We start from the raw sequence: 144,179 nt of genomic DNA on the forward strand, positions 1-144,179 counted from the left end.
AGAGGTGCATTACAAATACAGTAGCCTGTCTTTGACTGTCCCTTTTCTACAGTAGGTCTCTCCCAGTCTGTCCTGTCTATCTCTACCGACCACTCTATGCAACATTGGAAAAACACAAAAATAACAGTTTGTAAAAGATCAGAAATGTTCTAGGTAGAAAAAAGACACAACTGAAGAGTTTTTTGGTATCGGCACAACTTTAACACAGTATTAAAAAAAGGTTGCACTCATATGGTATTGCACCATACGCAGTAAAACAAGTGAGACAAACTTGTTAACTGCCTAAGGTAAAAAAAAAAACTAACTTTAGCACTATTGAAAAAAAGCATTGAGATGGAGGAATTCAATTCCTTCAAGCTATTTACTCAGAAGAGAAATACCGCTGTAGCTTTAAAGGGTTAATTTAAACTCTCTCTGGGCCTCAGCCTGTTTTTTTGTTTTGGTAAATCCTGTCATGCGAGGGGTCAGAAGGTGGATTGGGCAACGTGGCTTTATAGCCCTAATGAGCTGGGGGAAAGGGGGCAGAGTTGGGGATTTAAACTGGAAGGGCTTGCTTGGCTTGCTTGGAAACGGGAGATTCACAACAAGAGGAGACTGGTTCATATGTGTTTAACAACCACAAGAACATCCAACACTGATCATTTTCTTGCCATTTTCAGCCTTCTCTAGAAGAGTTTTAAATGTCATCTGGCCTGGGCGGGGTGTCTAAATGCTGCTGCTGCACACACACATTCACAAGGACCAAAGAGGCAGCGTCCCACAGACAGCCACACCCAGGGGAGATGTTTTGGCCAGTGCTCATATTCCTACATTTCCAGCCAGGATTTTGTAGAGATTGTTTCCTCCCACTTCCCATGCAGCCAGATGCAGTGAACAGCAGAGAGACAAACACACTTGAGTCTATATATATTGCTGTGAAGACTCATCCAGCTGCATTCCCTGAGGACAGTGTGCATCCTCAAAGTAAAAAAAAAAGCTCATGAGAACTAGGGTTGGGAACCGAAACTCGGTTCCAGATGAGAACCGATAAGAAAATGCCGGGTACCGGGTACCCATACAAAATACACAATTTCGGTTCTGCTTAACGGTTCCTAAACGCGGTAGACCCTGTATTCCAGCGGGTCCGTCTGCACCGCGGTGCTGCGGTGACCCGGTGGAATACAGGGCGGACCTGGAGAATCACAGAACGGCCGGTCGTCAGCGGGCCGTTGACGGCCGGCTCGGTACGCTGACGGCCGGCACCGCCTTCATTTTTTTAAACGGCATCATATAAATTGCGCTGACAGGCGACAGAGGTCCACAGTTGCCCCGCAGCGATGCTCCCCCGCCCTCCCGTAGACATTTCACGAGCTCAGTCACTTCATAACACCAAAGATAGGTCGCGGTAAACACTCTGAAGTGAGGCTCCACTACACTAAAAAAGAAAAAGAAAAGGCACAGTGTAATGCCTGTTAATAGCTTGCCACAGGCATAGCTCAGTTAAAATAAAGCACAGCTATTGTGCAATACATTTGTATTGCATGTATATTTTTTAGTAACAATTTCAGTTAAAGCTTTTAAGAATAAATATATTTTTGTTATCTAAACGTTTGACCTCTTTATTTTACAATTTTGGAATCGAAACGGGGAATCGATAAGAACCGGAATCGATAAGCAGAACCGGAATCGAAATCGGAATCGATAAATTTCAAACGATACCCATCCCTAATGAGAACCCTCGCTGACCGTAGACCCATACAAGAAAGTGAAGCTCAAACACCAGAGGCAATGAAGAAACAAATTCAGGCCGTGACATCCCAGAATGAAGGGGCGGCCGCAGTGAAAGCTCCTTTGTTTTGATCTGTGTTCAATGCTACCCACACGTGCAGATGCACACCCATCATTATGCATTTGCATAACACTGCATACCATTGCAATAACTGCTAGAACAAGTTTTCACTGTCATGGCTACATGGTAATTATCACTTCAGATAACTGTAATGTTTTATTCATTCTTGATGAGCATACAGTCTGTTTCCAAACATGCACTCACACACCAGCTGGAACTTTTCAAAGTGGTCGGTCCACCCTGCTCGCAGCGGCCAAAGCTAGAATTAAGGATCCATGACGTGTATCTGAGCTACCACACCCTCCACACCCTCTGCATGGTGACAATCCCATTCTTGTTCTCTTGTAAGATACAACAATATGTCACTTAATAGTACAGCATGTCGCACCCAAGTAAATGGCCCTCTGTATGAACCTGACGTGACACTTGGTTTAATACACAGAACCTAAATAATGGTCAATCAAACCAGTCGGGAAAGCTTTCAGTTCATACTTTGACCTTCTTTCAATGAAGAAATACTATTCAGTTTGGATCAAACCGATGCTATTGGATGCAACCTATTGTGGTTTTAAACAAACTGTTGTGGCGTCACAGAAACCTCAACCAAGTCCATATCTAATAGCAGCTCATCACAGGATGCTGATTGCAGTGTGATTTGGACACAAAGGTGCCGCTTGAAGCCTGACAATATGGATTTTTTAATCATCTTGTGTTCCCGCATTGTTTGTTATTTGCAAGAATCCAGCTAATCTGTGTTTAGCTTAAAAGGAAAAATCCAGAAGGTAAAAAGTAAAAGATTCAACAAAGAAAACCCAAGTTCAAAGCTGTATGAACCCATGCCACTCAATCTAAAGTATGCGTTTGGGGACTGATGCCGTTTGTCTTACATTATCAAATGCACAGAGAATAACAGGAGAGAGTAATGATCGATGGGAAGAAAGCGTATAAAAAACAATAGAGGATAAAAAGACAGAGAAGACAAAAGACCACTCAGGTAATCAGAGATGTATTGGTAGGGGGAGGGGAAGGGCTAGGTAGGCTAGGTAGATAAGGCTTCAGGGTGTTAAGGGTAAGCCAACCAGGACTTCGTAAAAGTAACTACTCCTTAACATCTGTTTGAGCCCTTTGAGAACTGTTGTGCCATGAGGCGAACAACACACATCTGGTTCTCAACGGAGTTCAGCCTTGTAGGTCAACTTCAGGGCAGCAAGTAATGATATCTTTCATTCCAGGTAGTCTACCCATCGGTTCCATGTGATAACTTCTAATTGCTTGTTTAAAGATGAACTGAAAATTAAAAAGAAAGTTATTTTTATTTGATAAATGTCTCAAACTGTTATAATCAAATAGTTTTCTGTCTATCGACTAATTTCTTCAACACTGGACAGTCCTGAAAATCTTTAAAAGTGACTTTACGGTATTTCCAGTGGCACACAAAATACTGAAATGCAACACCAACCTGGTATTGTAGCAATGAAAGCTGTACTTCAAACATTTGACCAAGAGAATAAATCTTACATGACAGGTACATTTTGGTTGTATGTTTCAATGCTTAAACCCCGTCCATCACACAATCAAGTTACTACCAAAGGAGAGTCATTTATTCCAGCGTCACACGGTTCTACCCTGCACATTTTTCTCGCTGTCGCCACTTCATTGCAGCTTGCGTAAAATCCTGACGTGCTGGAAAACATGAGCCACCCCTCAAGAGGCATGAGTGTGCATGCATACGTGTGTGAACGGGAAGGACTGTCTGTCCTCCATCATAAGAGGCAGAGAGACAACACACAGCACTGTCGCCTCAGCACTCACCGGAGTGGTGATCTCACTGAAGTTTACATATGGGCCAAACAGCAGCTGAAATAACTCAAACAAACCTTCTATTAACCAAGTGTGTTAACTCTTTCTGGAGGATCATGACGACCGGTGTTGACAATCAGTAATGATGACAAAAAAGAGGAGTGTAAATTCTTCAACCATTCAAACATGGCAGCCGGTGGGGATCACATGAACAAGAGCGCTAATGCTCTCCTCACAAGGCTCGTCTCAGCTGTGAAAACAACCTTCCACCTGCCCACCACACACACAAACACACCTGCTTGTCAGTCACCTCTCAAAGCACTATTTCAGCTCCATGTAGGCTACAGCCCTCTCTCTTTCTCACCCTCCATCTCCCTGTCTCCATTTCTGACCCAACAGCAGGGTTTGGGAAGCTGTCACAGGATCAATTTGAACAAGCAGCCTCTATAGTCAGGGTGGAGCAATGCATATTCCACATGTGCTGGGAGAATTATGAATTGTCTTATTGTAGAGTGTGCAGCCCTGGTTTGACCTGGTTTTGTTCACATACTCTTCCAATTATGAAGTAGAACACCTCATTTCAGACATATCTCTGTCGGCTGCACACACACCAGAAAACTCTGTTTAAAGTGAGGGTGAGAAACGATTGGGCAAAAGCTTACACAACAGCGTGCACGGCAATTTTTTGCGGGTTGATTTAGTGTACAGCTAAGCTACGTGCTTAATTTCCCCCTCTTTGCCATAAGAGAAAACATTTCCTTTGGGGTTGCTAGGGAAACCTGGATCTTTGTAATAAAAGCATTGCGGTCTGGACGTGAGCATTGTAAATTACAAACTGCATCGGCACGGAGGAATTCAGGGGCTGGACGGGTGTGGAAAGCTGGCATACGGATAGGACTGGATACTGAATACATTTACCCACTTTTCTTATTATTACTTTTTCTATTTCGCAGTTACAGTAGAGAGAGTGAAACAGCAAGGACAGAGAGTTGGCAGGGGGACTATGAAGGGAAGTCCTACAGATCTGACTGAAGCACATGCCACCGCTCTATGATGCCAACATAATATGATGAATTCAGGGTACAAATTACAGTTAAAAAAAAGCCAAAATAATAACAGACCCATGACTGTCTGCCTTAAGTTGATAGCAAAAACATTCAGTTAACATAGTTTGTTCACTAATACAATAGTTGACTGATTAGAAAGGTGGAATGCAATGTAAAACTACCTGCTATCGGAGCCAGATTCACTGAACGTCGACAACCATTCAAACCCACTACCACCTACGACCTACGCTGGATCGAACAGTCAGGGAGAACAACTCCCCCGTGGTACATAACATCACTTTTTTGTTTCTTGGATGAAGTTAAAAAAGAGCCTTTTTAGAAACATTGCTCAAAACGGATACTTTCAATTTTACATGAATCCATTATGTCTTAAAAATCCTCTATTAACTTCTTAAATGGTCACTTTCATGTTTATCAACCTTGTCAGCCTAATAAACAAGTACTTATATATGAATTTGATAAAAACAGAGTCTGAAATAAAGCTTTGTGAGTGTCAGATTTAAGTCCTGTATGAAAAGAGATTATGACACTGTTTCATCTTTTTTTCATGCATCCCTTTTATAAGTCACAGATCAACATTGTGTTGATCCTCACACCAACATAATGTTATGCAAAATGATAAGTAACACAAGAACCAAGTCACTTGAAGTCCCTTCCTCATCCATAGCCAGCAAGAAATGCCATCTTTCATCATAGATGGTCTCACAATATCAGGTGATATTTTGCTGATGTTTACAGTTTTCTCATCCAGAGCACTCCTCCTGCCAGAGCAATAACTTGTCAGTGTGTCTGTTCCTCTCTCGGAGGGTGGCGTCTACAAAAGATGAACCTATGGAATGAACCACAGAGAAAGGGATCACAGGGTGCGGCTCTTTAAAACCCATCCCTGCATTCTTGTCTTCCCTTCTCTCCGCTGCCATTGGTCACCTTGACTGTTACTTTCTCTTTTTTCCTTACAATCAACCATCTCCTGTTTTCTTCGTTGCTTTAATTTGCTTCTCTGTCCCGTTCCCCTTGCCTCCATGGGAACAGAGGTTAACCATGCACAACAGGATTGTTGGCTGTGTCAGTGTTTCCTTTCAGTGACTGCTCTTATGCACGTACAACCAAACCTTTTTCAATATGACACAACCGGATCATCTGATAAATAATCAGTCATCTTTTGGTTCATGCGAGCACACTGTAGGAGAGGTGTGTCCTGTATAGAGCATCAAACATTAAACATAGCCTTGAGGTAATACATCTCTAAAACATACCAGATCTCCACTTGATGATGTCGTTGAACTCTTCGTTGGCTCCGCCCTCTGCAGTGTCCCTGTGTGATGCCATGTCAGCCAATAAATGTAACACTTGATATAATTCCAGCCCTTGTTCTGCACCTGTAAGAAACAATAAAACATAAGCTCCTTTCTGCTTTAAGGTGACTTTAAGCAGTGGTAATAGCTCTAGAGAGTGGACATGTCATATGCATTGGAGCAAACCAGTCAAACATGGTCACATAGCACGCAGGAATGATCTGACACTTCTTAAGGAACACCGTAGGTCATTAAAACACTAACAGCTGCTTGAGACTTCACCTCCATATCCGCTGAACAATGCTGGGCAGGAAACACACTCTCAAGGCTTTCGGCTGACAATCTGGTGGTTGATTTATGTCTCTAACTCCTAGTAGTGTAATTGATGCTGTAATAATGCAAAATCATAGTGTAGACTTTGTAAAGACTCAGGAACCAACTAACCAATAAACTTAGAGATGTGAAAATCCTTTGGTCAGCCACCATTTGTTTTGCTGTGGTCATGTTGCTTTGGTTGGTCGCCACTAACCATCATACACAGCTAACACTTGTCAAATCTAAAGCTTTCTTCTAATGTTGAACTTCAAGTTGAATTATAAAGTATTTCCATTAAATATGTAGTAAGATTTGATTTAAAACATAGTCAAACTATACTGTAATGATTTGCATTTAGTCATTATCGAATTTGTTAAGTTAGGGCCATGATAACGATTATTATGTTGGTAGCTCGAGCATCCTGCAAGACTGCAGACAGTTGGTAAGGTTTATCATCATGCAACCAGTTTCATTGGTTTATTTAAGTGTGTTTAGGTTAGTTAGTTCATTAGTTAGTTAGTTAGTTAGTTAGTTAGTTCAACCTTTTTCCAGAAAAGGGAACCCTTGACTGCTTCTTGAAAGTGGTGAATCTCAAGTTATGGGCTCAAGTGATAAGTGTTTCCTTTAGGGGATTAATGAAATATTATACAATGTGGATGACTTGTCATGTGCAAATATTTGCAAATGTTCCTGTGTTTTCTATCAGTTTCATAATGACCACTATGGTGGGTGCCTAACTTTCAGAAGCTGCAAATGAAACACCATCTGTAATAATCTCCTAATGTTAAAATGTGACTACAATTATTAGGTCAGCTGTTAATGCACTTATTTTTCTGCATCTTGTTGCAGATCTAGAAATCTGCTTAGGTGTAATGCTTGTGGTCTGTTTTAATTCAGGCTGTTATCCTTTCATTAAAAACTCAACCATGTCCACTCCTAAAATAGTTTGCTTTTACCATGAAAGGAGTGCATGTGCCTGTTTTATCAGGCAGTACTTGGTGAGTTACAGTTCTTGAGGGATGATGCAAGACCCAAAAATAACAACTGTAAGCTCAAGGAAGGGGGACACACATTTGTGTAGCTGGTGTCTTTACAATTTCGGTTCCTCTCACTGGGAGAGGAGTAGTTTTGACATCAGTGGCAAACAGCTGAAAGGATACAACAGAGTTTACATTTGAAGCTGTGAACCTCAAGGATAGTTCAGTACTTTCTAGATTGATTTCAACAAGAGCAGTGTCAATGGCTTGGCTTAATAACAATACATTTTAAGTAACTTTGTGTATTGTGTTAACCTGACGTGATAAACACCTTCCCGACAAGACTTAACACCATGATACTGCTAAAAGAAAACACAAAAAGGAACTTGCAAATCTATTGTGGCCTTGCTGTAGTTAATGTTTATCTCCAAGGTATGACTGGTATTTAGAGCTTAACTTTTCAAACTGGTTGCAATGTACACTAACAGCTAGCTACGCGTAAAGTAGGGAAGAAAGTTATTGTTTGAGGTCTTTTTTAACGTTTTAACTTTTTACAGTTTCACCGTCTGACTTAAAACTGCAAAAATAACCAAGATAATGCGTTTATTAATGTTACATGTTAACAAACATCATGTATAAAAATCTCACTCACCTCTGCTGTCACCAAGGAGTCAGGAGACGTGCTCCCTCACAACAAGTCCCAAACGTGTAGAGTATGGACACACAAACAATGTAAAGTGTAGTGGAAAAGTTGAACATTCGAAAACGCATATCCAATTCATTTAAGGCATTTTCAACTCAGAGAGGCACTCTTCTTAACTACCAAGCTAACTAAAATGAACCGTCCTCGAGCGCACCCAGTCTCCACAATGTGTTTTAAAAAAGCTTTCAGAGACGCCTGTTTGCACCGCAGCAAACTGCCGTAGTGTTTAAAGCACACGGCAGGCTGACTCTTGGAAACGGAGAGATGGTTATTACGTTTCACGGGTGAACGCCACGGTACGGTGGACTCAGGTCCCACAACTTTATTCCTGTTGCTTACTTGACTATTTCTCCCTGCCGCTAACACCAACGTCAAGCTCCAGAGTTAGCTACACATACCGGAAATGCTGCAACAGGTCCTTCAAAGTAAAAGAGACTGAACATACCAGCATTTAATCTTGTTTCTGATCTTCTACAAACAATTTTTTAATTGAAAGTAGATACTTGCTGAAAGAATAGACCACTTTTTTAAAATATATTCCGAATGTAATTTCCATTCATCCATCTTCTCCCGCTTATCCGTGGTCGGCTCGCGGGGGTAGCAGTTCCAGCAGGGAGCCCCAAACTTTCTTTTCCACATCAACTAGCTCTGACTGGGGGATCCCAAGGCGCTCCCAGGCCAGCGAAGAGATATAATCCCTCCACCTGGTCTTAGGTCTACCCCTTGATCTCTTCCCAGCTGGTGTTTCTGGAACACCTCCCTAGGGAGGCGCCCAGGTGGCATCCAGGTGGCATCCTAACTAGGTGCCCGAACCACCTCAACTGGCTCCTTTCGACGAATGTAATTTCATAAATATATCTGTTTTATAGTAAAATATAATTCAGAAAATGTAGAAACTATTGACTATGTGAATATTCTAGGTAAATATGTTTATAATAAATAGGTAGGCCTAGTTAAAAGTGTATAGCTTCCATCTATATGTCAGTCTTAAGTGTATTTTACCTTCTAATTTATTGTGTCTGCTTACCTGGATGTTTCTCGCATTTTGTAATTGTGATTTTCCATCAGTTACACAACTGTTGATGAAATGGTGTCCTTCGTCTCTGTATAGTATTTACTATTAGGCCTATGTATATTTTCCTCGTTTTAAATAAGCTACTGTGGCTTCCAACTAAAGATGTCCTGCTACCCCTTACATTTCAACATTTCCTAAATATATATGACATGAATTATTAATTAAAGATCAGTAATATAATGAAATTACCTGATCTCTCAATTTGACATTAGAAAGCTAAATGTTTCGTTTCTCACTTTTATATTGAAGTTTTTAACCGGAACCTCTTTGTTCACTCCGGGTAAATGACGGTGGTCTTGAGGTTTTCCCTCGGGCTCTAAAAGTTTTTCCTGACGCGGAGATGGAAACATGGCGCGGTGGGCGTCACGTGACGTAACACCAGCGAAACCAGTGATACCCACTGGGAGACACAAAACTTTACAAGAAACTTTAACTGTGGAATAAAAACTGGAATGTTTAGTAGGCCAAGGGCGAGGCTTTCCACAACTATTTAAACAAGGCATTTACCCAATATATTTCTTACATTTATGTGTAATATGACACAGATTACTTTAATCAAAAGAATGATGACTATAGTGCAGTGGTCGAAAAAAGGTATACAGAAATAAAAATAGCAATTTGACAGTGAAAAAACGATGATGAAAATCCTTTTATTCAAAATCCTACTGATTTACATTTACTAAATACATTTTAAAGTTTTTTCTATTTCACTGAAATACAAAAAAGGAATTTTGTCAGTATAATTGCATGATATTTGATTAGTAATAATAATAATATCAGAATCAGATTCATATTACTCATATGATAACATATAAGCAGCTTCATTCAAATGCTGTTACATGGCTGAGTTCATTTGACAGACACTATTGGTTAGTTTAATCTATAATTGATCATGTGTTATGTAAATGATTATTCTGAAAAGCAACTAAATGGTATACTCAGATTAATTCTAAAGTACAATGTTTCCTTCCTCAATGTGGTGAACTATAAAATAAGGTGGCAAGAAATTGAAATACTAGAATGATTTCATGCAAACATTAAACAGTTCACTAAATAATACAAATCTTTATTCAGATAGCATCTTCCACTTGAAGTGCATATTAAAACCAAAAAGAGCAGACCATTTAACATGTACAAATAAAAGTATAATAAAAACAATCCAGTAACAATCCCAACCATAAGAACAACAAAAGCCTTTTAATATTACCACACATGCTCTCATCTCTTATCTATGGTTTCATTTTATTATACTGCATGATGTGTTTCCAGTACCTGAGGGAAATGACATTTGGAAAGCGTCCCTGAGGCTTTGTGGATGCAGAGATGTTGATCGTACATCTTAAGCGCTCATCCTTCCTCCTCCCTATTCTCAGTTATCAGGGATCTGTTGTTGATGCTTTCTCGCATCCCCAAAGAAGAAGCTCAAGTTCATTCATTAGTGCTCACTTAGGGCCTCAAACACCTATCAAGTGACAGCCCTTTTTGTAGGTGATGAGTATGAGTGAGACAGGGGACAGGTGGGAATACTCACTTATGGTTAACTGAAACAATATGTTAACTGATAAGTACAAAAAACATCTATTAGTATCAAAACTACAGTGTAGGCAAATGCCGTATGCACATGTTATATTGAATGTGTCACAGAACTGCTACATATAGCCTACATATAACATGTATTGTGCTTGTTTACACTGCAGCACAAAATACATATATAAATGAATTTCAAGGAAGCTTCAAAACGCTAATTTCAGTCCTATCTTCTTGCATCCATGTGACTAGTGTGACAAACTTCTGAATAAGACTTTGAAAGAGTTACAGATGTGTGTTGAGAAGCGTTTCCTGTGGTAGTTGAAGATGACTGTATCCATGAGTCCAAGGCATCGCCCTTACTGTGAAATTATAGGGTGAAAATGTGCAGGCCTTCAATGAGCCAGAGATGGACAAAAGCCGAACGACTAAAATAAAGGATTAGACTGCCCTCTTCTGTCGAAAAGATGAAAATGCTACTTAAAGACAGACATTAATGTGGACGGATAAACGAGAAAATACATACATTTATGCGGAAACCACCGCTGCCGCCAGATCGGCTGTGCAATCTCTAAAATGTTGAGAATATTGGCCAATTAGCGTGCGAGCTCGAACATTCGTTGTCCAATTATGTTCCTGGCTCCAACATTGGTACAACATTTGACAAATCACGGCGAAGAAATGTTTAAGCATAGAAGGCAATGCTGCTGCTAGTTTTGTTTTGCTGACTTTTTTTCCGGCAAACAACAGACGATATCAAAGTTTACAAGTCGTTATGAACATGGTGAGTCTTGATACAGTGTTGTATGATACAACTGTAAGTGTATAACTCATGTAAACTGTTGTGTAGTGTTGTCATTTAGATTAATTCAGCTAATAACGTTACAAACTCTCTGTTATCTGACACCCGCATCGTTAGCGTGCATCGTGTAAACAACGGAAGCCTTAAAAAAAAAAAGTTTACGAATGGTTATTAACGTGGTTAGTCTTATTAGTCTTAACCATTAGTGTAGAACTCATTTTAACTGTTGCGTCGTGCTTTTACAGGCTGCACACCCTCAGACAGCTTCAGTGCCCGGCAAGTAATTATATATTTCATTTCATACTGTGTAGTAGAGCATCAGCAGTGTATTTACCTGTGTTAAGGTTATTTATGATCTTTATTAAAACATGTTTACAAAGGCTGCTGACTCCGGGACTGTGTGAGTCTCCAAACGCTGTTTTGAAGGACTGGAGGGAAGTTAAATTGCATTATTTGATCACAGTAGATATTTAATAATTACTTACACAAGTCTTACAGAGGAAATTGATTTTCCATTGTTTTCACATTAATCCAGTTACCAATACACTTTTAAGCCAGTGTATTTACTTTTCTCGTATCTGCTAAAATAACTCAAATTTCAGTTAATGACTTCGACATATGTATAAGCTGCTTACTTTGCTGTATTCTATTATCAATGCTCTTTTTCGGAGACACTGTTCTTGTTTTTAGGTAATTGGCAGAAACAACAACAAAACATCTACCAGGAGTGGGGTTCGAACCCACGCGGACATATGTCCATTGGATCTTAAGTCCAACGCCTTAACCACTCGGCCATCCTGGTGTCTACACCGCGTTCTGACACTTTTCTACTTGAAAAATACCAGGAAGAAGAGGAACAGACATCCACATTGTATGATTGTTGTTTCATCCTCAGAATCGACGCGCTAGCAATGAACACCATTATAACAATACTCACATATGAACAATGCGTCACGAGTAGCTTTATGGGGATAGCCATAGTTGCTAGCCATTATGCTAGCGCAGTGTTAGCAGCTAGCTGTAGTGCTAACTTTAGGAATGGCATAGCACTGATTCTTGAAACTTTGCCAAAAACATGTCCCACTAAGAAAAGTGCTAATTCGGTTGGAAATGAATAACATTTTCATGAATAAAAATAATCAAGGTTATAATCAGAGGGTCTTCTGCACAAATGTATGGTTCTTTCATAGTTTTAGTTTTGTTTTTTATTAATTTAATGATTATATGCTGGCCCATTGCCTACAAAATCAGTTGTCCTCGGATAGGAGATAATCATTTCAACTTGATTAAAAAAACAAAAAGTAATAATTTAATAGAATAATATTCTTACCAAATGAAAGAGTACATTGTAATATGTATTAAAAACTACAAACAGTGAATTTTGAACAATATTTACCATTATTTTGTGGTTGCTCAAAATGCGTCCCACATATTCGTCACCACCGTCAGATATTTATAAAAAGCAATAAAATCAGGCAACTACAAGGTCAGCTACATTCCTTAGGACCCCCTTTTCAAACCTTCAGCTTTACTGCATGCTTCAAGATCACTCAAGCTCCTGTACATTTGCTATTTTCTCTAAAACTTGTACATTTTTTATCTGACTGCTTCTGTCACAACCATAACATGTCAACACCGTCTCTTTTGTATAGAACATATTAGATTAGATTATGACATAAATGTATACTTTTTAAGACGAGGTCTGAGGTAGCTAGCAACAGAGGGGAAACAAGATGGCTAATGTGAACAACTCATGCATATCATGTAAAAGATTAGGTTTTTGTCACCACCGTCAGACATCACCACCGTCAGATTGTCTGTCTGACGGTGGTGACATACTGTCTGACGGTGGTGACAAAAACCTCAAAATGTTACTCAAGGGAGGCTAAAGTATATGTATTTACCACAATAACAATACACTGCATGCTACTACCACCATTGATGAACCATATATATATATGCCATCGGCCTATCGCTCAATCCTAGGGGATGAGGTGTGCCTTCTCTCTTTCTAAATTCACTATTATGCCATGTTCATTTGGCTTACGTCATGGGGGATGCACATAGTGCACCTACTACCTACCTACATAGCACATAGTACACCTACAATATCCCTTGTAGGCTATGCATCTCCAATGACTAAAGCCAAATGAAAATGGCATGACAACATTTAACCAAATATATGTTAAAACAATATATTTCCACCCTTGAATTTGAGCAACAGCCAATGACTAGGAGTGGTCCTGACGGGACTATGACAGATCTATCTGCTGATGTAGTTCATTGCGGAGATTGGCTGGCGGTCATTTATGACCAGAACTGGTGGTTAGCAAAGGCTGTCACTGTGGATGCACCTCATCAAGATGTGAAAGTGGAGTTTTTCCACTCTCATGGGCCCAACACACGATTCTATCTAAAAGAGGTGGAAGGTGGAAAGGATATGTGCTTCATACCATTTGACCATATTCTGGTCAAACTTGTGGAACCGTCATCACCAGGTCGTGCAAGCAGGACGAGGGAGATATACAACCTGTCTGCTGAAGTAGTGTTAATTTTGTTGACTAAAACTATGACGAAATATCTTCGTCAACGACCTTTTTTTCCATGACGAAAACGAGACGATGACGAGACGGCACCGACGGCAGTAAATAATAACTGCAACAAAATCATCATGCAATATCGTTGACGAAAAGTGACGAGACGAAAATGTAGTTTACTAAATAAAAACTATGCCAAAATCTCTCTTTACTTTCGTTGACGAAAAATGAGGAGACGAAATATTATCAAAGATAACGTTAGATCTCTGATAGGCAGTTTTTCTCCCAGCAGTTCCATTTCCGGTGCTGCGGCTGGGCAGCAGCTGTGTGTCCGTGCTGCGGCTGGGCAGCAGCTGTGTGTCTGTGCTGCGCGTGGCGGTAGATTTGAATTACACCGGGCAGCGGCACACTGTGAACTGTCAGGAAGACTCGGGTCTAACTCATGGTCTAACTAACCTTATTCAACAGAAAATGAAATGGCAACAACAGGGCTTGGGAGCAGTGGTCGCACTCGCGTTAACCGAATACCCCCCCCGTCAGCGCGAGTGAGTGATACATTGTGCACTCGACGGATAATAATGGATTATGACGGAAAAGTTACGATCCTGTCCATCAAAATGACTGACAACGAACAAGTCTAAAGCCACCACTGCTTGGGAGAAAGAAACAATGTGATATTTGGGCCCATTTTCACTACAATGAGGCGGAGAAAAAAAGCGAATGCATTGTTTCATCAGAAGGGAAGCAATGTGGCCAAAACACAGCTGGTGAAAACACCACAAACCAGATACACTCTGCGAAGCTGCATTCTTAATCATTCAACCTGTGTTTTTCATCAAATAAGGACAAGATATAATCGTATTTATTTATATATACTAAAATGACAAATTATTGGTTTTGGCTAGACTAGTTTGACTGAAATGTTCTATATAATCTGATGACTAAAAAAGACTCAACAGTTTTCATTGACAAAAAGTAGACTAAAATAATTAGTTTTCTTTGACTAAAATAAGACTAAAATGCTCAGACTTTTAATCGACTAAATCTTGACTAAAATAGTTACTGTTTTAGTCGACTAAAATAAGACTAAAATGCTCAGACTTTTAGTCGACTAAAGCTTGACTAAATTAAAACAGGATGAAGGTGACTAAATATGACTAAAACTAAAAAGAAAATTTAACAGAGGACTAAGACTAAAACAAAATTAAAAAATAGCTGACGAAATTAATACTATGCTGCAGTCATGGACTTCATAGAGGAGAAACATATACACCATATAGGCCTACGTCCTGATAAAGCTGAATGAGTGGTGGAGTGATGTAGAAACAGTCAGGGAATACTCCCAGGAGTTCACTTATGAATTATTATTATTTTTGTGCCAGATGTGTTTTGTGATGTTTACACAGAATGCTTTCTGTATTTAGAAACATTTCAGTTTATGGAAAAGAGACTTTAAGATGTAGTTATTCATTTATCTGTTCTTCACGTCCAATATACAGAAGAATATAATGTATATTATGTTTTGAGTGGGGGGCACTCAGTTCACAGTGAGTGATGAATTCTTATCTTATTGCTACTGGTATCTTTTACTATGATGATTATTAATGGGGATGGGGTACTTTTATTAATGATAGCTTATTGCTTCATTGAACCTATATGTTTCTTATTGAATGTTTGCCACAGTGTTCACAATTGTTATTTGTTATCTGTTCTTCACGTCCAATATACAGTTTAAAGAACAATATAATGTATTATTTTATGAGTAGGGGGCACTAGATGACAGTTTAAGATGATGTCAGTAATGAATTGTACATTATTGCAACTGGTAATCACTTTATTTTTTAACTATGATGATTTGATATTTGATGATATGGGGGTGGGTTACTTTTATTAATGATATTGCTTAAATGTACCTTAAGTTCCTTAATTAAATGTTTATCACAGTTCTCACAATTGTTATTTGTTGTACCAAATTGTTAAATAAAGTTGTTAAGTAAGGCATTGACTTGAGTGGTATACATTTTGGAATTGTATGTTGTAATGAGGCCAGTGTCACCACCGTCAGATTAGTGTCACCACCGTCAGTTCCAAAGTCACCACCGTCAGGGAGTTTTATTTGTTTTAAATGAATATGCTTGTAATCTGTTTCTTCAGTGCTGTTGAGTTATTAAAGTAATAGTCTCTTTTAATACAAAAATGTGTTTTTTAAGTAAAAAAACATTACTTTGTCTGTTTAAGCTAAAAGTAAACATTGTATGATGTAAGATCTTTTAAAGGAGCACACGTGAAACAGTATAAAAAATGAGCAAAAGTGAATATTCAACATTTTACAGCATATATGTGTACTTAGAATGCCAGATAATGATTTAAAAGCTCTAAATACATATTAGACTAAATACAAATAAAAAATAAATCACTTTTTATTGTGTCTGACGGTGTTTACAAAAACAAAGTAATGACTGGAAAAACCTATTTTATGAAAAAAATACAAAATGAGGAGGTTGCACCGGTACATTGCTGAACAGCCAAGACCTTGGTCTATAATGATATAACTTCAGATTTTGTAATTTAACAAACTTTTTATTCTCAAAATTAAAACTTGTTTTATCCAAATTCCCAAGAATCAGTGATAGGCCTACTGGAGTAAACATGTTCATATCATACGTTGAAACCTTTATATATACAGTCTATGGTTGAAACCTATGGTAGAAACACTGATGTATACAAATAATTCGAATGCAGCCTTACAAGCAAAGCATTATTTTGCCGTTTGTGCTCCCAGTAATAGACTAACTTTAGAAAAGGTTTCAAGTCACCAACGTAAGTCGTAATAATACTCACTATACTCAGACTCCGCCTCCTCTCCGCTGCAATTTAAGAGACAAATATTATACTTTTTACTTAACTACACTTATCTGACAACTGTAATAACTATATTCTTTGCATGTTACGACTGAATCCAATAAGTACAATTATGTCGAAGTGAAATAAACAACCAAACAGTGATAGCCTACGTAGTCAATTACTCCTGAGTCCTGATCCACTTCTGTCCTACTGTTGTGTTTCACTTTTGATTCAGAAACGTCTTCCTCCTATTAACCCGGGTTTCACATTCACCAATGTTTTTAATACCTCCATGCTCATTAGTGAAAATTATGCAAACATATTTTAACAGAAGATCTTTTTTTCAGTAGCTTCCATGTGACCAATACCAGATATTATGACTTCACTGGACAAATAAGACACAACTCTTTAACTGGGTTATACCCATAGACTGGTTCTACCAGAGCCCTATAGATACTATATATATATATATATATATATATATATATAACTTAGTATCTCTAGGGCTCTGGGTTCTACTCAAACTGTTTCAGTGAGTAAGAATGATACAAAAAAACAATTAAGCATGCTTTTACAACATCCAACTTTAGAACCTTTATTATCTCAGCTGATAGCCATAACTATTATGTTTCATATTTGTTGTAATCAAATTAATCGTACAGAGCACCAAGAAGAAATGCAAACAAGAGCCCAGTGGCGTTTTGCCCCAAGCAAATAAAATTGGACAATGTGAGATTTGCAGGTTATTCCACTAAGAAAAAGGCAAGTAATGAGTGGAGTAGAATTCACCCCTAAACACACAAATGTGTCTGCATCATTTGCTTTCTTTTAGGAGCTTACAGTTTGACATATAATGTAATTAAAAACTATCACTACAATTTTAAAATCAGAAAATAGATTCAGTTATGTCATGGGCTCAAATAAAAGTCGCATCTTTTCTGAAATCAAAAATGTCAACAGGTAGACTGATGGATAATTTGGGAGAGCCACGTAGTTTTATTTTCTCTTTGTTTTACTATATAGTGCCATTTCTGGTGTTTACAATCTGCATGTGAACTCACTGTTTACTCACTGTATTTAAGGTATTTGTGCATACCTGGTTTTCCCCATGCTGTCTCTCATGACCAACCACGTCAAATGATCATTCGTGCCAAACTTGCGTTTTTGTCAGCAATATTAAACATCTCTCATCCTTTTTAGTATTTCAACTTTTCTCATACGTCTTTATTTAATGTCTGTTTCAGTCACATTTTATCGCTCTCCATCCTTAATACCACGAGCTCTCATGAACCCAATTCTTCAACATCAAAACAATTGTACTTTGTATCCCCGTAACCAACTTACTGTTGATCTTCTTCCAAGGACAACAAACTTTTGATTTACTATAACATTATTTATTTTGCGTCCGTAAGCTTAAACATTTCAATTCAAATAACATCCTTTTAAAATGTACAAACATTCTTTTTCAACTGTCCATAACCTTTTACACAGGTAAATGTTTATTCAACTTTTAAATAATTAAAATAATGACATAAAGTAAAAATAAGCCCTAAAGAGTTTGGTTGTGTCCCCAACAAGGTAGACAGGGACAACATTGCTGAAAAGGATTCTTCTTCTTATACTTTAGGGCCGTCTTCATGTTAACGTTGATTTTGTTAACGTATTCCTGAGTGCAACACACATTTGCCTCAATGTTATTAACCATGGATCCCTGCTCCTCCACCAGCATGGCCATTTGCAGGAACAGTGAATGGACCTCCTTCAGCCGGACCTCCAGCTCCACCAGCTCCTTGTGTCGGCCTTTGATGTCAGACATCGCCGAGCGGGACGAGCGTGCACTTTGGATCTCCAGGCTCTGGGACAGCTCAGCCCATCCCTCACCACCTTTGTCCACCATCAAATCCAGCTGGTCATCAGTGATTTCAGTCCCCATTATAGAGGCCTGCCTCTGAATCCTCCCCCGACATGTGTACCTCTGCATCTCTTCCGCCTTATTGTAATCACTCATGGCATCATGGAAGGCACGGGTCAGTGTGTCATACTGAGCTCGGGAAATGCGGCTCACAGCAGCATTTGGACCCTTTTTCTCCTCCAGCCGTCTGCTCTTCTCATCTAGAGCCTGAAGGCAGACATACAGGCCCTCCCCATGTTGCTGGATCCCCCTAGCGATGGAGTCAGAGTCCTTTTTGAGCAAGGTGAGACACCGCACAGTGGTGCCAAAGCGTTCATTGTGGGTGCTCAGACGCTGTATCTCCGATTGGAGCAGGGAGATATCCTTTCTTATTGAGTAGGCCTCCCCCAGGATGTTGTCAATGTCAGAGGAGTTCTCAAACACCACTGCCTCTTGAGACAGAGTCACCTTGTCTACATCATACTCAGGTTCGTAGCAGTCTGACTCGTCGTCCTCCTGCCCCTCACTGATGGTCTGCAGCCTCTCCAGCATGTCCAGCATCCTGCCTGAGAGACCCATGCAAAAAAATATGTTGATAATTTCAAGTCTACATTATATTAAGGAAAGGCTTTAATCTGAAGTGTCTATCAAGGGTCTCGCTTTGGTTCTTGTGTACGTTTGTGTTGAAAATACAATTCCATAGATAAGATTTCTAATCATAGGTCTAATTATCGATCATATGGTTAAACATTTATAAATGCCTGTATTTCCTGTCAACTCAGTTCAAAATGTGGCTTTGACTGCATTTGTTGGTATTGTCTATCTTATTTCTTGGCATTTGTAATTTGAGTTTTTCTTTATTTTGAATTTTTGGTATTTATTTAGGGAATATGTGGATAGTACCAATACTGTGTACTGAAAAAAAGTTTCAGGTTCGACATACTTAAGCATACTCGTATTGGTATAACCTTCGATTTAATAATAATAATAATATTTAACATTGAGTACCCTGATGACAACATGAATAGGTTCATATTTCATTTACCCAGGGAAACTAAACCACATACAGAGCTAACCTGTTAGGGTTATATATACTCCAACAATAATGGGTCAGTTTCTCTGCAGTATTTTCTACTTTAACAACTTAAAACAATGACAGCAGTGACAGCTCAAAGCACTTTTTAAAACCAGGAACAAGGAAGGCACTGTCTTGTTGAAAAGCAGATATTTCCATTGAAAGTGGGGTTAGACAGAAAATATTGTTAGACGATATATGTTTTAGAAGTATCTCAATAAAAACTGTTTGTAAACTGCATGTTGCAAAACCTTTCAAAATGGTGGGTCTTGCTTTAATATCTGTCTTGTATTCTCTCGTAGTCTCATTCTGTCAATAGACTGAATAAAATCAATTTCCCCATGTCACAATAGTAAAACAATTGAAGAAAATCACATTTATTGTCACAATGTGTGAAAATGTTTATTATATATTGTCTTCTTTATGTCCATTAAATTAATCCCATTTTTCTGCACTATGTATGTCCAGTTAATCTACTGGTCTCCAGATGCTTTGCTACACATAAAACCCCCCAAAATGCTGTAAATTCAAACTTTCTTACCTCTTGTGAGTGGCTCCCACAAAAACAGGAAGCAAGTAATTTCCTTCAAAGTGTATTTTGCTGATTAATTTGTTCCAAGGTGCCTGGGCAATGCATATTTTATTCTGAGAAAGGAAGTTGTCTGGTCGCTTTGTGTTCAGCATGTCTGTGACTGACGCCCCTCCTCAGGTGACCAACATGGGCACTCCTACTGCAACACTCAATACTTCCTTGAAGGAAGACGCATTTTTCTATTTGGTTAATTGACTGTTCACTTCAGGAAGCGAAGGGATTCACTAACATTCAGTGTGTTCATGAAAAAGTTATTCTGGATATCTGAAGCTATACTTAAATATTTGATAGTGCACCACTGGGCTAATGCAATGCAGCTGCCATAAGTTTGTAAAGTGATGACACCTGTGTGAGTGTGTGTGTGCGTGTGTGTGTCTAGATGATTCAAAAGGCTCAGGCCTATTTCCTGAACCTTGTACATATAGGGTTTATAATTGCAGTAGTGGAAACTAACTACATTTACTCAAGTACTGGACTTACGTGCAATTTTCAAGTACTTTAACTTTACATACAGTATTTAAATGTTATGCTAGTTTATACTTCTACTACTAAAACTCAGGGAAATCTATTACTATTTACAGGCTAAGATTATACAAACAAAACATTTGATGAATTATTATAATATTATACTTTAAAATTAAACTGTCCAACAGTATATAAGATATGGAGTTAAAATGTGCTCCAACGTGATCATATTTGAATAACATAATTATAAGTACTTTTACTCAAATGTTTAGAGAACATTCAGATGTTAATACTTAAGCACACGGGTTAATTTCATGTTTAAATAAGAATAAAGCCAAACTCACACCAACTTTTAATATAACTATTTATGTAATATATGACACCACAGAAGAAAGGTATTATCAGACATACAATCATAAAATAGCAGTGTAAAGTAAAAGATCCAGGTACATAACATTGCGACTGACATCCTATTAGGCTGCTGTAATGTAGGCCTACTGGTGGTAAAAGAAACAGTAAAGATAAGACAATAATGGGAGATGGGGAGGAGTGTAATGGTAATCACAAAAAGGCTGATTTATTTTGACCCAATATTATGATTTATATATATAGAGAAAAGAATGCAGAATATATTAACAATTTAATCAAAAATCAAGTCAAATTTATTTCAGCCGTAAGTCAAGAATAGCTATTTTTACCAGTGAATTGAGATGAAGCGACACATTTAATTACATAAAAGGCTTCATAAGACTCTATACAATATAATCTCAGAAACAATTGCATAAATGAATTTACGTGTTGCAGTCATTGCATTATGATAAATCCCTCACATGTGGAAACTCAGCAGACATTCAAAACATAAACAACATTTTCAAATACCATTTGCTCGAGGCATGACACCTGCATCATAGGGGAATGAATTTGGATTTGAGATACCTGTCTCAAACATTAGAGGTCGAGGGATCACTTAAATACAATATTACAAATATTTTACCCTTGTCTTTAAATCTAGACACAAGAGTTTTAACTTTTATCAATATTGAAGTTTGTACAATTGAAACATACAGAAAATGTTCTTAAAATTCCCCACTTTTCCTTGTCTAGACAGCATTGTAATTTCGAAATCACTACCCATGTTTGTACTGTACTGTAGTCATTAGTCGACGCAGGGGAAACAGCTGCAAAACATCTTTCTAAAGGGGTTGTTTTTGTCGTGACGTTGGGCCCTGCCGAGTTTAACGAGTGCCTCCTGTATGCTTTCATCGGTCTTCTGCACGTTGGTTTGGATGGCATTCAGCATGGGGCCCTGCTCCTCAACCAGCATGGCAATGTCCAGGAAAATCTCATGGATGCCTTGGATACGTGACTCCAGGTCAATCAACTCTTGGTGGCGTTTCTCAATCTGGGACAGAGCTGATCGAGCCGTTTTACCTTCAGCCATAATGTTGTCATTAAAGATGTGTAACTGACCTTTCTCGATCATCTCCTCCACTTCCTCTCCTGTCACCTCGCGTCCCACTATCTCCATTTGCCTCTGGATCTGGGCTTTACAGTTTTCTCGATGGCTCATCTCAGCCTCATTATAGTCAAACATGGTGTCGCGGAAACCATTGCTGAGGCTAGCATACTGGGTTCTCGCAATTCGTGTTACGGCGGAATTTGAGCCATATTCTTCTTCAAGCTTTTTTGCCTCGCCGTCCATGACCTGCAGGCGTGCCAGCACCTCCTCAGCTCGAGACTTTATGTCAGCACCAATAGCGTTGGAGTCCCTTTTGATAATGCTCATGGTTGTGACACCACCGACCATGCGGGAGTTATGCTCGCGAAGCCTTTTGATATCCAGTCGGATGAGCTGGACCTCTCTGTGGATGTCCTGCGAATGGGAAAAAACCTCATCCAGAGCCGGGCTGTTGTCAAACACCACGGCCTCATGTGTCAACTCCTCCTCCAGGTCCACGGTACTGAAGGCCTCGGAGACAGTGGACTCGGCATACTCCATCTGCTCCACAGGTCCGCTGGACATTTGCTGCAGGTTGCTCAGTCTGTCCCTCATGGTTGGGCTGTAAATACACATGTCAAAATGTTTTTCTGGCTGGTTATCTTTCCTCTTCTAAAAACACATTGATGAAGAGGAAACAACAAAACATATCTAATTCACAGCCATTGGAATGTGTTTACCATAGATGGCTTGATAAAAAAAAATGCAAAAAACTGACAGATAACATTTAAGATCCAAACTAAAAACATTTGCAAGTTCAAACACACCCATTCTCATTTAAGCTGTCGTGCCTGTTAAGAAGCCATTCTTTCTTCCATCAGCCATCACGCACCGGCCTAACAGGTTCTCCTAAGAATAGTCAAAGGTGTTGCTCCTCACCAAACTAGTTATTTTAACTTGTGATGTGTCTGACTCTTTATCCAGACATTCATTTTGATTTATAATCTTACTGAGAAATCAGATGTAGCAGATATAGGCCTACCCTGGCTCTCATGTTTGAGCAATACTCTAAAATTAAAATATTTCCCATTTGAAAAAAGACAACAGGTCATCATTACAAGGAAGTCTAAAAGGCTTCTCGACCAAAACTTTCTCAAACTTCAGGAACTCTTTACTTATCTTATGGTTGTCTTTAACCAGTTTCAGCTAAGTCCTTAACAGTTTAATATAGTGGATAAAGTATTAAAATGTATGAACACATAATCTTGACAAGAGTGTGCCTGGTCATTATTTTAGAACCCATTACTGTAGCTCAAAAATCCTGAAAAATGGGCTATATCACATACTGTTGCTGTTGGTACCTATACAGTTAACACTGTATACTACATTAATGGTACCAGCTTTAAGCAATATTATAGCTAAGTAAAGTCATTTTAACAACATTATGTTAGCATTACGCCACGACTGTATTTTGTCAAGTAGGCCTATCTATCAACCCATGTATCTCAGGCACATTTCATGATAGACTACAACACAAACCAGGTATAAAAGGTGACCCATTTCCTACAATTTCGCCCTGTTGCTTGTCAAAGGTGTTCTCAATGTAATGCAGGAGTGAAGGTTTAAAATAAAAGCTCCTTACCTGATGTGCTCCGCTGTTCACACAGATATCAAAGTTTGTCTATTAATGTAAGGTGGCCGTGGTGCCACAACACCATCCTACAGTGCTCAGGAACAAGCAGGGCCCTACAGCTGCAGTCTTTGGAGCCAGAACTGGTATTCAACTGTGATTTTGTTGAGGGATGGATTGCGCCACGCCATGTGCCTGTAATGACGTGATTTAAGGAATGAAGCCCGGTTGGTTTAGATCGGTTTGGCCTTTGCAGTGACGCTGCATGTCAGAAGCGTCAATCTGGTGGGAAGAGGCGTGAGCAGCTGGTCGTGTATGAACCAGTACGAACCAGAGAAGTGCCAATTTCAATTTGTATCTTTATTCTAATAAATCTGAATTGTTAGATAATCTTGAGTGTAGCCCAAGACAGGTGTCAATCACCAACTGTGTTCCTCGAACTGCCGTCATGGTGCAAGGCTAATAGCGTACCGTTTTGAGGTTCACTAATCTCAAAATGTTCTCAGCCAAGCCCATATTACTTCCACAGTTAGGCACGTGATGTGTGAGGGTTTGTGTGTGTTGATTGGCCTGTCAAGTTATATGTCAAGACATACAAGGACATTTAAGAGCAAATGTTCATTAAGGTTGAGGCTGTAAAGTCATCCAACACTGTGCAGTAGACACATGAGATCACTTTAGCATTAATTCTATTTGGAATAACTTTATTTTCTTTTTACACAAATATATCTAATTCATTTTTATTGAAATATGTGTTAAACTTTAATAACATTTACTCCAAGCCTATTTCTCATCCTATTGTTCAATGAGTAGTCTTAAATAAATGTATATCATAGTCTATAAACCATGGATGTATAATGGAACTGACTTCGCCTCTCTCTTGTAAATATCATATAGCACGTGCACGCGCACGCTCGTAGCCGAGACCACATCCCTTCTTCTAAGGATGCTGCCTTCAAGTGTTCCTCGGAAATTTGATAGCTCTATTAATGTCAAAATACAGACCTTACGCCAAAAACATTCTGATCGATAACTTTAATAATAACGTTTCGACGGGGAAGACAAATACTTCTTAAGTTATGAGGTTTACTTTTAAATTATTACATTGTAGAAGTTTTGAGAAAATAGAGACGAACACTTCCTATATTTGACTAAACAACGTGCGTGTTGTTTATTAAAAGTAAACAGCAAAAATATCAAAAAGAGAAGGGTGGGCTAACTCTCAACCATAGCTCCCAACATTCTGTTTACATCGTTTCACGCTGACACTGTCCAACTGTTGCTGTGTTGGTGTAAAGTGAATACCATGAAAAAACATAGAAAATGCACATACGTTGAACGCTAGTATTAAACCACACACAGTGGTGAATAATGTCCTAACGAAATCCTTAAAATTGTGCTGAATATTCAGTCATAATGAGTGCGTCACGTTGTTGTGCTGTTTTCAAAAAGTGTGGGTTGTTCAAGCATGCCGAGTTTTAAAACTCCCACTCTCCCTGGATGCGACTTTCCTCCATCAGGACCCCGTTGCAGACTTTTTTTGTTCCTCCTATAGGTTGAATCCCTTGCTGACCACCGCAAGACACACACACAGAGCAAACTTTAAACGACACGGGGAAAAAAACTTGAAGAAATAGCCATGAAGTTGTCTATGATTCGTAGTGCGTGTGGCAGCCTTCGGATACACCCAGCCCGTTCAGGAAGCAGGGTGAGCGGTTTTACGCGGAGATGCCCCCCGGTTGGTCCTGCTAACAGCCGGATGATCCTCCGGACCGCAAGCGCTACCAGCAGCGGGGGAACCAACCCGAAACTATCCGTCAACTTCGGGAAACTGTCCCAAAATGATGATGGGTTTGAATGCGACAGTTCCTTGAGGTGAGGAAGTAGTGTTTACATTGGAATACGGGACCACAAATAACTGTATTAATGTTATATGTGTTAACCTAAAATAAGTAATGTAGGTGTTTTCCTAAGTTATGTACTTCCGGTCCGCCGGCGTGTGTGATGCTCATGGTTGGCATTCAGTTCATCACGTGCGATGTTAATATCAGAGAGACTCCAGAAAGCTGATGTAACTTTTCTTTGTTGTTGCCAAAAACACACGAGGCCAAAATGTGACTGTATTTATAAGCAGTAAACCTCACTACCTTCCCATGGGTTAAAAAATAGGTCGAGCTGAATACTTTTACTGTTGCATTTTTGCAACATCACCACTGCTTGTTTGCATAGTTTTTCATGGAAGTTGTATCGTACTTGATAGTGACAAAATATGTATTTTACTACTACATGATATCGTACTTAACATTACATTCATTGATACGACTAGGGCGATGTTGACGTTTTGACAACATGTAAGTCAGTGGGTTAACTGTTCACCATAACCATAACACACACCGTATCACGTGGAGTAAGCATAGACTGTATATATAAAGTAAGGTAGTAAGGCGGCCAACGGATGCAACTTCCACCGAAGGGTTTTTTGATTCTATTATTTTATTATTTGACATATATTTCAATGTTTCCTTTGTTTTGTTCTTAGTAGATGTTGTATTCCTTCAACAGTAGCTAATATATCCAAGCCACACTCTTTCCAATGTTTTTTATTTGAGTTACTGTTTATATTTGTATCTTATATCAAACTATTTTTGTCCACTTGAACTCAGTGTTGTTGGTAAATTCAAAACTTTGGATCCAGGCAAGTTTAAAGGAGTTTCACTAGGAGGATAATTGTTTCATTTGAGTAGGGTAAGTGAGAGCATACGAGGAATAATGTAGTGTTTCATCATTCCTACCAGCTCTCCAACAAGCAGAGAAGTTAGAAACGGTATACACTTTTTTGTTTAGGATACCTTTCCCCAAATGTTAAACAGAAAGTATATTTGACCTAATGTTTGTGATTTAATTCATCTTATAATCCTATGTGTAGCCTTAATGGATTAATGCAGATTCATTGCTAACAAGTTAATTTTCTTTCACAGGGAAGTGGTTCAGAGCACCAAGGAGGCAATGTTGGCCCTCCATAGAAGAAACCCAGCAATTCAACCCCTTTTAGCCATTATACAGGTATTGTAACAACAAAAAAGTAATATATATATAATTTGTATTTGCCAATGTAGAACGAAAGACTGCGTAAGGACACAAGTTATCATTTTGTGGAAGGTTGCCTTGAAATATGATCTAGTCTAAAGCCAATTGGCTTTGGAGTTTTGTTGTGTGAGTGTTAGCGCTGTCTTAATTGACCGTTGACCTAAAGTTGGCCTCTTTTTACTGAAGCCATTGAAGATGCCTGTGTTATCAGGTCTGTGTGTGTTTTTCTCAGTGTGCTCTTTTCATTTCAAAGGCAGGTGAAGTTGACGGCTTGTTGGAGATCAATAAGAAAATGGCAGTAAGGGTAAAGTCCTCTCTTGCTGTTACTCTTAAGGAATTTTAAGAACTTTGTCTTTTAAACAAAGCAACGTTATAATAATAATTCAAGTGTTCACCCTTTCCTTGTCTCTTTGCCCGCAGATTGGACTAAACATCACACAGATTTGTCTGGCAAAGGAGTGTAGTGAAGATGATGTAAGTCAGTGTTTCTCAAACTTTTTCATACCAAGGACCACTTAACCAATAAAAAAACACTCGCGGACCACCTAACTCCACAAATATCCAAAAACACATCGTTTTTTATAAATCGCCTGAAAATGGTACAAACAAGTGGCAACATGTGTGATGAAGGTGTTTATCTGGGCTATATCATGCAATCGAAAGTGAAACTTAAGCTCGCTCCATTGCGGAGATATTCCCGCAAGAGTGCAGAAAACTTAAATGTATTTATTTATTTCAAATGTGAAATTTTTCCAATATACTCACGGACCACTAGGGAGCGGTCACAGACCACCAGTGGTCCGCGGACCACACTTTGAGAAGCACTGAGTGAAGCTGACTCAGGCATTTGCTTAATTTCCCTACATGCCTAAAACTAGAAAAACTCTTCCTAACCCCTTATTTTCAGCAAGTCAGTGCTTGATTTAGCATCTCCTGGATGTTTGTCTGTGTAGCATGTGATCATGGTGGTTGTGTGAAGCGCATCAAGGTAATCGGTGCCTAACATAAGCTTTGATGCAACTCTGTTGCAAGACTAATCCCTGATTTCCTAATATACTTTGTCACTCTTTGGGGTTCTGTTTTCACTTCTTTTTTCACTTCATAGTATTTTCAGCATCTAAGTTTTACTCTCTTTAACCAGGTTTTAGTCAATGCATGAGGCATAGAGAAAGGATAAACCTCTGTGAATAGCTTGGAGGTTTCAGCTGAGAGAGAATGGATTTACATTACAATTCCTGGCCCAAAGGGTTCTACTGATCCTCTGCTCCACTTTCACATATCTTTCCTCTGTTTAAAAAATCTTCCCCTCTGTCACACTATTACTCCCTCGGAAATCACTGTGTATGCTCAGTCAAAAGCACTGGCCTTAAATTTGATGTTGAGTTTAATGATTCACCTCGTGGCATGTTTTGAATCACTTCTTTATTCAAATAAAATATGTTAGATTAAGATCATTAGGTTTCAAAAACTTTACCTTGAGGTGTGAAGGCCTTTTTTAAACCCTAGAGACAGTAGTCATACCGTTACTATTGGAAATGTGACTTGTTTCACATCTTCTGTTATGTGTATTTTGTCTTTGTGTGAATGTGTGTAGATTGTTGAGGAGGTTTTGAAGCTGAATGAAGACCCCAGGGTGCACGGAGTCTACCTCCACCTCCCCCCTGCTTCCCTCACCACTCGAGTGTTGAACACACTCAAACCTGAGAAGGACGTAGACGGGTAAAAACGGCACTAACCAAATGGATCATTGAATTTAAAACTGCAGATTATTTTTTCTGTCCCAAAGAGAGACATAACAGTGAAGAGCATATATTTTATAAATGGCACATGCTGTTAAACGGTACTTAACTTAGATGATTTATGATTGTTTGTATTCCCTTTGAAAATGGCCTGACATGTTATTTCATGTCTGCATTGGACATTTCATGTCGTAGTCAGCCAGGTATCAGCTTTGCGTGTTTCTATGTCCCATCAGAGACAAATGCATTTACTCACATGGTACACTAAATCAGAACGGGCTGCACAGAATTAAGACTCGCTAAATCTAAATGCAAAATGTGTGACTTCAGCAGCCAAGCGGTTAAGAAAATGTGCAACGCACCCTTTTTAATGATCACAAATGAAAGATAACTGGTTCAACCAAGGTCTAATTACGAAAAGCACGTCCGTAAAGTAAGTAAGTGAGGTTGTCCTATGAGAAACTCATGTGATATTTTACTTTACTCAGGAAGCTACTTTGTTTAATATTTTACTCTCCAGTGTTTTATATATTTATAATTAACTGACATGTGCATCAGCTGTATCACATTTTTCTGAATGTTGTTGAAAATATCATCCATATCACTTGACAAAAAAAGTGACTAGCCTCCAGAGAAAAGAGTGATGTATTTATTTAGATATTATATTTATATCCATTTTTTTCCTTATAGGATATCCGATTTGAACATTGGCCGTCTGGTGCGAGGAGACCTGAGCAAAGGCTTTGTGCCGCCCATAGCCAGCGCTGTGCTGGATCTGCTGGAGAAACATGGTAAATACATTTCCTTCTACCGGGACGCTATTCGGAGTCGTCAATGCATGCAAAATGCAGGTGTAGTTAATAAAAGTAAAGAGAGTGTAAGTTTGAGTGCTGTTACCGTAGCTTACTGTCCCTTGTTACGGCAGGAAAAGTATAGGTTTTTTCAAATAACACTATCAATGACTCTATTTTATTTAAATGTTCCAGTAAGAGTAACACTGTAGCTAGCATGCCTGAATTTAAAACAGCTTCCCATGTGAAAATGTCTCAACTTCAGGAAGAAAATTAAGCTAAAATACCCACTGTTATTACAATGCATTTTGAGGAACTATATGGGCATCTTAAACTTCAGTACAATAACATTTTTACTATTCGGACACAATAAAAAATGCTGACTGATCAGAATAACTGCTGAGTTTGGGACTAATTTAAGATTCACCCTGGGGTTCAAAGGGTACGGGTCAAAGTTCAGGGGTCACTGTTATTCTAAGAGTCCATGATACAAAAAGTAGAGATTTACTGACATGTGAAAAAGTGTTGCAACACAGATGTATTGAAAGTAAAGAATTGTGTCTTGTTTGTCTGGATCTGACTGTAATACTTCTAGATCAGGGGTCGGCAACCCCTGGCACGCGTGCCAGCATTGGCACGCAGCACCATAACCAGTGGCACACTAGGAATAAGTGGAATAAGTGTGCAAAATATTTAAATTGTATTTTCGGATCATGAACGAGACCGCCGCCAGAGCGCGTCTCCCCGTGACCTGCAGAAGGAAGCCATGCAGCAGCGTAGCCTTGCTCTCTTTAACTCCAGGTGACTTTCTGCCGCATTCCTCCGTGGTGCAGTGCTGATCGTTTCACCACGGAGGAAAGCACTTCACTAATAGCAGTACCCATAAGGAGCTGTACAAATGCCGCAGTTTTTGCGTGGCTGTGTCTTTAGTTGAAAGCCCAGTGGCGATCTGCTCATCTCTCATCGAAATAATATGCTACAAAGGGGCGGACTGGCCATCTGTGTGTTGAACTTTCCTGTCGGCTCCCAGACCGTAGTCGAGGAGGGCAGGAGCAACAAGCTTCAGGTTCAATAACCCACTTTAGCTTAAATGACTGGAGAGAGGCGAGCTCTTCTTGGGAGGCCGTTGCATTTATTTAGCTGTTCTTCTGTTTCACAAAAGACATCACAGACCTCTGTTTTTCTGCTTCCTCGTTTCAATTCCAGAAACATACACACGTTCCCTCACTGTCGCTCTACCATCCACACACACACACACATGCACAAGCCACACCTCTCTCTCTCTCCCTCTCTCTTAAAGGGACAGCGATCTCATCTCACTCTGCATGACCCTAATATCATAACATGTGTGTTCTGGAGAATCACAGAACGGACGATCGTCCTTATTATTATGCCGTTTAAACCAATTATTTAAATGTGTTTGTTAAATTCGGCATCATGTAAGTTGCGCTGACAGGTCCACACACTGCTTCCCCGCAGCGAGGCTCCCCCGCCCTCCTGCTGATAGTTGACGAGCGTCAAGCTCTTCAACCGCCCCCCCCCCCCCCCCCCCGTTGATAATATATCGATCGTTGGCACGCTGATAACAATTAATTTTTTTTAATGGCACTTCATATCAAAAAGGTTGCCGACCCCTGTTCTAGATAATGGAAATGTGGACAATGTTGACAGTTTAGTAGCTTATGTGCAGTCACTTAATGATCACAGAAGATTATGTCCTAATGTTACATTTCTGCAGATGCTTCTTTGGAAATGAAAACTGTGCTGCTGGTTGGCGGAGAAGGACCCCTTGGGGTGTCCCTGCAGTGCCTGATTGAAAGAAGTGGAATGGTAGTTCTCAAGAGTCATTGGAGCTCCAATAACTTACAAAGACAGGTGTGTGTTTATGTGTGTGTTGGTGAGATTCCTTTTTTTTTTTTAAAACACTACATTTTTTATGACGAGTTTGAATCACTCATCTCCAGTAGTTTTCGTTGTCCGCTTGACATTTTTAGTTTTCCGTGTGTTCTTTTAATAGTGTTTTACGTGTCATTGGCTTAAACAAAGCTCTGTTAAGGCATGGCTTGATGAAAAGCCTTCTGATGTTCCAAAATATGTGTTGTCATTATTCAGTTGCATTATCTGCAGTTTTAGTGGCCCGACCACATGGAGTCAGTCTCTGCTTTATAAAATGCAATGCTATTAAACCTGATCAGTTATAGATGTAACTGTTTTGCTAGTTGAAAGCGTTTTGTTAATATGATCAGTCACACGTTAGGGTTCACTTGTCTTAAAAGTGATAATGCCTGAACTACACATAAAATACTCTTCAATTGTCCGAACTCAACAATATTCTTTACTTAAACGTTTGCTTTTCTTGCTTGACGTTTTTTCTTTTCTGTAAATGTTTCACTTTCCTCTCTTCTGTTCATATCTAAATGTCTTTCCTCTCCATATTTCCTAGGTGATGCAGGCTGATGCTGTGGTTCTGTTCGGAGCAGGGAATATGGAAGTCCCACCCGCCTGGGTTACTCCGGGGGCTGCTCTAATCCGCTGTGAGCCCACCCTAGAGACAGGTATTGTTAACATATTACGATAGTCATGATAATATAGTATGACAAAAAAATTAAGAATTGACGTTTTGTAATATTTGATGCAGCCTTACACAACATTACATTACGGTTTTTTCTGTTTTAGATGAACATGCCATCGAGACTGGGATAGGATACCTCACAGCCGCCTACAGAACACAGGTGCGTATTTTCGTTTTGGCCTCCTTTCTCACCCAATTGACTACTACTCTATTCTTCTTTAACTTCCTACCTACCCCTCTGTGTCTCCTTTTTGTTTACTAGAATGTGGTGCGTAGTTGCAGTCGGTGGGTGCAGGAGCAGCAGTACCAACCCTGGCATCTACACAGCCTCAAACTGCAGCCCCTGACCCCTGTACCAAGGTATACCGTCTGTGAGGAATGTAACCACATCTATCTGGATCCTTTTCTCGTGTTATACTCTTCGTAGGTCTCTAAATTGCATCTTAGAGACCTACACTAAGCTTACAATATAAATAAATGACATGTAATGCTTCCTTTGTTTGTCAGTGACATAGCGATTTCCAGAGCTCAGACTCCAAAGCCAGTGGACCAGCTGGCTGAGGAGATTGGTTTGCTGCCAGAAGAGCTTGAAGCCTATGGCAGGAGCAAAGCTAAGGTCCGTCTCTCCCTGTTAGACCGCCTCCACAAACAGCCTGATGGGAAATATGTACTGGTTGCTGGGTGTGTTTGACTTATTTTTCATCTAAATTCCTTTCCGTAACTATCATAATTATCATATTTCTTAAGTTTTCCTAATTGTTTAAATGTGTGATTTAAAATAAGTGAGCCTTGCTGGTTCTCAACAAGGGAACAAAGGCAATCGCTTAATCTATCCCTGCTTTCTTAAAACATTTGATCATTTATTTGGCTGCAAACTGAATGTTTATGATGTTAAACTGTTTTGTAATTTCCTTTCTGTCTAGTATCACTCCCACCCCACTGGGCGAAGGTAAAAGCACGGTGACCATCGGCCTAGTCCAGGCCCTGTCTGCCCATCTTCAGCTCAACTCCTTCGCCTGTCTCCGACAACCATCCCAAGGACCCACCTTTGGGGTTAAAGGTCAGCAATTAATACTTCATGGGTCCTTAGGTTAATTGTTAAAGAAATATTCTGGCTGAAAATAATACTTTGCCCTGTCTGTGCTCTTTCCCTTGACCTCATGGAAATACGACACAGTAGTCTCTTATTTTGTAGATAATCATTCCAAAGTTGTTTTGCATGAACGCTATCACATTTAATAACAGAGACTTTTTTTTTTTATGTTAGAAAAGATGTCCAACTATTTCAACGGTAGGAGTTGTTTTGGAATGCAATTTCTGTTTTTCTTCCGATTCAAATACATTTAGTGGGATTTGGACAAGGCCACAGACAGGCGCCCAAACCAGCAGCTAGGTCTCCAGCAGTATCACTGTGTGATAGATAAGCTATCTTTGTCAGCGGGAGGCTAGCATTTCATAGTTCACTCAAAGTCCACCACTCGGCATTCCTCCTTTGTGTGTCCCTGTTTGTCAGCCTCTGACTGTGCTACCTCTTCTTTGTGCCTAGGGGGAGCTGCAGGAGGGGGATATGCCCAGGTCATTCCTATGGAGGAGGTAAGACACACAGACACTCTCATTGCTCCCTAGCAGGACTAATGCTGGCTTCAAAGGCCTAAGACATGCAGGGATTCAAACTACTTTACACCCTGGAGCTGTAGCATAATATTGCCTGTGACTAAATCACTGTCTGTGAAGCAGGAAGGGGTGAGAGGAATGGAGTCTGATTTTTAAACTGCAGACACAGAGCCTGCAAGAAGGTAGCCTCCTTCTCTCATAACAAAACACTGGCTTTTTAAAGATTTATATTGTCTACCACTCCTTCTCCTCACTACTTCAATGTTTTGTTTCCATTTAAATCAAAGGGCTGCTGCCAAAATGAGATAACATTTTCATAATATTTTTAAAGACCTAGTGTCTGTATGAAGCAACATTAATCATGTGATACTAATGGTTTGATTTCAGCATCATAACCTCATCCTTGTTTTATCTCAACTTATCTAAACCAACAATGTGTACTTCTACATTACATCAATAGTGCTTTGATCTCTTGAGTCTAATCCCATCATCTCTATTCCTCTCTTTTTTTTGGCTTGTTGTTCCTCTTCTATCCCTTCAGTTCAACCTCCATCTGACTGGTGACATTCATGCCATCACAGCAGCCAACAACCTGGTGGCAGCAGCTATCGATGCCAGGATGCTGCACGAAGCAACGCAGACAGACAAGGTGACCATGTGATGATGTCACCCAGTATTACCCAGTTATTCTTATACCACCAAAGTAAAACTGTTGTTTTGACCTGGATTGCTATTTTGATGTGTTATTCTGTGATTTATGAGTGGAAATAATGTCTTATTGTAAAATATTGAGTGTACATACTACAATATTTGTATCTTGGCATATCAATGAGTAGTCACAGGGAAGCCTCAAACATGTGTTACAGAAACAGTTTACCAATCTAATGATGCGATTGTGTATTTGCTGTGATACACGTTTTTTCTTCAAGATGCAATTAAATGTACTTTATATGCACACATACATGTACTTAAATTGTTTTTCTTATACCCCAAGGCCCTCTTCAATAGACTGGTCCCTTCAGTGAATGGAGCCAGAAGATTTTCCCCTATCCAAATCTCCAGGCTGAGGGTGAGTCCAAACACCGCAGTGCCAGAATCACTTGCGTCAACAATCATTACTAGCCAAAAGCATTGTTGTTTTAAAAAAACAGTTTTGTCCACTAGGGGTCCTCGGTGAGCTTATCTTAAAAAAAAACTCTTTTCGCCACCACATCCTTATCTCCAAGTATGTGTTAATGTCTGCTGAAGCTACAACTATAAGCTGTTTTTGAGCTTTTAATACTAAAATCCTTAATAAAAGGTTGTAGTAGACAAGGTGAATATGACACATGTTATTGAGATAGGAGGGTGAAGCTTGAACATGGGAATGTTTGTTGTTATATGAAAGTCTCTGCGATGAGAAGTTAAAAGGACTATTAAATATTCATTGGTCTTAATGGACAGAGTGAGGGATAAAGAGTTGTGCGTGTTTTTAAACATAGCACTCCCAGTGAACCTTTTGAACCTCACGGTAAGATGATTCACTCGTAGTCATTCAGGATTTGTACTAAACATTTTGGGATTATACAGTGTCCTGCTGATTATCCTGAAATATCAAATGCATGTCTGTGAAGCCAAGCATTATCCTCCAATCTTTCTCTCTTTTAATTCCAGCGTCTAGGGATCAATAAAATAGATCCTGCGTCTCTATCACCCGAGGAAATCAGCACCTTTGTTCGTCTTGACCTTGACCCCTCCAAGATCACCTGGCAGAGAGGTATCTAAAGGAACATTCTGAATGTCCTCTCTACATTATCTCTGGTTGCCCTAACAATGGCTTAGAAAATAAAGTAGGTTGTATCTGTTACATGTTTACCAGGATTTGGTTTTGCTTCTTAATGTAGTCTCAACTGTTCTTATCACATGTAGATGGTGGTTTGAGTTAACGATATGATTAACAAAACAAGCAGCTTGCTGTTTTACTAAATGGTGACATTGTATGTTGTTGGCCGTGCACAAAGGCAAGAACATTTCTTAATAAGAGGGATGTTTTGATTTGGAGGAAGATGCAGAAGATTAGATTTTAAGCTTGATTTCATAGTGACTCATTTCCAGTGAGGATGAAATGGTCGTGCTAAAACTTAATAAAGAGTCAATTACATATAAAAGTCAAACTGAAAATAAGATACACAATGACCGGTATGACTATCATGCAAATCTAATTGCCATTTTCTTGACCAACATCTCATGGTCCATAAACGCTTTCTTGAATTAAAATAGATTTTCTTTGATATAGCACGTTCTCAAATTAATATTCTCCGCACTTTGTTGCTATTCTCGTCAATGAAAACTGACCATGATGGCTCTTTATGGCCCTTTTGATCATATTGATTTCACACATCGAATGTAAAAGCGTCACAGTCATCAGTCATAGGGTAATACATGTGTATACAAAGTTGTCAGTGAGAGCAGCCAGCCGGGTGCTGCTATGACTGATGTGGTATTTACTCCAGTGGCTCCAGAGGGCACTCTTAAAAGACGAACCCTGGAGATTAAAAACAGATTTACAACCCGATGTTACACGGGTGTGTCTGTGTGTCTATTCGTTCATGTAACAAACCATGTTTTTTCACTCTCTCTTCCATTACATCAAACCAACATGAGGATTGTGGTTTCCCGGTTCATTGTAAAAACATTATAGCCACAAATATCTGACCACACTATCAGACAGTAGGCTTAATGCTGAGCAAAGAAACTTCAAGAAGCAAATCCCAAGCACTTTTAACGTGTAAGAATCTGTCTTCTTTAAAGTTATCATGTCTGTGTGCTCAAGACTGTGGATGTGCCTTTGAGTTCATTTAACAACATGTGGGGAAATAGATTTTTAGGCTGTAAAAAACATAAAATGTTAGGGTCTGAGGTATCAGATCAAGTTTACTACTTTGAGAACTGTCACTGATGTTTTCTTAAACAATGCAGTGGATTTCAATGACAAATGTTGCACGTAACTAACCTCTCTTTATGTTTTTCATTTTCCAGTTCTTGACACAAATGACCGTTTCTTGAGGAAGATCACAGTTGGACAGGCGAGCACCGAAAAAGGACGGGCCAGGGAGGTATGCGGCATTCATGCCTTCACAATCTTCATTCTCCTGAATATAAGACGCTTTTTGAATTTATATAGAACAATACAAGAAGATGCTTATTGTCATTACATGTTGTCAAACACTGCTGGCAGCCATCCACTCCACTAAATAACATGTATACATGTCTTTAAAAAAAGCAAAAACCTGAACAAACATCTTAAAAGTCATACATTCACATAAAGTTATATAATAAATTACCATGCCTAGATATGAAATTGTCATTATTGCACTCAATATTACAGTAATGGGGGCCAAAATACAAAGTGTGTTTAATCAACGTGTTGCCTGTGCCTTTGAGTGATTGTACAGTAAAATGAGGATGAGTGTATAAAACCTTTCCCACACCCAGACGCATCTCGCTCTCATTTGTCCATGATAAAGCCCAGATGTATTTCACCCAGATGTCTGGAGTAATGACAGCTAAATGAAAAAATACTGTAAATAAACACTTCACCTCAATGGGAAGCAAGCGGGTTTAAGTGAAAGCAAATGTTTAAAGAAGGAGAAAAGTGACCTGCCCACACACACACACACACACACACACACACACACACACACACACACACACACACACACACACACAGCTGGAAAAGCCTCTGAGCTGGATCAGCACATGTTTACATTTACTGCCATCAGTTCATCCATTCTGTTTCCCTTTTCATTCCCCTATCCTCCACCTCCCTCCATCATTGGACACACTATATTCCCTCAGGGTATTATCAATGGGAGTGGGAGTAGAACTGTTGTGGATTAATGTGGTTTAAGTTATGTTTCTTTTACTTGTGACGAAGAATGGTGACTGCTTTTTCTTCCCTGTGGAAATCCCTCATTTGCTACTTTTACTTGTTTTCTTAGTTTCTTCCTGTTTCTGTTAGTTTGACATTGATCAATACAGAAAGTTCCATCAAAAAGTAGTTAAACATGTTAATGATAATTTATTTCCCATGGTTATCACTCCAAAACTAGGCCATGATCATATGACTCGTATTCTCTGGCCCATGTGATAAGGCTGCTCTGTCTAGATTATATCTTGTCTTCTAGCTAAAAGGTTCCCACTTTTGTTTCTTCATACAGTGTGATTGTAATATTTGATGGAATCAGGGATGATACATTTAATTCCCTTTCTAAACTATCATACCTTTCCAAGAAGTCCTGGCCTATTAATATAAAGTCAAATCTATTTAGTCAAAAAGTGTAATCCTCTCAGGATTTCATACAAAACAACATTGCTGCGTTTCCATTTCACGGTGTGAATTCTCTGCAGGCCCCAAAACAAATACTTTAATGTGTTGCCCTTGTGCTTTAAAATGTGTGTAATGTTTCTGGTTTCCTCACTCTTCCTCAGACTGGGTTTGACATCGCCGTGGCCAGCGAGATCATGGCCATCCTGGCGCTGGCAGACAGCCTGGTGGACATGAAAAACCGACTGGCCCGCATGGTGGTGGGGACCAGCCGCTCAGGGCAGCCAATCACCGCTGAGGATCTGGTGGGTGTTACTGTGTGGTCGTGTCATTCAGAGAGAGTGGGGATTTTAATCCTGAAGAACTGACGGGTTTTCCTCATTACATCTACGAATTCAGTCTGCTGCAATCTCCAGATGAATCTTTCTATGTCTTTACTAAGCGGAAAGATGTGTGATGGTTAGGTATGTGCTACATTCTAGCTCGGGAAACCTGTGGCGTTGGACCCTTATGGGTGTTTCTGGGTGTACAGAATGAGTGAAACATAATTCATCATCGTCATCATTTTCTGTCAAATATGCACCTTATGAATTCCCTCTTGTACCAGAAATACCAACGTACCACTTCCCCTCTTCACAACAGCACGTCTAATGTAGCTGTAACCTGCGATTAAGATGTAAAGCATGTTTTTCATACCTCTCACCGGATCCATTTGAGGGGTCAGCTGGTTCTGGTTTCCCCCTGAAGACTGCGGTCTGTGTTGTTTCAGAGCTGTAGAGGAGGATCCTATATAAAGTTACATTAGTGTCCCTAATTAGGCTGAAAGCAAAAACATCACCACACCCCAGAGCCAACCCCCGGGGGAATATGACTGTATGCTAAATGTCTGTTGGTGTGTGGAGAGTGCTAAGAATGTTGGGATAGTAAGCTCATACAAATTGACTGTCTCAGTTATTATCATAACCATTTTACAAAAAAATAGTATTATTGTGGTAACATTTTATAACTTGTTCTTGTTTCCAACTTACAATTTCAATATCCTTTCTTCCTCCCTGTCAGGGTGTGAGCGGAGCGCTGGCGGTGTTAATGAAAGATGCCATCAAGCCCACGTTGATGCAGACCCTCGAGGTGAGGCACAAACATAACCCCATTTAAATAGTCGTTATCCTTCTCTATTGAGCGTCTTCTGCTGAATATCCTGTAGAATGAATAGGCTGGCAGTCCACAGGGAAGTTTGACAGTTTGCAGTACTTCTACTTCTGCTGTCAGAGAAAAGAAAGTGAGGCCTCCACTGAGAGCTTTTAAGGAAAGGGTGATCGATTGCCTCCCATGGCTCTTTATCTTAACAGCAGTTTAGCAATGTGCAGAGGTCAGGTGGAGCCCTCAGAGGCCATCCAGATTCATACTGTCCTTAATTTCACTACTTATATCTAACTCCTCTTATAGCGTCTGGCTTTCATTTAGCGTTTTACCATTAGATAACTGGACATGTGATCACACCGGCACATAAGCAATTCATGATGTACACACTAAGACTAAGCTGACCCTTAGCAAGAGAAACAAGTCCAACCCTTAAGGTGATGGATGGAAAAATGGAGAGGAAGTTTAGTTTAGAGGTTTAAAGGATTGAATGAGCCGATAACAAACCAGACATCTAGAATGAATCTTTGGCCTCTCCGGTACAGCAGAAGCCCACTTGAAAGAAGTACCAAGTTCATAGAAGATACATTAATTTTTTTAAGAAGATCATCTTGTATTTATTGAGGAGGTGCTGCACTCGTAAACATGTTTTAGCTGCAAACTAAATGATATGAGTGTACTGGGATGGAACACACCAATGCTGTTGTTAACATTGACATTTTTACTACATTTCCTATTTATTTATCTCATATAGTTGGATTTAAAAACTTCAAATCCTGGCAGTTGGAATCAATAAACTGAATACAAATGTATTATAAACATATTTGTCATTTAAATTCTTCTACGAGTATATACATTTAATCAGAATGATTTATAGTCTCACTGTGTTGGAAATGGTCTTTTCCACTTTTAGGGTTTTTGGTAAAGAGGAATTTTTTCAATAGTATAAATTCTCTTCACGACATGGGTAAGACAAGCCAACAGGCCAGCTTTAACACTAACAAATAAAATAAAAAAATCCTTATTTGTCCTTGAAATGAGACTTTCTTCTTTTTAAACGTGATGCTGCAGTACTTATCGTCTCATTCTGGTGCCTTGGCAGTGTGTAAGAGTCTTTTCATCTAGACAAAGGCATCTGCTTTATCTTTGATGTTAAAGCTCTCGACTTACAATTTTCTAACTACAGTCTGAGTCACTGAGCTGTGGGCCAAAGGTTTTTCTGAACGAGTCGAGTATATTTTCCTGTTGGATTGATTTAAGTCATTAAAGTTAACAATGTTAGCAGTCATGCTGTTTGCTAACGGCTTTTGTGTTTTTGTTGCCTGGCTATTTTTCGTCTGTTTGTTCTGAACAGAAAGCTTGGTAAACTGGCTACTGGGTGGGGAGGATAAACACAGACTGTGTTTTCAGGGGGTGCAGAGGGGGCGGAGTGGTGCATGAAGCAGAGATTTGGTTACTCTATGTTTTTTTGGAGGAAGCATTGCGGTCCTGTTGTGTGAAACCGCTTCCTGTGTGGGTTTCCTGTCATTCTGGTCAGGGAGCTGGTATCGGGACTGTCAGGGCCTCTGAGCTCCGTGAGAACTTTCCATCCAGCTTGACCGCCTATGCCCTTTTATGCCCTCTTCGCTTGTCATTGTTTGTGTTGAATACAGATGCACACATGAGAATAGAGTTGGCATATGGAAGCTGGTGTGTGTTAGACACATGTGTTATTTCAGATGGGGTTTAGAGGAAACATAGCACAAGAGAAAAATAGTCTTTTATCTCACTCTTTGCGTACGTGTCTATTAAGCGGGCCTCAGTCATCCTTTGCGTTTTTCAAACATCCTGTCTACGTGGCGTGCCGAAACGACCGCATGCATCTTTCCTGGGGAGAAGCAGTAGAGCATATCAGACAATCAGACATGGGACTGCTCTTAGGTTTGCATCCCTGTGCCGTCTGAAAATAAGCTTGGGAATGTTTTGTTAGTGTAGCACTGGGCTGCAGCTGGTGTAGTGGACAGTACAAGAGATGCTCACAAAGAGGAAACCAGGACATGATCTCCATCTTCCTGTTTTTGTTCATTTCCCTAGTCTTTCTAATCCTCTTGTCCATCAGCTGAAGAGGAGACACACTGCTTCTCATTGCTTTTCCCTTTCATTACCCTGTAGTGGCTTATTCATTGCCAGATACTATTTCCTTCATGTACTTACGTAGAAAGTCTACTGGGTCAAGTTAAAAGTTCAGGAGTTGCAAACACACATGGAAATCCACGCTATGTATGACGTGTGTTGTCTTTCCATTGGTATAAACAAAGAAATATGTTTTGACAGGATAGGTACAAAAATGTTGCTTTATACTTTTTCTTCTTATGTGAATCATTTATCCATGTACTCTTTCTTTGTCTTAATGCAGTTTAATGCAGCTGTAATTTCTACTACTACATTACATAGAGGAACAGACAGCGTTTGTCAGAGCGTTGTTAAATGGCTGATTTACTCCTCCGAGGGGAGGCTGTTTATGCAGGCAGTGGGAGAGGTATGCAAACAAAAGCTTAGAAAATCATGCAAGTCCTTCCCATCCTTCCTTTTTCCTCCCTCTCAAGGAATTCACATGCAGTGTAGTGTAGGTCAATTGCCTTTCCCCAGTTTTCTTCTTGACTAGTTTTCTTAGTAATTTCCTTTTTTAAAGTCGGTCATGAGTGCAGCGGAAGGATTGTGATGTGGTGCAGTCGACCTTTTCTCTGTATGCGTATTCTTTGTTGCCTTCTCTAAGTTACAGAGTTTGTCCCCTTAAGCATTTCAGCTCAGGTTTGCTTTTGTAAGCTGACAGCGGCTTTGAGCTTTAGCCTGTAGTGGCAGAGTTTCAACTAAGCTAAGAAGAATATACCCTTATTTGCTATTGTAAACAAATATTGAGGTATTTATATGTTTTGTCATGAACACTCTTAGATAGTTCTCCTTTTTAGACGGTAGTTTTGTTATTCTTTTAAACACTTGAATGCAAATGGCTTTAATGGATACAAAATCTTAAATCCAAGGTAACACATTAATGTTGTGAAAACACAACAAACCCAAAGAGATAACGGCACACTCGCAAAACTGTGTTGTGAAAATATCATGCCATGAATATCCATCCATCCATTTTGAGAACATTTCTGTGAAGTCTCTAAACCAGCTGTTTCCAACCCTAGTGGTCCGCAAAGGCATTGCAAGTGGGCCACCAAATTATTATTTATTTTTTTGTACAGGCTAAAAACACAAACATGGACATAACAATAACATATAGGCGATGACATTCCAATCTCAGACAAAAACAGAACAAAAACAGGAGAAATAAAGATCCTGTAGGATCACTTCAACATTTCACAAACAAAAATAGGTTGACCTCCAAAAACACAACATAGCGAGCATATTTATTGTTCCTTTAATCCAGTGGTTCTCAAAATGGGGGGCGCGCCCCCCCAGGCGGGCGCAGAGGCATGACAGGGGGGCGCGAGAGACCAGGAGGAACAATTGTTATTAAGAAAAATTAAAAAAAGATTTAAAAAAAAATAAAAAATCATATTTTGAAAAATTATTAAATCGAAAATAATATGATGCAGTACTATTACGTCTGGGTCTCTGTGTTTCATTAAAGCTCGGCTCTGTGTGTGTGTGGAACGAGCCATTTTGTGTGTGTGTGTGCGTGCGTGCGCGAGCGAGAGAGAGAGAGCGCACCGGTACCGGAGATCGTTGATGTTAGCTTCTGGTGCTAGCGAGCTACGCTAACGGATATAAGGAGTTTTTTCTACAACAAAGTGGAGGAGAGGCCTCTCCTGTCAGACTGAGAGACTCAGTGAGCTAAATGACTCTCTCAGTGTTATCTCAGTGGGTCACGTTTTGGTCACCATTAATGTAAACAATTATTTCCGAGGCACACGTTTATATGATCATTATAGTTATAAAAAAATAAGAGAATAAATTAAAAACAGGTATGAAATACTATATGACATTAAAAAATGTATAAAGTTTAAAAGGGGAGTGATTTTTAAAATATCCATAAAGAAATAGTAAATCTGTTTACAGTTCTGTGTTGAGAGATGTATCCATAGATCTCTTCATTTTGCTCTCAAAGTGCACCAGATTGATGCTTTTAATTTCAATATTTAAAAATAAATCTTCCCGGGGGAGCTTGCCCCCGGACCCCCCTATGTGAGGTCCACACACCACCTATAAAAATAGCACTTTACCCCTGCTAGTGCTTACACCTATATGCCGTGAGCTGATTATCGAGCCTTCATTGTAACAGTCACGGGTACACTGTGTGTGCGTGGGGATTGTTGCAGTAGAACATTCCACTGTAGCTACCGGTACATTAATGGGAAACCCTAAATGTTTGAGCACCCTCTATGAAACGTCAAGCTACCCCACAGTACCCCCAAAATAAATCTCTGGCGCCGCCACTGAGCCTGACTATTTGTGTTGGGGGGGCCCGACTTTGTTTGTTCTCCAAAGGGGGGGTCTGACAGAAAAAGTTTGAGAACCACTGCTTTAATCCCACTCATCGTTAGAGCTAATTATTTCCCATTTCATGGCGTGTTGAGCCACACTTTGATTTTTTGTGGCAATCATTTTTTCAAAAAGAAATTGTATTTTTAATCTACTCTTCAAACACCTTAAATTAAGATTACTCCTTGATTGACTTTTAAAAATATGTATTTTAGCCAGAAGAATAGTTGTTTATTTAATTTATTAACTGTGTGCGGTCTTCATCTAAAAGCCCAAATAACATATTAAAGGGTGTAAATGTAAATTCAATATTTGCCGCCAAATAATTTGCAAAACATTATGATTTGTGTGGAAACATTTACATTTTTAATTAATTTTTTACTTTCTCTTTCTTGATCCTCCTTAGGAACACCATTACAGTCCTTGACAGTGGTCTGTTCTACTGGATTAACAACGTGTCACATGTTCTGATTTGACCAATCAGAACTTTATTTAGCCTCCGTATTGTTTATGGTTGAATGTGAGCCGCGATAATGTTTTAAATTCTTAAGTGGGCCCTTAGTTGAAAAAGGTTGGGAACCGCTGCTCTAAACCATTTAATTTCATTATTTATATTAAAGTCATTATTCCATTTATACTGTATACATATTGTGGCTATTTTAAATGTATGTTACTTGCATGGGTGGTTTCTGATAGAGAACTGGTATCTAAAGTTTACAGAGAAATTAACATTTAGACTGTGAGGTCTTAAAGTCAGAGTTCTACTTCAAAAAATGTGACCTACTGTATTGCATTTATTATCAGAACTTAGTGGGCATATAACATGATCATGAAGTGTATTGCATTTTGCACTGTCTCGCTGAAAGTTACTGTACTAGCCTGAGTGTCTGAAAGAGGCAGCAACCTTTAGTTTGTGTGTGTCCAGTCTTAAGGGAGTAATCCTAAAATCAGCAGGGGAAGGAAGCTTGGCCCACAGTCAGGCTGCCATGCCAGTCGAGCACCTCTTAACTTGTGTTGACTGTTTAGACAAACATGCTGCCAGCCTAAGTGCAACCACACTTCAATAAGCTTCTCAAAGATGTTGAATTTAGAATGAAAGAACTGGAAAGTCCTTATTTAAAGTTTTTAGAGTGAGTTCCTGTTTTCAATGTTTTCTCAACTCCTGCATGTTTTGAGCCCCTCTAATTGTTGCAGGGTACGCCAGTGTTTGTCCATGCTGGGCCCTTTGCCAACATCGCCCATGGCAACTCCTCGGTGCTGGCAGACAAGCTGGCTTTGAAGTTGGTCGGTCGAGACGGCTTTGTGGGTAAGAACTCACCGTTCACGCATACAGATCTCACACACACACACAAGCTAAAGCAGATGCACACCCACAAAACCTGTGGGGATGACAGACAACAAGATGTTAACTGTAGAGTCTAGAAGCGCCAGATGTGGAATTTAATGCTTAAGCTTCCCTAGCAGGGTAGCTTAAATTATAATTTACAATTTTCTCCAGTCATAAACTTCAACTTGCTCCCCCGCTGCTGCAACCTTTGGCCTGCATTAATCTTAGTTCTGGCTCTGTTCGAACTGACTTGGTGTGCTGCCCTGGTGTCTTGCCACTGCGCAACTTTCTAGGAAACAGTCGGAGAGATTGCGTAAAAAAAAACACACCGGAGAGGAAGGAAGCTGATTGATAATCTTAAGAGCCCCTGGAATGCTTTAGAGTAAACCACACTAATCCCTTCAACGTCAAAGCATACTTGAATATTTCCATTTTTATCTGTCTATCTCTCCTGCTGCTCGCTTTCCGTCCTCCTTTACTTTGGCTGCAGAAATATGTGTGGAATTTACACGTGTGTGTTTTCCAGTGTGTCAGGTGAATTTGATGGACGTGCAAAGCTCATCAAAGCTTATATTTATGTGTATTTGGGAAAGGTTTTCTGTGTAGGAGGTCAAAGGAGAAGGGTGATTCACAACATTTACACAGGCTGTCACCTGTGAGCTGGGCAGATGCAGCGTGAGCAGAGTGTTGGGTTTCACAACACTGGAGCAGGTTTTATTCCATCCACCTGTGTGTTTGTTACCTGACTCTCAGGTATGTCAGGAACTCCACCTCCCTCCTCTTCCTCCCTCTGCAGCTGGGATACATGTACCCCCCTCTTTCTGCTCAGGCTCTTTCCCTGATGCCTTTTTTAACTGGCAGCACTGGAAATAACACCACAGCAAAGTTAAGAAAATGTATAATTCTGCACAAAGTCTTGAACAACAAGTCAGCTCTTTGTTTTTTACCAAGGTGTTATCTAGTGTTATGATCAAGTTTAAGGTTATAAACTGGATTTATACTCCGATTTAGAAAACTAGGTAATACAAAACAGATGTATCCTCTCACTTGATGATAAAACTAGAGAATGTACAGCTTGGGTCCTTATTTCTTAGTAATGGTCTTAGTTTTTATTGGTTTTGAGAATATTGTACACATCAAAGTAACGGTTAAGATCTTTAAACATGATGACAAAGTCAAACAGGATTTAGCTAGATTAGCTAAATCACTTTTGAGAGGGGCAATGGAAAACACACTCACATGTTCAGTATTGATTTATCATTGCACAAAAAACTTGCATAATAAAGGCAAATCCATGAACTCCAAATAAAACAAGTATAGTCTGTAAACTGTAGTAGAATTACGACGTTACTTCTTTGTCTGCAGTTCATTTGTTTGGTTAACTCTAACTGGTCTCGACAAACTTGTTTCTCGCACAGCAGGCTGCCATTTGTAGAAGAAAGCTCTTTGGAAAAAAACGTAGCTACTGACTGCAGAACATAGTCGAAGTTTGTAGGGACCAAAACAGACCTAACAGTAGGGTAAACTTGTATTGCTTGACTTATATAAACCACAAGGCCAGGAACATAACTCCAAATAAATGCGTATGCTGCTCCAATTCTGTTGGACGTGTGAATAAGCAATTGCCATCAAGTTTGCCATATCATCTTTCTTAGGGGATTACATGTCGTTTAAATAACCCGATATCACCAATTTAAAAACGTTCTCAAATGTATAAATCCTCAAACCTGATTAAAATAAGGAAGGAAGTACATAAACTCTCTGTGAACTCACTGAGGGTAGTTGGGGTGTGTATCAACATACTCGTGGCCATGCTTCATCTCGCTCTGTATCATTGTGTTTTTTTTCCTGTCACTTTGGAATCTGGACTTAAAATGGAGAAATGCTGCCAGTAGAGGGGTCGCTGGTGGATGAATTTCACTTGCTAGATTTGAAGGATTCCTGCATCATTAACAGTCTGGAGCAGGGGTGCCCAACCTTTTTTGAACCGAGAGCTACTTTTAAAGTTGCCAGTCTGCCGAGATCTACCAGTCCAAATAGAGAGGCGTAGCCATTGCTGACAGCCTACTACCAGGAAAATACACACTTCTACTTGTATAAAACTGACCTTTCTACGATGAATACTTCATAAAATACTGCAGATCCTTTATCTTACCTCTTTCTAATCTACACACATACAAGTATTTAACTGAAGTTACACAACAGTGTTGTTGATACAGAGTTGGAGTTTATTCACACGTCACATACTACAGTGGGTAATGTTTAAGAAACATTGAACAGTGCTGCCACATATGACACAGGGAAAAAAGAAAAGACTCTGAACCCTTTCTTTGCCATTATATAAAAATAGTGTTGCTACAAAAGTATAAATTAGGCTTACTAATAAGACAACTCAGATCTGAAGCTACACAGGAATTTGCTGCCAAAGTGCAATAAAAAAGACTAAATTAATAGAATCAAACCCTTTTTTGTTGCATTTTAGTAGAGTATAAAAAGAAATGCCTTTAAAATAGGATGCAAGCAACACTAGTTTCTTAACCTGAATTGATAATAGACTATAATCAATTTAAGTTTGCATTCTTATACCATTTTGTACAATAATTATAATGAATAAGTTCAAACTTACAGCTGATTAATAACGGTATCTAACTTTAGTTTTTATTATATCGAAAACCTGTTGAAATGCTTCTGTTATTTTTTACTGTCCCCAAAAAGCGCGTCGCAGCCTCCAGGAATGCTTTTCACAACTTCGCCGTCTTTGAAAGACTTCATGTGTTTCGCAAGAACGTGACTGACACGATAAGATGCTATGGTAGCAGCCTTGCTCTTGTTGTTGGGCCTGGTGAAAATGGACTGCTGTGCATTTAGCTGTCCTTTCAGGCCCCTCCCCTTTTGAGAGCGTAGGGCAGAATTAGGAGGGAATTCCGTCTCGCAGCGTTTGTGCACTGTTTTGAAATGCCGCTCCTAAATGACCCTTCTTCGATAAAGCCACGCTCGCATTGCAGATGAGACAGATGGACTTTGAATTGGAATAGATACAAAAATAATCATCCTCCCACTCGGAGTGAAAATTATATATTTTGGGCTCTTTTGCTTCTGCCATAATTGCGGTCTTGTGTGTGTGCGGACTGTCACTCCTGTTGAAAAGAGCCGGCTCTTTGAGCCGGCTCTTTTAAGTGAACCACGGGAGCCGGCTCTCGCCCGCGAACGAGCCATTTTTGCGGAGGGATCTAGATCGGCATGAAGGCACATTATGCAATGTGCACATTATCCCGTTTATTACATGGCCACATTCTCAACAAAGTAACGACATGACTCCCAATATTAATGGAAATGCTTTTATGGATTTAGAAAATGATTTTAGTGATTTAAAAAATAGTTTTATGTATTGATTTAAATTGACATGCATCCGCTAAGAAAAGTAGTCCGTTGTTACTGTTTGAACTAACGTAGCAACGGCAGGAACTGCTTCGATAGTGTTTTTGAGGAGCTTTTTGATTACAGATTTGAAAACATCGTTGCTTGCTTTAAAAGTAGCACAATTCATTATGTCAAACCTTGGAAAGTATCTAGATATCCCTGCCCTAATGCCAAAGTAACTGGCAACTGAATATGTGTCGCCGTTTGATGTCTATGTCTGGACCGCTGCGTAAAAAGGAGGGTTTCTGCCCCATTACTTCTCTTCTTACTTCTATAAAAATAAAACACGGAGGACGGAGATTCTCCCCCTCTTCTGACCGCCCAGCAGCTGATCTCAGAGCACGCTCCCCTCTCCTGCAGGGGGGCGTGGTCAGCTGAAGCTCACAGAATCAGCCCTCTGCAAAAACAGCTCTGGAAAGAGCAAATAGAGCGAAATGAGGCATGGCTAAAATGCAGGATCTTTTTGGTATTTAGAAAAAATATATATATTTATATACTTTATATAGGTCGATACAGTAGCCCCTTTTTTAAAATAGTTTTATAGGTGTTGCTATCTGTTTTGTGTAGCGTGGTTCTACAAGCAAGTCAATGCATTCATTGGGTGGTATCAGAGAGTTGCACGTGTCTGTAAATGCAATGAAAACAATTGGCCACAGCAAATCATTTATATTAAACATGTAATTTTTACTTTTGAATACTTCAGTACAAAGGATGTATTGAATAATTTAAGTGATATATGTGTACACATATAAATCATTAGTCAAAACAGGGCTACATTTGATTTAATTAAAAGAAGAGCCGTTTGGGAGCCGAAAGAGCCGGCTCTTCTTGGTGAGCCGAGCCAAATGATCCGGCTCACCAAGAAGAGCCGGAATTCCCATCACTACTGTTGACACGGACAACGTCAGCGAAATAGTGCCCACTGCCCACCAGCCACGCCCCGACACATGGGGTCACGCCGGCCAATCGCAAAGCTTTGATGCGTTCAAGTGCATTATTCTGGCACAGGAAGATTATGTCATAGGACATTAACGATAAAAACCGAATATATAATATTATATATAACCGACTGGGAATCTCGGCGCGATCGACCGGTCGATCGCAATCGACTGGTTGGGCACCCCTGGTCTGGAGTATTGAACGCAGATAACCCTCTGACACTGACTTACTGTAAGATTTCCCAAACCGCAGAGCCTCCCTAAACCGTGGTGGTCCATGGTCTGTGAGATATGATGATGATATGTTCAGCATGTCAAATATTTCAAGCTCTACACCAACATTTTAAAAACCATCTCAACATTACACCATTGCCATTGTTTTAACTTGTCTTTTAAGATATTCACTCTGATTAATTTGGTTATTTAAGTTAGTCAAATTGTCCTTAACTTCTTCATCTTAGATTTGTGTTTATAATGTGCATTTAAGCATGTTTAGTGAATCAGAATCAGGACTTCATATGCAAACCGGTGCACAATAAATACATTCCTCACATAGTATAATGATGTGAATTTAAAAGTAATACTGAAATGACAAATTGATTAGTTTGTTGTTGGGATAATTAATAAGAAACAATTGTTACGTACAGAAAATGGGCCTCTTCCAATACATATTTGCCAGTTTGATGTGTTGTATGCATTGTAACTTTAATATCTTTGTTTTATTACATTTTTAAAAAGACCACATTATTCAACAATGAAAATACCACCTTTTTTTCCAGCACAACTAAGCAAAATAAATCTAACTGGAAAACCCAAGCAGGAAATAGATGGTTGTGTTAGCCTACTTTCCAGTCCTTTCTGCAAGTGTTTTTTGGCACGGGTGCTGATACCAATGCTATGACTGTGGTAACACCATCTAGCTTCCTCTTCACCCACAACAACACCGACCTCTTCGTCCCCACCTGCTCTCGGTCAGTTCAAGGTTGTCCCGCAGAACAGGAAGCTTGTAAGTGTTTCCTCATGACATCCTCTGGGGTCAATCTCCTGCCTGGTGCACTGTTGTAGTGGAAAGCCTGTCATACTTACTGTCATTACATACTCATAGCCTTTGTTTTCACTATTCCCCCACCCCAATTATTTTTTCTCTGCATACTCTTGTTCTCAGTTTTATGGAAATATACATAAATCATAAACTTAGGAATGTGAGCTTTATTGGAAATCTGGTTTAGTTTAGTATAAAAGCCAGAGCTCTAGTGTTGGGCTGACGGGAACAATACGCTCCGTCAGTGGCCAATTTGTAGCCAAATAAATGTATTTACATTCTTGTTCTCATCCCTTTAGGCTTTATTTGTTGCTCTTTACTGAGAAAGGCTTTTTGCGATGGAGATGATGCAGCCAAGGCCACCCAAACTACAATTTCTGCGTAACGTCAACAATGTCTGCGTAACGTCAACAATGTCATTTATATTCCCAGAAACTGTTAAAGGGCCAGTGTGTTGTACAGTGGAGTTTTTATATCAGCTTCTTGTCACTTCCCACTTCTTTTCTCTCTTCCCACCTCTCTGCTAGCATCCTTACTTGAGTTGTTTTACTCTTGCATCTTTGGTGAAATAAATCATACTCTAACTACTAATGCAGACAACTCCAAAGAGCATGCAGAGTGACGCATTCCTTATTTGAAACACTCACTAAAACCTCAAAGAGAAGGTCTTTTAATAAGCGTCAGCCACACTCACTTTAAGCTACAGTGAATAAGTCATTTCTTACTGGGATCTTTATGTAAACTATATAAAGTTGCACAATTTACTGTAAAGATCTATTGTTCTTTGCAAATGCACAAACACATTTAAAAAACATTCATTGAATTGTTATCCTGATATGCTTCCGAGTCGAATTACATTAATATCTTTCAAATTGAATTAAATGATATGAGGGTTAGCTGATGGTAATTGTGTCCAATACACAGGCTGCCCACACACAGATTAAACAGACAATGTATATGTTAAATGAAATTGGTTGGACAACATACATTAAAATTGTCATATCTGCACAATAGGCGCATTAGGCGCATTCACACTGCGGTACTTTTCCCACAAAGGTTCATGTGAACTTAGTTCATGTGAACTCTTTAGTTCGCATGAACTAAGTACAGTGTGGGAAAAGTACCGCAGTGTGAAAGCGCCTGTCCCTGCTCTCTAGCAGGGACTTTCGTGGGGGTAAAAAGGTTCACATGAACTAATTTTAGTACCGGCTCTTTTTGGTGTGAACGCGATAAAAGAGTTCACATGAACTAAGTTCACATGAACCTTTGTGGGGAAAGTACCGCAGTGTGAATAGGCGCTTTCACACTGCGGTACTTTTCCCACAAAGGTTCATATGAACTAAGTACAGATCGCGTTCACACTGGAAAAAGTCCCTGGGGGTGGATTAGGCAAATGAAGCCGCTGACGTCACTTCTTCTTCTTCTGCTTTGGGTTTACTGGCAGGCCGCAAACCACTTCACGGCGTATACTGCCGCCCAAAGTCCCCGGCCGGAAGTCCCCGGAGTCAGCAGCTTCTACTGAAGCCTTCCGAGTAAATCGCCAGAACGCCGACACCTCCTCATCTCCACCGCTCCCATGTTTTATTTTGTGTTGCCATAAGTTAGTCTCTCTGCGTTTCTGCGCTGGGCTAATGCTAATGCTAATAATGCTAATGCGAGGATAATAAAATGGCGGCTTCACAAAACTTTTTGGGAGTTTTACGGGCGTGGTTTGCAATCCGCCCAGCCAATCAGAAATATAGCTCTTTTCTCACAAAGAGCCCCTCGAAAGTCCCTGCTCTCTAGCAGGGACTTTCGAGGGGGTAAAAAGGTTCACATGAACTAATTTTAGTACCGGCTCTTTTTGGTGTGAACGCGATAAAAGAGTTCACATGAACTAAGTTCACATGAACCTTTGTGGGAAAAGTACCGCAGTGTGAAAGCGCCAATGCGCCTAATCACACTCCGGGGACTTCCGGCCGGGGATTTTGGGCGGCAGTATACGCCGTGAAGTGGTTTGCGGCCTGCCAGTAAACCCAAAGCAGAAGAAGAACAAGTGACGTCAGCGGCTTCATTTGCCTAATCCACCCCCAGGGACTTTTTCCAGTGTGAACGCGATCTGTACTTAGTTCATGCGAACTAAAGAGTTCACATGAACTAAGTTCACATGAACCTTTGTGGGAAAAGTACCGCAGTGTGAATGCGCCTTATGATTCCACTTGTGGCTGCTTGTCTAGAGTTACTGGAAACATTTCAATTACACAAACTAAGAAAAAAATGTATTTTAATCCAAAGAAATATTCTGCTTCAACCAATATTTGTTTAGCCTTTCAAATAGAACATTTTCACTGCTTTCTTGCCGTACACAGGGAGTCACGCTTTGACAAGCCATATTCGTTAAAGAAAGCTGATTTAAATGACAAAGCATAACAAATGTTCTCTAACGAATCACTTTAAATTGAGTATTTTGTTTAGGAACAAACAACAGTTGATACAGTTATAGTGCTTTGTTTTTTTTACTGAGAATTGTTGCTAAGTTATGAAATGGACTGTTTAAGCTTAAAGGTGGGGTAGGTAATTTTGGAGAAACCAGCTCGAGTGCGCTAGAATTTGAAAATACACAGCCGGAAAAAATCTGCCACTTCCTTACAGAGCCCCTCCTCCAACACACACGAACACGCACATGACCAATGAGGGCACGAGATAAGTTTGTGCACAGATGGAAGGCTGACAGGCAAGTAGGCCATCCAGTTACTTTAGCCGGGCCGGCTAAAAAGTGTATATCGAGCCGGTTTCTCAAACTTACCTACCCCACCTTTAACTAGTGTTTTATTGAAAACTAAGGGCTAAAACACACTTAATGTATACTTTTTTTGTTAGTTAAACATCAACATAAAGTTCTATTGATGGTTTAGGTGTCACAAATGTAAGTAGCTAACAAAGGGTCACATTGACAAATTAGTCACATGGCAGGGTCATGTTGCATTTTTTTAATAAAAGATTAAACCGCCCAGAGAACACTAAAAAGCAGATCTGGAGGTTGACCTGTTTGCCGTTATATGTGCAGCTTTTTTCTCCCTACTATGGTTCAAATACACCAGAAGTCGTTAAACCTTCGATACACAAGAAAGGCTTGAAATCAACCTTAACTCTAGCTTGAGCCCGCCAGCAAATGTTTCAGTACAATGGTGCCACACACAACACACAATAAGTAACAGGAAACCTTATCTTAACAAGGCCTTCACTCCAGGTGGACTATTTGCTTTGCTTGGATCCTGTTCAAGAGGCCTGTGTGTAGGGACGTCCATATCAGAGGCGCTCCGTCTTTAGGGAACCTCACTGTGAATACATTACTCAGCTCGGTGTTGCTGTTCAGACAGAAACACAGTCAGACTCTCTCTTTTCCCCATGATTCTTTAAAGATGTCTGCCTGAACCCAGCTGTGAATATAAAGTTGGTTTGAAGATAAATGTGGTTAAAAGATAATTACATTAAACAAATAGGTAGAGAGGATACTAGATGAGATCAGCATATGTAACATATCACCATAACCCTCAACAACCTTTTTAATTCATGTGCAGGATTAACTTGGCAAATTCTTCACCTAAAGAGTACACACTGTTTACCTCCATTTTGTATGCTGAACATAATCGTATTTAAACCCAGTAAACTTAGTTAGAAATGTTAATCTTTTGAAATCTGTTCCCTCACAGTGACAGAAGCTGGTTTTGGAGCAGACATCGGGATGGAGAAGTTTTTTAACATCAAGTGTCGGGCTTCAGGGCTGAGGCCAAATGCGGTGGTGCTGGTTGCAACAGTCCGAGCATTAAAGATGCATGGCGGTGGCCCAAATGTAAGTTTACATAACACACTGTAAATTAATTGCACCAGATGTCTGTATATTTTCAGTCCATAATGCTGCCTTAGACTTTCATAATGTGGAATGCAGCCTGTCTTTCTCCCATACATTTTCTCAACAGATGTTGTACAATTAAACAATCAAAGGCATAGGTGTTTTCAAAAGCCTGAACTAGAATATCACACTGTTATATAAACAGTCTCAATCACCCGACGTCAATGAAAATGTGCTTTGAGTGGTCATGATAAAAGCTGCTGGATGGTTAAAAACTGTAACTCAGTAGAAATTGATAAGTAAACTAGTTTATACAATCTCTGAAAGTTTCAGTGTCCTTTTTAATGAATAAATACTCCATCATGTGGTTAAATAAATATGGCCAAAAAACTAAACTAAATGCTATATATAATAGCGCACTGAAGAATGTGAGATAATACTGAAGTGTGTGTTTATTTGTTTTCTTTGTGTGTTTACAGGTGTCTGCAGGCGCACCTCTTCCTAAAGAGTACATTGATGAGGTATGAGCGAATAAGCATAAATCCACACACGTATACACATTTAAAAAAAAGCATAGCCACTGTAACCAAAAGGAGTAAGAAAGGAAACATAATGACATCAACTTAAAATCAAGTTAAGTAATGAACTGAGCTTGTTTTATTACATTTAGTGGTAACGGTCAGGATGTTCTGAGGAAATGTAAAACTTTCAAACGACATCGGCTAATGAACAATCATGTGCTCAATAACATCACGCTGTTTCTGTGACTGTGTGTTGTTGATTGACTGACACGAGATCATGCGCTTGGTATTCCCATCGTGACTTTAAAGAAAGAAAAGATCGGGATGACTTGCATGGAGGTGACTCACGACATATTGGTGCAACACAGTCAACACAGTCAATACACACAATATTTCATATCACCCATCAAATCCTTTATGCTAGGTGTGTGTGTAGCATTAGCCAAGGGAAATAAGCCATCATTCCACACATATATATAGATTTTACAGAGATCAGCTGTATTCTCTCAGACATTTGATTCCCAGCCTACAAGCATACATACATCCCCCACTAACATGGTTAAGAGCACTTATTTGATTAACAGCACAAATACAACCTTTGCTTTGGGTTTCCGGGTTCGTGTTTTTTTGCAAAGTGGAGGTGGGATTCTTCCTGTGTATGAGTGTGTGTTAGTGTGGGTTGGAGCTCATATCTGGCTAACATCACTGGCCAGGTTCAGCTGAGTAAATAATGAAGCAGTATAAGTTAATTCTGAAGCCTGTAACAAGAACCAGAAGTACTGGGGAAAAACAGAGCCAGGGAAATTAATTTATGGGACCTTCATGACCTTTCTGCTCTGAGCCAGGGGCTGCATGCACACACACGTGCACACACAGGCACGCACGCACACACACAACACACACAGTGCATGATTGGATTACTGTGGCCGAACTTGGGAGTATCTGGCTGCACAATATGCTATTAATGTGCTCTGTAGTAACTGGCCTCCTGCACATGGTAGTATACAATTTAAGAATGATACATGACTAACTGCCCACAGTAGGATACTACCCGTTTTATTCTATTAGGGTATTTCCAGAGCGGGAGGGGGTAGTCCACGTTATGCCGTGAACGACCAACAAGCAGTTTAAATACAATGATAAAGCGTTGACCTTTTGACCTCCTTCTGTCTTTTTCTCCTCTAGAATCTGAGTCTGGTTGCAGGCGGATGCCGCAGCAATCTCAGGAAGCAGATCCAGATAGCTCACCTGTTTGGGGTGCCGGTCGTGGTGGCGCTCAATGTCTTCAAGTAAGATGCATGCAGACACACACATTCACAAAATTATAAGCTAATACAAGTCACCAACTTTTCAATATATGCATAGAAATGGATCGTAAAGTAGTGGTAGTAAAGTGTTTCATGTAGTTGATTTGCAGGATTCGTTTTTATTCTTACTCAAGTACATCTGTAATAAAATATATTAACTACTACTCCAGTTACTTTGGGATACTCACTACTTTTACTGATACATTTAGCTGTTTAAAAATGTTTTAGATTTAGCTGCCAATTGTCTAGCAGATTAGATAAGAATTTTTTACGAGGCAAATTTAAACTCTTTATTTTTTACTTTAACATGAGTCAATATAACTTGAAGTAAAAATACTTCTCTTTGAATAATACAACTACTTGAGTACTGGTTTCTGTTCTTTACCCACCACTAAGGAGCAGTAATAGGATAGTCTGCACATTCCCTGAGCACACAAAAGCACCATTTTGTAACTTTAATATGTATCTTAATCTCAATATGTAATTTGTCACCATTACAAACAAGCACTGCTTACAATGTTTCCTCTGGTGATCCTGTAGGACGGACACCCAGGCAGAGATTGACCTTGTGTGTGAGATAGCAAAAGAGTGTGGAGCATCTGAAGCTGTGCCGTGTCACCACTGGGCGCAGGGCGGCCGCGGCTCCATCCAGCTCGCCAAGGCTGTCCATGAGGCTGCCAGCAGAACCAGCGACTTCCAGTTCCTGTACAACACAGAGGTGAGAGCAGATACTGTAGAGGGAAAATCACAAAAAAGTCTGTTTTTCAGTTTATGTGCACTCCACATCACACTTGATTTAGTTGCACATTGGACCAGGATTTGCAACCAAACTGCTCTCGATGTCATAAACTATGCTTGTGTGAAACTGAGATATAAGTTGAGCACAACATAAGTGAAAAACAAAACTCTGCACATAGTGTAATGTACATCATTCTGTATAGTGAAGCTCAAAAACCCAGGTAAAGTAACTATAAGCAAGCTGTGAATGATGCTGCTACCAGAATCAGGGACTGCAGAGAAAGATGAAAAACTAGAAAGTAACTCAACTTTTGCAGACCTACACAACGGCCAAATATCACAAATTGAATAAAGAAATAATTTATGTTTTTGCCCTGGGATTCATATCCTCTCCAAATTGTAATGTGTTCTGCCGTGGCCCATGCTATACCCTACCACACATTTTCATGAAAATTGTGCCAATAGTTTTTTCTGAAAAACAAACAGACTGAACCGAAAACATATCCGCCTCGATGAAGCTAATAAAGGAATGCAGTGTCTATTATGAGACGCACAGTAAAAGTCAAACATGTTCAATTATTTCATTTGCACTGTGTAGCCCTGGTTAACCCTGACGTCACACGGACGTGTAATCACAAATCTAATTTGCTTGATTACTTCCTTTTGAGTGCACATGTTGTTTCCACCTGCTTCTCATGCAATGTTTCCCCCTTAGATGCCAATAGTGGAGAAGATCAGGACAATTGCCCAAAAAGTGTACGGAGCTGATGACATAGAGCTGACTCCAGAGGCCAAGGCTAAAATTGATTACTACAATCAACAGGTGAGATCATTATAAGCACTGACTTTCCCATTGTCAGCTGCTCACCTCCTCCTGTCTTTTTGTGTCTTTATAACTTACACACATAAAGACATATTAACCAATCTTGTTTTCTCCATCCTATATTTAGGGATATGGTTCATTGCCCATCTGCATGGCCAAGACTCACCTGTCCCTGTCCCACATGCCTGACAAGAAGGGCGTACCCACTGGATTCGTTTTGCCAATCCGAGATGTTCGTGCTAGCATTGGGGCTGGTTTCATTTACCCACTTGTGGGAACGGTACGTAACGGTATAGTGCAACAGCTCAGAGCAGTATGCTAATGATGACTTCAGCCTGAGTGACGTATAGCTCACTGAGACAGAGTTTTCTTAAATTCCATTCAAAATGGCATTTTAAAAGTCTTAGTAGAAAATGTGCCCGCAGGAAAATGAATGATTACATTTCTACGTAACTTCGGTGTTGGGCAAATAAGCAGCCGTTTGCATCAAGTTCTACATATCAACTCAAACGTGATCATCTTCCAATAATTAAGTCAAATCTGAAACAAGTTGGGCATGTTTACCCTCAAAGATTTATATGCATTTTGTCTTTGAACCAAAGATTGTTGTATTGGTGCATTACAGATTATCTTTGAAAAGTTTTATGATAGAATTAGTTTTGACTGATAAGCGTCGTAAATAAACGGATGTGTGTACAAATCAGTTCTATTTCATACCTACTGACCGCCAGAGGCGGTGCTTTAGCACTGGATATCTTCTGTCTCGCGCATGCGTAGGTCGAATATTTATATCAACAAAGTCACGTGTGACCTCGTACGACCCGGAAGGCATAAGTTCCGGTGCCGTCGACGAGTTCAGTCCTTTTTCATCTTCTCGCAGCGTAGGTTACTACTTTATGAGTAGAAGCCAAAGCTAGCTTACTGAACAATTAAGATCCTAGCTCATCGCTATCTGTAGCCTTGTGATCGTTAGATCGGAGCTGCGGGCTAGAAAGACGCTCGCCCTCCAAAGGCTGCGACGAGCTAGCTGTCCGTCCTCCCAAGGGAGGGGACCGCGGTATTCACCGCTCGGATCTTAGGAGCTCCGGATCGGTAAAGAGCGGACGCTCCTGCACGTCAGCCGGCGCTACCGTTTTTGCTGTTTGTGCTATATATTCTCAAACTAATGAGATAATTGTATACAATTAGCCGAGGGCTCTCGCTAATTGTCACTGCGCAGTTAGCTGAGCGCTTTCGTTCAAGCTAAACTGTTACTACACTAGTGAAAAGAGTGTCTCCGCACCTCTTTTCACTACAAACATTTGGTTACTTACCTGATTCTATCGTCCAGTTAGCTGAGTGCTAGCCGTTCAAGCTAACTGTTACTGCACTAGTGAAGAGAGCGTTTCCGCCCTCTTCTCACTACAAACATTTGATTCTATCGTACCTGATTCTATCGTCCAGTTAGCTGAGCGCTTTCGTTCAAGCTAGACTGTTACTGCACTAGTGAAAGGAGCGTCTCCGCACAGCTATCGTCCATTTAGCTGAATGCTAGCCCGTTCAAGCTAACTGTTACTACACTAAGTGAAGAGGGCGTCTCCGCCCTCCTCTCACTACAGACATTTAATTCCTTACCTGTATATCGTCCAGTTAGTTTGAGTGCTCCCGTTCAAGCTAACTGTTACGGCGCTAGTGAAAGAGTGTCTTCGCCCTTCCACGGTGCACAATTGGTTCCTGTGCCATCCTCCAGTTAGCCGAGTGCTCTGGCTCATAGCTAACTTACTACAGCGTTAGTGAAGAGAGTGTTTCCGCTCCCCTCTCCTTGCACACAGTTGGTTTCTGTTCCATCCTCCAGTTAGCTGAGTGCTCTCGCTCAAAGCTAACTCGCTACAGCGCTAGTGAAGAGAGTGTTTCCACTCCCCTCTCCCTGCACACAGTTGGGTTCTGTTGTATCCTCCAGTTAGCTGAGTGCTCTCGCTCAAAGCTAACTCGCTACAGCGCTAGTGAAGAGAGTGTTTCCGCTCCCCTCTCCCTGCACACAGTTGTCTTAAGAACCATTCCATCTCATGTTAGCAGAGTGCTTTCGCTCAGGCTAACTCGCTACGGCGCTAGGGAGAGAGTATTCCCGCTCTCCTCTCACAGCATACATACCACTAACTGACCACACACTTGTTCGCACCCCAGTTAGCAGAGTGCGTACGCTCACGCTAACTACTTTGTGCTCACTCCCCTCCATTGTGGAGTTTGTTTCCTGGCCAGTTATTTACAGTCAGCTGAGTGCTTCCCCTAAGAGTGGTGCTATGTTTAACGGCTGTAACACCTGTATGGCTTCTCTGCAACCAGAGGATGGCCATGACCTTTGCCCCTCTTGTCTTGGCCTCGAGCATCTGAGGGAGGGCCTTTCGGAGGACTCGTGCATGAATTGTACCATCATGCCTCGTGCGGTAAGAGCTGCTAGACTAGCCAGGGTTGAACTACTGACTGAGGGTGGCCTTCCCCCTGCACAGTCGACTACATCCCAACCTACCCGTCCTAGGCGTCGGGCAGCAGAGGCTGCAGGTGCCCCGCCCAAGAAAAGGACTAAGCCTGATAGGCTGTCCTCTAGGGTGGACCGACTCACTACTGAGGTTGCCCAGATGAAGTCAATCCTCTTGGCTCTCCATTCTGGTGTCCGTACAGAGCACGCCGCTGCACCCAGTCCACCCATGCCTGAACTGATTCCAGAGGACGATGTGTTCTCATTGGCAGCTTCAGCCACTCAATTTAATGAGTATGAAGGAGAGGGCCCGTCCCAGGCTTCTGGGCCTGGCTCCTGTACCTCAGATCATGTATCCTCGGGGGGGGCGGATGTCGGCTCCATGAGTACCGTCATCCGCATGGCACTGGCTCGCCAGCAGTTGGATGTACAGCAGCCCGAAACAGTGCCTAGCAGTGCGTTCTTCAGGCGCACTTTGGCACCCGCCACCCTTGCAGTTCCTCCCTCTTGTGAGTATCTGAGGGAGTTACATGCATGCTGGAGGGACACTAAGACTTTTTCCCGTCTTACGTCCGATGGCCGAGCCCTAGCAGCCATGCAAGATGAGGCAAAGGTCGGCCTTGATCACATGCCGGCTGTGGAGCCTACCATTGCTTCCCTCATAGTTTCCCCTGATGAAGCTCTGAGGTCGGAGGCCAGGTGCCCTCGACCCCAATGTCGGGTCACTGATGACCTGCTCACTAAGGCTTACGATACAGCGGCACGCATGGGCCGTATAGGCAATTCCCTCTCTCACCTCATGCTCGCCCTCTCAGCTTCCCTGCAGCAGGAGGCTCTTAGCGCTTCTGCTACCAGCCTCAGTGACGCCTCATTACAGGCGTTTGCTCTGATGTCAAGAGAGCTTGGGCGCCTGATGTCCACTCTCGTCCAGACTCGTCGCCAGGTTTGGCTGGCACAGTCACCTTTATCAGAGGCATGTAGGAGGACTCTCCTTGCTGTCCCAGTGGAGCCCGGGGAACTGTTCGGTTCAGCTGCCATACAGGTGCTTGAACGGACTGTCCAAGCTAGTCAGACCAAGCAACAGTTCTCAGCTCTTCGCAGAGACATGCCCCCCCCGGTAGGCCGAGAGGCTCCGCATCTGCCTTCCGAGGCCGCTCCCGTCCACCAGCTCACCCCGGTACCCGCCTGGGACCTCGGTATCCCACGAGGGGGCCGGCCCGCTACCGTCCTGTTAACTCGCCACCAAGGCAGCCTCGGTATCCGGTGCCTAACCATCGCCCCCCCAGAGGCCGGGGGGCAAGGCGCTGAGGGTCTGGGGCCGGCTGTCGGTTATTTCTCCCAGCAGCAGCTCAACTACTGGGTAGCTCAAGCTTCAGACCTCTGGGTGGTTTCCACCTTAACCCAAGGGTACAAGCTTCAGTTCCGACGCCGACCCCCAGCCTTCAGCCGGGTCAAAATGACCACCATAAGCGACCCGGCAAAATAAATCGCCCTAAACCAGGAGCTGTCAGTCCTCCTTGCCAAAGGAGCAATCGAGCCTGTAGACCCCATCTCAAAGCCCGGGGGCTTCTACTCGACCTACTTCCTGGTAAGGAAGAAAGGCGGTGGACTTCGCCCAATCCTAGATCTAAGGGGACTCAACAAGTTCCTAAAGATCTTACCTTTCCATATGCTGAGCACAGCGGACGTTCTTCGTACCGTTGCCAGGGGGGAATGGTTCACGTCCACGCTTATTTTCATGTGCCTATTGTACCTCATCACAGGCAGTTTCTTCGCTTTGCCTTCAGAGGCCGTCATTTTCAGTTCAGGGTGCTCCCATTCGGACTCTCCCTCTCCCCAAGGGTGTTCACCAGGTGTGTCGCGGCAGCCCTATCACCCCTGCAGTCTCAGGGTATGAAGATTCTGCCATACTTAGACGACTGGCTAATCTGTGCACCGTCCCGGTTGCAGTCAACCCAGGACACGGCTCTCCTTCTCTCTCATGTCACCCGGTTAGGCCTCAAGGTGAACATGGAGAAGAGTTATCTGAACCCCTCTCAGAGCCTAACCTTCATTGGGGTGGCTCTGGACACAGTCACTATGCGGGCCTGTCCATCTGCTCAGCGCCTGGACAACATTCTCCAGCTTCTTCCCCTCTTCAAAAGGGGCAGGTCTCTGGCATTTATCCGGTTTCTCCGCCTCTTGGGCATGCTGACAGCTGCCTCAACTGTCATTCCCTTGGGCTTGTTATCACTGCGCCCTCTGCAGAGATGGCTGAACGGCCTCCACTTAGACCTCAAGTTGCACAGGCACAAAAGAATCAGGGTGTCACAACAGTGCCTCTCCACTCTATCCCCATGGAGGGAGAGGTCATATATGTCGAGGGGCGTGGCCATGGGCTCCGTCCCTTTCCACAGAGAGACCGTTACGACGGATGCCAGCCTCTCGGGATGGGGTGCGGTGTGGCAAAACAGGACAGCCCGGGGGCAGTGGTCTGTTCTGGACGGCACGGAACACATCAATGTGCTAGAGCTACGAGCTGTGCACCTAGCACTCAGGCACTTCCTGCCATACCTAAGGGGGAGGCATGTGCTTGTCCGCTCGGACAACACTACAGCGGTGTACCATATAAACCACCAAGGGGGCACCAAATCTGCACGCTTGCTAGAGGTGTCCCAGACTCTCCTGACCTGGGCAGCTCCTTGCCTGGCCAGCCTACGGGCAATGTATCTGTCCGGAGAGCAGAACCAAGTCGCAGACTTCCTCTCCCGTCATAAGCCCCCACCAGGGGAGTGGCGGCTTCATCCAGAGGTGGTGGCCAACATCTGGGGTCTCTTCGGCAGGGCAGAGGTAGATCTCTTTGCCTCGAAGATGTCGACCCACTGCCTCCTGTGGTTCTCCTTGAGCGAGAAAACCAGCCCTGGCTCATTCATGGCCAGGGTGTCTTCTCTATGCCTATCCACCCCTCCCTCTGATCCTACCAACACTCCTCAGAGTGCTTCATCAGGGCCACAGGCTTCTTTTGGTGGCCCCCTTCTGGCCAGCCAGGACTTGGTTCTCCCTGCTGCACAGACTCTGTTGCGGGACACCTTGGCGTCTCCCCAACAGGAAGGACCTCTTGTCTCAGCTGGAGGGTCAAATAGGGCACCCCGACCCCTGCCGCCTCCAGCTGTGGGTCTAGCCACTGGAGGGCCCGACCCACTGCTGAGCGACTGCATAGAGCCTGTCAGGAGGACTATTCTCAATGCAAGGGCACCATCTACTCGTAGACAGTACGAAAACAGGTGGAAACTGTTCTCTGACTGGTGCCAAGGGTGAAATGAGGACCCAGTACATTGCTCGGTGCCTACTATCCTTGAGTTCCTACAGTCCCTCCTGGATGACGGCCGGTGTCCCGCTACCGTCAGGGTGTATGTGGCTGCTATATCAGCCCAACATGCAAAGGTTGACAACAGTACAGTGGGGAGCCATAGACTGGTATCCCTCTTTTTAAGGGGAGCACTGAGACTTCGCCCCCCGAACATCCCAAGGGCCCCTTCATGGGATCTGCCCTTGGTGCTGGATGCCCTATGTTCGCCTCCCTTTGAACCCTTGTTAGAGGCAGAACTGAGGTGGCTCTCAGCCAAGACTGCATTTCTTCTTGCCATCACCTCAGCAAAGCGTGTAAGCGAGCTTCATGCTTTGTCTGTAAACAGCTCGTGTCTGAGGTGGAACTCAGATGGCTCAGATGTCACCTTATGGCCGAACATAGCGTTCCTCCCTAAGGTGCTGACACGCTCTCACTTTAATCGGCCTATCCAGCTGGCAGGGTTTGACCCCCCATCAGGAGAGGGGGAAGAGAGGTCAAGACTCCTATGCCCGGTGAGGGCCCTTAGAGCTTATGTCCAGACTACCGCAGGCATGCGTCAGTCTGACCAGCTCTTTTTATGTTACGGTGGTCCTAGAAAGGGCCATGCGCTCTCAAAACAGCGCTTGTCCCACTGGATCGTGGACGTCATTGCCCAGGCATACAGGGCGAATGGCCGTCCCTTGCCACCCAGAGTAAAGTGCCACTCTACCAGGAGTGTCTCCACGTCATGGGCGACCTTGAGAGGTGTGCCCCTGGAGGACATATGTGCTGCGGCCACATGGGCATCTCCGAGCACATTCGCCAGATTCTACAGGGTGAATGTTGCCGCCCCTCACCCGCTGGGTGTGGTCCTCCTGCAGAGTCCGCCTAGACCATCCTTATAAGGTGAGTATTCAGACTTCCTCGTGACTCTGTTGGTATAGGTCATCCAGTGCTAAAGCACCGCCTCTGGCGGTCAGTAGGTATGAAATAGAACGATAGTTACGTATGTAACTACGGTTCTATGAATACTGGATGACCGCCAGAGTTCTTGGTCACTCGGAATTTCGTGTTTCTGCGAGAAGATTCCATAGGACTGAACTCGTCGACGGCACCGGAACTTATGCCTTCCGGGTCGTACGAGGTCACACGTGACTTTGTTGATATAAATATTCGACCTACGCATGCGCGAGACAGAAGATATCCAGTGCTAAAGCACCGCCTCTGGCGGTCATCCAGTATTCATAGAACCGTAGTTACATACGTAACTATCGTTGTCTTGGGAGCCTGGTCTTAAAGTGCCCGGACTTCAAAAATGTTTGTCTTGATTACTTCTTAAGTGTCTCCAGAGAGCTAGTAGTTATGTTCATGACTCCAGACAGCTCTGCGACCATCTCCCCACATGGGATCATGCTAGGGCTGAACGATTAATCGATTTTAAATCGAAATCGCGATTTGTAATGATGCGATTATCAAATTGCAAAGCCTGTGATCTTTTTTAACTTTTTTTTTTTTTTTGACTATTTTTTTTAATTTATTCTTGTGAGTCAGTCATCCACACCAATCAGAAGTGCTGTGCTCCACATGTACCAGCCATTGTTAATCAATCAGAAGTGGCCCATGATAGAAGGTGATAGACAGATTGATCCAATCACCTGCCAAGTACTTCTGAAAGTGCCTGCCCTTTCCAAATGGCTTCCAATGGAGCTCTCCTAGATGGTTTGGTGAAACAAACCATCTGAGTCAGGTTAGTACTGCTCCATCACATGTTTTACATCTATTACAGGGGGAATCTTAAACTGAAGCTTGACTTTAAAGCAACCTAACGGAAGTTTCATGTAAGTTTAGTTCTTTCACTCGTAGCTCGGGCTGCGGGGGTGCTAGAGACGGGAGTACGTTGATACGACCTTCCTAGCCGGAGTTATGGCTGCATTTTAAAATAAACTTCCGTTGGGTCGCTTAAAAATAAATATCGCAATTCGAATCACAATATTTGTCAGAAAAATCGCAATTAGATTTTTTCCCAAAATCGTGCAGCCCTAGATCATGCAGGTGCTATAAACATTTCTCGTCATACTTCATCCTCTTGTTTTCTTGACGACCTTATTACTGAGCTGGTTAGAGGTGAGCTGGGCTAGCTGGAGCCTCTCTGCCGATGATAGGCCAGGCAGGAAGGAAGCAGCTTCCTGAGCATTTTGCCTCCTGCTGTTTCACCAGCGTGCCCTGAGGGATGGACTTTGATACACTGAGGTTGAGGTGTCAAACGCCGGGCATGCTGGGAAAGGTATGGCAGTGTCTGTCCAGTCTCCAAACCCTTGCCTTTGATCTGCTGTGGCCCACGGAGCCGCTGGCACGTTGACAACCCTTGAACTGTGACTCCTCACCCAAAGGAAGTCTCCAAAATGCTCTTTGAACTCATTGGCTTAGCCTCCGTCTATCAGACTGATCCAAAGAGATTCTCCAGCCTCAGCTATGACAATTTGAACTTTTTTTGGGTTAAAACGTCAAGGTTATTCAATTTTCCTGTCCTTTACAGTATCGCTAGAGGGTTATATTTCAGATTTTTTTTTTAAAGATGTTGAAAGAGACCCATTAGGAGGAAATGTAGCGGGTGAAAGTAAAGCAAGAACAGAGGCTAGCGTGTGAGCATCTACATACTGTTACATGAACTTGAAGCAATCATCTCATTACATAAAATAAAAAGTGTATTATCTTCCTTTTTATTAAAAAGAAAACCTAAACATAATTGTGCTTCTTCATAATATGCTTTTAATTACCAAACTCTGAGGTCATTAGAGACTCCAAAAAGTGGAAAAATCTCACCAGCCAAACTCCTGAAGCGGTTAGCGTGAGTGTGAGAGAAGAAGGAGAGTTTGAGGGGGTTAGGGGTCTTTACAGGGTGAATAATCAGGAAGGGGCTGATGTCATTCTCCAGATATGTGAGGGAGGGGTCGCTAGCAGAACAATAGATCTCTTTGGAGTTCATATCCCGTTAGAGCTGCCCCACTGCAGATTTATAGAAACCCCCCTCTATGGCTAGATATTCCAGGATTGGTTAATAATTGACAAGATGTAAATTGGCTAAAGCGCTGTGATAACATCTAAGAGAGAAAGCACACATAGGATGAAAGTAGACCTTCATTTATGTGGTGAATTTAATGACCCAAAGACCAGCTAGCTCAGTAAATCCAGGCAGCTCTTCCTCTTTGAAACTGACCTTTTCTTCAACTGCAGTCTTACTTCAGTTACAGTAAAACTAATGTAGAGATGTAACATGACACTGCGGTTGTATTGATATATATTTTTCTGGTAGTTAATATTTATGTAGTCACACTTAACCTGAGCCCTAAACAACACTCAGACTTGTCTCTGTGAAGTTCAAAGTGCTCCCTCTGGGAAGCAATTCACTCTCAGGTGAGAGTTCAAACTGCAGCCGTGAACTCTTCGATCTCATCAATGTAACTCCACCTGTCTAGTCACCAGGTAATTATGTTCATCCATTTTGACAAGAGCCATTGGATGAACTTACAGCCCAACATTAGGAGCATCAATGACCCTGTTTATTAAATGTTTACTCGCACGCTTGCCGTTATTTTAACATTGATCTCCTTCTAACGCTCCATTAATTTTAAATGGCACGATTTTATAATCCCCCTCAATCCCCTTCTGTGCCTGTTGTTGACCGAGGCTCTCCTCCAGAATCAGTGGGGGGTAGATATCCAGCTACATTGTCTCCTCCAGGGTTTCCCCGACAAAGAAGCATTGTGTTTGGGCATAATGGAGGGACTGATTTGGATGAGTGGAGTTTCCAACTTTAGCCACGGAGTGTTGTGTGTTTTTGCGAGTGCCAACTTGTTCTCAGGCTGGAGAGGAGCAGCAGAACAGCGCATCCTTTGTTGCTTTCAAACCTTGGCAGTTAGTCTTCACATTTAGCATCTTTTGATATTTAAATGTGCAGCCTGATACTGAGGACCAGAAAGCTGAGAGAAGTTTGGGTATCAAATGATTTCAAAGCAGTTATTTTTTTAGTTTTCTTTTTGCGAGTTTAGAATTTATGTCATTTCTTCCTCTGAGAGGTATAGTCCAACTGAAACAGTGGCGTCTTGGTGAGGGGCGATGGTAGATATTTCTTTATTGCAGCTCTGCTTTGTTATTTATGATGGCAAGACGGGTGCATTGTCATGCTTTCTCACCACATTTGATGGTAATAGTAGCTCACTCTGTGGACGGAGGTCCTCTTTAGCAGTGTGAACTACAACCAGCATGGCCTACCTCCAGGTTTGTTATTAACAATAAAGCAATGATTTTTACTTTGATCCATTAAATACATTTACAATATAGGAAACAATTATGGTATTATAGTTAGTCATTTTATTGTCTTATCGGACATTTGTATGGCCCTGCCATTTAATTTTCGAACAAAACACAGCGATATTAATAGAAAGAAAGTCTGTATATGTAGCTTTTTTTTGTACTTATCCTTCTATCTTGTGATATACACATGCTTGTACATCATGACTATTCAGGAAGAAAAAACACATTTTCTGATGCAGTTTAGTGATGCTGCTTAACCTTGGAGTGTTTCATGCCAAGCCGTATAATGTGCTTCAACATGGCATTGTGTGGGAAAATGTAAGTTCATTTTATTTCAAAGACCAGGGACCTGATGGCAGAGGGATTACTTTACTTTTCTTTTAGTTGTAACATCACAACATCCAAACACTGCTGCGTGATGTCACTAAGGAATTGATCAGGGGGAGAAAGTAAAGTAATCCCTCTGCCGTCATTGTTCCTAATGTGTCCATTAGAATAAAGGGTGACGCATTGATATTGAATTCCTTTAATGCTGTTTTAGTCTGAGTCATCTTTAGTTAAAACTGTATTGATGGTCGTGACTCAGAGCAGAGTCGGGAAACTGTGGCGGTCACTGTTGATATCAGACCAGCCAACAATAAGAGGGAGCCGAGTTGTGGGATTATGTAAGCATGCACTCCTCATTCTGTCCCTTGGTTTACATGCAGTTTCCTCAGACAGGAAATTGGCTGGTCACTTCCTCCTGTCTTATGTCCACTAATGGGCCCATAAAACTGGCCCTGGGTCAGAGGGAAGGAGGCACGCAAAGAATGTTGCTCCCTGTCTAATGAGCGAGATAATTACCTTTTTTAGCTTGCATGTGAATTGTACCGATTTTTTCTTTTCATCTGTCATACCACAGACACTAGGGCAACTCATTTATTGATTGGAAACTTAAGATTCAAATTAGTTTCGGCACCCAAACCAAACTAAAAAAGCTCAGGCAATTAGGCTGTTAACTCCAGCGTGTGCTGTTGACGTCTGGTCTCGCTGACTGTACTACATGGCCCCCCCTGATATAAGTGAGCTATCAGCTGGTAATAGTAACACTCATTATATACAAACACACACACACACACACACACACATCTAAAAGTACCTTTCTTTTCTTACGCTAATTTACATAAAAATGCAGCTTCTTTTAGCTTATTATCTATCCAATTAATCTCAATGTGATTCTTGAAACTCAGGAGTTTTGTCTGACCCCCATCCTCGAGCAGTTTGATAGTCATTATCCCCAGTATGATTTTGGATATGGCCTTCAGACGTTGTCTTGTATCTGAGAGTTGTCCCCTTTGTTATCTATATTTTGAAGACAGTTAAAACAAAGCCACCATTGTCTCAATTCATCACTGCTAAAGTAGAGGTTGTCTACACATTGATCCTCTGTCTGCCCAGAGTTAATGACTCTAGATTCTAGTTATTGAACCTGTAGGGGGTGATCCTCTCTGTCTATGTAACGTTTCATACCAAGGCGGGGCGTATTGTCTTTGGGTTTAAAACAGCTGTGTTGTGGCAAAGGCTTTAATATGAGGTTACAGTTCTTATATTGTTCTGATGTCACTGACATTTTGATGAGACAAAAATATAAACCATCTGCAAGTACTTGATCATCAGGGAGGTCCCTTCATTCAGCAGATAGAAGAAATAATGTGGTGTATTCTTTCATGTCATCTTTTGTTATCATTTATCGGTCATGTATCGGTATATTTATATTTTTCATAAATAAACTGCTTACAGTTTGCATGTGTGTGTAAAGCATATTTCAGTGCAGCTGCATTGTCTCCCACATAGCGTGTGTCTCTACCAAAATAACTCAAGGCTAAACATAAATTCACAGGGGACACTTTTTCACTTTTATTCAAGAAAGATCTGGAAAAATGTGTAATTATTTCTTTAAAGATAAGTAGAGTGTTTTTTTGTGTGCTTTAAAAGTAAAATACTTTAAAGGGGAAAACATTTGGTTAGGGCAGCCAATCTTGCATTGCAAGTATTTTTGTACCATATTAGATTGGACCCAAACACCTGAAACGAAAGCCACATTTAAAAAATCACAAGGTTTTACAAGATAAAGGATTACATCTTCATCTTAACCGTCATGATTTTTTTAATAAATCTAATTCTATTTACATGTAAACAGTTTACCTGCACTATTTGTATTGCACTATTGTATTATATGATATTGCTTCTTATGTCTTAGTTCCCTCCAGTTAAGTTCCCTCTCTCTGCTTGTGTTGTGTCCTCAGATGAGCACCATGCCTGGCCTGCCAACCCGACCTTGTTTCTACGACATCGATCTTGACCCGGTCACAGAGGAGATCACTGGGCTCTTCTGAAGCGCGCTTCAAAGATAGATGTTGTCTCAGGTATCCTCTATTGCAGTGGTTCCCAAACGGTGTGCCGCGGCACACTGTTGTGCCGTGAGGCAAGTCCGGGTGTGCCGTGGGATTTGTGACAACCATACGTTATTATTGCAATATACAACTACACAAAAATAATTATTTTTTAATTTACTATATCAGTACTTTGTAGGTTTATATGTACGTAATCTGCGCGACTTGCGCGTCCACATCTCCACGTGCAGTGCTGCATAAACATGGCTGAGTCAGCGATAACTTTCGAGGGGTGGAGGTATGCCCATTATTTTGAGTTCGTCCGAAGAATAGACAGGAATGTGACGGTGAGGTGCAAACTGTGTCCAGGCCAGAAGCTGTTATCCACTGCTGGAAACACCACGTCAAACCTCAACAAGCACCTGCAAAGAACACATGCTAAGGTGAAGCTACCGCACACGCTATTTGTTGTTTGTTTATATATATATATCACGTAGTCTGTTCTTCTTCTCTGTCTTCCGGTTGTTGCCTGTTTTGAATGACAAATACACACTACCGCCGCCTGCTGGTAAGGAAAGTTATTGCCACTCACGCATGCGCAGTTCGTACGTGCTCGGCGAGTAAAGTAACGAGTTACTTTATGTAGATAGTAACGAAGTAGTGTAATATATAACTTTTTTTTAAAAGTAATATGTAATATATATTTACATTTTTTTAGTAACGACCCCATCTCTGGAGTTAGCGTTCTCTACTCTGATTTACATGAAGAACAACAGGAGGTCACGGCTCTCTGTCGAACAGGACTTGCGAGTGGCCCTCTCCTCAGTGCCACCAAGGATTACAAAATTCTGCGCGCCCCCGACAGGCCACATGTATCTCACTCATTTGTAAGTCGGCAAAAATATTTACAATAGCACATGTTTCAATGCTGATTGCTGAAATGTTACATTTATAATTTGTAGTTCAGGACCATGGACAATGCAGCTTCCTTGCATTGACAGTTCTCTGTGCTGAATTTCTGCTGAGTTTCCTTTGCCTCATTTTTAATGTTGTGACCTGTCTGGTTTTAAATGAGTGTGTTGCTGCTTTGATGAAGCCTAATTTGATAAAGTTTTCAAATTAATTTCTGAAATATTTCGTTAATAAATATTTCATGAGTAATATAGTTGTCTTTGTCACATTTATTTGGCATTAGTAAATAATTATGCACATTTACAGATATTTTACATTGATATGAGTGATAACACGTGTTATAAGGGCTATTTTGCACAATAGGTGTGCCTTGAGATTTTGACTTGTCCTTTGGTGTGCCTTGGGCACAAAAAGTTTGGGAACCACTGCTCTATTACACATCAACATAAAATGTTCCATAAACCGTCCCCAGCCTTTTTGAAGGATCATTCCATTGTGTTCATTATAAATATTTTACGAGCAGCCATTGTCTCGATTGCTAGACTTTATTTCCTCCCTGGAGTATTTAGTTTACTACCTCATTCACTCAGTGCCGAGACTCCAGTCTGTGAGGATACTCTCACTTATACACTCTTTAGATCATCCTTCTGTTTGGTTTTTTTGTCCAGGTTCCTGCTCTGTACTCGTGATCCCCTGCTCCACGCGTGCACCATCAGACTCATCTATGCCCTCCATCTTTGACAGGAAGTGCTTTCTTTGCCCTCTATTTTCTGGTGGAAAAGATTACTGAAGCATTAGCTTAATGCTGTATTTGCACATCTGTTTGACATGCCGAAGATGACCTCATACAGCCATATTAAGTGAATTTTATGTTTTATTGTTATGCTTTTGACCTCTCTCTATGCTGCTGAATATCCAATATGCTGTTGAAAAATTACTACAAGTTACACAAGTTTGACTCATCAGTTCAAATGATTGTGAGGGATACTTCAAGTATTACATTGTTGTGCTGATAAAGCCTAATTGTTTTTGTTTACAATTATCAGTTTGGTGACTTTAAGGACTTAAACAACAGCCTTTCCAGGTCATTGCTGTGTGGAATGGCTTTTCTGCTATTTTCTCTAAAGGTTAATACTTTATTAAATAAAGGTACAATGTTCAGCATGTGGTTCTTCTCCAAACAGCTGAATGTTACTCTGCTCTGACATTCTCAAATGGGCACATGTTTCTGTGTCCGAACCCTTTACTTACCCTGGGAAAGAGTGAATAAACAAATCACAATTAAACTGCCGCTGTGACTGAAACTATTTTTAAAGTTGCATTGTTCAAACCCTAAGCCAAATGTTTTGTAACCAGTGTGAACCCCAACAGTGACTAAAAACAAAGTTAGATCTTCAGAGATCAAATGTGTGTGCCTTTCTAATAAACCTTTTATTTACTCCATAACTATGTATGTCTTTTCACACCCAGCAAGTTGACTTGTGGTTCATGCCATCTGTTGTTTGAACTCATGCGCTCTCTTCCTGTTGTGAACCACCAGCTCCAAAACAAACCTGTTTTTGTTAAGAAAAAAATAAAGGCTTCCTCTTTCTTTCGCACTCCCAGTCACATATTAAAACATTTTCTACCATGTTTTTCTACCTGAGTTGGCTTTCCTCCTTCAGGTAAGCGTGACTGAAAGCCAACGGTCAGCCCCCTCAGCAGCACCCCAGGGTGAAGCATCTGTCATTAGGAGGTGTTTGGGTTTACAACATGGAGCCGACATACTGTACATGTACGGTTTTACATGTGTGTGCCTGTCAAAGCTGGCATTCCACACCTGCTAAGTCTGCTATTCTGTGTGTTCACCAGGCAGGATCTGGCACTTTAACTACAGGCAAGGCTGCAGGAATGCTCTCATTTATACAGTAGTAACTCCAACGGCATATTAAGTGTGTTTGTGTCAGACTGAGCCCTCTTTGTTTTAAACCTGATTGACAGATTTGAAGACCTGGTTGATGCGGAGGGGGCTTCGTCATTGCTTTGTAAGTGCTGGAAAATCCTGTTTTGCCATGTTGGAGTTATTTATGTAAAGCTTCTTGTCTTGATCTGCAGAAGCCTCCAGATGTTGAGCTCTCATCTCTTAGCACTCATTATAATAGATTGGCTAATTTCAGTACCAAGGACAGTACCTGTGTTAATGTAACTCAAAGTGTAGCTGGACAAATAGCTTTGATTACCCAGCAGGCAGAGCAGGCAGCAGCTGTCCCCAGGCCTCAGAGCTCCTGGGCCCTTACAGTGTCTGATTCACTGTGTGACAGTTACCTTATGTTAATTTGACATGTTGCAGTCGAGTTCAAGGATTTTCAATCTAAACTTTGGAGAAAAATATCTTTATCAACCCGAATTTGAGAATATCAGTTTGTGTTGTGTTGGAGTAAAAAGTCTGTTTCTGTTTGACACGCATGTCAAGCAATCATTATGCACAAATCTGTCTTTTTTTACCCATCTTTTTAACAACCTTGCTTGTAACAAAATGGGAATGTGTCAGCCCCCTGGTGTGTCTTGGCGAGCCCCTCGCCCACGCAGCCATCAACCCTCAGGGCCACATTCTTCAACTCACTCTGTCCTGAAAAAACACCAGACTTCCCACCATTTACTATTGCATTTAAAACGAAATTTCAGTCCATGTATCAACTGAGTCCTGTGGGAATGCCTCTCAAAGTTCTTAGGGATTTGCAGGCTGTAGCTGATGTAGTGATATCTCTTGTTACAAAAGAGATTGTTACAGTGTTACTGTCTGCTAGTGCGGCCAAATGTCTCACACAAATTGAGTATCATCTGCTCATATTTAATAAGAATGATGTATTGCTTATTATGGTTTGCATTTCAATGTGTGTGTGGTCAGCACAAAACAATAGGGAAGTGGTATAGTGTGTGTATATATGTATATGTATATATATATATATATATATATATATATATATATATATATAGATAGATATAGAGAGAGAGAGAGATCATGCTTTGTGCCTTTTCATGTCCCCTTGCATTACAGTTTTATGAGCGGAGACCATGACATATCCGGAAAGGCTTTCCATTTAATGAGAACCTCCTTCCCCCTTCTTACTCCACTCTTCTGACAACCCTCCTTTATCATATGAGGTCAGCGTCTGTGCTAATGGGCCTGCTGAAGGTCGTTCACCAACACATGTATCTGCATACACTGAACAACTCTGATGAGGTTATCTGTCTAGGTTCCTGTCTTGCGGGGTCAAAGGTTTGATTCGGTAAGTTTACAACAAGAGCAGCATGTTTTTCCTTTTCTATCTAGTCTTGGATCATATTGTGCAACAAAGATAATAAGAAATTAAATTGATACGGGATAGCATTTTGAATATTCCCCACTTTTAGTCAAATCAGAACAAGTTTTTGTTGTCAAATCAAATCAAGTTTTATTTATATAGCACATTTTTAAAACGATTTTTGGTCGAGCCAAAGTGCTGTACATATAAAACACATTACAACAATACAACAGCACAAATAAAAAATCACACACAGGGAAATGTCAGGAGTCGTGCTCCGCTCAGACTAGAAGGCCAGAGAGAAGAAGTGAGTTTTAAGTGTAGATTTAAAAAAAAAAACTAGTGTCTGGGCCGACCTCACATGGAGGGGCAGAGTGTTCCAGAGCCTAGGGCCAGCTGCTGCGAATGCTCGGTGCGCTCTGGTTTTGAGCCTGGTCTTGGGCACTATCAGCAGCAGCTGGTCAGCCCACAAGCTCTGGCTGGGGTGTAGCGATGGAGCCAGCCCATTTAGTGCTTTAGGGAGTTTACAATCAATTCGGAATCGCAGTGTTAGGCGCTGTTTTTTCAAGCACTGTGGTTTAACTGCTCTGTGGTTAAAATGTAAACGTGAAGCAGGATTTATATTTATTTGAGCATCAACCTTAAAGGTAGGGTAGGTAAGAATGGAGAAACCAGCTCGAGTGCGCTAGAATTTGAAAGTAGGCATACATAACCGAAAAAAATCTGACTTCCTTACAGAGCCTCTCCTCCAACACACAAGAACGCGCACATGACCAATGAGGGCATGAGATAAGTTTGTGCACGAGATGGAAGGCTGACAGGCAGGTATCCAATTATCTGCAGCGGGCCGAGGCAGATAATTGGTCTAACTTTTACAGCGCCACGGTTTCCACAGATGAGATATTTGTATATATTTATTGTCAAAGCCTTTAATTTATTCATTCCTATCGGGATGTTAAGAGCATTCCATGGAATATAACAAAAAGTGTTTCTGAAGTGAATTACCTACCCTACCTTTAACTTACATTCAGCAAAATAAAAGGGGACTACGGTGGCCATGAAGTGCAAGACACAACAGCATTTCACAAAACGCTACAGCATTTCAGAAAACACTACAGCATTTCACAAAACGCCGCAGCATATCACAAAACGCCACAGCATTTCAGAAAACGCCACAGCATTTCAGAAAACGCCACAGCATTTCAGAAAACACAACAGCATTTCACAAAACACTACAACATTTCACAAAACGCCACAGCATTTCAGAAAACACTACAGCATTTCAGAAAACACCACAGCATTTCACATTGGACGGAAAAGGTATTCCTAAGGGAGAACACTTCTTGTTTGTGATTGGACAGAGCCAGCCATAGAAGCACTGCTGTGATTGGTTGTTTTTGCTGCCAGTCAAGAAATGACGCTTCGTGATTGGCCCAACACATCAGCCGTTAGCTGTTAGCACACACTCACAGCTCCTCATATATGTTCAGAAACTGGACAAAAGTTAAACATATACAAAACACAGACTGTCTATGTCATGGCAAATACAGTCGCTGCTTTATTTATGTCTGTATGACGTTGTTGTGAGTGTGGACGGAGCGGCTAGGTTAGTTTAGCCTGATCGATCCGATTCCGATAGGATTTACATGGAGATACGGCCCGCCCCAACTCCAGCGTCTTGTTTGAATGACAGGATTAAACACAGAATTAATGCTTTATTAATTCATGGTTTTTAAGGGGCTTATCTCCATGTAAATACTATGGTAGACCACCCAATATTCGCATCGCTCTAATCGCTCGAGTTTCACCGCGGCTGTCAGCTGTGTTTGCTCCTGTCATTCATGCCTCGGCCACACGAGGACGAAAACGGCTAAACGCATAGGATTAACGCAAACGCAATCGCAAAAAAGCTTCCGTCCACACGCAATAGTCATCCGGATAGTGTCTGTCCACACGAGACAGCTCCGTTTAGCTCCAACCGCTGGAGAAGCTGCAGTACATATGCAGGAGCCTCTACGTGGCTCTGTAACTTCCTCCACAAAAGCAGCGAAGAAGCATGGTTGTCATGGTTGCCCTTCTGTTTATTCTCCGCGGTGGGGGCCGAGGGAACCGGGCAGAGTTTTTCGCCAGTCAACGTGTATTAAGTTTAAATCTTCCGACAAAAATTATAAAAGTGCCGGTCAAAGGTCTTCTTTGTTATTTATTGAGCTTTAAAACAAATGAATAACAACTCTATATAATATAATAATAAAATACACGGAGCCTCTTTTTCCTCCCTCTCTTTGGACAGCGCCAGTGTCTGTTTCATGCAGCAGCTGATACATTAAAAATAAACATATTTATAACTAGTTTAGGTAGTTTGAGAGGTGTCTCCGTCCTGTCAGATTAGACTTCACTCGCGTTTATGTCCATATCGAGAGAAAGATAAATAATCTGAATTCAGTATGCAGTTGACTTTGCACACTTTGAAGGGGGTGAGCAGCAGAGGTGGAGAGGCGGGGCTATTGCCTCATCATTATCAGAAAATGATCGTATAGGGCGTACACACGGAGCCGTTGGACCCCCCAGAGCGTTGCGTATGCCGTTCTCTCCACCTTGGGACCCGTTATCGTTTCCGCAGTCGTTTAGTGCCGTATTCGGTCGTCCTCGTGTGGCCGAATGGTCTATATGACACTAAACAGTAACGCAAACGACCGTTTTCGTCCTCGTGTGGCCGGGGCATCAAACAAGAGGCGCTGGAGAGGGGGCGGGGCGTATCTCCATGTAAATGATATGGGAGATACCAACTACAACAAAATGAACATATTTGACCGTGATTTAATTGTAATACACGTTTCAAAGTGATGCCGAAGTAACTACATACTGATAACGGTTAGTAAAAACCATGAATTAACGCTTTGACAAGTCTGCAGATAAGACGGCAGGCGGAGGGATCTAGATCGGCTTGAAGGCACATTATGCAATGTGCACATTATCCCGCTTATTACATGGCCACATTCTCAACAAAGTAACGACATGACTCCCAATATTAATTGAAATGCTTTTATGGATTTAGAAAATGATTTTATTGATTTAAAAAATAGTTTTATGTATTGATTTAAATTGACATGCATCCGCTAAGAAAAGTAGGTCCGTTGTTACTGTTTGAACTAACGTAGCAACAGCAGGAACTGCTTCGATAGTGTTTTTGAGGAGCTTTTTGATTACAGATTTGAAAACATCGTTGCTTGCTTTAAAAGTAGCACAATTCATTATGTCAAACCTTGGAAAGTATCTAGATATCCCTGCCCTAATGCCAAAGGAACTGCACACTGAATATGTGTCGCCGTTTGATGTCTATGTCTGGACCGCTGCGTAAAAAGGAGGGTTTCTGCCCCATTACTTCTCTTCTTACTTCTATAAGAATAAAACACGGAGGACAGAGATCTCTTTTTCTCCCCCTCTTCTGACAGCCCAGCAGCTGATCTCAAAGCACGCTCCCCTCTCCTGCAGGGGGGCGTGGTCAGCTGCAGCTCACAGAATCAGCCCCTGCCAAAAACAGCGCTGGAAAGAGCAAATAGAGCGAAATGAGGCATGGCTAAAATTCAGGATCTTTTTGGTCTATATAGTCTATATTTTTTTATATAAAAAAATATATTTATATACTTTATATAGGTCGATACACTAACCCCTTATCTGTTTTGTGTAGCGTGGTTCTGCAAGCAAGTCAATGCATTCATTGGTTGGTATCAGAGAGTTACAAGGGTCTGTAAATGCAATGAAAACAATTGGCCACAGCAAATAATTTATATTAAACATGTAATTTTTACTTTTGAATACTTCAGTACAAAGGATGTATTGAATAATTTAAGTGACATATGTGTACACATATAAATCATTAGTCAAAACAGGGCTACATTTGATTTAATAAAAGGTATAATATGTGGTAAACTGAAGAGCCGTTTGGGAGCCGAAAGAGCCGGCTCTTCTTGGTGAGCCGAGCCAAATGATCCGGCTCACCAAGAAGAGCCGGAATTCCCATCACTAGTTGGGGCCATAGGTTGGGGCATATTTCGCTGTCGGGTGTTGACGAAGCGTCATTTCTTGACTGGCAGCAAAAACAACCAATCACAGCAGTGCTTCTCTGGCTGGCTCTGTCCAATCACAAACAAGAAGTGTTCTCCCTAAAGGAATACCCTTTCCGTCCAATGTGAAATGCTGTGGTGTTTTCTGAAATGCTGTGGTGTCTTGCACTTCAGGGCCACCGCAGCGGACGCCCACCCACCACCTACATTACCCACAATGCACCCCAACAGTTGACCGTTTTTTTGTAATCGGAGAGGCGAAGTCCCTCCCTTTCCGGTGGACCTCATGGGACCAAGCCCCCAGGAAGTGCGCCGGAGTCTGATGAGAATATTCGTTGTGGCCAAACGGCGGTACTACACTTCCTTTAGGTTGCTGGGCCCGGAAACACTTTTTCCCATTGACTTACATTGGGAAAGAGTGGTCTGTAACTCGTTGGATAATTTTTTTTAAACTAAATAAACAACCCAGTATGAACACTTGTATAGCCCTTATTAAAAACATTCGTTCCTCAAGTTGTAAAAATTTGCTAATAACGTTATTCTGAGTTATTTCCCTCTGCATTATGAACGCGCATCTAACCCACGGGACCGCGCCGCCCGGCACGTTCATGTTACGTGTTCAGCACTACATGCGTTTACCTTTACCCATGGGATGCACAATAACAACGGACACATATCGCCTTACTGCCATCCCACGGAGCTGTAATAATGGATATATTGCACATGTTTGCTGTAATTCATCATTTGTAAAATAAATACTACATGGGCTGTAGGCTATGATGTAAATCTTGTACCGTAAATGTTGTATTAAATAAAGTTAATATTACCGACGTTAGATTAATGTCCCTGTAGCTTATTATTGCACTAAGAAGCTTATTTCATGCTAAATTAAGCTCTGTTGGATATCACTAGATCCTGTTACAGCGTAATATAAGTACATAACGATTGATGTGTACATTAGCATAATTACTAGCTAGCCGCTAACTGCCGCCTCGTTAATGTCAAATCCATCATAATAACAAACCATTACCATGCTGTCATGAACGCACGGTGCTGTTACGTGTACGCAAATTGACGTGCTTGATGTGAACGAGCATTTTGGTTAAAGTTGCGCATGCTCTATGAGTGCACATACGGGTACTTCTCAGGCATGCTGGGTAATCTGTGACGTTTCACTCTCTCAAAAGTTGGGCCATTTTATCATCATGCGCAACTCTCATAGGAATGAATGAGGCACCGCCTCCCACGCTGTATACATCCATGCATGGGACCTTATTTCGGAAAAATTATATATTGAAGTCAATGGCGAGAGAAAACGTATCTTTTGATCCCGTTTGAATTGTGCCACGAATTACACAGTAATGTTTGTCAATCTTAAAAAATAATTTCCATGTAAGTCGTTCATAGTAAAACTGTTGAAATATAAGACTATGAAAAATACACAACTAGAAAGACTACAAATCCCAGAATCGTGTAAGTGATGTCATAATTGGTTTCCTCCACTAAATATAAGAGATAGCTAAGATAAGATAACTTTAACAATATGCCTGTTTGCTTTGTACCAGGTTATCATCATACCAGCAATGGGTCATGCTCGTTCTTTCGCTTCCCGTCTGATGAAAGGACCAGGAGTGGCTGGATCAAGTTAGCTAACTAGCTAGTAGCAAGCACGTTAGTTAGCATTACAGCCTTTGCCTTGTCATTTGTATTAGCCTTAACATTAAGTAACATTAAGCCCAAAATGTTAAACAGTAAGAGTAGTAGTTATATTTCGTGAACCCTTTGAAGAGTACTGTCACACCGGTGTGATCATTCTATAATACAGCGTTTAAGCCCGGATGCCCCTGGGGGAGACATGCTAACGCTACATTAGTATCGGGGATCTTTTCTACTTCATGCTATCTGCATACATGGTTAACATTGAACATTAAAAAGATCAGGCAGTTCAGGGAGAATCGAAGGAAGGCAGGCAGGCAGCTTTGCATGACATTCTTCTGGACGTGTCAGTCATTGTGGTGAGGGTAGGCTACTCAATCCCTTGTTTGGCAAGACAGTAGTGACGGCCATCTTGGTGAAGTGTGTTGTTGTGCGAGACCAGAGATATAGTTCATTGAGCGGTTTCACACAAAAAAGTCTTTCTTCACATTTAAAAAAAATTATCTTTTAAATTGACAAACATCATATGTGTAATTCGTGGCACAATTCAAACGGGATCGAAAGATAACTTTTCTCACGCCATTGACTTCAATACATCATTTTTCCGAAATAAGGTCCCATGGAGGTCCACCGGAAAGGGAGGGACTTCGCCTCTAGGAAGCTATGCTAGCGAGCTAATCGCGCCTTGGAAGAGGAGTGGGGCACAAACTGGTAAACTCGCTGCTTTTTTAACTTTAACGTTGTTAAAACGTGTTATCTTTAAACCCAACTCACGTTACTATGTATCAGATTTGGTATGCATACAGCTCTCTCTGGAGTCACAAAGACTTTATACTAGGTTTCCCACATTATGCACTCCCTAACACACAAGTAACGGTAAACGCACTGATGTGTACAATGTGTGACACTGTCCTGCTAATGTTTTAGTTTCCGCGGTTTTACCTGGTCATAAACAAAAATTCAAGAATATTTATTTTTTCAAGACAAGTCAAGTCTTTAGTAATTAAGTCTCAAGTAGGCTAGCTAAATCAACTCTGTCCAGATCACAACATGGCATCAAGTCCTCAGGCAGTCAAAGAGTTATGTCAAATCGTCACATTTTTGTGAACTGCACATATATTACTTGTCAACATTTCTATACAAACAGTGGCCAGTGACGAATGTGTCACATCAATGCACTTCTTTGGAAGTTTATAGATTCTGTACTACCAACTATAAACTCACCTCTTTGCACTGGCTTTTAATACTTTTGAACATAATATTTTGATATTTGTATGTGTTTTTATATGTTTCTAGTTATTGTGCTTTTTATCTTGTTTTTAATTTTTGTTTTATTATTTTACTCCTATTGTGTGATTTTATATTTGTTCCCTGTTTTAAATGTGCTATAAATACAGATTGAGATTGAGATCAACTGCAGAGTTCTTTCATTAAAAAGCTGACTTATCTTACTTTATATATATTTATTATTGTTATGTTATTTATTACCAGCCTATGTTTCTTTATTTTTGTAATACTTGCTTTTATTTATCTATGTTAATGTTGTGCACCACTAGCAAATTCCTTTCATGTGAATGACAACTTGGCAATACAGCTGATTCTGAGAGTGCATAATATAGGCATAACGATGAATTATGATTTAAGTCTGACTCAAGATAACTTTTTCTCCCCATCATATGTAAACAATTCAATTCAATTCAAAACCTTTATTTATCCAGGTAAAATCCCATTGAGATCAATGATCTCTTTTTCAAGGGAGACCTGCAGCAGTAGGTTCCACAAGAAGACATAAACAACAGAACAACAAAAGGACATCATACAGCAAAATGTACAGGGATTACAATTTACATATTTAACCACAAGTACAGGTACCAACAGCATCTGATTTTGTAGCATCCAACCGAGCTTTAAAAACAATGTTTTTATAGTGACTTTCAGGTCAATGCACCGATTTACAACATTACCACCTCCTATAATGTGATATCATGCTTGTTAGTGTTGTCTCAGTGTGTTTGTCTGCAGAGACCCTCAGAGTATGGGCCTGTGTGAACTTGGCTTTGAACACTGAGGTTGTAATTCTTTGCGTTTTTAAAATTCCAAACAAAATGGTACGTGGCTCACCGTGCAATTAACTAAACCTAAACATCATCTCCATATGAGCAGCAGAGACACCACAGCTATATACCAACAACAATGTTTGAGACTGTGTGTTGTGTGGAAAGAGGGGGTGATGGAAGTGATCAAAAATTAATATAAAAGTATCTTTACCATAATTGAATACAATTTTATTAGGCTAAGAAATTGGCTTAATGTGATTTTATTTTGAATAAAAAAGTCTTGATACAAGTCTTGATCCATGGTGATCATTTTGTATGAAATATCCTTATTGTTTTACCTGTGTCCTGTGGTCTAATGACCACAACTAATTATGCAATGCACTGCAAGGCCATCTTTATATTTTTAGACATTTTTGCAGCTTATTATTTTGATCAAAAAACCTTTATTCTGCTAAGAATACATACAAACATCATCTGATTCCCATTTTAAATTAAGTAAAGTTAAGTACAAGTCTCATATATGCAAACACTCAAAATAAGTTATACCTGCACAACTGCAGGACTTTTACCTGGATACCCCTGCTACCAAATCCCATATAATGACTTGTATTTTATACTCTTTTAATACACAGAGCATGTCTCTCACGTGCAATGCCTTTTATTACTCCAATCTGGCATTACATGTTTTTATGTTGGCAAGGGATCCCTCTAAAATGTGCAGGCTTTCTTCCTCCACTCACTGTATTCACTGTATAACAGCTCAGTTGAATCCCTCAAGATACATATTATTCCTGTTATCGCGAATACACGATGCTTCAGGCGTTAAAGGTTTCATTTTCTTTATGAACCGCCTTCCTTTTCTCTCACTCTGTCCTCCATCAGCACCGTCTCTGATGCTGCAAGGCGTGCCATGTGATACTGAGGGGAGGTGCGGGCGTCCTGACAGAGTTAGCTGGTCCTCATACTTCACATCTCTCCAGATCAAGGCCACCCCGGGGCGGAGCTGCACTGTAGAGCTCGTCATTTGGACGCTTTGGATACTCGCTGCTTGCTGTAACACAGTCGTGCCATCTTGGACGGCTGCTGTTTGTTTTTTAGAGACCTAATTTCACCTTCTTGTGATTGTGCGCCATGGGAGCAGAGAGCTCAGTGCCGCGGGACGGGAAGAGCCAGGAAGATGCCCCAGCTTCAGCCTCAGCCTCCGGCGGGGATCTCAGTGCGGAGGGGTCTGTGCTCCAGGAAAGGAGCATCGTCACCGATAGCAAGGTAGAGCGCAAACTAAGGCTTTTATTTGTATTTTTCTAATCTTATCCCTGTGAGTGTTTCCTAAACCTTCGTGCAAAGTGTTCAATTATGTTTATTCTGTTTCCTGGTATCTGTTGTAAGTTATTTTTTTATAGTTTACGTCTTTGTTTGCAAACATCTGTCGTCACCCCCCCCTTCCCCCTGCGCATCAGCAACGTGCTGCAGCCTCCTTGTGCGCCTGACGCGGTTTTTTTTTTGTGCTGAGTAATGGGTCGTGTTGTCTGCAGTCCCGCAGTAATAAAACGAAAGCAGCTCAGCCCGGTGCAGAAAGGCCACCTGGGCTCAGTCTGAGTCATGAACAGTCTTGTATTTCATTTTTTATAGTTTTGGAGCTTTTGGGCCAAGCACGAGCAGTGAAGCTTTATTGAGTAGACGGCAACACTTTGACAATAACAAGTGTTCATGTGACTGCTGATTGCATTTATTTTATCATCATGCATTATAGTTTATGTTTTGGTTGATCAAAGAATAATGGTTTAACAATATATGGGACATATTTTACTTTTTAAATAAATCTTAAGAGGAAATTGTTGACATTTGCATATATTTGAAGTATAAAACAAGGTAGAAATCTTAACGATGTTTTGAAGGATTAAAAAAGAAGAAAATTGTTACATTCGGCTTAAGTTGAAGTCATGAAAATTGCAAAAAACATATTGAAATCTTAATAAAAAAAATGAAAGTAACGTGTGCAAATAAACAACAATTTTATACCCTGTGTGATATCAAGTTGATATTATAAAAGTCCCATAAATATGAATAATTGAAAACCTCATTGCATCACAATAACCACCTACTTCCTCTCTAACACTTTCATCTATATAATAGTACATTTTTACTAATTTTATATTTTACTTTTTATCCTCTGCTACCAGTCGGTAGACCCAACCTAATTTATTTACATAAAATAAATTAAAGTTGAGCATTTTGACCTCATACCACCAGAGTTTGACAAACAATGAATGAATAATAGATTAAAATAGGCACATTTCCAGCCTATATGTGTGACCTGACACCATAAACAGCTGTCAACCAGTCCCAGTAGCAGCACAGGACACTGAGATTATAAAGAATACCAGATTATAAACTTCTTTAATGCTTATTTGGAATGATGCAACAACTGAAATTGTACTTGTACATTTGCCCTTTGTTTCCTGTGCACCATGTTGTGGTGCAGCTGTCATCATCTGAGCACCTTGCCGACTGCACTGTTACCTCGGTGCACATTTGCTCAGCGTTGTGTGAATGAATGTTTGGAAAGAGCATACTAATGACTATGCATGTCTTGCCACCTGCTCTGTTCACGCCTCATATAAATTATTGGCTTTATTGACTTTTTTGTGGGCCATAGGTCACCAGGTCAGATTTAGTGGCTCATCTCTGATCTTAAAGGTCAGCAGAAAGGTTGAATGACACTGAAGGAGACATAAAGTGAGACAGAAAGCCCAGAGGGTTTTAACATTCGGTCAAGAGTTGAATCTGTTCACCCTTTTTCTTTCTTAAAGATGTGATTTTGCTTGTGTTTTTACATGCTGGCATGCTGGTTTTTTATTGAATTGACTCCACTGTGTGTATGTTTTGTTAAGCTTTGAGCTGTTATCGCAGGTCTCATCGCAGAGGCAGTGTTTGCTCTCATATTTGACCACTGGCGCTGGAATGTGTGATATTAAATGTTTTAATCTGCAAGTTCGTGCCTTGAGATTTCAGCTGAAATTGATACATACAGTTTGTGTAGACCCACGTTTCTGCCACTGAAACTGTGTCTCTCCAGGTAGCATGTAGCTGTTAATGATTGTGAGGTTGTTAAACAATGACTGTGCTGATCCCGGCTTAACTAACAGCCACTGTCATATTTTATTGTTGCACATACTGGAATTTCCTTTTTTTAATTAAAGCAATACAAAACGGTTGTTGACGCAAACGCTCGGGGATTTCTCGGATACATTTAATTAATTTGCTTAATTTGTACGATAAATACGCCAGTCCTCCTAACCAGTAAACAAAATGATTCGACGTCCATGCAGAGACCATCTACTCCTTCATAATTAAACTCACCAGAGATTAAACCATTGGCTCTCAATCTGTTTGGCTTGTGACCCTTTTAATAAATAATTAACCATCTTATATTTACTTATGCAATAGCAAATCACTCGTAGGGGGCATTTTCTGCAGATTGAGTACTGAGAAGGGGAACAGACAAATGCAGATTAAACTGTACCATGTTCTCTCTGTAAATGATACACTTATATTTAAGATGAAAACAGATTTTGCGATCATTGTCGCATTAAAAGGTAAATGTAGACATTGATGTCATGTGACAAATGGTTTATAAATTATAGATTTTTGCTGCAGAATGATTTGATCATGCATTTAGTTGGGATTATGTTGTCCTCTCCAAAGATTTATGTTGTTCAATTAAAAAAACGTGATTCCCCATCCACAGCACACTAAACACCTTAAGACAAAACTGGCTAAAGAAGTCTATTGGGGACCATTATTATTACCTGCAACTGGACACTGTTATGACACTATGGTAGGTTTCAAGTTTCAAGGCATTTATTGTCATGTGTGCATAGCTACAGTGTTGTTATGACAATGGAAATCTTAGGTCACAGGCTCCCCCAACAGTGCAACACAATAAAACAGATAACATAGTACAAGTAAATAGAATATAATAGAAACAGAATATGATAGAAACTGTGCAGAATAGTAGGGATCATTGTTTTCTATTACCTCCACAAATGAACAAACACACAGCACAAATATCCACCTGAACATGAGACATGCATCACATGACTCCAATGATCCCACAGCATGTTATGTAATGTCATGTGTGCTGATTAAGGCTGGTGCGTTCCTGGATAATGAGCCGCAGCTGATCAGATGCTGCTGTGGCTTTGATTATCCTGTCAAGCACAGAGAGAGAGAGTGGCGGGAGGGGTCAAACAGAGAATCCATTGAGGATGGCCCGGGACGGGGACAAGCCGGGGGCCCCTGTGTGCAAGAGGAAGGAACCAACAGGGGAGCGGGGGGAGCAGCGTTTTGGGTGGGCAGGGGAAGAAGTGTAGAGCCCAGAGAGAGGGAAAAAAGAATGAGTGAGAGAGGAAACCTGCCAGAGTGACATGAAGAGATGAATCAGCCGATTGTTCCCCCAGTCCTCCCTCCTGCCTGATTTTAAAAGGACCCTGATGACAGAAGTTGGGTTGAAAATGGGCCCAGGTACCAAAAAAAAGCATCAGTATAGGCAGTAGTGTTTTTGAATGTGTGTTAAAGGTGGAGGTATGGGAACTCCTCTGACCAAAATATAAACAAAAAAAAACCAAACTCTGCTCAACTCCGCTGAGTCGGTGGAATCTTGACTACTACATTTATACCATGTTTCGTACGTAAAGAACAACAATTACATTAACCTTAAAGTTTGTTTATTGAGGAGTTGTTATAAGGGAAGAGAAAATGATGGGACAAAATATCCGCATAGAAGCATTTGTTATCGTCAAATCTTTGCTTATTGCGGAAAATAAAAGCTAAGTCTATAATAAACTATTATAGACATCGGATAATGAACTTCCCATGATAATTATTTGTGTCTGCTAAATCAAATCAAATTTCTTATCCTTTTGAAGAGTAACAGGAACTCGTTTTTTTGTGTGAATTAATCCCTCGAATGCGGCTTCCTATCTCTCATCTCTCAAATTCACTGCCAGTAAAAACCAGACGTGGGTTTGAGGATGTGAAAAAAAGGAAATCCTTTGTTCCTCTCCCTCTTTGCCCCCTACAAATTAGACTTCACTCCAATACTTGGATCTAATAATGAGTTCACATGGCAATATCAAATCCCCAAATGGCAACAACATCAAAATGTTTACATATCTTAGAGGATTGTGTTTGTTGTGTTTACTGTGTATGTGAGCGGTTCCCAGATAATTGTTTCTGCTGTTACCCATTATTTTTCGAAACTGCAGGTTTTTTTTCATTCTTCTCACAAATAATAAAAACGAGAAGACTGACCACACTAAAAACCATGATGTTTAATATATTTACTACATATACATGTTGCTGTTTTGCTTTAAAACCTGGTAGTTGTTGTTGTTGTTGTTGTCAGTTTGTACAACCGTATCAGAGAATGCTGTCCAAATCTAATTATTTTCCACTTTGATGTCTCAAAAGTCCCAAAAATGTTATTTTAACCCATGACTCTGCATGACATCCATTTTGTAGGTATGCAGTGAGACCATAAATTGCCATATTTCATCTTCATTCCTGTGATTTCGGGCAGAAGGTCCCAACCTGTGGGTCATGTTGGCAACATAAATCTGAGGGGTGTTGAAATGATTTAGAGAACAACAAATCTAAAGTATGTTTTTATTTGATATATTGCCTTAGAGATTAAAGAAAGCAAGACTGTTTCACATATTGACGTGTTTGTTGTTGGTCCCCGGTTAAATTGAAGATTTGTCTGGAATTGCGTTAACACAAATTGGAAAGTTTGCTTTTAATTCAATTTAGAAGTTACCAGTAAGATTAACTTCCGCGTTACACAAACACACATGACCATCCTGTGCAAGGGCCCCCCTCTGGTGTTGATGGTGGAGGTGCCAGGAGGGGATTTCCTCCCTGGAAGCATTGTCCTACAGTAAAGATTTGTTATTGAATATGGGAGGCCTGTTACCGGCCCAACAGGGACGTTTACTGCTGCTCTGTCCTAATCCATCATTATGATCGGGAGATTCTGCCACATCAGCATCCTCAATGCACTGCCTTTCTTTATGGCTTCACCTGCTTCAGTTAGTTGTGTCAAAGGAGGTTTGAAGGCCCTCAGAACAGAATAATAAACAAGGAAATGTCTCCTTGCATTATAGAGATTGTGATCATGCACACAATCTGATCACAGTATAATTACTTTGTGTCTCATAATGACTTCTCGTAATAATATAGAAATTAGCTACCCCTCTCTGCCTCATCCTCCTGGTTATGAAACAAAAGGTTTTACAGATTCAAGACTTTTATATATTCACTCCCTGAAGCAATGTCTGTAAATTACAACTGATGAAGAGTCTTGTGTTTTTTTGCATGTTCTGAATTTAAGCACAGATGTCCCCTTTTATCTAAGTCTGCGCTGGCTCCTCACTGCGACACTGCTCAAAATAACTCTTACCTCCATTACATCACGAGCTCCTCCATCTTGCCTGGACTTTCTAACGCCCTCTTCTATTTTAGTCCCATGATTCATCTTTTTTTAACGTACGAAGAAGCACCTGTTAGTTCTTTGCTCTTCACTCTGTAAAAACATGCGTGAGAATCTGCTGGGTTTTTGCCTTTTTTGCATGGCATCACTTCTTACACTTTCTGAAACAAATGACTCTTCCATGACCCCACATTGCTCATGCAAAGCAGATACAACCAGTTTCAAGTATACAGTGTAGTTGTTCAACTGGCTTGAATATACTGCCGGTGCAGGAGAAAGGCCGTTATCAAACTGCGCATCTTGACTGGAGTATGACGTACTCTTATTTGCAAGTATTCAAAATCCAGACGTGGGATGAAGTGTATTAAATTGCACCTTTTTTACCCGGGTTTGAGACATTTGATATTTACCGAGACAGGTTTTACGACGTGTTACTGACACTGAAAAAGAACAGTTATTATTTTCTGGACTCTAAAGGACACTGGGAAGGAAAACAGAGCCTTTTCCTTGAATTGGGGGTTTTCAGCTTTGCATTAAGTTTTTTTATTTACGGCTGTAAGAGGTATGCTCGTCCTCTCATATGTGAACTCATTCTCCTCTCTTGCTTCCTTCTGTTGCTATTTTTAGAACATCCATTTTTCATCAGCTTTGGTCCTGATGCAGCACTAACTGCTTCAGCCAGCACAGTGGAAAAGGTGTGTGTATGCATATGTGTGTGCATTTTGTACCTGTGTGTCTACAGTGCTGGTGGGAGTGGGAGCTTTTGAAGGACAAACTGTGAATCATCGTCTGTGTGCAGCTGCAGGACGGTGTAGCCGCTCTTATCTCTACAGCTGAGATTTACCGTATTGACCAAACACAAGACTTGTATATCAGAACAGTAAAACATTGACCTGATAAAAAAAAAACAGCAGTGGTAAAGACTGTATACACAGTTTTCAATTTCATTAATACATCTTCTTCAACGCATTGGAGGAAACAATTTGTTCTAATCTACATTTGTCTGCCAGCTAATAATCATATAAAGTAATAACAGATACAGAATATGACGCTGTGTGACAAAGAAAAATTAACTAACAGACGGTATATTAAAAACTTGTTTAAATTAACTCCACTTAACCAGATTCAACCAGAAAGTGCTGTTTATATGCAAATGCATCAAAATACTGAAAACATTATAATACAGAGCCTTTACCTTGAATACTCACATTTGTCCTCCTAATATTTAAATAGTTTTAATTAATATTAAGACATTTGATTGACATAGTGCTATGGACCAGACCAAGCGTTACAGCACTAACTAAGGGACGCAGATTTCCAAAAACGCAAAACATGTCACTTGCTCCAACAACTGAACAGATTCAAACACAATGAGAGGAGTCGTGACTGGTCTGAAGAAGTGCTTTTGTCACATTCACATACCACATTCTATAGTCACCCCTTACGCCAAATCCACTTTTTCATGTCTTTTATACATAAATATGTGTCCCTTCTGTGTAAAGAGATTCTGAGAGGCGTCATGGAGTTTGGCAGTTCATTTGCATTTAAAGCTACAAACACAAAATCAGTACTTTTGAAACAGGGCTGAAACAGAGGGGGTTGTGCGATGCTACAATGATCTGTAGGGATTTAGAGCCAAACACTTCAGAGACATGTTTTGTTATATATATCTTAGAGACCTATAATGTATTGTTGAAAAAGAGTATAGGGGACCTTTAACTCAGAATACTGTGGCATTGACTCTGTAAGTCAGGGGTGGGGAACCTTTTTCCTCTCAAGGGCCATTTCAATGTTTTCAACATCCTCCGAGGGCCGTACAAATTATTGACCTCTGCTTAAAAATACTAAAATCACAGCCCACTCATTTCACCTTTCTTTCATGATGTGCAAAGAAAAAGCAACCTCTTAATCCAGATATCTTGCTATGACTCATGCATGCACGTGCACGGTTGTGGCATGACCACCCAAACAGAAAGATATGGACACAAGATGTGTGCAAATGTATTTAGACTCCTATCCATGTGAACATGATTTAAGTGGGGGGGACCTAACCTCCTCTAGGGGGGTCCGGGGGCATGCTCCCCCCCGGGAAGATTTTGATTTTAATGTTGAAGTTAAAAGCATCAATCTGGTGCACTTTGAGAGCAACATTAGTAGATCTATGGATACATCTCTCAACACCCATATGAAACAGAACTGTAAGCAGATGTTCTTGTTCTTTATGGATATTTTACAAATCACTCCCCTTTCAAACTGTATTGTTGTTTATTAATAACTTTTTTTACTGTCATGTAGTATTTGATACCTGTTTACTTTAATCTCTATAATGATCATATAAAGATCTACAACCTCATGGTTGTAGAAAAAGCTTCTTATATTCGTTAACATAGCTAGCTAACCAGATGCTAATAACAACAAAGTTATTGACTGTACAGTGTTTCCCACAGATATGAAATATACTTGGGCGGGTGGTGGCAAGGGGGGGGGGGGGGGTGCGCGAAAAAAAAAAAAGTTTTAACAACATTATTTATTGACTTTTCATTCCGGTATAATCATTTTGCGCAAAGATGGCACTGTTTGTCAGAGCACTTCATCCTTCTGGGATTTCATGAAGAACAGCTCCAACGCCTGTGTGTATGGGAATGCCTCTGGTGCTGGTCCATTAACTGCCAGTGTTTCCCACAGATCTGAAATATACTTTGGGGGGTGGTGGTAGCGGGGGGGGGTTGAGGTGACGTGCAACAACATTAACCTTTCTGTTGGTCGCTTGTTAGCAGACCCTTCACGCGATGGCAGAGCGAACAGGTACAGGTACAGGCAGGGTCCATAATGATAGCCCTATAGTTTAAATCTACTACCCACACATGAACATATGGAAATGGTATACTATTTTAAAAAATAAATGTATTTATTAATGTATTTAGGAACCATGTGATTTTTAGTGGGGGTCGACCTCAAATCCTCTAGGGGGGTCCAGGGGCATGCCCCCCCGGTAAGATTTTATTTTTTATTTTGGAGTTAAATGCATCAATCTGGTGCATTTTGAGGGGAAAATAAAGAGACTAGATCTATGGAAACACCTATATTAAACAGAACTGTATACATTTCAATAATCATAAAATCAAGGCCATAACCAACAACATCCCATTTCCAATATGAAAAAAACACTGAAACTTGTTAATTTATTTTTGGTTCATTTATAGTTGTGAGTGTGTCTGTGCTCATGAATCAGCCTCTCCTGTCTCCCTCCTCTCCCCCCCTCCTCTTTGAGGCAGCAGCAAAGACTAGTTTTCTCTCAACAAGTTTTAAAAGTGTATCTTACCTTTTTTCACCTAGTTAACTTTTTATTTATTTATTCATGCATATTTTACTAATCACATTACATTTAATTTAGCTGACGCTTTTATCCAAAGCGACTTATAATGACCGATTACAGGGACATTCTCCCTGGAGTAACTAAGGGCTAAGTGCCTTACTCAAGGGCACACTAGTGGTGGTGTTCCTGGCGGGATTTGAACTCACAGCCTTCCGATCTTCCGCCCACCTCACTCTCCATTAGACCAATCACTACCCTCTCAAATGGAAATATGTGTTTACATAAATGGTGACCACACCGTTTGAGACCCACTGAGAACTTAGACTAAGTTAACTATCTAAACACTCAGAGAGTCCTTTACCTCACCTGAGCTGAGGTTATCCCAAGCTTGAATGACACACAGAGACCAATCAAGGGCTTTGATTTATGATCTGTATGACAGTGGCCATGTCGGCAGGCCACATCATGTGGACAGCCAGTCACCCTGTGTGAGGCAGGCCACTTAACAGGCCAGAAGGAGGCGAGATCAGAGCAAGGGAGCGAGGGATAATTATCTACAAGTTAATTGATCGCAGATGCGTCGTGGTCACGGACGAATACAAAAAAAAAAAACATTAAACATTTTTTTAATAAAAAATACAAATAAAAAACTAAATGGGTCGCGAAATATACTTGGGCGGCCGTTAATATACCTGGGTGGCCCGCCCAGGTATAGTCTATGTGTGGGAAACCCTGCTGTATGATCAGTATGACAGATCGCCACTGGGCTTACAACTAAGACACAGCCACGCAAAAACTGCACCATGTGTACGGCTCTTATGGGCATAGATATGTCTCATAATTATTTGTGTGAACATAAAAATAATTCGTGTGTAAATATGTGATTTGTAAATGTAAAACAACATCCACAAATGCATTTAAAAGATTTGCAAACTCACAAATACATTTGCAAGTGTAAAACGGATCTGCAAATACGCTAAATATGTTCACAAATTAAAAAAAAGATCTGTGAATATCTCTTTAACATTTACACCTTTCGATCAGGCATTTGTGAATCCATTTTGTATTTGTGGACCAAAAATGCGCTTGCGGATCTCAAATCTCTGTTCACGGATCACAAATCTCTGTTCGCGGATCGTCTTTTTACACACACGGAATTTTGAGACATATTTTCCGCCGGTCTCGGCTAAAATCTACAGCGCCCGCTGGAGGTCTCTGCTCCAGAGACCCCTCACCGGGCGACCTTCATAAATACCTCCCCAACCTGTCAGACATGCGTCCGAGGTGAGCACTTTCCGTGAAAGGACAGCACCCATAGGCACACCTCGTACTAGAAAAGTCGGGTGCAGCCAGTGGCGCAGTGCCATTACGCATTTCACAGTAACCATCACTCTCCGCGCGCCATGGTTTAGTGGGGTTTAGTTTTAGGGCGGCCACCCAGCGCTGAAACTCCCTCATGTGTAAGCGTCCCAGTCGTACGACCAGGATGGCTGACGCCATGAGCCCCAGCTATCGCAGGCATGATCTGAAGAGAACATGTTTGCGCAGCTGGAAAAGAGCGAGACAAGCTCTGAAAGCTTTCACTCTTTCCGCTGACAAGCGAGCTGAAAAGGGCACCGAGTTCAGGCGTAAACCCAGGAAGAGTATAGTCTGCACGGGGCACAAAATGCTCTTCTCTGTGTTTATTATGAAACCCAGGTTGAGCAGGTGCTTTACGAGGATATTTGTCTGCGTAACAGCCTCTTGCTCCGACTGTGCGAGAAGCAGCCAGTCGTCCAGGTAGGTCGCCAGGCGAATACCCTGTTGTCTTAACGGGGCTATCGCGGCTTCCGTACATCGTACAAACACCCTTGGACTGAGAGACAGACCGAAGGGGAGTACTCTGTATTCATAACAGATCCCCTGAAATGCGAATCTCAGATATTTCCTGTGTGGGTAATATACTGGGATGTGAAAATACGCATCTTTCAGGTCGACTGATGTAAATCAGTCGTCTTGTCGCACGAGCCGCAGCAGAGATGTGTGAGTGAGCATTCTGAACTTATATCTTTTAGATATTTGTTCAGAGCCCTCAAATCAAGTATTGGCCGAATTCCGTTCCCTCCCCGTTTGGGAACGAGGAAGTACTTGGAATAGAAGCCGCCCTGACTCTGCTCGGCGGGTACAATAGATATAGCCCTCTTTTCTAGGAGTGAGAGAATCTCTCTCTCCAGAATATGGGCTGACTCTCCTCGGGCCTGCGAATGCAGAATGCCCGAGAAGCGAAGGGGGGTGACGGTGACTTGGAGTCTGTAGCTCCGTGTAACTGTCTTGAGAAACCCAAGCAGATGTCATGAGCATCTCCCGCTGTATGCTCCTTAGAGCCAGCTGAGATGTCACGTCTCTTCCCCTTGTTGTGTTATGGGGCCCTCCAGTGTCTGAGCACTGTGGTGCCCCATTTCGACAATCCCCACCGACACAGCGCATGCGTGTGGCGGTGGTGCCCTTACGGCTCCAGCCAGCACTGCGCATGCGCGTGACGGTGGTGCCTTTACAGCTCCAGCCGGCACTGCGCATAAGCGTGACGGTGGTGCCTTCACGACCCCAGCCGGCACTGCGCATGCGCGTGACGGTGGTGCCTTTACAGCTCCAGCCGGGACTGCGCATGTGCGTGACGGTGGTGCCTTCACGACCCCAGCCGGCACTGCGCATGCGCGTGACGGTGGTGCCTTTACAGCCCCAGCCGGCACTGCGCATGCGCGTGACGGTGGTGCCTTTACAGCCCCAGCCGGCACTGCGCATGCGCGTGACGGTGGTGCCTTTACAGCCCCAGCCGGCACTGCGCATGCGCGTGACGGTGGTGCCTTCACAGACCCGTCAATTGTCCGCCCTTTGAGAGAGGCCGTAGCTGCTCTCAGAAGGGGAACAGTTGACGGACTGTTTATTGTTTTTATTGTTTTTCTTTTCATTTTTCCGAGCTGCGCCCTTGGCTCGAAGCCTGGATGCGTCAGCGGAAAATGTTTTATGACAGAAAAATCAATAAGTGTGTGACATGTGTTTATGCGGACTTGAGGATGGTGTTGAGGCATCTCTCGAGGCGCCGGGAACACATTTAGAGCTGGGGAACCGTAGACTTCCAGCTCTGTCACAGAGGGGAGAAGGAGGGGCTGTCACGCCGCTCGCTTCTTCTTCCTCGACTGCTGGCCGAAATTCTGGGTTGGCTGCGCCTGGGCTGCAGCCGGAACCGGAGATTTTCTAGGCCAGCTCGCCCTCGTCCCCTGCCTGGGCTGGGGACTCGGGGCGGACTGCGACCTCTGAGTTTTCGGTATTTTGAACCGAGCAGGGTTCGGGGCAGCTTGGACGAAGGGCTGCCGCTGCGATGGCAGCGGCTGGGCCCTTCGAGGGAGGCAGAGGTGGAGGGCCTCGTCCTCCTTCTTTTTCGACTCGCATCTCCTCTGCATGGAGGCAAGAGCGGAGCCGAAAATCCCCTCGGGAACGATGGGCATGTCAAGCACATCCTCCTTTTCCCGGTCTGGGAGGTTGGTGAGGTTGAGCCATCTAGCTCTTTCCTGCACCACCATGATCCCCATTGTTTTGCCCGTGGCCTGGACGGCGCAGCGTTGGACACGGAGACAAATGTCTGTGACCGCGGCCAACTCATCCAGAACGGCCGGTCCAGGATTACTCAACATATCCTCACAGAGCTCCGCTTGGTATGTGGTTAGCAGTGAGGAAACGTTCAGAGCCCTGGCGGACAACGCTGCGGCTCTGTAGGACCGTTCAGTCATGGTCGACTGGAAACGGTCCACCTTCACTGGCAGCGTGGGGTTCCTGCTTGGTGATGGGCCCATCCTCGGTAGGAGGTGGGCTGCCACCAGCAGTTCCATCGGCGGTATGCGGAGCAGGTCGAGCCTCTGCGGGCGAGACCATGGTGAGGTCTCGCCGGGAGCTCCCGCCTGGTGAGGCGTGAGGCTCCGTTCCCGCGTCTCTTGCCGCCACCGGGTCCCGGCCTGACACGGCGTGGGATCCCGGTTCCGCAGCTGCCGCTGTTAGTGAGCCCCAAACCGACACAGTGAGGGGCTCAGTCTCTGCGGCGGACGCCCCCATGTCTTGATTGCCAAACGGCAAATCAACCTGTTCCAACAAGCTAGCTTGGTGTGCTAGCCGTCGGTGGAGGCTCTTTCGGGTGAAACGGGCACAATGCCCGCACGAGCCGGGGTTGTCGATAGCCTCCTGGGCGTGTTCCAGCCCGAGGCAGGACGAGCAGACCTGGTGTGAGTCTGTGCCTGCTATCTACCGAGCCTCCGAGTCCCTGACTCCTCTGGTGTGAGGGGGAGAGGCGTCCATCTTGTTCGCCTCGTGGCGTGGAGAGGACCCGCTCGTAACAGGTATGTCGTTGAGAGAAAAAGTGTTACCAACCCGTCCTTAATCCGGAGAAAAAGGGACGGTGTGGGTCCTTTGTTCTCAAAGAATATTGACTGGTGTGTCAATATACTTCTAATCCTTTTCTTCTCCGTGAGAGAGAAAAAGAAAAGCGTCCTCGCTACCGTGGTGTCGGTAGTAAGGGGAAGCTAGCTAGCAACAGGTGCGTAGCTAGCTTGAGAAAAATCAAAACCTTACCTTACTTTCCGGGGAAAGAAACGGCGAGGTCGATTTTAATACTAACTGGCGTTAGTATTACCGTCTTCTTGCGAAGCAGAAGGAGTAGCCGGCGAGCGTCCGTCGACCGAAATGGTTATATTTGGGTTCAGTGTGTGGACCGTTAAGCTTGTCCGGCTACTATAGAGATGTGCTCTGAAGCGAGAAGAGGTGTTTGAATGACGCATGCGTCGTGGCGCAAGCTACTTATAGGGGGTGAATTCCCTGACGCTGACGTCAAGATCACCAGCCAATCAGGATTGGCGTAATGAGATTGATGCTTCTGTTTGCTCCGCGATGAGGCGCATCCCATAGTGAGACATCGAACAGAGTGTTATGAATGAGAACTACACCCCTGTCAGATGAGACATATACCACGTGATGACACGTTAGGCTTGTGTTGTGTTCAAGGACCCTGACCTTGGCTAGGAAAAACAGGCACTCACTTGTTTAATTATTTTGCGGTCTAGATTTCTTTAATTTTTTTCTTTTTTGCGTGTGTTTATAAATTACCTCGAGGGCCACACCAACTGGTCTCGCGGGCCGTATACGACCCGGGGGCCGGAGGTTCCCCACCCCTGCTGTAAGTGGTGTCTTATGATGCCCAACATACAGTGCAGCTCTCAAAATTCTGCATGATGTATTGAGACAACAAGAAGCCATGACTTAACATGTGTTTGTTTTTGATTAAGCCAATCCTACTCTTTTTTTAGATCATGTAATTGCGTTAGAGGACTAAAACACATAGTGTTCTTGCTCCACTCAGCAGATGAAATTAAAGTAATGAGCCGATCAGAAAACACTAAAGGGTTGTGTTGTGGCAAGAAAACTGACCTCTATATAAAGCTCATTTCTTTCACATGTTTCTGTTTTACTGTGTTAAAAGTCCAATGGTACCCAACAACATGTGGCAGGGCAGCTTTATCTAAATAGTGTATTTTATTACATCGAAACTCAGTGTGCTTTAAAATAGACTTATATACTGTCTGCTAACATTGCAGTGTTGTGTCTGCACGTTTTTTTAATTTCCCAAACTAGTCGAAACATCAGTTAATGCAGCTTTAACTTAACGGGTTAAACCGATTATATGTTTGTCCAAGCTACTTTGTGCATGTTTTTTCTATTTAATATAGCCCACCACTATAGTTAAGCTTGTAAAAAACAGCTGTTGTAAAACGTCCAGCTTGTATGGTTCCCCTGTTCAGATTGACATTGCTAATGAAGGCGGTTTAAAATAGTTTGTATTATTTTGACAACATTTTGCACAAAACATACAACTGAAAGCAGCCGTCTTTATGTCGTTGAATGACACATCTGTGTGAATACTTTGCTTATGTATGTTTATAATGTGTTTTTTTAATTCTATTAACTGTGTTTCTGTGACACGTCTGTTTTCTATTCAGTAATTACATTAATCCGAGAGAACAAAAGCAGCTCTGAATGTTCAACATGAACTTCAAGTTGTTTATTGACTTAAATTTAACAAATGTTGCAACAATTCCAGGAAAGTATGCAGCATTGCAAGAATTCATTGTCTGTGCTAATAAATAATTGATTAAGATCATGCACCCCAAATCCTCTCATGCTCAGGTTATGGTTTCCCTGTATTTATTGTATTGTGAACTTGATTTCACCTCATGCTGTGGTTCTCCTCAATCACATGCACCAAATGTCCAAAGATACCTGAGTTTGGAAACTTTTCTTCAGACTATTTGGATAGCTCAGAGTTACGCATTTGACCCCTCATGTTGATTCTGTGCCAAAACTCAGAATGTATAGACATTAGTAGGGCAATAATCTAAAAGTAATTTGAGGCCTAAATCCAGAAACAACAGTCTGGTTTAAATATCTCACTAATTAAAGCCATGTTTAAAGCGTTTGTGTGCGTTCCAGACACCCTCTCTCACCAGTCATCTTCTTTTCTCACATATGACTCTGGAGCTCAGATGCTTATCGGGGCTCAGAGATATTTAGAGATTCATGACAGGAGGGTCAGCAAAGGGGGTGGATTTGTTATTTCAACCCAGCTAGAGAGCCAGGCTGTGGGGTCATACGCTGGCCAGTGTGGCCTGATTATGATCGTGTCCTGGGGGGTCTTTCCTGCAACCAATGCAGGCTGTTGTTGTTGTTTGGCTCCGTTTGCTGTTCAAGTGTAGCAGCCGCACAGATGAAGGGACGGGGGTGATGAAAAACAGACAACTTGTGGGAGGTATAGAGACTGTGGGTTAAGGGGTTAGTGATGCACAGATGGAGGTAGAGGAGGAAAACATGGTTTCATCTGTTGGGCTAAAATGGCAGCTAACAGGTGTGTGACTCTATGGGGTCACTGAGTCTTTTGGTTTGCATTTATTTTTGTCTTCTCTAGTTCTTTCTCCTAAATATACACATATGTGAGTCTTATTATCCGTCTACTGCTTTATTTATCTAATTCAGTCCGCCTCAGGTTCTCTTCTCACGTCATCTATACGAATGACATTTTGAGACCTATTACATAATAGGTAAATAAAAAAGGTTCATTTCAGACTCACAACCAAGCACAGTAAAATGTATTTTCCGTACAGTATGGTATTCTCTGCAGCACAAATATATGAAAGGACAACAGAAGACAATCATAGTAATGCACTTTCAACTGTAAGCAGCATTTCGGAGGAAATTCAAGTAAAGTTGACTTGACTAAAGTTTGAGCTTTCAAGGGCAAATAGCAAGTCAGATGCCTGATTACTGACAGTATACAAAACATATAACAGCAGCACAGTGTTTTATATAACTGAGAGGGAGGCCTTTCAATGCAAAGGCCCAATGTTTAAATATTCAAAGTCTAAAGCACTGCTCCGTTGGGATTAGCACATTCTGATACATCTCATAAACTGTTGCAGTGACATTTTCAAATGTTCCCAAATGATAACTCTGTTGATCCCCTGACTGTTCCTCTTGTGACTTCCAAGGGGCCAAATGCAAAATTAAAACAAATTGTTTTTTAACTTTTAGCCAAACATCAGACTGGATACATTTTTAGATAAACTAATAAAATGTCTGGCAACCTCACCTTGGCCACAAACAGAGCGTACAGGAGATTTTCCACATTCAGCTTGTGACTTTGAGTTGGCGAGTGAAAAGTTGACATATTTATTGTGAAGGATGCCTTCCTGAAAACCGCCATGAATACAATCACACAGTCAAACCTGCTCTCTGTATGAAGCAGCGGTGGAGGAGACAACTGGAATAAAAGGGGGGAAAGATAAAGAGAAGAAAAGGAAAGAAGAGACTCTTATTTGTATTCTTGTAAACGTATAACACATCTGGATATGACTTTAGGCTGTCTGATCTGGCCTCGTCCAAATGTTTGAGGGATTACTAAGAAAAATCCTTTTATTTAGGAAGCAACACACACACACACACACACACACACACACACACACACACACACACACACACACACACACACACACACACACACACACACACACACACACACACACTGAAGCACAGGTACTCCCTGTCTGAGCACCTGAGCAACGTTAAAGGATTGTGGAAACAGTGAGAGTGCTCTTTAGGGGTCTTGTCAGGCTTTGATCTTTGGTATGTACTGAATGTGGGGGTCAGGGATAATAGATTGGGGGCTGGCAGGGGTGAAGAGACATGAAGAGAGAGGGAGACAGACACGATGGTCACACAGGCCCTGAATCCTGCTGGTAGACTGAGGTGAAATATTTTTTGGCAAATACCTCTCACATCTCGTTTTGACCTGTTTGGAATATTTTCTTGGTGCAGTTTGATTCATCTCTTTAAGGCATTTGGGGAGCTACTAATGACCAAACTTTATCCACAAGGAAAAGTTCAAACTCACTTTTAAATGTTCTTCTTAATTTGTAGATAAAGCTTGCTTTATTGCTTTATTGCTTTATTTGAGACAATTGTTTATTTATTCTGTAGAAGAATTGAAATAGATAAGCAATAAGTTGGGACAGGTTAAGATAATTTCTTAGCTTGGAACTGCGACTATGCTAAGCTAAGCTAACTGACTGCTGGCCATAGCTACATATTTTTTATACAGACATTAAATTGTCTTATCCAACTGTTGGCCAGAAGGTGAATTAGACTTATTCCCAAAATGTCTGACCATTTCATTCTCCTTTCCGAGGACAAAGAGGACCTTTTCTCTCACAACAATGATGTGACATCTGGGTAAAACATTGTTTGAGTCTTCCTCTTTAAAAATCGGAAAAATTATTCCTAGTTTAATACTCTAACTTGATAATTAACTGAACATAATATGCCGTTAAAATAAAAACTACCGTGGACTACTTGCACTCCAATTTCTGGCTCTCTGTTTCTCATCACCTCTCTCTTTCTATCTCCACATCTCTGCTTTAACCTCCTCTCCTCCATCTTTATCTCTTCGCACACCATTCTCCCGGTCGCCCCCTCCAACGGCATCATCCTCCTTTCGTCTGCTGCGAGACTCTGTCCACACCTCAGAGGTCAGAGGTCGCAAGGTTAACTGCCACATACAAACTACGACCCCACAGAGAGTCTTTAAGCCTGTTATCTCCTGCTGCGACTATGCTCGTGTGTGCATATGTTCACTGGGGAGAACTCTAAATGAGATGGCTTGTTTTTCTAAACTATAACAGTCATTCACTGACACAGCAGAATCTGAATGTAAGTGTCACGTCACTTTTTTTACTTTTATATTTGTGCAAAAGAAACATTTTAATAACTTTTAAGCAGCAGATTTTCTCCTGGTGCATTTTCAGCTGCACCTTGCTGAGTCACTGGCAACATACACGGCCTCTGTTTCCACCTCAAAGTTATTGTGCTCCGCTTTGTGATTGACAAGGACAGTTAGTTTCCTGGTGAGCAGGAAAATATTAGCCTACTGCATCTTATATCTGCTTATTTCTACAAGGATTATCAAACGTATTCAATCCATTAAGGCTACATTGATCCACCATTCGTGTGCATAGACCTACTGTTTAGGTACATAAGGACTCCTAAATCAATTTGTGTTATTTGGTATTCCTGCGGCCTATTATTTATATGAGCCTCTTCCGTTTCATTTAAGTGGATCAGATCCAAACAAAGGTCAACAAAGCTCTTTGTTGCCTACTGCCTATTCTGAGACAAGAGACCTGAGTTTGGGATGTCATTCGCCAGCTGCGTCACCCTCTTCTTTTCCATTAACCCCCTCCTCCGGCGCTCTGTGTTTGGTTTAGGGGATATAAATCTCCTCGGCTGGCCTCCACAGAGTGATTTAGGAGACAGCGGGTTGTCTCCCTCGTGGAGCCGCTGAGTAAAGAACAGCAGCCAATAGTTAAATCAGAGAGAGGAACATAGGGGAAAATAAGAAACATAGATAAATTCAGGATAAAAGTGATAGCAGAAAGAGTGAAGTCAGTGAAAAGATCAAGGCTAAGGAGATAATCTAATCTTTCCTCCAGTGCTGATCCTGAAAATGTAGGTCATTCTCATTGTTGACAATCCGATAGGAAGGATTTCAAGTTTATCCGAGGGCTTTATTGAACACAGTTGACTGACTAATTCGACTTTGGAGTATTCTTTGTCAATAAGGAGCTCAAAAAGAAAGTTTCTCACATAGAGTTAACTATAAGGCAGATCTGACCAGTGATTTTAAGTTTGTGAAAGTTTAACGGCACCCAAGCTTTCCTGTCTTGGAAAGATCTTTTGCTGAGTAAGAATTGTGGTGCAGTGCGTTTAAAGTTTATGTCAGTTTTGGAAAGGCTGGTCCACATTTTCGAGTCTTCAATGTAAACAAAACAGAAACGATGACCAAATAAATGCAGATATATCGGACTTGAACAGAAGACACTGTGAAACCTGTGTCTTTTGACTTTCCTACTCTACAACTGAAGATGTAAATAAGGGTCAGAAATATTTCATCTTTAAAAAAAAACCTAACCCTTACGTTATTTCCTAAAACAGCTTTTGAAGTGATTTGTTGACAAAAAGAGATACCACCAGCCTTAAAGGGGACCTACCTGTCTTTTATACATAAAATATGTGTCCCCGGTGTGTCGGAACTCACGCAGCGTCAGAAAATAAAACCCTCTCTCTTTTCCTCCGTACCCAAATCTCTAAAAACGGGGGTACAACGGAGCTGATCCAGATTTGCGTCCGATATGACGTAATATCGGAAATGTGGACCCACGGCCTCATCAGAAAGTTGCTATCAGAAACAATGGCAATGCCCGACTGTTTTGGATGTAATATGGTCGGTGTTTACATTAGCATCGCTAACACTCAGAGCTAACCTGTACTGGAAAGCATGTGTGTGAAAAAGCAGGAAATAAAAAGGAACTCACCTTGTGGTATAACCGGCAAGAGAGAAAGCCTTTGAGCTCGATAATGTTTCAGAAATAATCCTTGATAATCCATGATATGGTGTTTCATCACCGCAGTATTTAGTTTAGACAGTAGCTGCCGGGTCCTGATTGAGCTCAGCCCCCTCCTTTTTTCTTTTTTATCAATCTTTTTATTTTTTTAAAGCTTTATACCCAATATCAGCACTTTTGAAACAGGAAGTGAAATAGAGGGATATGAGGCATGGCTAGAATGGGTGATCTGTTTGGTATTTTGAGCAAAACACTTCATAGACAGGTTTTTTATATTTTTTTAAATATCTGATACCTATGCTATTGCCTAAAAATAGCATGATAGGTGACCTTTAATGTTTAAAGTTTGAATCAGTGATTTGTGGTTCAACTGTTTTAAAGTGTATTTCCTTGTCCAGGTTAACTTTACCTGTCTGCCACTCACTGTAATTACCTGTTTAAACAATTGGATTTAAATTGGATTTAACAAACAATGGTTATTTATAAGTCTGAATAGTGGCTCAGCAATTAGTGTAAGTGCCACACAGGTCTGCTGGGAGACAGATAGATGTGCCTAAAAGGTGTTCAAACACAGAAGGGAAAAGGTTCAGAAAGGGAACAAGGGAGATACAATTGTTCTTTCTTTAGCGTATAAATCAAAATGAGACCAAGAACCAATGAAAAGGGTTGAAATGGTTAATAAGAGAGGATGGACATGTAAAAAGACTACAGTGCCTTCTGTTCATTCAATACATATATAATATAATGCAGCAAGATTGAAAAATGACATATTTTCGTGATTAAGGATGAGTCTTCTCAAGTGTATTTTCCCCAGTAAGATACATTAAATCAGATCACATTACACAGAAAACCAGACAGAAAACAAATTATTTTTCCCTGCTTTTGTTTTGTTTAGCGGATGTTTTGTTTTGTGACCAGCAGGTCTAAGTCTGTCTTTGTGGCAGACCATGTTGACCAGACAGACATTAAAAAATGCACAACTGGCAGCGAAGCTTCAACATTTTCTTTCTGGGAACTCCCAAAGGAATTCAAGGCATTTCAGGCGACGCAGTACCTTTCAGATTTTGGGTCAGATCAGTTCACTGGGATGATAATCACGGCCTTCACTCTCAATCATTTCTATATGTGTGGGTTACCAGATCCTCCCTATGAGGAAAATCCTCCTTCTTTACCCGGTTACATAAGAATTTCAAGTATTCACAGGCCGATTTATATTGAAAATTTTAGTCAATCTATTCTAGACAATATATAATCTTTTTTTTCCCCAAGCTCTGTTTTTGTAATTTTTTACTTTGAAATATAGGTTAGATGAATCACTTTGAGTCCTCCTGACGGTGCTGATTGTTGTCATAATCATTGTCTATATAATCCATAATACTATATGTCAACACTTGCATGTAGATAAAATGGTGTCAAATACCATGCAGCATATTCAGACATATTGCCTTTCGTATTCTTAGCCTTCTTCATCCTTGTCAAAACCTTACCTTACATTACCCACAGTGCACTTTTTCCATTGACAGGTTTAGAGATTTAGATGTGTTTGGATCAGCTTAAAATATCCTGACAACTGAGGAGCAGGCCACTGAAGCCTTTTACCCTCAATTATTAAAGTCCCACCAGCTTTCTGTAACTTTAAAACTCATAGTCTTTTGCCGCAAGTGACATCATTTGAGGCAATTTATTGGACTTTACACTTCCAATATGGACACAGTTCCCAGGGTACTGGGTTGGGTTTCCTGGTCTATATTATGACCCAGGAGGCTCATTCATCCTGATCCGGAAACACACTCTGCCATTGCTCTTGAAGAATTCTTCCTGAGTCCAACACTGAGAAAGTAGAAGCAGCATTCTGACGCCCAGAGGAAGGAGTGGCATTTGACAGGGTCAGAGGGGTAAGGTAACTTAAGGACAGAAGTGGTCAAAGGGTGTCTATTTAGAGGAGTTAGGGCAGTTTCAGGTGTTAAGGAGGGATTTGTGGAATTTTTGGAGAAGATGACAAGGAATGTTAGGAATGCCGCTCACGAGGTGGACCAGGAGGGCGGGACCATGCAGGTCTGGAGGTCAGCTGATGGCTCTCACACCCAAATCTGATCGAGGTCCTGATGGCTTTAAAAGGACAGAATTGACAGCACCGTGCTCCTCTATGTGGGAGAATTTAACCAACGATCATTTTATGTGTGTGAGAAGATGTGACGGTGTTAAGGCTTCCAACATACGTTATTGTTGTTGTCTGGCTTCAATTATGTTACTAAAGAATTAGGGCCCTGTTTAACAAAAGCTAGTATTGCTTACATACAGATTGCAAAAAGTTGCATCATCATGGTTCACAAATGAATCGCTGGCTGCAAGTTGCACACAGTGCAACGAGACTCTGCAACTACAGTGTTTGTTTTGATTAGTAAAATGTGTCAAGATTGAAAGGAGGCGAAGTGATCTCATCTTGTAAATTACAGCTTGCATGTTACGATTTCTGTTTGCTTGGTTTGAGCACATGGAAGCAAGCAAACAGGCGTAAAGGGCGTGGTTGTATTATGTTTTTGCAGTATATTTGCTATATGATTTCTAAGTGCATCTGCAATCAATTATGACCACAATATTATCCATACCACCTCATCAGATTGTTGGAAATAAAATGGAGCATCTGTCAAAAAAAGGATTCACAAAACAGTCTCTGTACGAAAAATATTTCAGGGAATTTCCTTAATCATACTTGAAAATGTGTCTTAATCATTTGGACTGAAATGGGAACATATTTCCACTTTACAAACTAATCTAAAGTGATAGTCTTTTTTTGCCTGTTTGCCAGACCACAGTCACATTGAACCTTTGTTACAACACCATGTAGGACAGCCTTTAGCTCTCACTTTCTTTTTCTCATCTTTTTTGTAAGACCCTCCCAAGCAGAGTGTCTCCTCAGTGGTGTCATTTTTCAGGGCTTTCCTGGAGGAGTTTATGCTGATGGGAGTGGAGCCTGAGTTGTCCATTAGTTAGATTAGCAGCTCTGTGGGGAGGCTCTGGTTCCCTCTCCCCTGGCCGGGACAGACAAAGCTCTGCTCTGCCTGCCATTGTACGGCTGTCAGTCGGATCTGGTCAATACCAGAAAAAACTCTGTCAGGAACCAGATCCTCTGATAAGAAGCTGTGAGCCAGACTGTGTGTTAACAAGTAAATTACACACAGTCCATAACGGCTTCAAAACTTTCATTTTTGCGGGTATATTAGATTAGTTTGATGTGGGATTTCTGCGTGGGTCTTTTTCACAAAATACATACTTCAATTAGGGGACTTATCCCATGTCTGTCTCTTATCTTTCTGTCGTTTAATCATGCATTTGACTACCTTCTATTAAAATAGTTCAAGATGTGTATCATAGTGTCACCATATAAGGATCTAATAGCATCCTGGGTCAATGATCATAAAACATAATGGATCAGTTGGGAGAATGGAAAATATTTGGTGGTTGGCAATCTTTGAAAACTTTTATAGAGTGTATGTATTGTGGTGAGTGTCAATTTGCTGCTGTTCGATATGATAGATTAGATTAAACTTTATTGTCATTTCAGAATACATTATAAGTAGAGTTATACAGATACTACATTCAAAGGTTTTATTGTCATATGCACTTAAGATACAGTGTAGAAATGGCAATGAAAATCTTATGACCCGAGCTCCTCCAACGATGCAACATGTATAATAAAATACAAATTATACTATAATAGGCCGTTTGTGATCTCACCATAAGTGCAAAAAGCATTACAGTTATTGTACAGAACAATGTCAATCAACATATTTGCCATTTTAATGCTGTAGTGAAGGCTTTGGTGCTTTTTAAGTAAAAAATATATTTTTTTAAATAGCCTTATTAACTTTATTGTAAAGAATAGATAAGTGGTACCAATGTTAAAAGATGAATACTTTTTTTTTTTTTCATGATGTCAAACTATCCCTCCAGAGGAAAAACCTAATCACCGATGTGGCTTAAAGTATGTACACTAATGAAAAAGAATTATGTTTTTATTACAATTCTTCTCTTTGTCTTTTTCAGCCTCTGGCGAAAAATGGACAAATCTCCAGCATGACGAGTCTGAATGGTCACTCGGAGGACAACACCCTGGGAGAAGGTGTGTTTTCTGTGTGTGCGTATGTCCCGTCAACAATGTGTATTTACAGTGTGTGACTTTGGGTAATGTTCTTGCGGTCGGTGGGATAAGAAGCGGCGATGTTTGTATTTGTTTGTGTCTGGGATTTTGTACTGTTTCTTCAGCAGTGGCCAAAGGTAAGCTTGTTTGTGTGGGGTCAGTTTTCCCTCTGCAGATGTCTTCGTGGCTGATTTACTTGATCCTTTAATAATCCTTTTGTCAACACATGGGGGACACCTTTTCTCATAGGAGCCACACACACTACAACACACCCAAATACTGTTCTCTATCCTGTGTATTCCTTTAACCATTCAAATGGAAAACGAATGGACGTAAATGTACACTCTCATGCATACCGCCATTTTATATCCTTTTTGTACTCGATGAACATTCGGTTTGTTAGTGGTTTAAAAAAAAATCACTTAACATTTGGCCAAAAATAATCTTCCACTACCTTTCAAATAGTTTTTTAAATAGGTATTTCTTCTACTAAAAGCTAATGAACACAAAAGAATGTTTTCTCACAGTTTATTGGCAATTTAAAGATGTTAGCATTTAGAGGGTCTCTGAAGGGCACAATGCACATTTTAAAGTCAGTAATCTGAGATAATCATTAACTAGTAATAACCTGGGCCAAATAGATTTCTGCCACCTTAATATGTGCACCAACCTGCTCTGTCCATCTCCTGCAGCCCCTCCTCTCACCAGAGCTGCGTTTGTTTATTTTCTTTGCCATGTCTATCGTGTCTCCCTCAATCTGGGTGGGCTGCAGGGGCCTGTACTCCCACCCTAAATATTTAGCAGGCCGTGACCCGGGCCCCGCACAATGCAACCTGCGCACTTCATAATATGTTATGGCCCAGGGGAAAGGGTAACCCTATACTACTTAAAACACAGAGATATGTCACATACCACTCTGTCAAATGACCTATTTAATAAGCTATTTAATGAAGCGATTCTGTCCGTTTATAGAGTAACCCAATACCCTCTTCAGAGCAGAGATACAGAGTGTATCAGTTGATGTGGCAAGTAGAATGAAGGGGAGTATTTGGGTTTTGAAATGGTCTCTTTGGTCATGTACAGTAAGTTAATTAGTAACGTGGAAAGATGTAGGACAGAAAAGAGGGGAGTCACATATTTGCCATGTCTCCAATTCTTAGATCTTGTGCACTCATGCATACACAAATAGAAGCTGCAGACCATTGGCTTTGATGCACCCAAAGGTTATTACAATGAAAACCTTTTGAACACAAAAAGCAAAACATGTAACTTTTCGTTCACACACACTTTTTCTGAGCTGATATTCTACAAGAGATCAGTCTTACTCGTGTGAAATGCTGTTGTTTATATTGAACCAAACAGTCAATCTATTCCTACCAAAATATAACCTTGTTTCGTCTGATATGGGTTACTGTTGCAGAACTGTAATGAGTTCATCCAATTATTAATTTCAGCCCAGATTGAATGATTAGAACGATAACCTTCCTGTGGCCCTCTGTGCACTCATTGCGCGTTACCAACATCTTTCACAAGCTGCGATGATACTTTTAGAGGAGTGGCTTTGAAAAGCATGGCCTGAAAGTACTGGTTTCAGTGTTGCAAATATACTTTTAGAGGAGTGGCTTTGAAAAGCATGGCCTGAAAGTACTGGTTTCAGTGTTGCAAATATGCCACATTTCCCATCAGTGATACTTACCCATGAGCAACAGGATGCTAATAAGTGGAACCTGTAAATCTAACCTGACCTACCAGTGAACCAGCCAGCTGACTAATACTGTCCTCGGAGAAACTGTTTCTCTCACCAATCGGGACTAAAAAAACGGGAGACAAACAACAGAAAACGTTGTGAAAGACTTTCAAGGCTACAGATTGAAGAAGAGCAGAGGGGAGTGAAAGGAAGGGAGTCGCTATGTAGGAAAAGTGAAAAGATACAGGAGTGGAAGTTATGGAGGGGTTTCACATCCAATCACGTCTGTACCTCTTGTGAAGCCTGATAAAGACAGCAGTGCATTATGGGAGACAGGAAGAGAAGAGGACTCTCTCTGATAACAACGTAAAACAACATAAGACAGGCGGCAGATCAAAATGCTGATGCATGAGCAACAACACACACCCATAAACACACGCACGCATAAAAACACACATCTCTCTCTATCAGGTACACCAGAGTGTTTACAGTTTAGGGAGCAGCCCGGTGAACCAACAAACACATCACACATCAATCTGGATAACATGACGACGGACAGTGTTGTTTAATGTATTGTAGCGAATGAAGACAACAAAAACCCAATAACTCTTAGTTCTGTGATATTTTTTTATTTTTTGATATCTGGGAATTCAAAGGCACTGGAAAAACTCCAATAAAAAGAGAAGTAAATGAGTCCTCATTGAATGTTGAATTAACAGTAAACATGTATTTAAAATGGTATCAAAGTACAAGGATGGTGTGTGTGGTTGCATCATCCAGCATTCCCGTCAGTAGTGGACCTTTTTGTGAAAACAAACTCTTAATCTTCTGCCTGCCTGTTTTGAATAAAAACGACTTACAAACGGGCTAAGATGCTGTTGAAAATCTTTCTTAAAGACATTTTCAACTCTCTTTGTTTACCAGCTGGGCTGAGAAAGCCCAGGCCGAATGACTGAGGTTTAGGAATGTTGAGTTTGCACCAAGTTTTCACACAAAAGGAACTAAGTACATATTACATGGCAGTAGAGCTTTTTAGATAACGTTTTTTTCAATAGAAAGCAAAGAGCTAGAGCCAGGAGGAGTACAAATAGATAAGGATAAAGAGAGAAAGACAGTAACTCACATCCATGAATGATGTCAGACTGTAACGAAGTGCATCATTCCTACTAATTGAGTCAAAATGAGACCTTAGCTCTCTCCGACTACAACCAAAGATGTCTTTGTGTGTACAGCAGTAAATCATGTGTTTTTAAAGAAATCATGCTGTACCATTCACATATTAATCACATTAGTCACAGTAAGATGTGTTGTGTGTCCGTGTAGAGATGCATACTCCGGCCTGCATGTGTGTTTGGGTTGCTAGTTTAAGGGGTGCTGGCCCAAAGACTGACATCATGGCTGACGTAATTCACTGGCCGATGCGTTGACGGTCCCTCCCAGATGGTTTACAGGCTCCAAGAGAGGACTGAGGAAGTTTCTTGAAAGCTTGGAGGGAGAGAGAATGCTGACAGCTTGTGTTTATTTGTAGGAATGCTGGAAATCAAATCCTACATGTCTGTTTGTTTCATCTTACTCACCGGACCTGATGGTTGCTCTCCACTACATTTAATTAGTTCATTGAATCCATTCATTAAAGTTTGTGTACAAATTAATTTCAGATACTTTTAAGTTGTTTGGCCAAAAGAGAAACTGAGAACATCTGTCACTCATTTTACTTGAACAATTAATCAAACACAGTTGATTTGACAGAAAACACGTGCTTTTATGGATTTGTCCAAGTACTCCAGGTCCAGGGTGGGTTTTGCAATTTTTCTTTGTCATATTGTTGAAAATTCCTTTAGGTTTTTCAGCTGTTTCTCGGAACAGAAAAACTGAGCAACTGGAAATCACTTTAGGATATGGGAGCCTGTGATCGGCAGCTTTATGAATGTTATAGACTTAACTAAATGTTTTCATCGCAGACATATTAATCAATAATGAAAGCAAGGAGAAGTTGCCATCCACTTGAATGTGTCATATTATACTACAAACTGCAGCAATCCAAGTGTGTCAAGAAGTCCGACTATTACCAGGGGTGTTATGAACTGTCAGGAATGATTCACCAGTCCCGGTCTCTGCTACAGTTTTATGTCTTTTTGGTTGCAGGTGTTAACTTTTACGAGGCGAACAAACTGCAGTCTCTGCTCACTGTAATGCGGCTTTCACACCAGCGCTTTTCCCTTTCTAGCTCCGAGCGGGAGCTTTTCTGGTTCAGCTCCGGTTTCCCTTTTCTGCTCCCGCTCTGTTCACACCGCCCAGCACCCGACTGGTGCTGCCGCTGCTGCGTCATGACGTCACCGTTTACATCGCTGATTTGCTCCCCAACGCCATTACGGCGCTCACAACAACGGGGAACTGCGTCGGGTCGATGATCGTGTTGCTTTTAATCACACGAAGCCAGAATAAATTGAATAACGACTTCTCCAACCTTATACTTTGCTCCAGAGTGCCGTGGTTCATTGTTTATTAATGTGTTTCTGCAGCATTTACCGACCGCTGCAGTGTTGGCTGCTCTTCCACGGGAGTTTATTCTCCCGTTAGCTCCCGGTTAGCTCACACTGCAGCGGCCGCTCTAAAGTATTCACTGTCCGACTCACACAAGCAGCTGATACATATCCCCAGTTCCCCTTGGCCTAAGTGAATGTGTGTCATTCTGAATTGACGCTGTTTGGTATCACAACGCTGTTATGAAAGTTTCTCTGGTATAAAATGGGTGATGTTAGCATAGCAACCGAAGCTAAACTGACTACTTGCTATTGCTATCCTATTGTGGCATAAACTGTTTTCTACAGGCACATTTTACTGGCGTATTTTTATTATGATTCTACTTGTGATAGTCAGACACGACAACCTGTGCAGCCCATGTATTGATTCCATCCGATAGCTGCTACAATACAAAACAACACGTCTGCCTCTCTCCACAATGATCAATAACAGTGAACGGATGGTCAAAGAAAGGTACAAATAAACAGAATCACACGAAGCCTGGTTAGTGTTGCCTGACTTTATAAAGTGTGTTTATAAGCACTACTGCTTGTAGGCAGGCATGACAGTCGACCCATGTTCAGGGGAGGTGGGTTTAGTTTCCTGCACGCCTCGACGTAAGAGAGACGTAAGCGATGCCACCTCTTAGCTCCGAAGCTCTTGCCTCTAGACCGACAATTTTTTGGAGCTGAAAGTGAACCGGATTCCGGAGCTAAGAGCCGGCGCCGCTGTGGTGTGAACAGGAAAAACTGGCGCTTTTCAGGCTCCATCCTTGAGCCGGAGCTGAAAAAGCGCTGGTGTGAAAGGGGCATAAGTGTGCGTGCGTGCGTGCGTGTGGTTATGATTTAATTCCAGGGTGGACTCACTTAGACTCGGCTTGGGGGAAATCATAGTGGTGCCAGAACGTGCATCATGACTGTGGAAGGGACCTCTCCCTTCACTTAAGCTCTGTCTGATCTCTGCCAATAAGGCTGTACAGTCATCTTAACACATATCTTAACACAATCCAGCCGCCAGATTGTTCCTGTTAGATTTTTGCCCGTATTCCTTTTACATTCCAGCTGACAATACTCATTACAGATTTTATTAAAAATGTTCGTGTGCGTCTTTTTCTACTGTACTCGCACAACTGGGAGGAATTATTTTGTTCTTGGTTTGTATTTGCGCAGATGCTGATCCATCAACTGGCTGCAAGACGTCAGAATGATTTCTTCCCCTCAGAGAAAGGAAGTGATCCCAGAGGAAAGGGTTAGGGAGGCACAGTTTTTAGATTGGAGTGCCTAAAAGGCCCCCACAATCCCTCAAGATCCATCATTGTCCTGTCACTAGTTCAATTATGTTCATCAGTGCAGCATGTTTTATTCAGTTATTTGTTATGAAGTGGGTACTTTACTGCAGGGCAAGAGAGGATAGGAGAACTCTATTAGAAAGCTGTTAGTCATCACTTAGTCAGCCTTTAAAATGATCAGACCGAAAGTTATTTTTCCTCCTGATCCAAACAAAGTGCAGCTCTAAGGTTTGCAAATAACAGAAGCAACCTAAATGAAGCTTGAGTAACTTCTGATAGGTCACAATATCGGCTCTAACCAGAGAAGATTAACCTCCACAGCCAATTACTCAATTTGCTATTGGTTGGTCTCTCTACGGACTTAACACCCAGCTTCCTTCGACTTCTTAAGCGTTTGTCATGGTTTAACTGTTGTCATGGTTTAACTTGGATTTTGGATTAGGTTCAACTGTTCTAACCGGACAGGCGGACACCATGCGCATAACAGCCAGTTATTGCTGATCTATTGGAGTAGGTGTGTGTATGGTGCCCTTCTCCACTATAGTTACAGCAGTGAGATTTGTCCCAGCAGCTAGTCTTCTTAGCTTTGTGAAGTCCAATAAATAAAAACAACTCACAAAATGACTTAAAGAAAATAATCCTACACCTATATTTCGCTGAGTTGCAGCTCATAATTGCACTTCAGATGCAGACCATTAAATTAGCCAAAAAAAGTTACCGCACCAAAACAACAACTTGCTAACATATTTGTCCAACCCCCCATCATTAGTTTGATCAGCATATCATATTATCAAAGAACCAAATTGCACAGCTCGGATTTGCTGTATCAAGACAAACTAGCAGCTCTGTGAGGAGATACTTGGACACATCGTGCTTTGAGTTAAACGCTGACTCTGCATGCTAATATATTTAGCAGGGAGTGCAGCCCAACCAAATCATTTCAAGCAAACTTGAGCTTTAGGACTTTTAGGAGTAGTGTCCCAGGTAAAGAGGGCCTACAATTCAGTAATAAGGTCAAACTCATGGTAGACTCCCATCAGGGCTCTCAGACCCCCCCCCCGGACCCTCTCGTCTCCGCAGGCACTGCTCTCTCATCTTTCTCGGCATCAGGGAACCTAATCCCCCTCCTCAACCCGTAACCTCCCCCAGGCACATGGAGGACTGAGAGAATGGACCAGGAATGTGACTGACCCCTCCTTCTCCTCCTTCTCCTCCTTCTCCTCCTTCTTTAATAGAGTTATGGCCTCTGCTACACTACAGCAATTATCCATATGCCATAATAATTCCGTTTTACCTTGCAATTAATGATACAAAATCTTCTTTAAATATGTTCCAGGAACGTGACAGTGAGTTTTTCCACTTGTCTCCAATGCTAGAATTAAGTGTAATCCTCTTGGTGCTGGATATGTGATACGTCAGCGATCTTCCTCCGCCCTGCCTTCAGTTACCCACATTTGTTTCAAGAAAAGTCTCAAAAGAAGTATAACTGTTGTGTCAACAAGTGCAATTAATCACTCCATCGAGTTATGACAGTTGCGAGAATTTTTTTATTTCAACACTCAGTTGGGATCAGTTTACTTGTAAAGATGTCTTTGGGTAGTTTTAAGTGTAGATGAAGAACACATGAATGGATTGCTGCCAAATCCCAATATCAAGCAGACACTGAGGTAAGGAAAAGGAACTAAAAGCCAAGAAGAGCATGAAGGTTACGAGCAATTGTTTTCATGAAGTACAGCTGGGTAGGGAGTGGGAACCCTCTTCTTTGGCTCAAAAACAAGATGAGCCACTTTTTGAGTTGAACTAATGCATTTTACCAGCCTGTCTCCACATATACACAATCATTTGACATTTCTGTGGATCTTGTTGAACGAGCAAGTCGACAAGCTGATGAGTCCTTTTCACTCAACTTTCACACTCGTTTGTAAATGTTGTCTATTTCCATGACCTTTTCAAACTTTGGGAGGGGCGTCTTTAGATCGACCCTTCCCTATTTTTCACAATACTGTCTACTGGCAGACAAGACGATGCATAACAACAACTGGAATGCCAAATTGCTGGGGCAGATATTCCAGGAATGCAAATATAACAGATGGTGAAACTGGGTAAACATACCTCTCTGGAAGAAATGTTGCTCTTCACCGAATTTAAAATAACAGTGCTGCTTATAGGACTTGAAAATGAGTGTTAGGATGACCAATAGTAACAGAAGCACACATTCTTGATCTGAAATTGTTTCCTGTTGCGTGCAAGATATGATTGATTTTATCGAAGCTATACCTTCTGTCTCAATGCTGATTGCTGTAAACATGTTCTCCATTGTTTTACAGCAACATTTTTCAGAAGAAACTGTTACAAAACATGCACATTTTGGATTTCACATCTTCAATCTTAATCTCATTACGCTACATCATGTTATGGACAGACACAATGTCAGCAAGAAAAGGCGGAAAGGTTGTTGGACGGACTGCTGAGTACAGAATGAAGTGTATTTCGAGGAAACAGGCGAAAGGAAGAGGAAACAGTGATGTCAAGAAATGACTGCGTTTCCTGTTCGACATTCTTTATCCATCCCTCCGGCCCACACACAAACCAGGAGGAGGGGTGTGATGGGGTCTCAAAGGGTTAGAAGAGACAGAGGGGAAAGTTGTGGATAAGGATTAAAGAGGACTGGGGTGTGGATTCGGGAGATAAAAACAAAGGTGTGAAGGGAGCAATACTGAATAAAAATGGAGAAGAAAGGAGACGTACTGAATGAAAAATCTCTCTGATCTCGGGCAGTTTCACACACACTCATAGCCCTCGTTTCCCTTTCTTCCAATTATTTCAACATCATCCTATCCAGTTCTTGGAAGAGTAGGAGGGCTTTTATTCTGCGCTGTCCGGTGATGTCATTCATTCTTTAACAGGCAACAAAAACCTGCTCCGCCCGGCACCCCAACCCCCCACCCAACAGACCATTGAAAACCCCTCCTCAAACATTCCTGAATTCAGGCACGTTTTCTGATTTATCGAGATATTTTGGGCGTCACCCCCCCAGGCCTGGTCCTGTGTTATCCTGATTTAAATGCGGTTTAATACAGAATACACTCCAGTTTATTTAGTGGTGTGATAGAAACCTATTAGAATGAAATTAGCTTTTTATCTACCTACCTAAAACAGAAGATGGCAAAATTCATAGAGTCCAGCTTGTCAGACATCAATATGTAATTGTTAAATTGATATCTTTGGGCCATGAAATGTTGACTAGACTAAGCTAAAGTTAAAAATGGCTGTGGGTATGTGTCCGGCTGCAGATTAGTTTGGCAGGACAGATCAAGATCGTATGGTTCAAGTGGTTATTAAATTAGCCCTGAGATAAAAGAGGGAGAACTGAGGAGAACAACATTTATGTGAATGTACTGTATTGGTGGTTTATATCTCATATTTCTAACTTCATAATAATAAAGGAGTATTCATTCAGTACAAACATGTGGTTCTTTAATATGTTTAAAGAGTTTATGGATAATAAAGTTGGCATCAGTGAAATCTGTCCAAGGCAACTTATAGAAACATTAGTCAGCAGGATGAAGTCGAAGCTGGGTAATATGCTCATAGGATTTGTTGATTATAAAGCTTCTCCAAAATGGCCAGCCTTGTCATGATGAAGCGCATGAATTCCTCACGACAGTTTTTTTCCATACAGCTCAGCCTAGCCTGAAGCTGTGCCTAAATACAAATATGTCAGTATGTATGGAAGTCTAGGAATGTGACTGGTGTGAGTCATATGAAGGAAGTTGGGAGGGGGAAAGGAAGATGTGTGCTCCCCGAACAGAGGTACTCTCATTATGCTTTCAATTCCCGATTCTGACTCGCTGTCCACTCGGCATAACATAAAGTCATAGTGGTCATTATACTACTGATAGTGAAATATCGACCAGATGAGTCACTGCAATAGCAGAAAGCTTCGCTGGTGTGTCAGAATACATTCTTGGTAAATTACTGTGATCCATTGAAAGGGTTTTGGATGTTAAACCCATAGGATTCCACTCCTAACTTGCTGCTACCTATTAATTCATGGAGGAATTGAATTATATACTTAGACCTGAATCATGTAACTTAGTTACTAGGGCTAGACAAAAGAGCAGAATGAACAACCTTTTGCCTTTGAAAAAGAAAAGCTAAACATGTTATGAAGATTCATTTTATCAACCTCTAACTTTCTCCTGAAAATATAAAAGACCTCTGGCTGTTATCTTTCTTCCCCCCCCCCCCCCCCTTTTTTTTCTCACTTCTCCCAGCTGTAATAAAAAACATGAAGTCTTCCGGTAATGGGCATTGATCTCTGAATTTAATTTAACAGGTCTGAAGAAACGCTCAGAAAGATGTTTCTGATAAAAGAGAAAATACAATTATTTGTTTTGTTAACATTTTTTCCCAGAGCTTTTCTTTCTTGTTTTGGCCTAATTTGATTTAAGTCCGTTTAGTTTGAGACTTTCTCGAAAAAATAACACTTTACCGATTGTACTCACGTTTTCCTATTGTTTTCAAAGAGACTGCTGACACTTCTTTAATCTAGCACATTGTGCTGTTTCTAGCATTATTATTGGATCCATGCTTTTTATCAATACTTTTTCTGCAGTATGAGTGCACATTTGAAAGCAGTCAGACTTTGGTTGAGGTGGGCTTTCAGACGATACTTGATTACTGCTGTTATCACCCATTTGGGAGTCTTCTGGATGGAATTCACACATTCCTCTGGGACAATGCTGATGTGTGACAGATCTGATTATGCTGGTATTTACCTGAGGATTTATCTGCATTCCTTTTAGTCTCCCCCCCCCCCCTAGACAAAAGCTGAATTAAATGTGTCTGTATTGGCGTAATTGAGAGGGGCCTATTAACATTCACAGGGGGCAGGCAGCAACTCAATGGCACTCCCGTTCATGTTAGTTTTAGGTTTAAGCTCACAGTATGAACTTTGCCTCAGAAACAGTGATCTGTTGGGGAGTTTGGGGGCTGTGTTGTTAATCTATTGAACTTTAAAGAATTGAGATTGGGAATTCAAAAATGACCTTAAAAAAATCCGGAAATGCTGAATGAAAAATCCCAATTTCCAAAGTAAAGTCCTGGAATTCACTCTGGTTTACCTCTGTCAACATTCCTCCACACCACTAGTGACATGAGCCATGAGATACGGGGGAGAGTGTGTTGCCTCCTTGTAAAAGGGGGGAGTTGAGTGGGGGGGGAGAATGTGTGGCGTGTGCTTAAGACTATTTTTCAGTTTTTAATGTGTGAGTTACTGCATTTTGAGGACACAGAAGGGTATTAAGGCCATAGAAGGTGACTGAACCCCCCCCCCCACCCACCCTTTATTACCAAATAAACAATGCATGAGGAATTAAAGGAGTGGGAGGGGGGGGTTATATGTAGTTTACAACTGTACAATAGTTACTGGGGTTTTTTGTTTAGGGATGAGTGCCAAATGCTTCCTTGAAAGATCACATGATGAGCTCCAGTCATCCCGGCTGGACGTTGGAAGTCTGAGGGAGGATGAGTGGTGAAAAAGGAGGGGGAGGGATAGGGGGAGCACATAGAGGAAGGGGGGCTCATTCAGAACAGCTGAAGAAAGGAGAGGGAGGTGGCAGGAAGAGGGAGGGAGGGGTGGTCCTAACATGACATGTGTGTCAGTCTGTTAAAATGTGTGTAGAGCCCTCTCTTCTGTTCATACTGGCTGAGAAGAGCTGGGAGGGAGAGACACAACTTCTGTTTACCAGAGAGGACGGAGCCAACAAGCAAATCTTATTTTACTGAGTGAGCACAGAAGTAAAGGAAAACTTAATTACTTTATACGCTTTTCCAAAATATACTTTTATCCCCTTGTTTTTTTTATTAACTTTTTTGAAGAAAGACATTTTGGATTTTTACAAATGCTGGGAACAATAACTTTAACAGGTAAGATCATTTACTTTATTTGAGGGTTTTGTTTTGTACTCTTCTCAAAGATGTGGCTGTTTTACTGTGAGGTACTAATGTGATATGTTAAAAAGCATTTTTGAGGATTTGTCTAAAACCCAAAGTAGGGGTTTCTCCTTAGATAGCTGAAGGCATTGTTGTCCTGAGGGTGTGGTTAGTTAGCATTGTGGTTCGTAGATGTCTCGGCTTTGTGGGTGATGGCTTTGCTTTGGTTTCTGCAGAGCCTCATCATGTTTACAGTTATATGATGTTTAAATGCTGTACAATTCTTATTTCAATAACTTTATGTTATCCTGTTTATCAGTAAAAAGTATATTTTAGCGTACATCATTCTTTCATTTATCACCTGTAGATTTACAATGCAAACAAGAAAACATCCCCCCCTTTTAATCCCCTTTACAGTAGCCCTCTAGTTAAAACCTGTTTATCGACTATTCAGCCCTTTGCCAAAGCCAACTGCTGAGTGCCCTGATCTCTGAAGTGTACTTGTCCTACCACTGCCAAACTTCTTGGTGGGAAAATAATTTCACACCGGGACAGCTGGCAGCAGACATATATGAAGATGCATTTAGAAAACTTTTTCAAACCCTGCTTTAAGCTCACTTCTCTGTCGGAGCCAGTCCCCTGTCTCCCGTCATGTGAAGCATTTAATTAAATTAGAGTGGGATTCTAATTCCCAGTAGGTTTATTGAGTTTAGCCGCAGAGGTTATGGAGGGAGGAGAAAGGGGTGTATGAAATTAATTGCTTGCCAGAACCAATTTGTCTTTAGTTCATAACTGAGAGTGATGGCTCAAACAAAGCCAGTCTAAAATATTTTTGCTCTGTGGTTACCTCAAGGTTTTTGCACATAAATGCAATATGGAATATATAGATATTTAGTTTTTGTATTTTGCTGTTGGTTATTCACATCACACTGTCTTGATGTTAATGGCAAAGTGGTGCCACAGTGGGTGTTGTTAGTGCTGTGGATGTGTCGGGTCCCCCGGAGCTTTGGAGACACTTTGACCACACCTTTGATAGAGGGGACGCTCGTAGGGGACTGTTGGGGGAGGGTGTGGTGGTGTCTATGTGCCCTCATTTTAACTGACTTCTTTTGTTTACTGGCCCTGTGCTCCAGACAGTGCAAGGATTTGCATATATTTGGCAACGTTTGTAAATAATGGCTTAAAGAATAGCTGCATTCAGCTTCCCCCCCTTTTCAAATACACAAACACATACTGGGCTGGAACAACCACAACAGAAACGTTATCTGATCTCACTGGACACTGGTGTAGATTTACTACAATCATTTTTTTTTGGGCTGTGGAAATGACATTTAATATGAGAGCATCATCTTACCTCATGCTCTCACTCTCACACATAAACAAAGCTTGTCTCCAGCAGAGAGAAGCATTTCAACTATGAATATGTGTGTCTCAGATATGTAACACCCTCTAAAGTGTGTGGGCTCCGGCCCCAGGGCAGACCCCCTTCCCCCTCAAGGCCGTCCCTTCATCAAAGTCTCACATTCTTTCTGGTACAGTCTGTATTCAAAACAGGCCCCCCCCCCCCCCCCCGACGCACATTAACCCCCCCACCACATTAACCAAATCAATCTAAGGATGGTAACAGTTGTGTGTCTGTAAAAGACAACAAGTTGAGCTGGAAAACAAAGATCAAAAAGAAGGGAGAGATGCCAGTAGTCTGTTAAATCAACATGGGTCCTGTTTTATTGTCCTTCCTACACACATGCCTATAGTTGCACAAAAACCTGGTGAATATATGCCTTTGAGATTAATTAATGTTTACTCAGGTTTGAACACCTCTATGTTTTTATATGGTTTGTTGATTTGGTTTTACTGGCTTGTTTAACAACCATGTGATTTAAATGCTCTCCAAGTGTGTTTAAAACAACGTGTATGTGAGAGCTGCCATGTGACACAGTTGTATTTATAGAAGTCACCCAGGCCTTTCTTTATTCGTCTTTACACCATATTGAGAAAGTCAGCAAAGTTCCCCCAAGCTGCAGTGTGTCTTTATAATAGAAAAGTTGACCACCCCCCTTCCTTTATTTTCAGAGGCCAGAGAGGGTTAGAAGGCTATTGTGTTTGCATTTTGTGTGCCTTTGGATGGGGGTGGGTCCCCATCCATCCTGTGGTGGAATTTGGGTCAAGGAGATTGGTCATTTTTAAGGAGGGTTTGTGTAGGAGGACTGTATTGTCTGGGTTTGAATCCTACATGGGCACAGTCCAGACATTTCAACCCAAAACAATTAAACATTGTGAACGTACCCTGTCATTTAAATTCAGATTATGTTTAGATGATTAGAGCATCCTAATTTATTTTTACAAAAACAGTGTGCACAGCATAGCTCTCATTCCTCTGTCGTCAAATACAAAGATACTTATACCATTAGTTTATAAAAGCACTACTTTATTTTATCATACATGCTAATTGTAAAGTGATGCAGTGTTTTGTGAGCTTTTTACATAGTTTTGTCAAATAATAGTTATAGTAGTTATAGTCTATTTTTAAGCTAAAATATTCTAGGAATGCAGTACTACTGAGAAAAACTTCATGCCTATAATTTAGGAAAAAGTATGTGGACAGATGTGGGCACATATTTGTACATGTTTGTGGGAGACAATAAATAATTAGAGTAATCTTTCACAGAATTATTTGCAAACTTGATCCAATGTTGATACCAAAATGAAAATAGTTTATCAAACACCTTGTTTCTTTTTACAATTTCCTTCCAATTTTGTGAAAGAGGTATTTCCCACAATATGTGATTTTAGTGAGTACTCACTTTCCCAGTGTGTGTAGTACAGGTAAGCTGATAGCTAGGCATTAAAAAGTCCTGGGAAGTTGTTTTTAGAGTCCAGAGGTATCAGATGTTAGGTTTTTCCAGACTGTAGTGAGATCTGAGTAGAAAGGCACGAAAAAAAAGAAGGAAAGCTTCAAACACTGGCAGTTCATCACCCCCCTCCCCCCGCCTCCCTGTGTCAAAACACAGATAGACATGGCAGTTATACACTGTGTGTATGTTTTGCATGTGTGTGTTTGTCTCTTATCACATCTGACATGTGTCTTATTAGTTTAACAACCAAGGAACTACTCAGAATAATGAAACACGTAGTTAACCTAATGCACTGTTGCAAGGTTGTGGGTCGGCTAACATAATAATACACACATTTCTTAAGTATTTCACTTAGTTCAACATTTCTTTCTCTGGGGATTAATTACATTTTTTCAAGATCTTTTTAAGGCGTTGTTACATACCACAGGATTAGCTGGGCCAAATTGCAATCTAATTGCAAATAAATAGTCATATGCTTGATAAAATCTACTCAAGAGTCATGATCTCAGAGAATACTTTCTTAAAATGGTCTCTGATTAAATTCAGATGAGATATCCTCTTGTTCTGTGTTCTTTGAGTAATGCCATACAGAATTTAATTCACAACAGATTGATGTCCTAATCATCCCTCAAATATGTTTAATTGCAAGTTACATATGGACAAAGCATTTTTATGCGAATAACGTGATTGTTGTTAGTGTTCTAATCCATGTTGCACAGAGGGAGCTGTATAGATGTTAATCAAACTAAAGTCGTGAAACTGATCTTAACTAAAGTTCCTTATTTTCTTGTAATTTCAGTCGGCCAGCCGGATGGTGTGGTTCAGAAGGAGGAGGCTCCTGAGACCATGGACACCATTCAGGGAGAAGTGGTTCCTCAAGTGAACAGCGAGAAAGTGGAGAAAGAGTCTCCCGATGCCAATGACATCTCTGCTGTTGAGGAGAAAGCAGCGGAGGAGAAACCTGGTGATGCCAATGAAGTCGGCTTCAAGAAGATCTTCCGCTTTGTGGGCTTTAAGTTCACACTGAAGAAGGACAAGAGTGAGGACAAGGATCCTGTGAAGCTTCTCACAGTCAAAGATAAGGAAGAGGAGGTGAGTGGGACTGATGAACCTACAAAGGAGCAGGAAGAGGAGAAGAGCACCACCGAAGAAAAGGAGGCTGACACAGATGTATCTACTGCTGAGGCGGAGGTCATTAAAGATGATAAAGCTGAATCTAGCGATACCCCAGCTGAGGGCACTGCCGCTGAAGCTACTGATGAAGCAGTCAAGGGGGGAGCAGCTGAGAAGGAAGGCGAGATCACTCTGTCCCCCTTCAGGAAGCTCTTTAGTACAGGACTCTTCTCTAACCTGAGAAAGAAAGCCAGTGTCAAGAAGACGAAAGAGGAGGAAGACAAGGAGGCAGCTGTTGAGGAGGAGGCAACAAAGGCGGAAGAAACGGCTGATGCTGTGGAGGAAAAAGAAGAGAAAGATGAGGCAAAGCAAGAAACTAATGAGGAGGCACCAGCAGCTCCAGAGGAAGAGAAAACAGAGACGTCCCCAGAGGCCACAGATGAAACTAATGCTGCTGAAACTACTGATGACACCAAACAAGAAGAGGAAAAGGCTGAAGCAGAGGTGACTTCTGAGGCTGAGCTGCTATCATCACAGGAGAAGGTGAAATCCCAGGGAAGCCCCCTGAAGAAGCTTTTCACTGGAGCTGGCTTGAAGAAGCTCTCAACTAAGAAACAGAGGGCCAAGAGGGAAGCTGAGAAGAAGCTCACTGAGTCTGGGGAGCAGGCAGGTGAGCAACTTCAATCCTCCACTGAGTCAGGAGAGGCACCAAAGACTGACAGTGGGCCCACATCCCCCGAAGAGTCTGTGGAGGTGACACAGATTGAATCCAGCCAAGAGACTGACGGCGAAGTTGTCTCCGATGGAGAGAAGAAAAAAGATGGTATCATCGCCTGGTCCTCATTCAAGAAACTAGTGACACCCAAGAAGCTTGTAAAAAGGTCTTCTGAAAGCGATGATGAAGCCACAGGTGAGAAACCAGCAAAGTCAGCCACCCTGTCCTCTTCTGAGAGTGCCCCGTTAGCAGATACAAGTGTTGAAGAGGAGGCTCAGGAGGATAAGCCAACTGAGGAAGAGCCAAAAACCGAAAACACAGAGAAACTGGTCAGCAGCACGGAGGAGCCGAAAAGGAAAATGGACACCTCTGTCTCCTGGGAGGCCCTAATGTGTATGGGTGGACCCAAGAAGAGGACAAGGAAGACCTCTGATTCTGACGATGAGGAGACCAAGGTTGAAGAGGAACCTGCAGCAGAGGCAGCGGTAGAAGGAGAGGAGCAGGAGGTAGAAGCTGAGGCTGCCATTGTCACTTCCCAAAACTCTGAAAGTGATGCTGAAGTTGCTTCTTCCCCTGAACCTTCATGCCCTGCCCCTGAGAGAGAGACCACCTGGGACACACTGAAGCGCATGGTTATGCCAAAGAATAAGGCCAAAGTTGAGGAGAAGCCTGAGGAGGCTACAGAACAAGTCCTGTCAGACAGTGAAGCGCCAAAAGACGAGTCATCTTTCTCGTTGAGGAAGCTCTTCCCTGGACGCAGGAAGAAGAAGGCTGAAAAACAGGCCTCCACTGAACAGGGTGAGGAGGACTCTGACACCCCAGCTGTGGTTCCCCTCTCAGAGTATGAAGACCAAGTTGAAGCTGAACAGGAAGCACAAGAAGAGGAAGCCCCAGCGGAACCTACTGAGGTCCAGATTAAAGTAACCGCTGAAGATAGATCCCCTTCATGGATCGCAGCCGCCGTCGAGGAAGGAGATGACAAACACGATCAGCTGAGTGACATACCAGAGGAGGCTGAGAATGCTGCCACGCCTAAATCTGTTGACACTGACATCGCAGAGGATGAAGACAAGGAGTCATCCCCTAAACCCCCCAGGCGTACTGGGCGCAGACTCTCCACGGCTGAGGTAATGCCTTTCGCTCCAGCTCCAACTGCGGAAACCACTCCTGTTCCTCAGGGTCCCAACGCAGAAAGTGCTGTAGCGGTTTTGGAGGGCATTAAGTCTCAAGTTACCAAAATTCCACCCCAGGTAGATGTGACTGTTGAAGATGTACCAACTGAGGAAGCTTCTGAGAAAACTGAGTATGAACCACCAACTGAGAAGGTTGAGACCAGCACATGTACTATTCTGCAGCTACACGCTTGTGACGAGGCCATGGCTATCTGCACTGGCCTAGGAACCAAGGAGATCGCCAAAGTGGCTATGGAGAAACCAGCAATGCCCATCGCAGAGTGTGTGGCCGTGATCCATGATAGTGTAAGCACAGAACTGGCAGTGATGCAGAAGCCACCAAGTGCAGAAGAAGCCATTGATTCAGAAGATGCCGTGCTCATTGCCCAAGTGCACCAAGTAGAGGCTACCGAGCTCGAGCCTATGGTTGAAAGTCCACAGAGTGATTCGTCAGTCCTTAAGGCGGCCAGTGTGAGCCTGGAACCAGGGCTGGATCAGGTTGGAATTGTCAGTGTTCAGGAGTCTGAAATCATCATGCCTGCTTCATTGACCGAGAACTCTCTTAAAGTTTTTGTGGCGGATCCCATTACACTAACATCTGAAACAGCTGTTTGCACCCAGAGCGTAGCAGTCACTGAGCCAACTGTGGAGACCAAGGAAATCAAATTGGATGTGGAGCAGCTTGCTGCCACTGAAGACAACACTGGAAAAGAGGTAGTTCAGAGTGTGACTGAAGAGATTGCTGCTACCATTTATGAAGGAGTGGAGACCAGCATCACAGAGGAGACCGAGCCAGCCACCCACCTCATCGTACCAAGTGAGGAGGTTGTTATTGCCCAAACACTGGTGCTTGTGGCCCCAGCCAATGAAGACGCATCAGAAATTGAAGATGCACCTGAGACAGTCGTGGAAAAGGTGGAGGAAATCATCGAGCAGACCAGCGAAATTGAAGCTCAGAGTATGGTCATTGCCCATAATGTCATTCAGGATGCCGTGGATAAAGTTTCAGAAGACAAGCCTGAATCCGAAGATTCCGACACCCCAGCACCAGACAAGGCCATCGCAACAACAGAAGAAGAGATTGAGATCTCAACCGAGAGCCCTGTTATTACAGAGACCCCTGTTGCTGTTGAGTGCAAAGCCCCAAAGTCACCCAAGCTGCTTCATGTGGCCATGGAGGTCATTGACACAACCATCGTAGAAGTTACAGGGAGCCTTGATGCCTCTGTAGAAGAGAACAAACCAGAAGAAGAGTTGAAGAAAGATGTGGAGGTAAAAGTAGGTGAAGAAACGATCGTATTGGAAGAAGTGGTTGAGATAAAGTCAGAGAGTCAGACGGAGGAGGAGCTTGAAGAGGTCAAAGAAGAACAGAGCAAAGAAGAAGCAGAGGTTAAGGAAGTAGAGGTCGAAGAGAAAGCTGAGGAAGTGGAACCACAATCAGAGGAAGAAAAGTCAGATTCCCCTTCAGAAGAGAACAAAGAGAACGTGCTTGAGATTCACATGCCAGTCCAAGTCGTTCTGCAGACGGCGCAGGTGTTCGAGGAACCATCGGTGGAAGAAGAGGCCGCGGTGGAGTTTGACAGCAACGGCCCTGTGGCTGAAGACACCAGCGTAAAACCAAAGAAGGCTGCAAAAGAAAACCAACTCTCAACGCTGTCAGAAGAGCCCCAGGTGCCAGCTGCAGCAGAGGTTTCCACTCCCAGCCAGGACTCAGAGGCAGAGGCACCGGGAGCACCGTCGGGGAAGTGTGCGGAGGTGATGGCGCAGGTGATGGAGGTGATCGAGGAGGCTGTGAAGGAGATCGAGCCTGTGTCCACAGAGATCACAGCAGCATCATGAGCAGGTGAGACCGATCTTACAACAGTGATATTACATTCGAATGACAACTGTTATTTATTTGGGGTTCCTATTGAAATCCTATAATTGCGATGAGGAACTTAAATAAGTGGTGAATTGTAATTACTGTCGATACATTATTATTTTACTACAGATGTAAGCGGCTGGAAAAGCTTGAAAATGCTCCTTTAAGTGCTTGAAAAAAATATTGAACTTGGGTAAAACAAATAATAGTAATGAATAAATTGGAGCTAAGAACAAATTAAAGTAAATGAAATGGGCAATGAGTTAACAAACAGTAAAGAAAGAAAAAAAGGTCGTTATTTTTTCTAATTCCTTTGTTGGCATATCAAGCAATCTTCTCATAGTGGCTTTTTTTTAAACATCAATGGGCCCTACTTTTATTAGGGAGTAGGGGAGGGGGTTTGCCCACTGACCAGATGAAAAAAGCTTTTGTTCGGGGTATGAGTAACCAGGGGACCTTTGATATCAAAGCAGGAATGCCGCCGTTGACCCCTTCTTTGTAGGCTGGGGTCTTAAAGGGAAGCGGTGTGTGAGGGGCAGATGAACTTGTGCTGAAAGACTGATTATGATTCCTCCGCTCCCTCCTCCTGGTTTCCTTCTATAACAGACTCAGTATGGAGTCAAGAAACCATGTCGGAGCATGCATTTGTTAGTTTCAATTACAAAGCCTCAAAGGGCTCAAGCTGTTGTTGTTTCAGTTGTTTTGCTTAAATTATCTGGATGTGTAATAACGTTTTAGTGTCACTAATGTAATCTGATCTCACCAATGTGGAGGAGGGAAAAACCGGGCGTCCTACACTCTAATATTTATTAGGCAGTCAGCAGCTTTGCAGCGGCTGAAGAGGGATACAACGGGGAGAGAAAATAGCTTGATGTGTTACAGCAGTGTGATCGCAACACTTAATGTTTACCGATTCATATAAATAAACCTTGAAGCAACAAAAAAAAGAAAGGAAAAGCTAAAAAAGAGGGCTAAATAATTTAGCAGGGAACTTAAAAATATTATGCAGTAATGATATATATGTACAGTTTATAAATTAGTTTTCATGGCATATATTATTTATCGACGCAGCCGAATATAGCAGTCCATCCCATGAAAAATGAACACATTGGTGGTGAACATAGCAGGTTACAAAAAAGGCTTGAACATCCTGAATCACTATATGATGTTTCCATCCATACCTCTCACCACCTCTAGTGTTCTAATGAATGAATGGATGGATTATATAACCTTTAAATTAAGCTTTTAAAGGATATTCTGGTCCTGCAACCTAGCATACCAACGGATAAAGATATTTATAAATGTGATGTCAATCTCAGATGGTTTATTCTCAAAAGCAGAAGATCAAGTATTTACTTATTCCTAATATCATGTTTTTGTTCCTCCATTACAGCTGGAGATACATTACTGATGCCTGGGAGACACACTGTCTGGACCAGGAAGTGAGTGATGAGGGAGCGAGAGAGAAAGAGAGAGAGAGAGAGAATGAAAGAGGCTGGGACCGGGCTCCTCCCATCCCGCCCAGAGAGACTGAGTGACTGAGCAACAGCTCCGCCATTCTCTCCACCTCCCAACCAACTGTACTCCAACCCCATCCTGCAGCCCAGTCACCGCTAAACGTGACGTCCCACCGCTATGTCCTCACCCTTCACCCGCTCTCATACACACGCACACACTAAAGCATGTCCTGGCTTGTCATCAGTGTGATGTGTGTTCAGTGACTTTCCATTTCCCTTGCTGCATAAGACGAGAGTCAGCAACCTGGTCGAGTGTGTATCTGTTCATATGTGTGTTTGTATGTGTATAGTACGGAGAGTAGGCTGGTGTCAGAAGGTGATGAGATGGAGGATTATTATCTTGTATATTGTATTTATATCTTGAATATTCTTTCATTCACCCCTATTTTTTTTTTGTCTGAACATTGTTACCTTGTTGTTTTTAAAATCCCCAAATGATACTGTGATACATCAGGTATTTGTTTGAGCAACATTATGATGAAAGGGTAGTGAATAGAAACATCAATAAAGTATAATTTCCGCAAATAAATGTGACTGCTTATAAGTAGCTGATGCATCACAGGTTTTAATGGTCATATTTTTTCAATAATGATTTCAGTAGCAGAATAGCTAAACCATGGTACAAGTGTGATTCCACTGACAGTAAGTGATAACAGAGAGTTTATTATCATCTACCGGAAACGCTCTATTCTCTTGTCACAATGTGTTCTCACTCTGCACCCAACAAAATACTTAATAAGCTTCATGTAGATAAGACCAACAATCACTGCCTGATTTACTGTGAAAAATACATTGTTTTATGTAATAATACAATAAAATACTATTATAACACCCTCATGTGATCATGTGACAGAGATATATGTGGTTAACAGTGACATGCAGAGAGATTAAAAATACTTTTTTTTACACTGTCACACTGCATTGACATGTATCTGTTAGAAACACAAATATATCACAATATTGTAAGGCCATGTTTCTGAAGTTATGTGTGACATACTGTATGTACTATTTGTAAAGTTTAACACCTTCCTTACTACACTATATTTATTCTTCTTTATGAAAAGACAGTATGTTGATGCCCTCTGTTGCCTACAGAAAGTAGCGCACCCTTTAGTCCTCTGTCATTTGTTTCACTTTGGCTTAAACAATGTTTTAACAGAATGATAAAGTCTTAAAAAAACCATGTTCTTTACTCAGCATGATGGCTCAGGCATAGGTTGGGGATTTAGAGGCACAGACACTGACTGCATGGTACCAGAAGTGAAAATAAAATCTCCTTTAAAAGCCAAATTGAGTTAGGATCAATCAGGGAGTCATGGACTTTCCATTGCTCACAGGATAAGACATCAGTTGCATCCAATTAAAATCCTAAAGCATCTAAGGAGCTGCTGTTGCTAGTTACTCATCAAACCTAAGTCACATGGTCAGGCTTTCTTGTGCTTTGGCAAAGTGAGACGATTAGGCTAAAGGATGATGGGGAAACTCCTTGGTTCCAGTTTGACCACCAAAGCAAAGGTTACACTGGTATTTGTTTATGTGTTACCAAATTGGCAAACTTGCACTGTGTCAATCCTTCAGACATCATGAGAATGAACATTCTTCTATAATCCACTGATACAAATTTTACACGAGCAGCTCTAGACGCTCACGTTTCACTCAGCTTTATGACCAAACGAGAGAAAGGTCAGGAAGTATGAGCCCTTGTTAGGTCACCACTTCCCTTTATTTTGACTCTAGAGGGTGTGCCACATCCATACTTGCTTTATGTAAAATAAATGATTAGAGAAATCACAATGTGAGCTTACGACTTTTGCTATTGTTGCATAATGTAAAGCATTTAGTTGGGCCACGCGCCCACTCTAGTCCTCCCCTGCTTTTTGTAACACTTAACTGTGAACCTGTTAACATTTGTACAGATTGTATACTTATTGTATGTACTTAAAAATCATATTGTTGTTATATTAACCTGCAGGCATTTAGCTTAATATTCATGTAGCATGGTCTTACTGGTCTTTTATATTTCCCAAGCTGTTAATAGTAAGGATACAGAAACTTGTCTATATTTCATTCAATAAAGGTAGAGAAAATGTATTGAGTGATTGTGCTTTTATTCATCCCTGGTTCTTTTATCACATAATATGCCAATTTAAAGACATTAATTACCACTGGTGCAAAGACAGAAGTCTGACCAATCCCTACCAACCCAATATAGCATTTCTAAGCAGCATACAAAACATTGAATTAATGCGTTATTTTATTTATTATTAGGCAGATATGAGTAACTGTATTTGCCAATGATAACCTCTTTGAGCCATACGACTATGAACATACCCTATTAAAAATCATGTGTAATGATTTATAAAGCATCTCCTCATTGCAGCAGTGATATTTGTTACATTAGACACTTGAATGTCCGTTTTACTTCTCATTTGTGTACTATCGAACAGATTGTTTGAATACTATTTTAATTTACTATAAATGGATGGACAAAAAGAATAGTGATTATCTCTTGAAGCGGATGAGTTGGGGTAAAGATGAGGACAATGATGAAGGCCCACAATGATAAAAAAAGATATGTTTTTATTGTTCATTCTTCATTCAAGAAAACAAAACATGACAATTGTTTATACAGAAAATACCTCACATCCCTGAGAACACAGACTGATCACAGTACATGTCAGTTGGCTATCGGGGAGCACGGATATGGGTTTGAAATAATAGTTTGGACAGAAACCACAATGTCAAACTCGTCGTCTTCCTGAGACACGGAGATGTTTAACACACAAACCATTACATTACAAGACTGGTGTGGCAGGAGAACAAAAGGGTTTAAACCTTTCATAAAGCTGTGCATATGTATGTGTTTCAATTAATAAATTAATGTCAGTAGTACAGCGTTCAGTTGCCTCAACAAAACAAGCTTGAATAAAAGAAACAAACAAGAATCCTTTTTATTGGTCAACACTAAACACTTGAGAATAAATTCACAGACATGTGTGGGTTTCTTTTATGGTAAGGACTAATGAAACATAGCAAATATGGTCATATATTTGGCCAACAAATCACAAAACTATTTGTAAAGATATTACTTCAAATTGGACAGCCTCACTAAACCTGAGTAGACCAATAAGACAAACAGCTCCACCTAGCTGACCACCGAGCTCATTGTATCACAGCAGCTCCTGCTATTCAATACCTAATATAGTTGGATTTTTTATAGAAAAAAACTAATTGATAATGGGCTTCATCCCCCACTGTCACAAGCTGAATCCAATTGGCATAAAAGAAAAAAACTATGAATATGAAACATACTAGGGATGGGCATATTTCTACATTCAAAATACCTTCTACTTTACATATGATTGAGCTTCTCCATGGCACAATAAATAACTTTATATTATAAGTCTGAATTGTTAACTAGCTCTCGTGACAGCTCTCTGGCAGTAAGATTAGGGAGACAAATGCCGGACTAAGAAATGTTTTTTGGTTTTTGTAGCCTTAAGTGTTGGTTCGTTTTTGCAGCAAAAAAGTAATTGCAATAACAATACAATGTAGAATTTATTTTTCATTTAAAGAAACAATAACAATAAAGGTTTTAACAAGTCTCCCTAAAATATTGTTCATCTTGATATGCAAAAAAACATAATCTCAGTTCAAAGGGGTCTTTTGAATGATGTTCCTGAAAAACCTGAATTTTGCTTTTTGACTATGACATATTTCATCGTGACAAATCACATTACTGGACATGTTTGTATAGATTTTAGCATTTTCAAGTAATCGGTAGTTCCTGTTTATTGTTTTGTTCATCAGCAACATTTGATGTAATAATTATTATACCATATTTTATAGTCCTACAACATATTTAAGCTACCGCCTGAGTTTATACGACTTCCACACCAACAGATGGAGCACATCAACTCATCACAGTTCATCATCATGTTGATCTAAACTTTTTTTAAACGTTTTTTATAAATGACAACTTATAATTAATACTTTTCTTCTGATTTCTTCAATTATAAAAATGTCAGACGGTAAGATTAAAACATTTCTCTTAGCACACAATGGTCAAGAAGCTTACCATTTGGCACACATTTGGCAAGGGGGCGAGGCTTAAAACACAAAATAAGGTTTTTTATTCTAATGGATCTCTTTAAGAAGTTAAAACATACATGTATCATGCCCATCCTTAATACATACATTTTTGCTAAACGAAATGTAATCTGTAGTCTATGTAAAACTATATGTCTACTAATAGAAACCTTTGCAATATAAAGTAATCTTTGTAAATATAGCATTGTATAAAAGCATGTCAAACCAAAATGTAAGGACTTTAAGATTGAGGCAAATTATACGAAGACAAGATGTCAAATCTTTTACAGGACAGCTTCCCATCAAGGTGTGTACATTTAGAAAAATAATCAAAGTGGCTCAGCTGTAAACACAAGGAATGCTCTTACTTGTCGTTATCAATTTTCTGTGGCCAAACCCAAATTATGAAAAGCAATTGTGCTTTAATAAGATGTAAGGACATGGGAAACATAATCACACTTAGCACAGTGAATAAAACACAGATTAAAACAACTAAATGTTTGCAGAGAAGGATGCATACAATGGTCATAAATAAACATTTCAAGTTATCAGTTTTTCTGGGCCATAAAGCCAACCAAAACATGAATGGAAGACAAATGTACTTTCCTGCATATCGGGCTTCTACTAAAAAAAAGAAGCACGGATTGTCTCAGGTCTGAATATGTTTTGTGCTTTAAGATAGACTTATAATTTATACCTGATCTGCAGAATAAGCCTCAAATGTATGACCATGAAGAAACAACTCTTCTGCGCAGCTCCAGACGGTTCTTTAATTGCAACTCTTTCTCCTCAAAAAGCTAGCACAGAAAACCCCTCTCACAGCATGCCGTTTCCAGAACTGAGCTTCCTCTTCCTCTTGTACTCAACATCTGCGTGTGCAGCCTTACCACAGCTTAATCTGTTAAAAACATTTCATTTGTAACAGCCTGACATATCAATGGATTATATCAATAACAATAAAATGATGAGAAGAAATAAAGTAACAATTAATTAATCTCCCTCATTTGTGTTCAACTTAGCCTTGAGTCAAATGTTAATATTTACTTTTCTAGAGATGTCTGACTTCCAGAGTGCTAAAGGCAATGCACTTTACAATTAATTCACTTTTAGTCATATTTAGGGTAAAAAAATTCCAAAAATACTGTACCAAAACAAAAGAAAGGAAAAAGACAGTTTTAGTAAATTGAGAACCTCAAACATACATACCCTGACTAACTTCACCTTTAGCTTACCTATTAACCATCATTTAGAAAGTAAACACACATGGTAAAAAGGACCAACACACAGTTTTGGCACTACTCTACGAGGATTTCCTCAGTCTTTATGGGTTCCAGTGGGGTGCCAGAGTTGGACAAATCCGATCCTTCATCTTTGGAGAACTCTTCGCGCTGCAGCAGCATCCCTGCGTCGGCGGCCCCCTGCAGCCCCACTAGCCCCCCTTGAGTAAAGCACAAGTGTTTGATCACCTCGTTGGGACTGGAGAAGGTGGTCGCACAAATGTTACACTTGTAAGGCTTCGACGAGCCCATGAACATGGCCTCCATCTGGCTGCTGTCGTCGCCGGCAGCGCACAGCTCCATGCTCTGCCGGTCCACCATGGTGTAGGAGTCCACCCCCTGGTTCAGGCACACGTGGCGGGCCGCCTGGTTGGCCCGGCAGAAGCTCTTGCCACATGCGCTGCATTTAAAGGGCTTCCCCGTGTGGATGTACATGTGTTCGCGCCAGTGGCTCTTTTGAATAAACTTACGCCCGCAGGTGGAGCATTCGTACTTCCGCCGCTTCACTTCCCTGTCCAGGTCGGCGCTCTCCAGGTTGTCGATGTCTGCAATGTCTGACGGAGGCGGTGTGTCAGCCTGAGAGTTCATTCCCCCCACCCCCCAGCTGGAGGTGGACACCTCGGCCCGGGGAGAGTCTGAGTTGGTCCCTGAAACAGGCGTTTGCTCGCTGTCGCTGATCACCTCTACTGCTGTAGTGGCAGCCGAGGCATTGAACCCCGACTTGCATCCCTTCAGGATCCCCTCTAACTCGAGCATGCTATTATTTCGGCTCATGGTGGGCGAGAGAGCGTTGCTGGGCTCGGCCGGTGCCTGGTGTAGAGTCTGGGTGTGTTGGAAGAGATGTTCTCTCAGCAGGCTCCTCTGGTTGAATCGACTCCTGCACAGATGACAGGAGTAGTGCTTCCTGAAGGAGGAATTTCTCTTCATGATGCTGGGCTTTACATTGAGGATGGCACTGGCTGAGGAACCATCTGCACTTAGCAAGTCCATTCCCCCCTCCTCCAATGCAGGCTTGGTGCCACTGGTCGAGGCCTCCATGTCCTGGGATGAGGAATTAAGCTTGGACAGTAAGGAGTTAGCGAATGAAGTTGTGGCGGCTGGAATGGACGGAAACTTCCCCTCCGAGCTGAGCTGCTCCATGTCGAAAGGAGAAGAGAGCTGCCGTCGAGTGGGCATTCGAGCCGACAGCCCAACCTGCTGGTCTGATATCTGGATGCCGTAGAGGGAGGTGGACAGGTTGATGTTGTGCTGCTCAGAGTGTGAATACACAGACTGGCTGGCCTCCTGCAGTAGTGGGTAGGCATGCAGGAATCTGACCCCCTGCTCCAGGCGTGCAGGGTCTATCAGCTGGGGGGCTAGCTTGCCTGTGTACATCAGGTTGAGGAGGTAGCTGAAGATATCTGGCTGTATGTCCGCGGCCTTCAAGCGCACACAGTCACTGAAAGACAAAAAAAGTTACATTAAGCTAGTGACTAATGACAAGTGAGATCATGATAGTGATATTAGAATCCATTATAAGAGGAGTGACTGATTATTTATTTTTGATATGAGATCAAATCTGCTGAAGTGACTGGTCAAAGTTCGTGAAAACTGGCATGTAAGTATGTCTGTTGTGCTCAGTTCATCAGTGATACTAGGGCAGTAGATACCATGTTTTGATCTTGATGCCCTTACAGACCCTCCAATTTGTCCCCTCAATCTGTTCCAATGATCAAACAATGACATTATTGATGGGTCATCACACTCAACAGATTTAGATACAGTCCAGTGCTCAACTACAGAGAAAAAAGTCTTTCAATGTTTGACCACATGAGGGAGCGTTATTTTGACCACATATCTGAGTGTTTTGGCAGCAGAATTTGGAATGGGACAAAAAGTATCTTATTATTTAGCTAGTTTTAGTCATACAGTCTATGGTTTTAATACACTCCTACCGTACCTGTCCTGATGAATGAAGAGCATTCTGAAGTAGTTTGAGAACGCAGCGAGGACAGCTTTGTGGGCCTTGAAGAAGACATCTCCGATAGCCACAGTGCAGTCGCACAGGAAGCCAAACTCCCTCTGAGCGTTAAGCTGCTGCAGCAGGATAAGACCATGGTTGGCCAACTCCATTCTTCAACCTGCACAAAAGGCACACAGAGACACACACAAGCAGCAATGAGTTTCCTGTCTGGAAGGAGCCCAGAGTTTATTGTGACCACAGAGTGTCAGGCTGACGGGGGTGATCTAACGACCTTGTAAAGGCCATCTCAACACAACAGTGAAGAATCACTTTGTGACACTGGAGACCATTTGCCTAGCACTAATGTCAGAGAAAGTAATGCTAATTAATTGCGTGGCTCAGAAAAACAAAAAGGTCTTATTTGTTAATTGTATGTACAAGTGGGTCAGCACAATGGTAAATCAATGATAACCACAGTGTTTCTCGTAGAAAAAAATAAGTAAACCAGCTGTGTACATCAGCAGAAAGGGTTCCATTACATATTGACAATTTCAAGAATTCTCCCATAATTGGTCAATGTCTTTGGATGGTGGTATGGTCAGGACTAAGCATGAATGCTGATAACAAAATATTGTCCAATTTTTTTCTGTTATAGGTACCAGTGAAAAAAGGGTAAACCTTTTCTGTATGACCCTTTAATGTTCATCATTAAACCCACTTTCTAGCACCCATTTATCATTTAGAGACAACAAGTAGCTTTTTTGTTACTAGAGCTCTCATCTCTGGTCAGAAATTGGAGGAAACATCCTTGGTTCAGATGGAGCCTCAACCGTCCCCAGACTCATCCTCAAGGGACATTTCAGAGCTATGCACGTTCTGCTAACCAATGGGGTGGTAGTTGCTGACCCTAAAGGTCACTAGAGGGCTACAAGGGCTTCAGGGCATCACATGATCAGGGTTATGGCTGTTGACACACATTCCTCAAGCAGAACTGGTTCTACCCCCCTCCCAGAGGAGAATGAAAACAGCCTGTGGGCAGGGCGAATCTCCTTCTACAACACTTTCGCCACACCACACAGCCTAAGGTATGAAGCTACGAAGACGCAAGATGATGGGTACAAAATCATCAGCCAATTGGCCTCAGATAATAAGAAATGTATTACTCTGCATGTCCCCGGTTTGTTGCAAAATTACTAGAAAAAGCCCCCTGCACATGTGTATTTCAGCAGAGAGGTCAGAGTGCAAAGATGTTGGCACTGCAGCGCTCCAGGAAAAGGCTCGGTTTCCGTATCTTTTGCAAGGGGATACAGCAACAGCATTCACCAAGACGTAAAATACCCCTCAACCGAACTCGCCACACTTACAGATAACTTCAACATAAATACTGTTGTCTGTTTATTAGGTTGCCCTAGTTACAAATAAAGCTAATTAAAAAATCCTGCAATGATTTCTATGTTCTACTTACCCGAGGGCGGTTTCTAATAATTTATTGACTTCATTTATCAGTGAGCCTAAACTAAAGGAGGCTGACTTTTAAGTGCTATATATTTCAATGTTGAGTAAACATCTTACCAAAAACACTATAGTAGAATGTATTTTTTACCATTTAAAAAAGGTAATAAGCCGATATAATTGATGGCATTCATTATAATGCAATTTGTTGTCAATAGGACTTGATATAACATTGTTTTGCTAAGTATTCTTCTATCTCTGTATGCACCACAAAGCATATTCGTTGTATGTGATACTTGGTAATAAAATTGATTCTGATTCTAATTCTGACCTGCACCTCAATACAATGCTGCCATTATTCCCATTAACTTGAAAAAAGATACATGCGTTTCCCCCATTAAATATATTGCTATAACAATCTCTGGTTTACATTAATTTCATGTTAAAGCCACTTCCAAGCATCTATCTCTTCCCTGCATAGTTTGGATTATTTCCAAATGGTTTAGGATTGCATAAAACATGGGCTAGTGTATTTTAGGGTAGCTAAGGACTTTTATAGTAGTTTTATGTGTGATGATTGTCCCAGAAAGGCTTTAAGTTAGTTTAGTAGTGGTAGTAAAACTCGAGAAAACATGACTATGGTTTGCTTCAGCCTAAACCCTGCAACATTGTTGCTTTGCCTCCACAGATTTTTTTAAACATATACAAAAGGAGTATACATATATGTTTGATTGACATATATTGATTAACAGTACAACTATTGATGATGTGAATTAAACTGGTATTCATACAATCCAGTTAGTTAGCCACAGCAACATGAGTTAATCAATACTAACTTGTTTGCAACAATAAAGCACCGCCCATGATGTGATGTAGACACGTGGAACAGTTACTTCCGTAGTGAAATTTGCTGTTATCCTGAAAATACACTGTTAAAATTGCCCGCGAGGAGAGCACGTCAGGAAGGTAAACACGCAACCGGAATAAATCCGTTCAATAATGCGAACTGTAAATAGCAGCTAAAGTACATAAAGCATTGAAACATACGAAACCAGCGCGCATAGACTCACTGCCTTGGGTCTATCTCGGTTGCTATTGCTAGCGCGAGAAAACGGACATGCACGCAACACACACTCATGGGGGGGAAATGGAGAGACGCAGGGGGATGGGGTTGGTCACGAATGCGTTTCTTTTAACTTCCCGTAACAAATACAGTTAACCAAAGCGCACACACGTAGCCAAATAACGAAATATTTGCAGTAAACGAAAGGGTGAGTGTGTAGCTACAAACAGTCGTACCTGCACTCTGCGTAAATCCGTGGAGTTTGCCGTGTCGCCGTTGTTTGTTTGTTACCGGGTCCGTCCTCTCTGGGCTCGCAGCGGCTTCTACTGTTCCTCGCAAACGCTGCATTCGTTGGCGGCGGAGAGGGTCGTCCGTCGCTGTTTTCCGGTTAGGGGTTTTACGTTACAATCACATGACTGGGTAAAAAACTGCCAAAAAACACCCGTTGTAAAATCCGTTGAGCAAGGGGGCGGTTGAGTTAACGTTAATTTCCTGCTCTGTCTAACCGCCGTGGATCAACCCCCGCGAGCTTTTTGACAGCCGGTGAGTTTGAACATTAAGAGCTAACAGAGTTACGCTGACTCACTGTATGGTAGTCCGCCTCTGCCGTTAACCGCACGATACACATTCAACCGAAGTGTGTGTTGACCCTCACCCTCTGTCACTGAAATAACGCAACAATATTTTGCCCATAGTTGCTTCACATTTGCATCAGTTTTTTTTGGCAAAACCGACACCACGTTTACAAGATAACAAGACAAATATATGTATTTTGTAGCCTATCATGCCCGTATCAAAGCGCAGTCTTGGTTACAAACATATTCTCACAGTTTACCAAAATCCATTGACTTTTGCCATTTTTGACCTTACATAACTAACGAGTAGGTTAATAACACACATTTTGATCATGAATATTACAAGGTTATTAAAAAAAAGAAAACAAATAGATGGTCCCTATAGAACCAACATGTCATTTAAATACTGTTAAACAAGCTTTATCAAAAAAAAATTGGCTCTGAACACATATTATTCCTCTTTTATGTATTTTTTATAATTATATTATTTTAGGTTTTTACCTCAAAGGCTAGTATAGGTGCAAAAACATTATTAACTGTATGATACAAGATATTAAATATAGCCTAGGTTCCACCCTTGTTTGACCGTTCATACCAGACTGAAATTACTGGTTTGTAGTGTATAGTATAGTATAGTATAGTGTGTTGATTGTTTGGTCAGACCTTAACTGTAGTTCTTTAAAGAGGACCCATCATGCAAAATGCACTTTGTGATGTCTTTTATACATAAATATATGTGTCCCCGGTGCGTCGAGGAACTCACGCAGCGTCAGAAAATAAAACCCTCTCTCTTTTCCTCCGTACCCAAATCTTTTAAAAACAGGGGTACAACGAGCGGATACAGATTTGCTGCCGATCTGACGTCAAATCGGCAGCGGACCCACAGAAAATTGCTATCAGAAACTATGCCTGACGTGTTTAGAACGTAATCCAAGCCCCCAGGAAGTGCGCCGGAGTCTGATGAGAATATTCGTGCTGGTCAAACGGCGGTACTACACTTCCTTTAGGTTGCTGGGCCCGGAAACACTTTTTCCCATTGACTACATGGGGAAAGAGTGGTCTGTAACTCGTTGGATAATTTGTTTGTATCTAAATAAACTACCCAGTATGAACGTTTGTATAGCCCTTATTAAAAACATTCGTCCCTCAAGTTGTAAAAATGTGCTAATAACGTTATTCTGAGAGTTATTTCCCTCGGCATTATGAACGCGCATCTAATCCACGGGACCGCGCCGCCCGGCACGTTCATGTTACGTGTTCAGTACTACATGAGTTTCTCTTTACCCATGGATGCACAATAACAACGGACCATATCGCCTTACTGCCCACGGAGCTGTAATAATGGATATATTGCACATGTTTGCTGTAATTCATCATTTGTAAAATATTATACTACATGGGCTGTAGGCTATGATGTAAATCTTGTACCGTAAATGTTGTATTAAATAAAGTTAATATTACCGACGTAGATTAACGTTCCTGTAGCTTCTTATTGCAATTGTTTTAGTTACTTGTGGGCTACTTAACATGAATAATCACAGTTACTATCCTTTTACTCCATCACATGTCAAAAATAAATAGGCTATTGTTATTTTAACTCCACCACAGTAATCCATCATCAGCTTTACTTTTTAGATAAAGTTTTAACTCACAATTGATCATAACAGGCTTCAACATATACATTTGTATATATTACCAAGTGGTTTCATGTAGCTTCAAACCACACAAGTATCATGCTAAATGAAGCTCTGTTGCTTGGATATCACTAGATCCTGATGTCAGCGTAATATAAAAGTACATAACGATTGATGTGTAACTTAGCATAATTTACTAGCTAGCCGCTAGCTGCTAACTGCCGCCTCGTTAATATAAATCCAGTACCATGCTGTCATGAACGTGCGGTGCTGTTACGTGTACGCAAATTCACGTGCTTAATGTGAACAAGCCTTTTGGGCGGCGTGGTTAAAGTTGCGCATGCTCTATGAGTGCACATACGGGTACTTCTCAGGCATGCCGGGTAATCTGTGACGTTTCGCTCTCTCAAAAGTTGGGCCATTTTGTCATCATGCGCCATTGAGCAACTCTCATAGGAATGAATGAGGCCCCGCCTCCCACGCTGTATCCAGTTCTTATTATACATCCATGACGTAATCTCATCTTTGTTTACATTAGCAAGCCTCGCTAACACTCAGAGCTAACCTGTACTGTAGAGTAAAAAAAGGAACTCACCTTGTGATAAACCCGCAAGAGAAAAAGCATTTGAGCTCCATACTGTTTCAGAAATAATCTTTGATGTGGTTTAGAGCAGGATGGCGTTTTATCACAGCAGAATTTAACTTTATCTCCTGTAGAATTCTGATCAGGCATTAGCTCTGCTGCCGCCACCTCCTCTTTTCTTTTTTTTAAGCTAAGGACCCAAAATCCGCGTTTCTCTAACAGGGCTGCAAAAGAGGGGTATGATCAGTACTATGAGGCATGGCTACAATGGGTGAACTGTTTGGTATTTTAAGCAAAAAACTTCACAGACATGTTTTGTATAGGTATGGCCCTACAATATATTTTTCCAATATAGCATAATAGGTCCACTTTAAGGATACAATTAATACCAAGCACCCCTAATCTGATGGCAAGTTATACATAGGAAAAAAGTACTATTGTTTTTTTGTTTCTCTGTTATGAACAGCATAACATGTGAGTTTACTTGATGAAACCTATATGCCTAGTTGTAAACAGTTTCATAAACCTACTTAAACTAAAATTACCTTAAAATCACACACATAGCAACCAGTTGTTTTGTGTGTGTTAAAATAGTTGTTACCCCTGTTTCTTGTAGCCCCTACACTAGGGTATTTGCAGCTGTTATTTTATGCTCCCAAAAAAAGAGTTAATGCCAAAAAGCCTGGGAATTAATCAAGTCAATTTATTTTTTATAGAAATAAGTCCTAGAAGAGGGAAGCAGTGGAGGTCTGGAAATAGAGTTCAACTAAACCACACATTGCATTGCACAGGAAGTGTAGGAGGACCTTCGCACTAACGCACTTTGGAGTCACATCAATATTTTGTCATCAGATGTTGCCCAAGTGTAAACACCAATTTTTTTTTCCAGACCTCTCATTACCGAGTTGCCTTTTGGCCTTAGGACAGGGAGTCCACATGAGTACCAGACCAGGCAAGTTGTAACTCTGAAAACGCCTGCACAGCTGAAAGAGAATGGGTGGAGAGTTTGTTAAAACAGAGGGGGGACGGGAGACTTGGGGCGGTTAAGAAATGTCTATGAAGCAGAGCCTGAGGACCAAACAACAGACTTAGATCTGATCTTGTCCACAACTTTACTGAAACTAGTTAGCAAATACAAATATTGGCCTGCAGGGGTAACAAATGTTTTACTAAAAAAACATGAATTGAGACCACTGGCAGAGCAGTAGTTGATGGTAATGAAGGCAGAACAAAAGCATGTTTACTTGGTTGAAGTTTCCACAGCAGGGGTTGATTGAAAGAAGCAGATCAACTGTTACCACACTGGCTTATTGTTTTTAAATCATTAAGATCAATACAATTTAATCAATAGTTTTTAATGATAATAAAAGTTATGTGGGCCTACTCCTGCCTGCGTCTTTTCTTATGGCTTTTTCTATGCCTTCAAAGCTCATTCAGAAGATACTGGACTTTCACATGACTGCCATTCCACTGATTTCCACTAATGGATTTTTCCTGCAATAATGCATTAAAAAAAATACCACACAATCTGCATGAAATCGCTTTAAACGTAAAAAGTGAAACAACATTTTCCGTCCGATTAGACCAATGCTGACACCAGGGCACTATTTACCCACAACACATCTAGTCGCTCAACTGAAATACTCCACAAGCCTACTTTTGCATGAGACGCCTGTGTGGTGAGCTGAAACACCTGTTTAAACAGGGCTTTTAACGTTAGCTGCCGCCCTCCCCCTCCCGTTCATGGCCTGTTTTGAAACCGGAGTGGTGAGTCACTCCTCTCTTTCGGTTTAGAAAAACAGATCCGGCCAGGCTGGGGCCCGGTGGGGGGATGGGAGGCCGGCGGTGGATGAACACCGGAGGTGGACGCAGCTGGACTCCCACTCCCAAGGACCCCACATCCTGACAACGGCCCGCCGTGTTCCCATAGTGACCGGGGCTGATCTGAGAGAGGGGAAAACCCACCACCACCACCACCAGAATGAATTGATATGCATACTTTCCCCGCCTAGTTATCATGGGTGCAGCCAATCAATTGGTCATGTTTCTCAAAAGAGAGAACCAAGAATAGAGAACTTTACCATTTCCCAACTTTAAGATTGACTATAAATCAGTTTGTGAGTAGGTTACTTTGTTGCCCATGATCATGTTTTGTCAAAGGGAGGCCACGATGTGGGAAGGGGGATCCCACGACAAAAAGCATTCTCGATTTATATTTATTAGGATACCCCATTATTTGATGCAGCTACTTCAGCTAGGCTACTCTCACTGTAGTTCACACATAGGCCAAAAGAACAAAATAAGACTATCAAGGTTGTACACATTTGTGATACATTACTAAGCTGAGTGATTACATTTACAACAGAACATATAGGCTACCTTTATGTATTTTTTAAATACAATATAAGGTCACTAGGCCTATATAGATCACCCAGACAAACATTCTTTCACACACACATACGGGTTTTGGGCCGAGGGCGACACCGTACTTCCGGTATCCACCATTTCACACGAGGTGCAAGCAGAATATCATAGTCTATTGCCTTAATCAATATCTAGTCAACTCTAAAATACCACATATATGCATTGGCATGATAATATTATTGTGACAAGTGGGGTATTCACCTGGTGTTTCTAGAAGATAGACGTAGATGCTGCCAAAATCGACCGAAGGCCACTTTCGAGAGTCGTTTTTCCATACATCTGCAGGCAGTCTGTAAGGGCAATCCGACAACCCACACAGCTCTAGTTTACGCTGGTAACGACCTAGAACACACCCCTCAAGTCCAGAGATGTAATCCGAAGACATACAGCGATTTCTTCGGTCGTTAATTCAGAAAAAAAACCTAGTGCGCTCTGCCTGGCGACATTACCTAGCTGTTTATATTAGCACCTCCAGGATATTAGCACCTCGAGGAAAATGGCGTATTTCTATATAGATATATGGCGCGCGTTGCATTGTGGGTAGCTCGTGACGTCACTGTGTGTGAAAGAGGTTATTTTAAAACTCTTAACTTGCTTTAATAGGCTACTGTGCGAAAAACTGTGCAAATATTCACGTTTACTATCCTCAATAGCCTGTAGTCAGGGTCTCCAGCAATGACTCAATAGAATAGCCTAATGCATGGGTCGGCAACAGGCGGCCCGCGGGCCATTGTTGGCCCGCCAGCAATAATATTTGGCCCGTAATTTTGAGAATCAAAATAAAATATTATTTTGATTTTTTTTTTTTACAACATAGGACCGACAGTAGCACATCAGGGTTTCCGTTAGCCGCCGATCGATCGGCCGCCGGTCATTATCGGCCGATATTCACTCTTAATAGTTTGATCGGTGCTCTCTATAAAGCCCGATCAGGAGAGCTGGATCTGATCGATATGGACATAAATGCGAGTGAAGTGTAACCGGACCCGAGAGAGAGATCAGATCAGCTGCTGCATAATCACCTGAAGCCCCGCCTCTGTTTAGCTGCATGAGAAACTGACGGGCTGTCAGGAGAGAGAGGGAGGGAGAGGGGAAAAGAGAGGATCCGTTTCTCCCGTGTTATTATTCAAAGTTATTGTAAACTTTTGAATAATGTACGTCTTCATCTACAAGTAGTTTGTTTGAATGTAATAATTATGTTGTTTGTGGAATCATTTATTGAAAAATGAATCTGAACTTTTTGATCTGTAACGATTATAAACTGAAGCGATATAAAAATGAGCCCCATTAACTGAGTTTTAAACATCAGCATATCCGGTCCTAGTCCGGTGATTACCTGCTAACGGAAACTCTGCTACATAACTCTTATTATTATTATTGAAACATGACCGGTAAGTTTCAAATTTGTCCGGTAAAATAAATTCTGTCCCGACATATCCGCTTACATTCATAATGTCAGCGGAGGGAGGGGAAGCGGCGCTGTGGAAGAGCAGAGTGGCTAGGGAGAGCTGTCATCTTCCCTTTACAAGCTTCAAACATGTATTTATCGTGTGATTTTGGAAATAAAAGTTCCATATTCTGAAAGCCAAGACTTTGTTTATTTAAA

The 144,179-nt window shown here is 41.4% G+C and overlaps 6 protein-coding genes and 1 non-coding gene across 11 annotated transcripts in view; 2 read left to right on the forward strand and 5 right to left on the reverse strand.

Annotated features, from left to right (window-relative positions):
• Positions 1 to 8,356, reverse strand: part of utrn (utrophin) — a 200,338-nt gene extending 191,982 nt beyond the window's left edge. The window contains 2 exon segments of the mRNA XM_034202775.1: positions 5,952 to 6,074; positions 7,935 to 8,356. Of these exon segments, the coding sequence (XP_034058666.1) occupies positions 5,952 to 6,024 (73 nt within the window). The 5' untranslated portion in view covers positions 6,025 to 6,074; positions 7,935 to 8,356.
• Positions 8,357 to 12,108: 3,752 nt separating this feature from the next.
• On the reverse strand, positions 12,109 to 12,191 carry trnal-uaa. Its single transcript has one exon. It is a non-coding gene; the product is annotated as a tRNA-Leu (tRNA).
• A 6,128-nt stretch (positions 12,192 to 18,319) lies between these two features.
• Positions 18,320 to 19,709, reverse strand: LOC117537543 (syntaxin-11-like). The gene has a single exon (XM_034202789.1). It carries the CDS (start codon positions 19,238 to 19,240, stop codon positions 18,320 to 18,322), a length of 921 nt encoding a protein of 306 aa, XP_034058680.1. The 5' UTR covers positions 19,241 to 19,709.
• A 1,434-nt stretch (positions 19,710 to 21,143) lies between these two features.
• stx11b.1 (syntaxin 11b, tandem duplicate 1) lies at positions 21,144 to 24,282 on the reverse strand. The gene is made up of 2 exons (XM_034202774.1): positions 23,874 to 24,282; positions 21,144 to 22,853 (listed from the first exon to the last, which is right to left on the reverse strand). Exon 2 carries the CDS (start codon positions 22,844 to 22,846, stop codon positions 21,950 to 21,952), a length of 897 nt encoding a protein of 298 aa, XP_034058665.1. The 5' UTR covers positions 22,847 to 22,853; positions 23,874 to 24,282; the 3' UTR covers positions 21,144 to 21,949.
• Positions 24,166 to 72,486, forward strand: mthfd1l (methylenetetrahydrofolate dehydrogenase (NADP+ dependent) 1 like). Of its 2 annotated transcripts, XM_034202773.1 has the most exons (29): positions 24,166 to 24,184; positions 25,417 to 25,736; positions 26,840 to 26,924; positions 27,202 to 27,252; positions 27,369 to 27,422; positions 28,543 to 28,667; positions 29,378 to 29,478; positions 31,217 to 31,353; positions 31,922 to 32,033; positions 32,155 to 32,210; positions 32,313 to 32,410; positions 32,558 to 32,731; positions 32,974 to 33,110; positions 33,597 to 33,643; positions 34,206 to 34,313; positions 34,659 to 34,733; positions 35,318 to 35,420; positions 36,683 to 36,759; positions 38,135 to 38,275; positions 39,030 to 39,098; positions 44,775 to 44,886; positions 54,000 to 54,139; positions 54,619 to 54,660; positions 55,846 to 55,949; positions 56,508 to 56,685; positions 57,421 to 57,528; positions 57,656 to 57,808; positions 69,890 to 70,009; positions 71,557 to 72,486. In XM_034202773.1, exons 2-28 carry the CDS (start codon positions 25,501 to 25,503, stop codon positions 69,977 to 69,979), a joined length of 2,913 nt encoding a protein of 970 aa, XP_034058664.1. In that variant the 5' UTR covers positions 24,166 to 24,184; positions 25,417 to 25,500; the 3' UTR covers positions 69,980 to 70,009; positions 71,557 to 72,486. The 2 variants fall into 2 exon arrangements, with proteins under 2 accessions (XP_034058664.1, XP_034058663.1); XM_034202772.1 differs by lacking the exon at positions 24,166 to 24,184 and having other exon boundaries at positions 25,368 to 25,736.
• A 10,454-nt stretch (positions 72,487 to 82,940) lies between these two features.
• On the forward strand, positions 82,941 to 128,448 carry akap12b (A kinase (PRKA) anchor protein 12b). 2 transcript variants are annotated; one of them, XM_034202770.1, is made up of 4 exons: positions 82,941 to 83,215; positions 106,773 to 106,848; positions 121,956 to 125,999; positions 127,411 to 128,448. In XM_034202770.1, the coding sequence occupies exons 1-3, from the start codon at positions 83,081 to 83,083 to the stop codon at positions 125,993 to 125,995; spliced, it is 4,251 nt and encodes a 1,416-aa protein (XP_034058661.1). In that variant the 5' UTR covers positions 82,941 to 83,080; the 3' UTR covers positions 125,996 to 125,999; positions 127,411 to 128,448. The 2 variants fall into 2 exon arrangements, with proteins under 2 accessions (XP_034058661.1, XP_034058662.1); XM_034202771.1 differs by lacking the exons at positions 82,941 to 83,215; positions 106,773 to 106,848 and adding an exon at positions 117,990 to 118,295.
• A 2,012-nt stretch (positions 128,449 to 130,460) lies between these two features.
• On the reverse strand, positions 130,461 to 137,969 carry zbtb2b (zinc finger and BTB domain containing 2b). Of its 3 annotated transcripts, none has more exons than XM_034202760.1 (3): positions 137,594 to 137,969; positions 134,840 to 135,020; positions 130,461 to 134,338 (listed from the first exon to the last, which is right to left on the reverse strand). In XM_034202760.1, the coding sequence occupies exons 2-3, from the start codon at positions 135,010 to 135,012 to the stop codon at positions 132,919 to 132,921; spliced, it is 1,593 nt and encodes a 530-aa protein (XP_034058651.1). In that variant the 5' UTR covers positions 135,013 to 135,020; positions 137,594 to 137,969; the 3' UTR covers positions 130,461 to 132,918. The 3 variants fall into 3 exon arrangements, with proteins under 3 accessions (XP_034058651.1, XP_034058653.1, XP_034058652.1); XM_034202762.1 differs by lacking the exon at positions 137,594 to 137,969 and adding an exon at positions 137,365 to 137,386; XM_034202761.1 differs by lacking the exon at positions 137,594 to 137,969 and adding an exon at positions 137,131 to 137,337.
• Between the last annotated feature and the right edge of the window lie 6,210 nt (positions 137,970 to 144,179).

This window comes from Gymnodraco acuticeps, unplaced genomic scaffold (genome assembly GCF_902827175.1).
Source record: "Gymnodraco acuticeps unplaced genomic scaffold, fGymAcu1.1, whole genome shotgun sequence".
Lineage (NCBI taxonomy): Eukaryota > Metazoa > Chordata > Actinopteri > Perciformes > Bathydraconidae > Gymnodraco > Gymnodraco acuticeps.

Excerpts from the sequence above, each read along its gene's own strand:
- LOC117537543 (XM_034202789.1), bottom strand. The coding sequence starts at position 19,240 with ATGGGTCTCTCAGGCAGGATGCTGGACATGCTGGAGAGGCTGCAGACC.
- akap12b (XM_034202770.1), top strand. The coding sequence starts at position 83,081 with ATGGGAGCAGAGAGCTCAGTGCCGCGGGACGGGAAGAGCCAGGAAGAT. Across the intron at positions 83,216-106,772 it reads GCATCGTCACCGATAGCAAG|CCTCTGGCGAAAAATGGACA; the intron begins GTAGAGCGCAAA and ends TGTCTTTTTCAG. Across the intron at positions 106,849-121,955 it reads GGACAACACCCTGGGAGAAG|TCGGCCAGCCGGATGGTGTG; the intron begins GTGTGTTTTCTG and ends TTGTAATTTCAG.
- stx11b.1 (XM_034202774.1), bottom strand. The coding sequence starts at position 22,846 with ATGAGGGACAGACTGAGCAACCTGCAGCAAATGTCCAGCGGACCTGTG.
- zbtb2b (XM_034202760.1), bottom strand. The coding sequence starts at position 135,012 with ATGGAGTTGGCCAACCATGGTCTTATCCTGCTGCAGCAGCTTAACGCT. Across the intron at positions 134,339-134,839 it reads CTCTTCATTCATCAGGACAG|TGACTGTGTGCGCTTGAAGG; the intron begins GTACGGTAGGAG and ends TTTGTCTTTCAG.
- mthfd1l (XM_034202773.1), top strand. The coding sequence starts at position 25,501 with ATGAAGTTGTCTATGATTCGTAGTGCGTGTGGCAGCCTTCGGATACAC. Across the intron at positions 27,423-28,542 it reads AGGAGTGTAGTGAAGATGAT|ATTGTTGAGGAGGTTTTGAA; the intron begins GTAAGTCAGTGT and ends GAATGTGTGTAG. Across the intron at positions 31,354-31,921 it reads CCAATAACTTACAAAGACAG|GTGATGCAGGCTGATGCTGT; the intron begins GTGTGTGTTTAT and ends CATATTTCCTAG.